Source organism: Sciurus vulgaris (genome assembly GCF_902686455.1).
Source record: "Sciurus vulgaris genome assembly, chromosome: 13".
Lineage (NCBI taxonomy): Eukaryota > Metazoa > Chordata > Mammalia > Rodentia > Sciuridae > Sciurus > Sciurus vulgaris.
In genome coordinates, this window is record NC_136474.1 from 14,179,908 (window position 1) to 14,324,086 (window position 144,179).

The 144,179-nt window shown below is 45.7% G+C and overlaps 3 protein-coding genes across 9 annotated transcripts; 2 read left to right on the plus strand and 1 right to left on the minus strand.

Moving 5' to 3' along the window:
* The first annotated feature begins 12,971 nt into the window (after window positions 1-12,971).
* TUBB6 (tubulin beta 6 class V) lies at window positions 12,972-26,434 on the plus strand. Its single transcript, XM_079108875.1, has 4 exons — window positions 12,972-13,115; window positions 13,421-13,529; window positions 15,576-15,686; window positions 24,930-26,434. Exons 1-4 carry the CDS (start codon window positions 13,059-13,061, stop codon window positions 25,991-25,993), a joined length of 1,341 nt encoding a protein of 446 aa, XP_078965001.1. The 5' UTR covers window positions 12,972-13,058; the 3' UTR covers window positions 25,994-26,434.
* Window positions 26,435-28,875: 2,441 nt separating this feature from the next.
* Window positions 28,876-74,083, minus strand: AFG3L2 (AFG3 like matrix AAA peptidase subunit 2). 2 transcript variants are annotated; one of them, XM_079108848.1, is made up of 17 exons: window positions 73,816-74,083; window positions 68,758-68,857; window positions 68,305-68,382; window positions 66,207-66,313; window positions 65,941-66,093; window positions 52,551-52,625; window positions 50,500-50,624; window positions 48,429-48,702; window positions 46,711-46,848; window positions 43,443-43,596; window positions 41,078-41,185; window positions 40,858-40,983; window positions 39,475-39,585; window positions 37,884-37,999; window positions 34,642-34,842; window positions 32,776-32,970; window positions 28,876-29,637 (listed from the first exon to the last, which is right to left on the minus strand). In XM_079108848.1, exons 1-17 carry the CDS (start codon window positions 73,930-73,932, stop codon window positions 29,395-29,397), a joined length of 2,421 nt encoding a protein of 806 aa, XP_078964974.1. In that variant the 5' UTR covers window positions 73,933-74,083; the 3' UTR covers window positions 28,876-29,394. The 2 variants fall into 2 exon arrangements, with proteins under 2 accessions (XP_078964974.1, XP_078964975.1); XM_079108849.1 differs by lacking the exon at window positions 73,816-74,083 and adding an exon at window positions 73,133-73,313.
* A 13,188-nt stretch (window positions 74,084-87,271) lies between these two features.
* On the plus strand, window positions 87,272-103,428 carry PRELID3A (PRELI domain containing 3A). 6 transcript variants are annotated; one of them, XR_013758771.1, is made up of 7 exons: window positions 87,272-87,400; window positions 94,386-94,554; window positions 95,161-95,250; window positions 97,939-98,009; window positions 98,098-98,200; window positions 101,036-101,146; window positions 102,230-103,428. XR_013758771.1 is itself a non-coding variant. In XM_079108931.1 (7 exons), exons 1-6 carry the CDS (start codon window positions 87,369-87,371, stop codon window positions 101,087-101,089), a joined length of 519 nt encoding a protein of 172 aa, XP_078965057.1. In that variant the 5' UTR covers window positions 87,272-87,368; the 3' UTR covers window positions 101,090-101,122; window positions 102,230-103,428. The 6 variants fall into 6 exon arrangements, 4 of the variants coding, with proteins under 4 accessions (XP_078965057.1, XP_078965055.1, XP_078965056.1 ...); XR_013758772.1 differs by having other exon boundaries at window positions 102,261-103,426; XM_079108931.1 differs by having other exon boundaries at window positions 101,036-101,122.
* Window positions 103,429-144,179: the final 40,751 nt, after the last annotated feature.

Here is a 144,179-nt window from a genome sequence, read left to right on the forward strand (position 1 = left end):
CCCTGAACACACACCACGCTGTGGTCTTTTCCTTCTCCGAGCACCCTGCTTCCCACGGGGCTCCGTGCCGGCAAAGCAGGCACTCTGACAGCTCAGGAGGAAAGGATGTGACACAGGACCAGTGGACCAGGACCGGCCGCCCACCGCCCTCAGCACGCTCCTAGGGCTGGGTGGCTGTCCTGCGGCAGCCACCTGGGATGCCTGGCAGCCCTGCCCAGGGCCAGCAGAGCAGGAGGCAGAGTCCACTTCCAGAGCAGGCCACAGGCTTCGGGCCACCTGCACACAGAGGTTTAGTTTACGTTTCCAACTTCTCCTTCCAGGAGGAGGGTGATTTTAGGGGCCTAAAGAGAGTTTCTGAGGCCTGTTGGATCAGATATATTCAAAATAACTCCTTTAGGCTGGGGAGGTGGCCTGCACCTGGGTCCTCACCACTTGGGAGGCTGAGGTGGGAGGATCACTTGAGCCCAGGAGTTCAAGACCAGCCTGGACCGCACAGGGAGACCCCACCTCAAAAGCAAATCAAAAAGGCCTCCTTTGAATTTTCAAATATTTTTTAAATTACAAAATAGGGGGCTGGGGAGATAACTCAGTTGGTAGAGAACTTGCCTTGCAAGCATAAGGCCCTGGGTTCGATCCCCAGCACTGCACACACACACAAAAAGAACCCAAAATAAATTCACAGTTTGAAAACAACATACTTAAGAGCAACGTTATTTTCACTGTTCCAGAGGCCTGGAAACTTCTGGGGCCAAATCAGGGCCCCAGACCCTGTGGCCACTCTTCCTCTGGACACTGAGAGCCAGAGCTCAATATTCTAATAGAATAAGGAGCATGAAGAGGGCTTGGTGCCAATTTGGGAAATAAACACACGTCAAGGAGACGTGTAAGGAGAAAAAATGGAAGAAAAATTAAATATTACTATCTTCAAAATATCCAACCTGCTTATTCTCCCATTTCTTCCTGGAAAATGGCAATCAAAAATACTTACTATAAATCTGACTCAAACACACCTTCTGTTTTGTCTGTTTTGCTGTTTTGGTACCGTGGATTGAACCCTGGGGTGATCTACCAGTGAACCACACCCAGTCCTTTTTATTTTTTATTTTGAGACAGGGTCTCGCTAAGTTGCTGAGGCTGGCCTCGAATTTATGAGCCTCGGGCCTCTCCCTTCCGAATAGCTAGCATTGCAGGCATGCGCTGCCACACCCAGCAGTTTTCTTTTTAAAGAAAAGGGTCCATTGCCAAGATCCATTTGAGAAAGAGCTTCAGCATGTAGTTGGGTCCTGGATACTGGGGCTGCATTATTCTAGATTCTAATTTGTCTATTTTTTAAAGTTTTCTAGAATTTTATCTCCTTGATTCTTCCTTCTCCAAGCAAACCTTGGCTGCGGCAACTCCTTTCTTTCACTGAGACTTGTGCCTCTCCCATGACCCACTGCCCTGCCTGCACCAGGCTTGGTTCACTGGGTCTCGTCACCGACCAGAGCTGAGAATTCCTGTGCATGCACGTTCTCTGCAGGGCTTTTCCTTGGGATGGCAGTGAGGTCAGCAGCAGGCTGGTTGCCCAGACAAGCTGGCCACAGTGATCCACATGCCCTGTGCTCCAAGCACCCCACGCCCAAACCCCAGCATGCTCTAGACCTGGACCACAATGCAGGGCCCCACGGTGTCCAGGTTATGGGGGGTAGAAGGACCCTCTTCCCACTTCCTCAACCACACGTCCAGGGTCCCGGATCCACGGTCCAAGGCAGGGCTGGGCACCCTCAGCTGTCCAGGCATGACACCTGCTCTGGCATTCCTGGGGCCTGTTGCTGCCTGCCAGCCTGGTCTTGATAGCAGATGGTCACATAAAAATAGTCGGGGGACCCTGGAGGAGCCGCTTTTCCAGCTGTCCTTTTGAGCAGAAGCCAGAGAGTAGCGAACAGTAGAGGAGGAATGTCCCTGGCCAGGCCTAGGGTGGGGCCCCAGCTCCTCCAGGCCTCGGCAACCTGGGCCAGCAGAGGCTCTTACCCAGGGTGTCTCGGGGGTGGGCCAGGGAGACGACTCTTCTGACAAAGAACACTTGGTCACCCCAGAGCTCCCTGGCACAATCCCTCTCCCTGGAGGGAATGGTGGACAAGATGCTCGTCCTGTTCAATCCGTTTCTAAGCAGTCCCATTGTTCTGAGGTGTCGTGATGTACTTTGCCAGGTTGAACACATGCAGTGCCTGGGGCACTGTTTCTTGGTTAAGAGGCTGGGGTCCGGGGCTAGAGTGGAGCCCAGTGGAGCCTTGTGCGTAGCTAGCATGCACAAGGTCCTGGGTTCGGGCCCCAGCCCGGGGAAGAAGGAGCAACCTAGGGTCCAAATGCATGGCCTGAACACAGTTCCCTTGGACGCCAGCTCCCTCAGCGCTGAGCACATGAATGAGCCTGCCTACAGAAGGCCACACAAGCCTACCTACAGAAGGCCACATGTGTCTGCCTACAGAAGGCCACATGAGTCTGACTACGAAGGCCACATTGGCCTACCTACAGAAGGCCACATGAGTCTACCTACAGAAGGCCACATGAGTCTGACTACGAAGGCCACATTGGCCTACCTACAGAAGGCCACATGTGTCTGCCTTCAGAAGGCCACATGAGTCTGACTACGAAGGCCACATTGGCCTACCTACAGAAGGCCACATGAGCCTACCTACAGAAGGCCACATGAGCCTACCTACAGAAGGCCACATGAGCCTACCTACAGAAGGTCACACGAGTCTGCCTACAGAAGGCCACATGAGTCTACCTAGAGAAGGCCACATGAGCCTATATACAGAAGGCCACATGAGTCTGACTACGAAGGCCACATGAGCCGGCCTACAGAAGGCCATGATGAGTCTGTCTACAGAAGGCCACATGGGCCTACCTATAGAAGGCACATGAGCCTGCCTAACAGAAGGTCACCAGAGGCAATGGACTCCTGCAGCCAGGGGGCCGTGCATTGGACACCTGGCAGTCAGTCACAAAGGATTAAAGAATCAGGAGGAGAGTCACAAGGTGGGTGGGAAGGAGCTTTCTGAATCACTGGACCAGCTGAGGGCAAGGGAGGGGCACCGCAGAATTCCTGAGAACAGCTGAGGCAGCTGGGGAGGGGGTGGCTCTAGTCAGCTGAGCCAGACTCTCCAAATAGCCAGTTTTGCCTTGGAGAGAAGGAATCATGGGAATTTCATGTTGCTTCTGCTTGGCTGTTTGCATGCGCTATCTCAGACATTCTCCCAGCAAACCTGCCAGGTGCAGAGGGTGCCCACTCACCCCAGAGCAGAGAGAAGCCAGGAGCAGCCCCTGTCAAAGGGAAATGCACGGGGCAGCTGGCTCCTGACCAGCCCTTCCAGGGACCACCAGGACCCAGACTAGGACTCGGCATAAAATGAGATTCCTAGCTTGACCCCTGGGTATCTGGGTATCTCTGGGAGTGGAATTCAAGGAAACACCTGGCTGTTCTAAGAACCCTGTCTTGGATTAGGAAGACACTGGTAGTTTTGTTTCTTTACATCATATTAGTCTGGGTCCTCCTTTCAGAAATAGAAAGTCCTTTCATGCAGCAAATTTCCTGCCATTGTCTTTTATTCTTATTCACAATCATTTGTTAGGTGCATTTTCATAGTAGGTAAGAGGCTGGGAATCACGGGCAACATGCAGGAAGTCCCGTCCTGGGCTGAGGGCACAGCCCAGTGGTAGAGCTCTTGCCTGGCAAGGGCGAGGCCCTGGGTTCCATCCCAGCAATGCCCCCCACCACACACACACACACACACACACACACACACACACACACACACACACGTCAGTCTTTATAACCTAGTGCAGGAGGTAAGACTTCTAATGTGAACTATTTGGATATTCTAGGGCAACACTTCCTGAGTGCGTGATGGTGTGGCTGATGTGGACGTGGGGAGACGGCACGTTCACTTCTGGCAGCTGTGTGGTGGTGTATGGAGATGTCATGTGGAACTGGACTCCGGGGCCAAGAACAGGCCCTGTGGATCATTCTAGTCTGGAGGGGAGGATGATGCTGGTGACCTGGATTTAATCTGACCAACTGGGGTAAGCAGCTTAAGAATGAGCATTCTCATTGTGCTTTTATGCTTTTTAACTTTTATTTATTTATACTTTGGCACTGGGGATTGGAGCCAGGAGTGCTTGACCACTGAACTACGTTCTCAGCCTTTTTCTGTTTTCTTTGAGACAGGGTCTCACTAAGTTGCCTAGGCTTGTCTCAAACTTGAAATCCTCCTGCCTCAGCCTGAGTTGCTGGGATCATAGGCTTGGCCCACCAAGCCTGGCTCCTGTGCTTTTAGTTGTGAACATGCCACACAGCTTTAGAAAGTTCTCCCAGTGCCTGTCCCTTACCTGACAGTTGTGTTGGTGGTGGGAAGGGCTGGAAGAAAGAAAAGCAGGTCTGAATGACCAGAGAAGTCCAGGGCGGGCCAAGAGGAGGTGAAGGAAGGGGCCGAGGGTCTCTTGCAGAGGTGGCAGGTAGAGTCCCAGAAGTGAGTGGACGCCATGTCCAGGGCTCCAAGCAGAGGATGAAAGTGGAAGTCTGGCAGCCATGGGGAGAGCAGGTGATGGGCAGTGGGGCCCGTGCAGAGGGAGGCTCAGCAGCGTGCCGAGACCCTGAAGACCGGAGGAACCAGCAGGGTCTGTATCCAGGGAAAGGGGGTCTGGGGCTGGACCTGAGCAAGGTTCAGAGCAGGACCAGATTAAATGAGATCTTTTCCACAGATTCTATTGCAAAGCAAAGGCAGGACAGCTACTCAGTGGGCCCAAGTCCTGGCTATGAGACTCAGCAGGAAGAGGGATGCTGGTACCCCTGTTCACGGCCCACCTCCCGTGGTCACAGGAAACCGCTGACCTGGGGAGAGAAGGCGGAGGTCACTGGGCTCCTCACAGGAACGGGACTGGCACAGCTCAGCTGTAGATGCTGGTCTGTCCCCTGCCCCAGGGCAGGTGGCCTCCGTGGTTCTTCACTGTCCAGATGAGGAATTGAGCAACGGCCCTCAGCGTCGAACCTCTCAGCCCAAGGGAGGATGCCGTATCCTTAAAGAAGGGGACCTCTGGATCCCAGGCGCCCCCTGGTCTGTGCTCTCCTGGAGAGTCTGGTCCACATGTACAAGTGAGTCCTGTTTAAAGTGTCCTCCGAGGTGCTTCTTCCATGCTGCCCCGCACCCATTAACGGGCAGCCTCTGCTCTTGCCCACCTACTTCCTTCCTTACGAGTAACATGGAAATCTTCCCAGTCGGGCGTGGTGGTGCACGCCTGCAATCCCAGTGACTAGGGAGGCTGAGGCGGGAGGATAGCAAGTTTGAGGCCATCCTGGGCAACTTAGCGAGGACCTGTCTTAAAATAAAATAGAAAGAAGGGGGACTGTAGCCGGTGGTATGGCGTCCCTGTGTTCAATCCTCAGTGGAAAAAAAGGAGAGAAAGAAAAAGAAGGAACTTCCCGTGTCATCAAGTGGTTTAGTAATAAGGATGCTGGAGCTCACCATTTACTCTTGGAATGTTCCAGCATTGCTTTTTTATCTTTAACTTATACATATAAGTTGTATATAGTGATGGGGCAGGGCACCATGTTTGGTACTTTTCTGTTACTGGGAATTGAACTCAGGTACACTTAACCACTGAGCCACATCCCAGCCCTTTTTTGTATTTTACCAGAAACAGGGTCTCGCTGAGTTGCTCAGGCCTCCCTAAGTTGCTAAGGCTACATTTGAACTCATGATCCTCCTGCCTCAGCCCCCTGGGTCGCTGGGATTACAGGCGTGAACCTCTGCACCCAGCCCATACTGTTTTGATACATGTTTAAATTGTGTCATGTTCAAAACAGGGCAAGCATTTCTATCACCTCATTTATTTATTTATAAGTTAAAAAAAAATTCAAATTCTTTCTTTTGGCTTTTCTGAAGTGTACTGGTCATTATCCAAAACCACCCCACTGCAACTGCTCAGCAGAACTTCTCCCTACTACCCAGACCAGCCCCTGCCCTGCTCCCTCACCGCCCCCCCCCCCCCCCCCCCCCGCAGCTGGAAACCACTGTCTGCATCCAACTTCTTACGCTTTGGGGTGGGCAGTGCTGGACATGCCCTACCACTGAGCCCCATTTCCTATCATTTTTTAATCTCCATAGACGTCACTGACAGAGGAGCACGGGCAGCAAAAGCTCCACACCTTGCTGCTCGTGTTCCCACCAAACGAAATGTAAAGTCAGACACTAAAAGCCAAGTTGGAGAACTTTATCGTAAGTGAAAGTGACACAAGGCTCAAGCCAAAAGCGCTCTCTCTCTCTCTCTGTCCCCCCCCCCCCCGCCCTGAACCTGTGGTCACAAATCCTAACTGTACGATGACCTCAGTAAACCCGACCAAGAGTGAGTTTGAAGATCTTCCCTTCTTGACATATTTCTTAACTGGCTCCCTTTGTTTCCACCTGCTCATTCTCAGAGTGTGCATACCTGTTCTTTTTCTGTAAGTTATTCATTTGCCTTAAAAGTAATTTGAAGGACACCCATAACCCTGCCGTGTGATGGGCTTGCACCCACCGCTCTTTACTAACTATCTGACATCACCAACGGGTCACAAGGATCACCACCAGCACCTGGCACTGTGTCAGAGACATTGTTTATTCACGAAAGCAAAAGAGTGGATAAATCAAAGACTCATTAAACACTCACGATAGCTTCCTGCAACCGAACCAGTGGCTCCCACCCATGTGGCCCTGACCCGAGAGCTTCTGCCTGGAGGAACTTTGCGCTCCTGGACCTGTGTATGTGAGCGACCAGGTGGGGTAAGAGCTGGGAACAACAAGCAGGGCGCCCGGTGCAGGTCCCTGCGGCAGCAGGGCCCTTTCGCTCCAGGGTCTCACTCCCCTGAAGCCTGGGGCTCTGCTGCTCTCCTCCAGGGTCTCTCCCTCTCCTCTCTGCCATAACTTTCCACTTCCCTAAGTAAAACATCGAGCTGAACATTTACTGTTTGTTACATCAGCTCGGCAGGTACTTGTTTGACTTTAAATAAAAGGGTGTTGGGATTGGAGAGTTGTTTCTCTGTCCCACACAGAACACCAACACAGCTCTGCCTTGGTGTGCTCCTCAGAGCTGCGATGGGTTCCTGGTGGGGACAGCCAGAGCCCCTGTTAGCGCCCAGACCAGAAGCATGTCCTCCCTCGGTCCTACATAGTGTGGGTTGGTGGCATTTTCCTTCATACCTGTGAGCAAGCTGTGGCCACTTGCCATGGTGACTATAAGACCTTTTCTGTTTCTAGGGCTGCTGTAAATTTCCAAGAAGGAAAGTTCTAGAAGTAGCATGACATAGGGAAGCCAAATCCTTCAGCAGAAGAGTTCAGGAGAGTAAGGGGCTGTGGGGCTCTGTCCTGGTGGCGTGAAGCCACAGGGAAGGAGGTCCCTTAAATGCTGACAAAAGTAAAAACCAAACCAAACCAAGAAAACCGTAAGATGGCTACCTTCCTAATCATACAATCACTTAAACATCAGCTTACCTTCTACTTAAGGTAGCCTTGACCTCTAAGAACCAGTAGCTGTCGACAAAACAGGGTTGTCTCAGACACCTTCAGGACTGAGTGGTGCACAGATGTGGCACCACACTGAGCCAAGCTGTGTGGAGCGCCTGCTGTATGCCAGGCATCCAAAGGAGTCTCCTAACACACGCAGCACTAATACAGCCAAACCTCCTGAGGTCCGAGCTGCCTCCGGCTTTGTTAGCAGAGGGCTACGGGCTATTGTCCTTCAAGGAGAAGACACAGCAGAAGTCACACAGAAGGGGACAGAAGTCACTTTGCAAATGAACCTATGGGCAATCCCCATGGAGGGAGTGAGCCACTGGCCCACAGCACCTGGAGCCATGAACAGACCCAGTTTCTGTCTCGCCCGGCAGTTAAACAGGGTCGGACCCCACAGAGCTGTGGGTTCCAACCTCTCTTTCCACTCTTGCCTTGCCTAGTGGCATCTGGGGTCTCCTGGGGCCACCTCCACTTCCCTAGTCCTTTCCCCTTAATCAGGACAGAGCCTAATACCACCGGTCACACCAACTCAGGTGTGGACTGAACTGGGGCACTTTACCACTGGCTACATCCCAACCCTTTCTGTTTTTGAGACAAAATCTTGCCAAGTTGCTGAGATGGGCCTCAAACTTGCCATCCTCCTGCCTCAGCCTCTTAAGTAGACGGATTACAGGTGTGTGCCACCTCACCTGGCAACAAGAGAAATATTTGCTTAATCAGACATCCCAAACTTGCCTGGACTCTCGCTCTCTTTTCTAGGACAAATATATACATTTATATGTATCTATACAGTAAATAAATCCTATTTATATACCTCTGAATAAATCCTGTGTGTTTATATAGACATAGACAAACATTGGTACACGTACACATGTATATATCTACATACACATATATCCACACACATACGTGTGTTTACATGTACACATGCACACGTCTGTACACATGTGTGGGTGTATATATATATATATATATATATATATATACATACACATGTTTCCAGCTCTCCCTGGAAGCAGCTGAGAGTTCGGTAGATGCACCCACCCGATGAAACCAAGCAAGGGAACTGGTAGGTGCAGGGTGAGGGCGCAGGTGCTTCTCATCTCCGGCTCTGAGTTTCGGCCCCCACGTCCTCCCTGGACAGTCCAGCCCAGGTCTGGGTATCATCACAGCTTACAGTGGTGAGCAGGAAACTGCTGTCTCCCAGACAACAGGAGCTGCTCAGTTCCTGCCGGTGGGACTGAGTTAGATGCACAGAAGCTGTGTCCCCAGCTGCCCTGTTATGGAATTATGGGGACACTGCAGAGTCTGGAACAGGGGTTCCCAGCACCTCTCCCTCTTCAACCTTGAGTTGCGGTGAAGCAGAGATCATGCCTTTCAGATGAACAGGAGGAATAACTTCTCGTGTCCTATAGCACAGTAGGATAACTATGGTTGACAACACTTGAATATTTCAAAATAGCTAGTAGAGAGAAATTTGATTGTTCCCAGGGCAAAGAAATGATAAACGTCTGGGTGAGAGATATGCCAGTTCCCACGATCTGAGCATTGCACGTTGCATACACATACTGAAATTCCACACTGTTTCCCACAAATATGTACAATTACTGTTTGTTCCAAGTATCACGAATTAGACCCAAGGTGCTCTAGCATGGAGCTACTTCCAACCCTTTTGGTTTTTTATTTTGAGACAGGGTCTCACTAAGTTGTACGGGCTGGCCTTGAACTTGTGATTCTCCTGTCTCAGCCCCCTGAGTTGCTGAGATTACAGGCGTGTTCTTTCTGAGGAAATCCCATCCTCTGTCCATCAACAGTGAACTCAGAGCAACAGAATGGTCTGATATTAATCTTTTAGTCTGAGGTTTTAGTTGAAAATAACATCCCCTATGGCCACCACAGCCCAGCTCAAAAGGTCGCCCTGGTCTCCCAGAAGGCTCCCAGTACTGGAGAGGGTAGGGGTGGGCTCTCATGGCTTTGCCTGTATGCAGTTCAGAAGAAGCAGGAGAAAAGCACACCAACCACCCATCCCCTATGTTCTGGGTGTGGTAAATGCCAGGATTTGAACCTGGGCCATGAGCCCAGATCCTTCCTAGACAGGAGACTGCTTGGAAGAGATGTGGGTGTTTGAAGAATAAGCATGTGAACCAAGGCACAGGAGAGACAGCAGGATGAGGCCCCTGGGAGGTGGAAACCAGCAGAGAGGCGGGTACCAAGGCCATGGCCCTCGTCAGAACTCCATTGCCGCTTTAGACACGGGAAGAAAGAGGGTTCTGAAGGCCACTCCCTGGTGCTGCCCCTTCCCTACAGGCTTGTCCATTCAAGTCCACATCTCTATGTCTTTTTTTCTTTTTTCTGAGACAGACACATGCTCTGTTCTGAGGCTGATCTCAAACTTTTGATCCCCCTGCTTCTGCCTCTTGAGTCGCTGGGAGCACAGACGTGCGCCACCATGCCCGGCTCAGGCTACTGCTTGCAGACTGCACCTCAGCACCCAGACCTCTGGGTTCCTGGACCTGCTTCCAGGGCCCATTCCTTCCACAGGATGCCTGGTGACGACTGTGGGTGGGGGGAGAGGAGCAGACTAAGTGGGGAGACCCTCCCAGTGTGGGAGGTAGTTGGAAAGAGAGGAAAGGGAGGTGAGTGGACAGTTGGGCCTAGAGGCTGGACACCTGCCCTGCCCCACTGTCCCTCCCTGAGGCAAGTTCCCACGGAGTCCTAAACTGGAGGCTGGCTTTCCAGGTGTGCGTGTGCGTGCGTGCGCAGGGTGTGGATGACTCCTGAGGACTCTTCCTAAGCTTGTCTCATAACCTGGACATACTCAGACATATGCTCTTCGGGACTCCCTCGTGTGCATTGTTGCTCTGGTCCCCTCAGTATCAGGGGCGGGCCTCGTACCCAGGTGAGGTCCTGTCACCCCTGCTTGTCAGCAAGGTGGTAGGTTCTGACCTGAGCACCAGCTTTCTCATCGCAAGAGCCCCTGTCCTGAGCGGTCATGATCCTGTCTGTCAGTTCTGTACAACAGCCTCCAGCAACGAGCCCCTGGTCCCTTCCCACCCGCTTTCCTCAAGGTGCGGGAGGTATGCCGAGGTAGCGGCAGCAGGCAGTGCCTTCAGAACACCACTGAGTCAGTGTGTTCCCTCAGAATCCAGGTTACAGCAGGCGTCCCAGAGCCACATTGACACCCACTTCCTGGCCCCACTGGATGCCTTAGACTCAGATTCCAAGGACCAGCACTGAAGGGGCGGCTCTCTCAGCTAACCACTGAGTAGACACTTCCTTTACTCTGCAGATGGCTCTGTCCCCAAGGAGTGAGTGGTCCAGGCCGAGGAGCAGGTCCTTCTGGACCACACAGGCCTTCAGCTTCCCGCCTTCCCCACTAGACTCAGCTCCAGCCAGACAGGGAAAGGTAGCATTTGCTTGGAGTCAGTAATTATATCAGCAAGGCAACGAACAGCCTGAATAAGCGTCCTGAACGGTCGGCGGAGGGCTCTGGGCACCCTCAGCCAGTGTGAAGGGGAAGCAAGGTGGAGGCCTCTTACCTGCCGCCCTGGGAGTACAGTGTGCGGAGACACTGGGACCAGGACCAGGCAGAGGGCAGCCCAGGTGCAGAGCAGGTCCAACGGGTAAAGCAACAAAGTTCAGAAACATTTGAAAAACTCCCAAAGAAAAAGTAATTTTTAAAGCCTCTACCCCTCTTCAAACACACACACATCAGGATTTCCCCAAGTTATCACTGATCTGAAAAGAAACTGCTGGGGAGAATTATAGACCACTGCTTCCTCGTTGCCGGGTGTTTCTACTTGGAGGGGATAGGAAGTTTCCAGATTCTCCTGACGTGAAATGACGAAACTCCTGGGAATTTTTGGACTGCAGGTGCCAGAGAACCCTGGCATCTGAGAGCCTGCCAGCCTCCTGGTGGTCCCCCAGAACAGCCCCTTCAGTGTACAGATAAGTAAAGCACCGAGAAGCTGGGTAAGTTAACACAGAGCTACTGGAAACTGCATCAGAAAAAAAAAATGCGAGCCACCCATTCACAATCTAACGGCCCTTCTTTCCTACTGCACAAAATTGGACTGGAAGAGGGATCTTGCTCCCCAAAACCACCTTGACTTTGACCTGGCAGGCATTGGTATTTACCCCAGGAATGTATGTGTGAGCCTTGTCAGATGGAGCTCCCTGTAGGAGTTGATTCCAGAGAGTTCTTTCCGGGTGTCTGAGTGGTGGAACATGCCCACCACCCAGGCTGGTAAATGGTGGTAGGGGCAAGGGAGCGAGGGCAACTAAGGCAGAAATGTAGGGAGCCCAGACCCAGACAGCCACCATGCCCAGCTAACAAGTTAGGACTTTACCTGCTGGGGGATTGAGGCACAGGTCCCCAAGGTCATGTCCAGAAAACACCGGGGATGGGGGGGCTGGGTTCCCAGGGAAGTCTACAGAGAGATTTGGGAGTTATACCATAGGAGAAAGATGGGTGCATGCTTCGCAGCACAAAAGTACCTCCTTAGTTCATTCCGCAGCCAATCCCTGTGTCTTCTGGAGGCCCTGCCTCAGATGCGACAAAACAAACTTTGCATGGTCACAGTTTTACAGGCCCCACTCCTCCAACTATGGTTAGTCAAAACAAAGAGGGGGCAGTCGTGGTGGCTGGCACCTGTAATCCCAGCAGCTAAGGCAGGAGGATCCTGGATTCTGAGTTCAAAGCCAGCCTCAGCCACTTGAATAGGCCCTAAGCAACTTCCGGAGAACCTGTCTCTAAATAAATACATTAAAAGGGTTAGGAATGCGGCTGGGGTGTGTCTCAGTGGTTGAGCGCCCTGGGTTCAATCCCTGGTACCAAACAACAAACAACAACAACAACCACCGGGTGCACCTCCCTCCAGACCCTGAAGAATAAGGAGAGTGGCGCCCACCCTGCGCGGCAAGCGCTTTTCAAGGCAAAGTTCACATGGGAGGCTGTGTAGACAAGGAAGGTTCATTTCGTGTCCGGCGGTGGACCCGCGTCATTAAAAGACGGTTCGAGGCTACCTGTCGCCACCAGCGAGCGGAGAGGCGGGCCGAAGCGTGAAACCGGAACCTGTGCCGGGGTTCGGGCTGAAGAGGGGCTGGCAGGCGTCAGTCACCTGCAGACCTCCACCGTCGTGTCCCGAGCCCGCCTACCCGCCGGCCAGCAGCCCTGGGTGCCCAGAGCCGGGCTCCAGCCTCCTCTAGTGGGGCCGCAAGAAGCGGCGGGGGCGGGAGCCCTGAGTCCTCCCCGACCGCCCCACTGGAAAACCTCTGCAGCCCCACCAGCTGCCGGGTCGCGCTCCCGCACCGGGTCGCTCAGCTGTCCCCGCGCCTTCTCCCCCGGGACCGCGCGGGGCGAGGCGCGGCGAGCGCGGGCCGGGGCGGGGGCCGGGCGGCGGCCATTGGCCCGGGCGGCCGGGCGGGGCGGGGGTGGGGACAGCGGAGGGCCCAGTGCCGGGCGCGCGCCGCGGGCCGCAGTCGTCGCCGCTTCCGAGAGCAGCTCCGCCAGCACAGACCGCGCCCGCCATGAGGGAGATCGTGCACATCCAGGCGGGCCAGTGCGGGAACCAGATCGGCACCAAGGTGGGCCCGGCGGCCGCGGCGGCCTGCGGGTGGGCAGCGCGGCCGGGCCGTGTCCCTGCCCGGCGCCCGTCGGTGCTCGGAGCCGGGACGGCCGGGCGCGGGACCCCGGGAGCGAGTGCGTGCCCGCGGGAGGGCGGGCCGCGGGCGGTGACCGCGTCGGGGACCTCCCCGCCTGGACCCCCGGGCCCGGAGAGACTGCCCGCGGCGCAGTCGCGGGATCCGGGTCCGAGGTGGCCCCGGGGGCGCGGGTGGGGCACCGGGGCTGCGGTGCTGACTGTCGGTTCCCCTGCCGCGCCCTTCCCAAGTTTTGGGAAGTGATCAGCGACGAGCATGGGATCGACCCGGCCGGAGGCTACGTGGGTGACTCGGCGCTGCAACTGGAGAGAATCAACGTCTACTACAATGAGTCATCGTGTGAGTAGCGCTGCCGCCGGACTTTCCCGGCCCGACCCGCCTTCCCGGGCCGGACCCCGCCATCCCCCGCCCGACCCGCCATCCCCGGCCGGACCCCCGCCTTCCCCTGCCGGACCCCCGCCATCCCATGCAGGACCCCCGCCATCCCCGGCCGGACCCCGGCCTTCCCCTGCCGGACCCCCGCCTTCCCATGCAGGACCCCCGCCATCCCCGGCCGGACCCCGGCCATCCCCTGCTGGACCCCCGCCTTCCCCTGCCGGACCCCCGCCTTCCCATGCAGGACCCCCGCCATCCCCGGCCGGACCCCCTCCACCCCGCCTTCCCCTGCAGGACCCCGCCACCTCCCTCCCTTACCGGCCCAGGGCCCGGGTAAGGCAGCTTGCTCGGGAAACATTCCCGCAGGATGTAGCAGGATGCCGGCCACTCCCTCGCTCCCCCTGGGGCGGGAAATCCGCCGTCGGTTTATTCAAACTGCGGGTTCCGCCTATCCCAAGGGGCTGAGCTTTCAACCCAACCCCGACCACCCACTCCGTGTTTGAAATCAATTCAGGGGGTCCTGGCCCAACTCTCCTTAGTTCTTTTAACGGTGGAAGGAAACAGCAGAGTAGAATACATAAGAGGATTCTTGAGAAAACGTGACTTTTTTTTTTTTTTTTTTGTAGTTTAAAAATATTTTTTTGTTGGGTACTCTTGGCTAAAACTTTGAAAAAAACACTCTCTTAAATGACTTTTCTACTCCTTTGCTGAACTTCAAAAAAGGATTCACACTCCCTTTTAGCTGAAATACAACTTCTGGGTAACTAGTGGAGGAGTTTAGTAAAATTAAATAAAATCCAAGCCGTGATTTATCCAAGACTGGCAATAATTTTGGAATAGCATTATTCCCATCCTGGATGTATTCACATATACAGAGTTACCACATGTATACATTATTTCTACAACAGTTTTTATCATAGAACTACTACATGCCCTTCACAAAACAACAAAACCCAAAACCCTGAAAGAACACCCAGAAAATGACAGTCAATCCCCTGGCAGAGCATGGCTGGAGCCCAGGGGTTGAAGACCAGCCTGGACAGCACACAAAACATGTCACAGAGAGGCTCACTGCTGTCGGTGGTTTGGAGTCACCAGACTCTGGAGTCACTTCCTTTGTGCACGCAGAGCTGGGAAGAGCATTATACATGAATCACTGGCTTCTGTTCATTTAAGCAGCCACCACAATAGGTCTGGAACACCAGGCCTAGACGATGGAATTTCTAGGTGGCACTAGAAAATTCCAGCGTGCACTGCACTTCCCGTTAACACTATGCACAGCTTGGTTACCTCTCTTCCTCAAACTGGGTGCGTGCGGAACAGGGCAGTTCCTATTTGGGATCATGTTAACCCATCCTCACAGGGAACGGTGTCTTGCCCAGTTGTTAATGAATGTGCTGACAAATAGAAATGCTACACTATTCATAAATGAGATTGTCCCTGGGACACAGAGCCAGTGAGAGGGGCCTTTCTGGAAGGAAGTGTTCAGACTGGAACCTGGGTATGCGTATGTGTGAATCAGGCAGGAACCAAAAAGTGGAGTGTCACGGCAACATGGCAGTTTGCCGCCATGGAGGCAGTTTATTTCCATGAAGCTAAAATGTAAAATTGCCCAACAGGAAAGAGGTGTCAGGACGAACTGGAAAATGCAGTAGGCAGGAAGGAGTTGGGAGGGGAGATCAGACTTCTCATCCTGCCTCTTCCTGGGCTCTGTCCCCACCCCAGTTAGGTGAAGCTAGCTGGGTGCAGTGGTACACAGGGTAGTGCCCACAGCAGCTGGCTAGTCCCAGCTTCTCAGGAGGGTCACTCAAGCCCAGGAGATGGAGACCAGTCCAGGCAATAGAGTGAAACCCCATCTCAAAAAACAGAAAATCCTTTTCTGTGATTCAAAGAAAGTCACAATACCCAAAGTCACTAGTGTCTGTTTTAAGCAGCTCTTGTGGGGGCTAGGGGATGGGCATACTCTAGATAACGTGAAGTAACTCATAGGTGGGCATCTTTCTTCTCCAGCTCAGAAATACGTGCCCAGGGCCGCCCTGGTGGACTTGGAGCCTGGCACCATGGACAGTGTGAGGTCCGGACCCTTTGGGCAGCTCTTCCGACCTGATAACTTCATCTTTGGTAGGTTCCATCTTGCTTTCTTCTTTCCTTTTCTCTTATTTTATCGTATGTGTGTGTGTGGTGCTGGGGATGGGACTCAGGGCCTTGCACATGCTAGTCAAGAGCTCTACCACTGAGTTTTATCTCCTGCTTATCTTCTTAAAAAAAAAAAAAAAAAAAAAAACCCAAATGAGTTATGTACAAGACTGAAAACATCACATGGTGTAGATAAGTTTGGCATGAACTTCGGCAGTCTTGCCTGGTCCCCGTCCAGGGAGCCACTTTTAAATCTGGATTTTCCTTTAGGGAAGTAACCTCCGTCTCTAAGTGAAATGCTTGAACTGACAGTTCTTGTTTGAGAAACAAAACCCAGGAGACTATTTTACCATTAGTTTCTTTCTCCCCTTCATTATAAAGCCATTTCTCTATTTGTTTAGGGTAACTTATTGGTCATTTTAACTTCAATGTGTTTTTACTACATTTCTTTTTCCATCACTTATAAACACTTGTGCTGTTTGTCTTATAAAGATTGACAGCATATGAGTTGTGCTTTATCAGAGCTGAGTAAATCCTTTTTTCCTCCTTTTTCCACCTACCCAGTGATGATAGACCCTATCTCTGCAGACTCCTAAAGAAAGTGATATAACATTAAATGAAATGTTATTTCAGGTAGAGCCTCCAGCTTGGGTAGCAGGCTTGGAAATGTCCCATTGGACAATATTAATATTAGATACTATATATAATTTCTATCATATCTCAAAATTACCACTTTGTGTGAGGAATGTGCCTAGAAGGAAAAAATATTGCTAATCCACAGAAATGCCTCAATCAATAAACAAACATACTTCTAGTACAGCTTTGAGTGTCCCTTACCTGAAATGCTTGGGGCCTGAAGGAGTTCAGATCTGGGTTTTTTGTTTTGTTTTTCTTTTTGATTTTGGGATAATTGCAATTACAATTAGACATCTTTGGGATGGGACCCAAGTCTGAGCACAGCATTCATATGTGTTCCTTATACACAGAGCCTGCAGGTAATTTTGTACACTGTCTTTAGTGTGTCTGCACTGCGGCCATCCCATGAGGTCAGGTGTGGAATTTTCCACTTGCAATGTCATTACTATCAGCTCTAAAAAGCTTCAGATGTTGTAACATTTTGGATTTTTGGAGTAGGAATGCTCCAAATGTATGGGTGAAAGCACCTTCCAAGGAAATGTGAGAATTGTAAGGTCTTCCTCCTGACTTGAAGGTACTGTGGTAGAGAAATTGGTACATGGTTGCAATCTGCATTGCAGCCAGTCCTGGAAACTGGCAGGTGGAGATAGTTTAACTGAGGGCAACAGGGAATCCTGTCTTGCAAACTCCTGCAGAGGAACAGTGGTGGAAAACTCTCCAGGGTTCCTGGTGAGGCCAGGTAGCTGCACCTGAGCTCAGGTGAAAGCATAAACAAACCACTTAAAGTGTAGACACAAGTCAGGGGGCGCACGCCTGTGACCTCAGCCACCGGGAAGGCAGAGGCAGGGGGAGACTGGGTTCCTGGCCAGCCGGGGTCACCTAGCAGGACCCTGTCCCAAGAAAGTAAAAAGGGTTGGGGGTGTAACTCAGTGGTTAGCCCTTGTCCCCCATGCCCGAGGCCCTGAGTTTGATCCCCCGCACCACAAAAATGAAAAGATGAAAAACTTCAAAATAAAACATTAAGAGCTTCAAATGTAGTTGTGTTTCTAAGAAAAAAACAAAACCAAAACTACTCAGGACATGGTGACAGTAAGACTGAGAGGCAGAGGGTTACAACAGTGTGAGGGTTGAAGTCTTAGCTCTCACTCGCCCGTCTCCTTGGGCTTGCTGCTTAGCTCCTTGGTGCTGTGACTTCCTCATCTCCAGGTGTGATGACTTGTGCTTAGTGAGACGTAAGAATTAGAGGAAGGAGTCTCGATAACTCAGCCACAGCCCAGGGACACAAGGATGGGTCTTTGTTCTCTCTTACCGGATGAGACATTTTAAGATACCCAAAAACATTTGATGAATTTTGTGGTGTGTTCCTGATGTGTGGAGAACAAAGACCTCTATGTGGTGGCAGGAGAAACTTCTATTGCATAAGGATTATCTACCAGAAACCCATACGTCATACTCCCCAAAGAAACCTTAGAAGTATTCCCAACAAAATCAGGTGTAAGGAAAATGCATCCATTGTCTTTACTTTCACTTCTGAAGGATCTAGTGAGTGCACAGAAACCCGGAAAGAGACAAAAATTATGCAAAGGAAAACACAAAAAAAATTTATGGATTTATAGATTGGTTCTCTTGGAGTTTCCAAATGGGCTATCACTGAAAAATAACCTGCACTTGTGTAAGTTCAGCGAGACAGTCAGTCACAAGATAAAAATAAGCTGGGCTGGGTGGTACATGCTGTGATCCTAGCGACTGGGGAGGCTGAGGCAGGAGGATTGCGAGTTCGAGGCCAGACTCAGCATCTTAGCAAGACGGTGACTCAAAATGGATAAGGACTGGGGGTGGGTAGTTCGGTGAGGAGCACCCCGGGTTCAATCCCCAGTACCAAACCAACCAACCCCCCGAAACCCAGGTCCCTCCAGCATGCAGTGCCTGCGCGCCCCCTAGTGGTGGCTGGAGCACTTGCTCACTTGCCCTGCCACCAGGTGGCGACCGTCTCGGTCCAGCTTCAAACCTGACTCGATGACATAGACGTGCTGCCCTCCGCGTGGACTCCCGCCCTAAACAGGCCGCCCTGGGTGACTGCGGAGCGTCCACAGGGCGCGTGGGGCCTGGGTGACCCGCAGTGGCCCTCCTGGACCGTCCCGGCCCCGCGCCGTGTGGCCGGAGCACGGGGAGCCTCCCTCGCTGCGCCGCAGCTCCTCCGGGACCTGAGCGGGACTGAGCGCGCGTCCAGCGTGGCCCGGACCCGGTCAGCGGAAGGCCTGCGCCGGCCCCTGCGAGAGCGGGTCACCGCCCACCGCTTCGCCGATGGGAGACGATTCCTTTGAAAATCGAAAATGCAGAGAATGTGTGTGCTTATCCTTCCAACTACTGAAGGGATCAAAAAGATCAGGAACAAAATCAAGTCACACCTTTATGACGACCGCCTAGTTTTCCAGGTGTCCCCGCAAGACTTCAAATGCGTTAGCAATGGCGTTTGCTCCAGAGCTGCTTTTGCCTCTTTGCTTCTTTGTGGGACACGTGGTCCCCTCCTGCCTTCCCCCTGGGGGCTGGGAATTGGACCCAGAGCCTGCTAGTGCTCCACCGCCGAGCTCTCCCCAGCAAAATCCCTGCTTTTGATTTAGAATAGTTTAAATTTTAAGTAGTAATTTTGAAAAAGTGCACAGTTTTAACTAAGAATTGTGACTTCCTTTAAATAAATGCACTTATTTTGGTAAGTATAACTCATGATGGAGAATGAAGAGGTATTAGAATATACTAACCTACTGTATTGTCTAAGGGCTGAATACTTAGAGGGCGATCTCCAAGTAACAAGGAGGCAGAATTGTTTGTGAAGTGTAGACCTCCATCCCTCTTTGTTTACAGCGTACCTTTTCAGTCAGAGTTAGCAAACTAAAATAAACCAGTGTGGGGTGCAGCTCAGGGGTAGCGGGCGTGCTTAATGTATGCTGGGACCCTGAATTTCATCCCCAGCACCCCAAAAATAAATAAAACACACCGGCACCATTCAGTTTTCAGATGCAGTTTGAAATGGTTTAAGAAACTTGCACTGGTAACAAATGCATAATTTTGAAAGTGAAAGAGTCGAGTTTCCCACAACATGGTTACACTTTTAAAATCTCTTTCCTAATGAATTGCTGGTTGCATAGCGTCCTTCCAACTAACTTGTGGGAAGAAGAGGAAGGGCAGAGAAAGGCAGTCTCTCTCATCCTCCTTCCAGATTCAGGGCTAGCTAGGCGGGCAGGCAGCACTCCGAGCAGGGAGGGCTCCAGCGCCCAGTGCAAGCTGGGGATGAACCAGAGAGTGGACCCCAAGAAAACCCTGAGGACCCGCTGCAGTGTGCCTGCCAAAGCCCAGAGATCACAGCCGTGTGTAATGAGCCGGAGCCACTGATGAATGTCACGGCATATCTGCAGAAGATTTTCAACTTATGACCCCCAAATATTTAACTAGAAACGCCTGTTGCTATGAGACTGGCAAAATATTTTCAGAAGTTACCAGCTTCCTTCTTTTGTCAGGGGCAGAGAAAACTTCATGGTAGTCATGTGAATGTAGAGGAAACCCAGTAGCTGGGGAGAGCTGGAGGAAGGGAGAGTCAAGCTCAGTCACCAGACATTTGAACTTAGAGCAAGAAACTGTCATGAATAGCCACCCACATCTTCAACTGGTTTCTGCTGTTTTAATGAGATGGTTCCTAGGCTCTGTTGACAGTTGCACTCAACGATTCTTACACAAAGATGTGGTAGTTCTGCATTGAACTCTTAGTACTTGGGGCTAGCCCCAAGTTCAAGGCTAATCCCAAATAAGAAGCTATCCTGAGGTGAGGCTTGCCCTGAGTGAGGCTAGCCCTGATTTATTCCTTCCAAGGCCCATGTGGGGTCTGGCCAGGTGCTGCCTGCTGGGTTGGTTAGGGAGGGATGGGGACAGGAGTTGGTGGGGGCTTAGGAGGGACAAGGATTGTTTTCGTCTGTTACTAGAAGGCAGCCAGCCAGGTTCCACTGTGCAGCAGGCTGGAGAGAAGGGAGAGTATCCCTGTCCTAAGAGAGGACAGACTGGGGGGTTGTGAACGACAGAACAGGGGGCAGCCACCTGAGAGGGCTGTGTGAAGCAGTGGGTCGCTCTGGAGCCGCAGGCTGCTGTGCCCATGACCTTGGGGCGTGGGCCAGGCCAAATGGGGAGACAGGAGGGGTGGGGCCCCAGCTCCCGCCCGAGGTGGGTGGGGGACCTCAGCTCCGGAGGCCCAACAGCTCCACTCTTGGTAAATGCACTTCTTAGTACTGAAATGTGTCCTCATCCCAAAATGAAAGCGTTGGGCTCACACCTGCTCCTTACAATACACAAGTGTGTGGCGTAGAAGGGGAAACCCCTCTTCTACCTGTGCCCCGGGGTTTTATTCCCAAGGAAGACTGGGGTTTTGTGTGTGCGTGCATGCACACACGCACAGTCGATTCTGCGTTTAGGAAATGATGTGATTGTGCGGCCTTCTGAGGCAGCCTTCTGGAAAGTTCCTCGCATAGCTGGCCACCCCCTATGACAGTCACAGGGCCTTTCCTGTGAATGTGTCATGAGGGATTCCCTCTTTATTGAAGACTTTTAACATAATTTGGTTAAAGGCATGTTTTCATATTTTAATTGCTCGTGATTATCACGAATATGTTTTAGTTAAAATGTTATAAGCAATATATACGGTTGAAACTGCCCCCACCCCCGGGAGCCCCATCCTTCAGAGACAGCCTGGTCATCCAGAGCTTTTGCCGGCTAGCAAGGCACAGCGATTCCATGGGACAGGATTCAAAAGGAAAAGCAGAGTAAGTAGTAAAAACTTGATTTCCTTCCTTCCCCAAGCTGGTCTCCACACGAGGCTCTTCCCTGAGGCAACCCCAGGCAAGATCTGGTACATTCTTTCATTTGTTGTTTTAAAATATATTTTTAATTGTAGCTGGACAGAAGACCTTTATTTTGTTTAGTTTTTTATGTGTTGCTGGGGAGAGAACCCACTGCCTCACGTGTGCCAGGCAAGTGCTCTACCACTGAGCCACAACCCCAGCCCCTTTCAGTTGTATTTTGTGCTCATGCAAGCAGATACAAATTGCACACAGTAGCAGCCAACTGTGTACATGGTTTAGTACCTTGCTCTCACTCTCAGCAACGTGTTTTGAAGATCTTTCCATTTCGGAGCTAGATCCTCATTCCTGATGTGGCCAATAGTGTTCCTCTGTATAGATCCTGGCGTGGATTTTCTTTTTCTTATTCCTCCCCCCCGCCCCCCGGTTCCAGAAATTAAACCTAGGGGTGCTTAACCTCTAAGCCACATTCCCAGCCCTTTTTATTTTTTATTTAGAGACAGGGTCTTGGTAAGTTGCTCAGGGCCTTGCTAAGTGGCTGAGACTGGTCTTGAACTTGTGATTCTCCTGCCTCAGCCTCCCATGTTGCTGAGATTATAGGCATGTGCCACACACCCAGCTCAGCAAGGATTTAACCAGACCTCTGGTCATAGATTGAATTGTTTCCTTTTTTATTTACTGTTACATACTACTTCTCAGTAAATATTTGTATATATTTCATTTTCCTCATGTTCAGGGTTATATATCTGGAATCACTGAAACATAATGACTGAGTCTAGTGGCTGATTTTTTTTTAGTGCTAAGGATTTAACCCAGGAGTGCTTTATGAGTGAGCTAAGTCCCCAGCTCTGCCCCCTCCCCCCTTTCTTTAACTTTTGAAATGGGGCTTAAGTTGCTGAGGCTGGCCTGAACTTGCGATGCTCCTGTCTCAGCCTCCTGAGTCACTGGCTACAGGCATGTGCTGTCGGGCCTGGCTCGGCACTGATTTTGATAGCTGTCACTCAGTCGTTCTCCTTTGGGGTTATGTCTCTTGATACCTCCAGAAGCTCTGGGGATCAGGCCTCTCCCCAAACTCTCGCCAATAGTATCCAGCTTTTTGATCTCTGTCAATTTTATAGGGAAAAAATAGAATGTCCCTGTGTTAATTTGCAATTCTCTTATGAAAAAGGTTGACCATTCCTTCAAATATTTAAGTTATTTTAATTCCCTTTTTTGTGTGTGAACTGCCTGATTGTAACCTTTGCACGTTTTTCCAGTGGCTACTGTGGATTTCCTTACCGATTCGTAGAACTCTATGTATCGAAGGAGGGTGTCCTGTGTGACATGAGTCACTAATAGGCCAATACGTTTTAAACTCACCCTGGATGCTGGTGCTCTTCTTGCCTTGCTGACTTCACTGGACGCCCGTGGTGGTCCGCACTGACAAATGCCTCATTCCCCAGGAGCTGGGGATGTGTAAAGCTGCACCACCGAGCCTGCTAGGTACAGGCAGCAGACCCCATGGCCCAGGAACCTCGTGTCTGCTGGTCAGAGGTGGACAAGTGAAGGAGCACCTCTGGTCTGATGTGGCAGTGGGCTCTTGGAGGTGCTTGGGTGTCTTCCTGGCTGCCTACTCAGTATTCCATGGGCACGTGCGGCATCGGGGATGAACTTGCCCACCTGGAACAGACAGGCTGAGCTCTGAGTGGTAGCTACACACTGTGGTCACCAGCTCGTGGAAAAGATGTCCGAGGTGGTCACACAGCGCGTGGCTGGCCCACATCAGAGGGATGAGGAGATCGGTTCCCACCAACTGCTCACTGGTATATGAGTTTTTTCCTTTTTTCTTTATATTTTGTGGTGCTGGGATCAACCCAGCACCTTATTGCATGCTAAGTGAGCACTACCACTGAGCCACATCCCCAGCCCTAAATCAGGACTTTTTAGACAAGTCAAGATATTCAGGAAGGGCATCATTAGAGTAAGTGGGGGAGCCTGGGGGGTGGCACACGCCTGTCATCCAAGCTACTCCAGAGCGACTCAGGGGGATGCAAGTTTGAGGCCAGACTCAGTAACTTAGTGAAGCACCCCTGGGTTCAACCCCAGTACCCCCAAAACAGAACACAGAGTAAGTGGGTAAAGGTCCGTATAATGCTATGCAAGTGTATATACAACTTGAGCAAGATAAACCTACAATCTGAAGAATTGGATGAAAATAGATTTAAACTATGTCATTAAAAATTAAACTGGGGCTGGGAAGATAGCTCAGCTGGTAGAGTGCTTGCCTCACAAGCACAAGGCCCTGGGTTCGATCCCCAGTACTGAAAAAAAAAAAAATTAAACTGACAAATACGTATTAGAATTAATGTCTGTTTCCCCGATTTGTTCTAAGTATACTGGGATAAACAAACTGCCTCAAAGTGAAAGAGTGGGCACGATTTAATAAGTCTGGTAAGCCTTTTCAGTATCTTCAGAAACAAGAGAGTTCACTGATGTGAACTGTGTATAATAATATAATATTGTGACACATCGTTTTGCAATTGGGTCACTTCCAATTCTGCTTTCCACAGTGTAAGTTGTTGATTGACAGATGATTCAAATACTTTTTTTTTTTTTTTTTTTTTTTGTACTGGGGTTTGAACCAGGGGTGCTTTACCTCTGAGCTACATCCCTAGTCCTTTCTTATTTTTTATTTTGAACAGGGTCTAAGTTGTTTAGGACCTTGCTAAATTGCTGAGGCTGTCTTTGAACTTGCAGTCCTCTAGTCTCAGCCTCCCACACAACTGGGATTATAGGTGTCACGGTATATAATACTTTCTGATGATAGATTATTATGATTTTTGGCATGTAACTCAGAATAAGCTCAGGGAACCCAATGATACTGTATAACATAATTACTTTCCACTTACATACATAGGTGAATGAGATTTTTCAGTGTTTATTATATACGTTCAGAAGGAATAGAATTGCCTTGTCCCATTTTGGCAATATTTAATATTCACCATTGGGTCAATGAACTAATTAAAAAATATAGATGACATTTTTAACACCTTATAATCATAAGAGTCTAAAAATGAGTTTTCACTGGACATGGTGGTGCACACCTGTAATCCCAGCAGCTTGGGAGGCTGAAGCAGGAGGTTTCCACATTTGAGGCCAGCCTCAGCAATGTAGTAAGATCCTGTCTTAAAAAGTAAAAAGAGCTGGAGATGTAGCTGAGTGGTGGAGTGCTTGCCTACCATAAGCGAGCAAACCCCTGGGTTCAATCCTGAGTACTGTGTGCCGTGAGTACCCATGCACACACATGAAATTACCAGGTCAAGATGGACATGCGTTTTAAGTGTTTTTTTAATTTTTACTTAGGTGCTGCGGAGTAACTAGGATTATGGGAGTGCCCACCCTGCTGGTCTGAATCTAGGGCCTAGGGGTGTGCACTCCACCACCAAGCTACACCCAAGGTGTAACATTTTGACTTGTCTAAAAAGTCCTCATTTTGGGCTGGGGATGTGGCTCAGTGGTAGTGCTCACTTAGCATGCAATAAGGTGCTGGGTTGATCCCAGCACCACAAAAAATGAAGAAAAAGGGAAAAAACTCATATGCCACCGAGCGGTTGGTGGGAGCTGGTCCCCTCATCCCTCCGACGTGGGCCAGCCCCGCGCTGTGTGACCACCGCCGACTCCTTTTCCACGGCCATCTACACAGCGTGGATGGTGAGGAGCGGGTCCTCCCGGTGGCCCTGTTGAAGCGCACGCCTCTCTTGCTCTCTTGCAGGACAGACGGGCGCCGGCAACAACTGGGCCAAGGGCCACTACACCGAGGGCGCGGAGCTGGTGGACGCCGTCCTGGACGTGGTGCGCAAGGAGTGTGAGCACTGCGACTGCCTGCAGGGCTTCCAGCTGACGCACTCGCTGGGCGGCGGCACGGGCTCGGGCATGGGCACGCTGCTCATCAGCAAGATCCGCGAGGAGTACCCCGACCGCATCATGAACACCTTCAGCGTCATGCCGTCGCCCAAGGTGTCGGACACGGTGGTGGAGCCGTACAACGCCACGCTGTCGGTGCACCAGCTGGTGGAGAACACGGACGAGACCTACTGCATCGACAACGAGGCGCTCTACGACATCTGCTTCCGCACCCTCAAGCTGACCACGCCCACCTACGGCGACCTCAACCACCTGGTCTCGGCCACCATGAGCGGGGTCACCACCTCGCTGCGCTTCCCGGGCCAGCTCAATGCCGACCTGCGCAAGCTGGCCGTGAACATGGTGCCCTTCCCGCGCCTGCACTTCTTCATGCCGGGCTTCGCGCCGCTGACCGCCCGGGGCAGCCAGCAGTACCGCGCGCTGACGGTGCCCGAGCTCACCCAGCAGATGTTCGACGCCAAGAACATGATGGCCGCCTGCGACCCGCGCCACGGCCGCTATTTGACAGTGGCCACCGTCTTCCGCGGCCCCATGTCCATGAAGGAGGTGGACGAGCAGATGCTGGCCATCCAGAACAAGAACAGCAGCTATTTCGTGGAGTGGATCCCCAACAACGTCAAGGTGGCCGTGTGCGACATCCCGCCGCGCGGCCTGAAGATGGCCTCCACCTTCATCGGCAACAGCACGGCCATCCAGGAGCTGTTCAAGCGCATCTCCGAGCAGTTCTCGGCCATGTTCCGCCGCAAGGCCTTCCTGCACTGGTTTACGGGTGAGGGCATGGACGAGATGGAGTTCACCGAGGCCGAGAGCAACATGAACGACCTGGTGTCCGAGTACCAGCAGTACCAGGACGCCACTGTCCACGACGGAGAGGAAGCTTTCGAAGATGACGAAGAGGAGGTCAATGAATAAAGGCGCCGCCCTGCCCACTGATGCGCTAGTGCACGTGTTCTTCCCTTCTTCACCCTGGTGCCCTTGTCTCATGGCTGTGGAGCGGTGGGCTCCTGAGATGTCCCCGCAGGTCCCTGGCCAGTGCAGAGCTGGTAGGTCAGCCAGGATCAATAGCAGGGAATGGTCATCTTACCCACTGGGATCAGCTTAGGAGATTCTGTGCTGGAGAATTCCAAAGAAACAACTAAGGGGCCATGAAGGGCTAATGGAAAAAACCTCACCTTCTGCTAGGCGTCCAGCCCCCTCTGAGGACTAGCAGGGGGTTTAGAAACAGGGTGTTTTCATCTTTGTGATGAAACCGAAGCTGTGCAGTGTTACCTTGTCTGAATATGCAGTATGGAACTTTGAAACCCTCTATTCTTAATAAAACCTAAATGTGTTCCCTTGTGGCTTGCAGCACTGTGCTCTGCAGTTCCTTCGCATGGTCACAATGGCAAGGTGAGCCACTGGTCTTTCCCTCGGTGCACCGTCCCAGCTCACTGAAGAAGTACAGTCGAGGGCTTTTTTAAAACCAGAGACTTTAAAGGGTGGCAACCTAATTTTTCCTGAACTTGGGAAGTAGTGCAGACATAAATAAAGGCCCTCTGCCTTTTTGTTTCTGCAGTGCTGGGGATGGAACCCGGGGCCTGCGTTTGGGGCAAGCCCTCTACCCATGAGCCCCACTCCCAGCCTCTGCTTTTACAGCCCCCACTGAGTCCTACAGAATCTCATCTCACCTCTCAGGTTCTGGGCCGTGGGCCCCCAGCCTCCGTGTCAGAGAAGCCACGCAGAGACCCCAACTCCTCAGAGCTGCAGTTCCTTCCACCAGCATTGCGGCTGTGGGGCTGGGGGTGGAACCAGGACCAGCTTGGAGGGGGAAGGGCCCTTTCCCCATTTCTTGGTTTCCACGACTTCTGTGGAAAGTTTTTAAAAACAAACCCAGCTGGGCATGGTAGCGCATGCCTTAATCCCAGTGGCTCAGGAGGCAGAGGCAGGAGGATAACAAGTTCAAAGCTAGTCATGGCAACTTGGCAAAACCCTGTCTCGAAATAAAAAAAGGTCTGGGGCGTGGCTCAAGGGTGGAGCACCCCTGGGTTTATCTCCTGAAAAAGCTGAACACCACAGGAGCTGAGAGGGGAGCTCTGCTAGGGATTGGTGGACCTGCTGCTCACCAGTACTTCTGGTTTACTCCTTTTGACCCTCCTGAGGTTAGTGGTGAGTGTGACTTTGCTTCAGGCCCAATGAGCATGGGTCACTCATTCCCAGATGGAAGCCTTCCACGCCAGTGCCCACTTGCTGCCTCTGCCTTCCTCCTAGGCAGCTTCCATCCTTCCCAACTCATTCATCCAGGTCCCCGAGCACCATGCCAAGCAGAGACCCCTCTATACTTTCAGAATGATGAAGCACTGTTTGGAGCCACTGAAAGCCAGCACTACCCACAGCATAACCAGAATGCCTGTGCTCCGTGACCCCAGCCCTTATGTTCAGTAACCTCACTGTTAACGCCCGTCTCGGGCAGATGGAAAGTTCATCACTGAACAGCACCGTGACTCAAGGTGTGCACAGCTCTCATCTCTTGTGAGACAGCAGTGATCTCCTACCCGCTCACCACCCACGTCCTGGAAGCACACTGTGTTGACTAAGGAGACCAAGATGGCTGTGTGCACCCGAGGTGGGTCAGCTCCACCTTTGCCACACAGGTGACCCTTCCCCTGCCCGCCCCTCCTCAGCCACCTGGGCAGGAGGGCTGAGTAGCTACTGGAGGCCACACTGGCCGGCCAAGGCCCAGAGCCTCAGAAGACCCTCCCTAACAGTGGAGGGTGATGTGGGTGCCACGTGACTGATGTCCCCTTGCACACACTTGTCACTTTCCTCACTGAGCCAAGCCTCACTCACACGGTACTGCTCACCCTGCCCAGGACTCAGCTGAGACCTGTCAACCTGGCACCTCTCCTTACAGAGGTTCTGCTGAGCAGGGGGAGGAGCCCCACCTGGAAGCCTAAGTGGTTCTTACAGCCTGACCACCTCTAAAAAGCACCACCAGGAAAGGAGCTGGAAAGCGCACTCCTTCTGCAGGTCACCAGGCATGACGGGTGCGGTCAAGAGCCAGCCTGGGGCTCCCATTTTGTAACGTGGGCTTATGGAGTACACGAGGCTGCTTCTGTGGCCCACCCAGGGCCACCACCCACCCCCAGTGTAGGGCTGCTCCAGAATGCCACCAGATTGTCTTAAATCTGAAAAGTCACTGTTCTGGCAGCATCAGTGACACACAAGGCAAGCAGGAGTAGCATTAGAGGCAGCTAAAAAAGCAATGCTTTAAAATGCACCAGTGTTTGGTGCCTCCAAGTCCAAATAATGGCATCTGAAGACAGTAAAGTCTTCCTCATGCCATCTTCTGTATGAATTCTGATCTAGGTTTGCAATCTTGCAGACTTCTCTGGAACCACACACACTAAGTTTTCTGATAGCAAGCAGCAGTTACTAATCAGACCATTCTGGAGGCATCCTGGGGGTCCAGATCCATTGTCACCTCTCTGAAAACCAGTTGGTGGTCGGTGACAACCTACCAGTCCAGCTGTGGTTACACATCAACTTCTGGACTGAGACAGTGTGATCCACAACTGTTCGTGACCAGTTGCATGATGACCTCAACCAACAGGGCTTATCATGAGTTCTCTCAAAGACTGACTTTGGGAACCAACACATGTCATTCCAGGACACAAATCCAGAAGGTACTGACCCCTGTAGGAACTGACAAGGACAGTGAGGCAGATTTTGAAGAACCACCCTCTAAAACATAGTACATTTGATTTCTTGTCATGTTTTCTAAAAGTAACCAAAACATAAACAGCGATCTTTGTGTGTTCAGGGAAAAAAATAACAATGTTTACATTTTATTTTTGATGTAACGAAGCCGTATTTACACAATACATTCACATTTTTAAATATGTTACAGTTCTCTATAGAAAAACCATTCCATTAAAATGCAACAAGTGATCTGGATTGAATCTTCAAAATATTAAGTCAAATCAAAATCTTATCAGAATTCCAATTTAATTTCATAAGCCCATCTGCAGAAAGAAACTGAAGAGAAATAGGAATGAAGAATGGGTGACGAAAAGAGAAAAACGTCCTCTTCCCTCCCTGTGGAGATGCCACAGTCGCCATCCCTGCTGCTCCCGCCTGGCTCTGCTGTCGGTGTGCCAGGGAATGGCCTGCAGGCAGAGGCCACGGGCAGAGAGCCTCCCAGGCCTTCTGAGGGGAGGCTGGGATGCTCCTCTTGCCCACACTTCCAGCTGGGCCGGCTGCTGGCTGCATCCACTGAGCAGTGCGTGCTCCCCTGAAAGCCGGAACACTGTGCAAAGTGAAACCACAGGCCACGGCTAAAACGGTCTCCACCCTTGCATCTGGGTGGCGACTTTCTCGCCTGCGGGCTCCTCTTTCTCCTTCTCTCGCTCCTTGTTCCAGTCCTTCAGGCCCTCTGGAAGAGAAGTGTCCTCGTCCAAGCTGCCAGTGCCTTCCACGAATTCCTCATACGTAGATTTTTCTGCGAATGGTCTAGGGCCCAGAAGTTCGACCATATCATTTTTATCTAATACCTCTTTTTCTAACAATAGAAGAGCAACCTGAAATGTGAACAACTTCCAGTAAGTACAGTTACTCAGCAAACACTGTTCAGAACCAATGTTTTTATTTATAGTTGACCTCACTACAAGAAAGGATCTAAGATAAATGAAAAAGATGTCTCATAAATAAGGTCACATAATACTGGAGCAAGATGTGCAGATACTGGAAATGACAAATGTCTCTCCTGAGCCAGAGGTCACACGCATGGGTACATCTACAGATGAATGACTACGTGCTTGTGAAAACAGGGCTCTCGGTTTACTTTGTTTCCTTTTTGTGTCACTGGGGATTGAACCCATGGGTACTCTACCACTGAGCTGCACCTCCAGCCCTTTATTTTTGAGATAGGGCCTTGCTAAGTCATCCAGGTTGGGCTCAAACTTGTGATCTCCATAGTAGCTGAGATTTCACTATGTTTCCTTTTCAAAGTAAAGAATATACTTTTTATGTGCTGTTCCTGAGCCATCAGCTTGGGGTTGTCTCACCTGTAACTCACAAGCAAACAAACTTCCTTTGCAGCATTTTCTGTAGCCCATTTTGAATGGTGCTTCACCTGATCACAGCCAAGCAGCCCGTTAGTTATTTAACTTGGGACTTCCTATTAGACCATACCCAAAAAAGGGAAAGGCCTAGCAGGAGCCAATCAAGCAGCTTCAGCACCCTGCTTCAGCGTTTGGCTCCTGTTACAGCCCAAAGCTCTCTAAATAACTTCTACAACCTCTTCTGGTTTTGGGCACTGCTAGATTTGTGATTTCTTTTTTGCTCGAACTTCATTTTTTTGTCTCAAGTTTTCTTTTTAATGGGGCTTCTACACAAAGAAATTTCTCAAAGGATATGTAGAAAGTAACTGGTTTTGTGGGGGGGACAGATTGGAAGAAAGGACGTAAATGGGGTGAACTGTGAACAGAAAAAGCAGAAAACAATCGGGAGAGCTGGGGATGTAGCTCAGTGGTAAGTGCTTGCCTAGCATGCACGAGGCCCTGCGTTTCGTCCCCAGCACAACAAAAACAAAACAACAAAAAAACAATAAAGACAACAAGTCAGGCACAGTGGCACACACCTGCAATCTCAGCAACTCCCAAGGCTGAGGCAGCAGAATGGCAAGTTTGAGGCCCGCCTCAGTAACTTGGCAAGACCCTCTCTCAAAATAAGAAATAAAAAGGGCTGGGGATGTGGTACCACGGAAGAGCACCCTTGGGTTCAATCCCCAGCACCAAAATAGATAGATAAATAAAATAAAAAAGAAATAAAGCAGTGCCTCTCTGGCAGTGCCCAGTGCATAGGACGCTGGGCAAGTGCTGCCGGCCTACCCTCCTCTCCTGACGCCAGGGCAGACGTGGCCCTGCCCAACTCCTGATGCACAGATGAGTAAGCTGAGGCTCAGGATTAGAGGCACTGGTGCAGCTCTGCTCTCAGAGGACTCCTCCTCCTGCTGGCTCAACGTTTTAACATGTTTAATTTTCTCTGAGTAGCCAGACGTATTTCAGAACTCTGTGGAGCATGTGAAGATCTTACCGTGTTCAATTAACTTTCTTTTTGATAAACACACTGCAAACACGGAGGGTAGGATAACTGGGTTAAATGTCCAGGACCTCTCTGAGCATCTACCAGGGGCAAGCAGAACCCTCGCTCTCCAAACCCTGGACACAGGCGTACGTGAGCCCACAGAGCTGGGCGCCCTCCCTCCACTGTCTCCTACAGCTTCTGTCCCGCAGCCTGGACCTCTACCCACCTCCACTGCAGGTGCACAGCCTGCTGCTCTGGTCCTGGGTATGGAGACTGAACCTGCTGCCACCTTTCCTCCTGTCCTGCCTGGGCTGCTGTGAAGTGGTGCTCGGGGCCTGAGGGCTGCTTCTCTTCCATTCTCTGCATAACAGGCTGCCTGTGCTTCTGATTTCTGCTGCCGCCCCCAGTGCCGTACGAGGAGCACCAGCTGCCTGAGCCGCCTGCTCTCACCTTTCCACCCCTTCAAGGTGGTGCTTTTAATCACACCTGCTGAAAATTCTTTAAGGACTCCTGGAAAACATTGGGGCTGGGCCACTTCTAATTCTAAAGCTGTTTTCTCCATTTTCTGCTGGCTCGGGAGGGTTTGGTGCTATGACCACAATGCAAAGGCCCAAGCCTGTCCTCCCTGAGGCCTGATCATCCTTCAAGGTGCAATTCGAGCCCTGGCTCCTACAGAGCTTCCCATGCTCTGCCCATGCCACCTTCTCCTTTCTCCAGCCCCTGCTGCGTCCTATCTCAAGGACAGTGCTCACCCTCCAAGTACACTGCACATCTGTGAAGAGATGGAACAATTCTGGAATCACCTTACACAGGCAGTCTTGTACCTAGCTTCTCTGAAGACCCTTTGTTGAACAGCACAGCTTACAATATGCTTTTATTGGCCGGGTGCGGTGGCGCACGCCTGTAATCCCAGTGGCTCAAGAGGATGAGGCAGGAGGATCACGAGTTCAAAGCCAGCCTCAGCAAAAGCATGGTGATAAGCAACTCAGTGAGACCCTGTCTCTAAATAAAATACAAAATAGGGCTGGGGATGTGGCTCGGTGGTCGAGTGCCCCGGAGTTCAATCCCTGGTACCAAAAACACAAAATAACAATATGCTTTTATTTGCATCAATCCTTCAAGAGGCTTTTTCGTTTGTGTTTCTGTCCTGAGTGTGTGGCATGTAGCAAGAACAAAAAATTCTGGTTCTGGTTGTGTGGATTCTGAATACTTAAGAGGTTACTGAATTCAAGAAACCCACCGCGTTCAGAAAGGGCCCTCCCGTCAGCAGTGCCAGCAGGAGGCACACAGGGAGACCAGAGCACGTCCCTCTGGAGGTCCACCACACTGACGTGCTTTTTGCCTGCCATTCCCACTGGCCTAGTTTGTCTAACTCTTTCATCTCTCACTACCTGTTTACTCAAGAGGCAAAAAACAAGGATAAATTCCAATTAGGCAGGTGTGCTTCTTAGGAGTCCTGGGGGAGCGTCTGCCCGAGAGTGGGGACAGTGTGGCCTGCTAGGGACCGCAGACCCTGAGCATCAGAGTGAATGAGCGCCAGGGGAGCCCAAGGGAGGCTTCTCGGGACTGGACACTGGCTGGACCTCTCCCTGAAGGGCAGCATGGGGACTGCCCACAAGACTGGCGCCTACCTTCTCCACCTCGGCCTTCTTCTCTGTGAGGAGGGCGACAGTTCTTCTATAGGCATCGTTAATAAGCACCCGCACCTCGTCATCTATGAGCCTGGCGGTGGCTTCGCTGTACGGCTTCTCTAACACCATGTCACCCTGGCGTGGGAGGTCAAAGGAGATCTGCCCAACCTTCTCATTCATGCCAAACTGAACAATCTGGAAAAGAACACATGACCAGGTGGTTATGAATCATCACGCTGCATCCTGGCAAAACCCACATGGTGGCCTTGAGTTGGCAAAGTGGACAAGGATGTCCCAGGCAGAGGTAGCAGGAAGGCTTCGTGCTCATCAGGAGCACACAACCAGAAACACACGGCTGCACGAACAAGTGGGGACGGACCCTGACAGCACTATGACCGTGTGCGGGAGGCAGGGAAGTCAGGAGGAAGCCAGGCGCGGAGGCACATGCAACTCAGGAAGCCGAGGCAGGAGGACGGCAAGTTTGAGACCAGTCTCAGAAATTTAGCGAGGCTGCAAGCAACTTAGGAAGACCTTGTCTCAAAATAAAAAATAAAAATAAAAGGACTGGGGATGTGGCTCAGTGTTTCAGGGTCCTTGGTTTTAATCTCTGGTATCAAAAAAAAAGAGACGCCAAGAGGACCCGAGAAGATGCACCCCATGCTGCCAACAGGTTCACCCAGCCTGTGCTGACCTGAGGACAGGTGGCAATGGAGGGGCACTGGCATGTTCCTCTGCGAGTTGGTAGAGAACTGGGCCATGGGGCAGTGTGTAGGAGCTTGCCAAACTAGCCAGCACCACATGAAGCAGCTTCTGGAGGAAGATCCAAAATGACTAGAAAGGAAAAGCCCTCATCCAAGTGGGAGCAAGAGCAGAGGCCAGAGGGCTCAGCAAGCAGGAAAGCAGGTCGTCCCACTGCATGCAAACCAAGGAGGAACCAAAAGCCACACCTACCCTCCTCCCTCCTAGAGGTCAGGAAGACAGAGTTCATGTAAAAATGGGCAACAGAAAAAAATCCTGAGTAGTCATCACGAGAAAAGAAAGATTAAGACACGGAAAGTATCTCACAGACAGAATGAGAGGGATGAAAAGACTAGTCCATGACTCAGAAGAGCCTGTGACCTCCGTTCTAAGAACAGCTGCGAGAAGTCAGAAAAATGCCAGAAAATACAAAAGAACCACACATTAGAACCCTCAGATGACGCTGCAGAATGCAGGAAAAAGTCACATTAAGAGAAATAAATCATCATGACTTTTGTGGTACTGGGGACTGAGTGCGGGAGTGCTGCCCCTTTTTATTCTGAGATAGGGTCTTGCTAACTTGCCCAGACTGGCCTCGAGGTGCGGCCCTCCTGGGCAGCTGGGATTGCAGGTTCGTGCCACTGCATCCTCAAGGAAGATTTTAAAATGACTAGTAGAGAAAATTAGAGAAAGTGACAGACACACAAAACAGGGAAAGAACAGTCACCACACAAACAAGGGGGTTCCCACAGGAAGCTGATCATATCAAGTTCAAAGGCAGTGACCTCTGTCTGAGGACGCGGGCACCAGTGGTAAGTGTTTTCAAAGAAAGCAGGAACCGATTCTGACAGGCCAGGAGAGGTGACTGCCACGGTCAGTGGTGAGGGATGGGCCTGCAGAGGTTCTGAGTCCAGGGCTGGCCTCCTGTGGGACCACAGGGGTCACTTCAGGGCAGCACACTAGGACATAAGCTCGAACACTGTAGCAGCAGAACACGGGGTCTTCTCAGAAACAGACTTCGTGTCAGCCTTGCCGTAAGGGCTGGACCCCTGAAACCCAACCCGACCGTGTTCTTCAGAGCCGTGAGTGACCACCAGTCTCTCCAGTGACCCTGCTTCACGTACTCACTTGGGCATAGGCACTCTGAGTGACTTTCCTCAAGTCATCCTGTGCACCAGTTGTAATCCTTCCAAAGAAGATCTCCTCAGAGACACGACCGCCCAAAGTCATGCACATCCTATCCAGGAGCTGCTCCTTGGTGTACAGATACTGCTCCTTGGGCAAATACTGAGCATAGCCCAGTCCTTTGCCGCGCGGGATGATGGACACCTGCGAGAAGGAAAGAGAATGCTGAGGAACCCACCGCCACGTGCTGACCCGAGCAGAGCGCGTCAGACAGACACACTCACCATTGAGAAGCAAGTGCACAGCTGGGTAGTCCAGCCTCGCGAGATGAGGGTGACTGAACCTGGGGGTTCTAGAAGACATTTCCTGCCTTCCTGTGACACTCAACTGAATCTGTTCAGTCATGATGAAAGGACTTGGTGAGTGCAGGGGACTCCTCTTGAGACTGAGCAGGTGGACTCACCGTGACTGTGACTGCCAGCCACCCCCACCTGGCCTCAGAGTAGAGGGGACGGCTGGGCCATGACACTCAGCAGCCTTTGTTTTCTTTCCTACTCCTCTTTCTGCAGTTAATTTTTTTAATTAAAAAAATTACTTAACTACAATTTAGTTGAGGGATGCTTTCTATACAAAAAATGAACCTATTTTAAGTATAAAGTTTGAGTTTTTCTGACCTTAACTTTCAACCCCAATGAAGACACAAAACATCATCCGAAAAGTTCCCTTGCACTCTTCCCGAGTCGATCCTCCTTCACATCCAGCCCCAGGCAACTGCAGATATGCTTCTGTCCACACAGGCAGGGCAGCACGAAGAACTGCAGTAAGTGATACCTGCAGCACGTGCCTTGCGGTCTGCTTCCCTTTCCTGCCTGAGGTCTGCTCACGCTGCTGCGTGTTACCAGTCACTTGTTCTTTATGTTGTGCATCGTTCCACTGTGCAAACAGATCCCATATCCATTTCAATCTTGATGCACACCAGTGTTGTTTGAAATTTGCTGATAAAGCTATAATGGTCTTCGTGTGGACATGTTTTCATTTCTCTTGAGGGAATAGCAGAGAGTGGAATCATTTGGTCATTTGGAAGTGTGTGTTTGCCTTTATGAGAAAATACCAAGATGTGTCCTGGGAGGGCCACCCCTCCTCCATTCCTGCGGCCTGCGGGAGGCTCCGCCGCTCTACACCTTACTGCCACTAGGGGGCTCATTTTCCGACTAATGATGCTATCTTTATGTGCTCAATGCCCATTCATGTAGCGCTTTCATTGAAGCTTATGCTCAAATCTTTCACCCACTGTTTTACAAGGTGGCTGATTTTCTTATTGAGTTTTAAGAGTTATTTATAAATTCCAGATACAAGTTTTCCGACACACACATATATAAAAATTATATATATATATATATATATAAAATACAAGTATTCAGTGTGTACATGGCTTGCTTATTCAATTTTCTTAATGGTGTCTTTTGAAGACAGTTTAAAATTTTAGTGAGATTCCATTTATCAACTGTTTCTTTTACAGTTCACTCTTTTTGTGCCACAAAGGTTTTTACTATGTTTTCTACAATGGGGGGGCTGAGGGTAGCACTGGGGGGCCAAACCCGAGGCACTCTACTACTGAGCAACATCCCCAGTCCATTTTATTTTTGAGATAGGGTCTTGCTAAGTTGCCTAGCGTCTCACCTATTGCTGAGGCTGGTCTTTAACTCGCAATCCCTCCTGCCTCAGCTTCCCAAGTCACTGGCATTATAGGCATATGCCACAAGTCTGGTTTAGTTTTAGCTTTTGTGATCTATTTCAAAACAAATTTTGCATACGATACAAGGTTCAATGTTCAAGTTTTTCAGACGAACACTGAGTTACGAGAAACGTGTTGATAAGAAAACCTTTCCTCCCTTGAATCATGTCTTTCTTTTGAAAATCCATTAATCAAATGCGTGTGGGTCTCTGCCTGTGCTGCCCGTTATCTCTGAGTGGGTCCTCTCCCCAGGAGCAGGCTTCATTACTGAGCTGCACAGGCTTGAAATCAGGTAGTAAACCCTTCAACTTCGCTGTTAGCTATTACAGTTCATCTATACTTCCACACAATTTTAGATTCAGCGTCACAATTTCCACAAAAATATTCTACTTAATTATGATAAAGAGAATAAAATGAAACTACAGAGCAATGTGGGGAGACTGACATAACATTCCATGAGCAGTCTATTTTTACTTAGGTCTGGTTTATTACTTCAGTATACAAGTCCTACAAATATTTTCTTAACTTTATCCCTGCATATTTTATGTTTTTGGATGTTCTTGAAAAATGCAACTGAATTTTTGCTTATTATTTTTTTGAATTGAATTTTTCCAATTTCAATTTCTAATCATTCATTACTAATATTAAAAAATATTGACCTTGAATTCTGCAAAACTGCCAACTTTAGTTTTAGTGTCTTCTCTGTTTGTTATTTAGGATGATTTACATATACCCTAATGTTCCCTTTGTAGGTTCCCTGCTTCAGGGCCCCGCTCCATTCCCAGCTGCTCTGACGCTACGAGGCAGCTGGCCGCTGCTGTGCTGTACAGGTGTAGGAGTGCACACGTGAGAGCAGGAAACTTGACAGCCTGTCAAGGGCAGCTCTGGCTCGGGGACTTCTGCTTCCACCTCTGCTTACTGTCCTGTCTGGCTCTCTGGGTCTCCTGTGCACAGTTATTTTTATCAGTCAGCCAGTGATTTTCGCAGCTGCTCAGATCTGGGCTCAGCCCTCTGCAGCCTTATTTCCAGTGTTTTCCCATTAAGTTTTCAGTATTCTTTAAATCCTGAACTCCTCTGCCACTTCAAGACGGCCAGTGTATTCTACACTGTGGTACGGAGCTCACGGAGAAAAAAAAGGCACACTTTCCCAACACCTGCCACTGTGGCTGCCGCTTTCCAAAAGTAAGCTCTCCCCCAGCTCTGCTCTACATTTTTTTCCCCCACTTTTTAGAATTTTAAGACAGGATCCCATGAAGTTGCTGATGCTGACCTCAACTTGCAATCCTCCTCCCTCAGCTGCCCAAGTCACTGAGATTATAACTGTGTGCCACCATGCCCAGCTCTGTTCTACTCCTGGACATTTTCTAGTTCCTTTAAATAGTTTTCTGTCCAACTCTGATAGCTTTTCTACAGGAGGGTTTGTGTAACCACTTCATTCAGTCATTACTAGTTTTGCCAAATTCTTTTGAAGTGACACATTCTACACATCTGCCCAGCAGCACCACTTCACCTTTAAGAGGGGGTCTGCATACTCCAGGTACCAGCCAGCGACCGCATGCCCTGCTTCATGGTATGCCACTGTCCTCTTCTCCTCGGGCTGCAGAACCTGGGTTTTTTTCTCCAGGCCTAACAAAATAAAAACAAAAACCCCCAAACAACTATTTTAGTGACACTGACATTACAACACAGTTACAGGGCTGGATTGTGCTCAGTGTTAGAGTGCTCTCCTGGCACACATGAGGCACTGGGTTTGATCCTCAGCACCACATAGAAATAAATAAATAAAAATAAAGATACTGTGTCCATCTACAACTAAAAAACAACAACAAAAATGTTACAAAATGCTATGCACTCCCTTTTATAAAATGTACTTTAAAGACTTCCCATGACAATTCAAAAATTCTTAATCAAGGTCAGAATAAAAGCAAAGGGTCATGTTTGAAGTACATCCAACTACAGCAAAAATGCATTCACTCAAAAAAACAAAGGTCGAATGATCTCTCTGATAAGCAGATGATGACACATAATGGGGGGTGGGAGGGGTTAGGGTTAGGGAGGGGGGCAAGAATGGAGGAAGGAAGGACTGTATAGAGGGAAAGAGGGGTGGGAGGAGTGGGAGGGAAGGGAAAAAAAGTAACAGAATGAATCAAACAACATGACCCTATGTAAATTTATGATTACACAAATAGTACACCTTTACTCCATGTACAGAGAAACAACATGTATCCCATTTGTTTACAATAAAAAAAATCTAAAAATAGACAAAATTAGTTTAATGAAAAAAAAAAAAAAATGCATTCACTACCCAACTATCCAGGCCCCCTTTATCCTAACTCTTCCACTCTTTTAGGCTACACATCCTGTTTGGGGAAATAAACAGAAATTTAAAATAAAATTCTGTAGTTAGGTTAAAGTAAAACATAAAACTTATAGAAAAGAAATAACTCTGGAAAGGTTATCACTGCTTAGTCTAAGTGTTCAGGATCATTAAGTCATGGATAAATAATAATGCTTGCCCCAAGAGACCAATTGGAGTCTCTTCCTAATGGAAGGGAGGTGATTAAAAAAAAAAAAAGTTCCCAAATTACACAACCCAAGACAAATATATTCTACAGACCTGTCAGGGTCAAAAGTTATGAAGGGTAAATTCACAAGCCCTCAGTTTCCCAAAGAGAACTGCTTTTTCTTCCTCCTCCTTGTTTTGCAGGGCTGGAGCTTTAACCCAGGGCCTTGGGCATGCTGAGCAGGTGCTCTATCACTGAGCCACACCCAACCCCGACAGCCTGATAAATACTTCCTGCTTATCTGAATAAAACAAAGCCTTTCCCCACAGTGTATCACAGGAGTTTTTTGGTTTCTCCATATGCTGCCTTATTATAAAATGACTGCTTATAGCTTTGGCTCATGGTGGCAGCATGGTGAACAGGCAAGAGCCACCTCACAGCGAGGGAAACAGGGTTCCGGCAACAAGAGTGCATAGGGCAGGCCTCACACAGCAACTGGAGACATTTTCTTTACTTCTGGTTTTGCCAAAACAGAACCTGCTGGCCTCACATTTGATGTATTGGCCTCCTGGCCTGAGAGGTTTTCAGTTGCCTTACCACCAATCACTCGCTCGATTGCTTGTTCAAAGTGTTTCTCATTTATGGAATCCGAGAGGTGTCTTGCGGCAATCAAAGCAGCCTCGTTACAGACATTGGCGACATCAGCTCCTACAAAAGGAGCATGGAGAACAGATGACCCACACATGTGGTCCCGCTGGCTAGCAGCACATTACAGAGACTAACTCAGTTAACTTCTCAGCAAGGGTAGACTGGCTGAGAGTTTTATTTGGACATACAGTTCAGTTTGATTCATAACTTCAAGGTATTTTAGCATTTAGTACTAGACTGGTACAATCTTGGCTCTCCAAAATGATATAACCACATTAGTAGTGAATAAATAATTACAAACAACTATTTACTTTAATGTAGACCATAAGACTATGTATCAACAAACTAAGACAGTATTTAAGAATGCTCATTAGTTGACTTAGTTTCACCATCTCTGTTGGGAGAATGACTTATGTACCTAATAGGTAGTATGCTTACATAAAATAATAAACATAAGCATCAAAACATTCAAACAACTAAATGTAAACATAGTGGAAAGCATGCCAAGTGCTTTTTTTGTTTTGGGTGCAGGAACTGAACCCAGGGAGCTTAACCACTGAGCCACATCCCCACCCTTTTTTTTATTTTGACACAGGGTCTTGCTCAATTGCTGAAGCTGACCACAAATTGTGAGAACCATAACCTAATCAGTACACTGATCCTCTGATGGGGTCAACTGGTGGTGCCTGTAGGGAGATGGGATGTGGCCAGAGGAGGTGGGTCCCTGGGGGCATGCCTTTGGGGTTTATGTTGTGAACTTGTCCAGCAGAGCTCTCTCTGCTTCCTGAGGCCATGTTCCCAGCTGCTTTCCTCTGCCTATGTTTGCGCTATGATGTTCTGCCTCGCCCTAGGCTCAGAGCAACAAAATCGGCTGTCTATGGACAGAGACCTCTAAAACTGTGAGCCCCCAAATAAACTTTTTCTCCTCTAATTGTTTTTATAAGGTTTTTTGGTCACAGAAGCAATAAAGCACCACCAAATTGCACACTTGAATATTATAGCATGTTAATTTTATCTCAGTAGAATTTTTTAAAAAAAAGCACTTGGGAATGGTTCCTTCAATATCTGTCGGTCTAAAAACCTGCCGTGAGAGAGAAGTGGGTAAGGCAGGTGAAGTGAGGCTGGACGTGCGTCAGTGACTGTTCCTGAAGCAAGTGATGGGTGCTGATGGACTCACTACACTGTCTCCTCTAATTCTATGTATGTTCAAAATTTCCCAAAATTAAAAGGTGAAAATTACTTAGGAAGTCCCAAGGTGGACCACCAAAGTGAACTGGTACTTGTCGGTGATTTAAAAGCACTAGAAAGAGGCCCATGGCTACTTCCACTCACCTGAGAACCCTGGAGTTAAAGATGCCAGTTTTCTGGCCAGCTTTTCCTTCTCTAGGGTGCTATCCAGTTTCAGTGGTCGGAGATGAACTTTGAAAATAGAGGCTCTTCCTTTTATGTCTGGTGGACCTTTGGAAATTATTTTGAAGGAAAAAAGTCACTGTGAGATAGTTATACCTGAACCCACAAGACTGTGGAGCCAATCCAGTGAACATCATCTTACCAATAAAGATTTGCCTGTCAAAGCGCCCCGGCCGCATCAGCGCTGGGTCCAGGATATCTGGTCGGTTGGTACCCGCCAAAATGACCACGTTTGTTGTTGTGTTAAAACCTGAAAGGATGATAATGAAACTATAATCGATTAAATGGCATGGGACAGAGGACAGGTGCATCTGTGGAGGAGCATCCATGGTCTTGGCTATATCCAATATGGTTTTGAGTCACAGACCTGAATTATTCAGGCTGTTCTTTTTTTTTTTTGGTACTGGGGAATGAACTCAGGGGCACTTGACCACTGAGCCACACCTCCAGCCCTATTTTGTATTTTATTTTATTTAGAGACAGGGTCTCCCTGAGTTGCTTTTAGCAACTTGCCATTGCTGAGGCTGGTTTTGAACTCTCGATCCTCCTGCCTCAGCTTCCTGGGCATGTTCTTAAAGATAAGAATCATGTATAAGGGTTGGGGATATAGCTCAGCTGGTAGAGTGCTTGCCCTGCAAGCACAAGGCCCTGGGTTTGATTCCCCAGCATCAAAAAAAAAAAAAAAAAAAAAAAAAAAAAACATGTGTAAGACTGAAGAGTTCTTTTAAAATAATAACATTTATTTATTTTTAACTGACACACAATTGTACACATTCATTGGGCACAATGTAACATTTCTTTTATTTTGGCATTATGGATTGAACTGAGGGGCAATTAGCCACTGAGCCATATCCCCAGCCCTTTTTTTATCTTTTGAGACTGTCTTGCCAAAGTTGCTGAGGCTGGTCTTGAACTTGCCATCTTCCTGCCTTAACCTCTTAAGCTGCTGGAATTACAAGTGTATGCCACCACGCCCAGACAGAGCACCATTCCAACGCAGGAATAAAATAAGTGAAGATCAGCTCGTAACTGGCATGTCACCGCAAACACACTTTGTTGTTACTGTTGTTAGAAACAGTCAAAATTTTCCCTATTTTAAGGCCAAGCCCAAAAAACCAAAGAATGAATGTTTTCTCTGATAAGTGCACAATATATAACGATGGGGGGTGGTGGAAGGAAGAGAAGAATGAAGGAACTTTGGATGATGTAGAGGAAAATGGGGTGGGAGGGGGTGGGGATGGAAAAAAATTTTCCCTATTTTAAAATATAATAAACAATTAATTGCCCCTGATCACAGTTACACTGCTGGTTGCAGAATGTCCAAAGTCATTCCTCTCACCTGTCTGTATCCCTGTGATGATTCTCCCTCCATCCCCTTCTGCTAGAGTATTAAGAACTAGTTTTCTAAAGGCGAATGACCAGACTTTAATTTACTTAAGTAGAAATTTAGAAGATGTTGTCAACTTTTGTAACTGAGGAGTCTGGTGCCCTGGGTCAGGGGAATAAGCAACTACTTACTTGGAGGAAATGTCAGCTCAATCTCCCACCTCTTCACCCTACTGAGATGCTCAGTTCTAGTAGGGTCAATGTCTGGCTTGACACCTTCACCTTCAGGACACTGGGACTGGAAGAGTTATTGTGCTGCTTTGATTTCATCGCTAAACTTGAACTGACTGCTACAGAATATAGCAGAACGTTTATCTTCTCTTTTTTTTCTTATGGTGCTGGGGATCGAACCCACAGCCTTGCACACAATAGGCAAATGCTCTACCACTAAGCTACACCTCCAGCCCACTACCTTCTCATTCTGATACTGTGCCTGGCCCCCATCTAAGCCAACTGGATACCTGGAGCTGTGCTTCCCCTTTCTACACAAACAACCCAGCAGGAGGAATGTGGCATACCCAGAGAACTGGCTTTCCTACATGAAAAACAAGTTGACTAACAGAAAAACTGCTACTCTTGGTCAAGGAGCACAGTGCTGGTCTTCAACTTGTGACTTTCAACCTTATAGTGGTGTCAAAGCAACAGGCACAGAAACGCTACTTCAGACTTTGAATCTGGTCTTCTCCTGGCAAGAGCTGTGCAGTCTGATCTCCTGCAATTTGGGCCATGGCAGGAAGCCACAGCACCCAGTCAGCCAGGGAAACTACCGCCAGTTCACACCCTGTGCTGCCAGGCTATGGTGGTGGGCAGGTCAGGAGTATTCATCTGTTTTTGATTTGGTCACCAAATTCACACTTGGTCACACATGAGTTTTCTTGATGCTCCAGGATCATAGATGACTTTAAGATGAGATTAAAATTTTCAAAATTTATCTCTTATTCAACAAAAGAGATAAATACACAGACATAATATCTTGTTGTATGCTTTAGTATAAAAGAGCATTTAAAAAGATATTTGGTTTTGATTTTTTAAACTCGGTTTTATAATAAGAATTTTCACGTTAGACATATGACAGACAATTAGAAAGTGCAGTTTAAGACACAAAAGGTTTGACCACTCACCATCCATCTCCACGAGCAGCTGATTGAGTGTGTTCTCCTGCTCGCTCTGCCCTCCAAAATTGCCTCGCCCTCTCTTCCTTCCTACTGCATCAATCTCATCAATGAAGAGAATACAAGGGGCGTTCTTTCGAGCAAGGGCAAATAAGTCTCGGACCTGGACAAAAGGGGAAGCACGAAGCCACAGGACAAAAGAATGTCACTCATCTTCAAAAAAAAACAATAAGCCTCAAGTCTCCCGTCCCATGAAGACAATCTTTCTGTGTTTCACAGTGCACATTCATATTTGAAGAGTTACAAGTAGCAAAGCAGTGGTCAATAATTAGCCATCTGGTGGGTAATGAATTTAAGGTGAGCAAATACTATTTCCATAACCCATATATTAGCATAATGTAATAAATATGGACAATATCTGCTATTTTTACAATACCGACAGAAAGCCTTGGACGTTTTGCCCTGTAAAAAGACAACACAGCAGAGCTCTAAACTTTACGTTCGTTTGCGAAGTTCAGCTTCTCCAGGGTGCTCCGTGCCTCCAGCAGTGACTGGTAGGCAGAGGTCCCACAGGTCGAGACCATGCTCACACAGGAAGTAAAGGCAAGGATGCTCCCAGGACCAGCACAGAGCGACCCACAGTGCTCCCACCCCCAGTGCCACCGTGATAGAGCTGCTGCCTGCCCCTGCACTCAGACTGTCCCACGAGCAGGCCCCTCAGGCACCCCGTCTCACCACCAGTCCCAGTCCCTTGTAAGAGACGCAGAGACAAGGCCCTGGGCCTCGTGTCCCTTCCTCAAGGCTTCCTGTCACCCTACCTGCCTGCGTTTCTGGACTTTCATTCCTACAAGGCTCTGAACACACCTCCTGATGTAACTCAGCCCCTTCTCACCTCCCCTGTGCCCTCAGGCTCACCCCTGTACCTCCCTACCTGAACTAGAACCTACACAACTCTCAAGTAGAAGGGGTCTGTGTCTTCGTCTCGTGGCCAGAGCTGGGGTCTGTCTCATGCCCCACTACCACTGTCAAAATAATCCTGCTGGAAAACTCTGGCTGAGACTCACGCCATGTGGCAGGCACCCTCCCTCCCCGTACCCTCGCCAAGATCCTCCTGTCAATCTGATGCCCTCCAAGCACTCTCTGCTGAGGGATTTCCACATCCACGTGGTTCCTCTCAGGTCCCCAACCATCTCTTCCAGCACCTTTTGGTCCACTCTGACAAGGCGAGCTCTGCCCAGATACCCTCTGAACAACCAGCCTCAGCCTCCACTTTCCAGCCACCCTGCTCCTTGGGACATCCTAGGTACCGTATCCACCAGCGCTTCACTCACTGCCCAGCTCTCCAGCCCACTGCCCCACACATTTCCACCACTCACAGGCCCTCCCTACCTTCAACTCCTCTTGGCCCGTATCAGGTAACACAGCCCCTCGTTACAAACACTTCACTTCCCCTTGTTCTCCTATTTTTCTACGACTTCTCTGCCTTATTAACCTGCGTGAATCTGTTAACGTAAGATCCATCATTACTCTAACTACTGCCAACCAATGGCAATCCTATCAAATATAAGTTTGTACCCTGATGTTTGGAAAGGAACTGCGACAGTACTTTGCATTTCTACAGCATGTTAAACGCTGGTGAAATACACAAGAGTAAAAACGAAATGTCTCTTTAAAAAGTAAACTACACTCACATTTCCTGATTTTAAAACTTACAAACCAAGAGTGTGGCAGAATAGAACTGACGGTCCAGAAATAAACCCTTGTATCTATGGATGATCAAAAATGCCAAGACCATTCAAAGGGGGTAAAACAAAAAGTCTTTTTGACAAATGATGCTGGGAAAACTGGGAATTCACATGCAAAAGAATACTTATACTATATACAAAAATTAACTCAAAAAGGATCATGGACCTAAGAGTTAAAATTATAAAATTATTAGAAGAAAATACAGATGTTCACAGCCTTGAGTTTGGCAGAACCACAGAGAAAAGATCAATGAACCAAATCAAAATTAAAATCTTCTGTGCTTCACCATTAAAAAGAGTGAAAAGACAAGCCATATAATAGGGAAAATATTGGCAAATCACATATCTGATTTGAAGGTAGTATCCAGGGTCAATAAGAAAAGCACAAATAGCCCAATTAAAAACCAGACAAAGGATCTGAACAGACATCTCTTCAAGGAAGCCATGCAAATGGCTGATATGCAGATAAGAAATGCCCAACACGGAGCCGGGCACAGTGACACACCTGTGATCCCACAGACTTGGGAGGCTGAGGCAGGATGCAAGTCCCAGGATAGCCTAGGCAACTTAGCAAGACTGTCTCAAAATAAAACCAAAAGCACTGGGGATATAGCTCAGTGGTAGAGTGCTTGCCTAGCGTGCCTAAGGCCCTGGATTCAATTCCCACCCTTCCCTCGCTCCCCCCAAAAAGAAAAGGAAATGCTCTATGTCATTTGTCATCAATGAAATGCAAATCAAAAGCACAGCAAGATGCCACATCATGTTCACTAAGGTGGCTACAATCAGTCAGACAATAGCAAGTGTTGGTGATGATGTGAAGGAATCAAGGACCTTCACACGTTGCTGGTAGGAATGTGAAAGGCACAGGCACTTTGGAAAATGATGTGGTTCCCCTCGCAGTAAAACCAGAGCTTTTCATATTGCCATGCATGGTGAATATGTGCACCCCAGCTACCGAGGAGGCTGAGCAGGAGAAGAGTCTGAGCCCAGCCGGGGCTACAGCGAGACCTCATTTCAAAAAAACAAAACAAGACTACGTATTACACAATTCCATTTACATAAAATATCTGCAATGGAAAAGCCTACAGACAGAAGTAGATGAGTGTTTGCTCAGGCTGGGAGGGGTGAGGAGGGGGTGACAAAGGGCCTAGGGTTCTAGGGCTGCTTCTTGAGGGGATCGTAGTGCTATGGAATTAATTGTGGTGATACTGCACAAATTTGAATGTACCCTAAGCTATTTACCTGCATGCTTGAAGGTAGTGGAATCAACAGTATGTCAATTACATCTTAATAAAGCCACTATAAAATAATAATGATCCACAAATAAAGTCACTTCTTGAAGCATGTGAGAATCATCTTAGGGCCCAGACCATATTCTGGTTGGGCAGGGAAGGTAGGCTGCAAGCTTGGCCTTGGTGCTCAAGGTGGTGACTGGTGAGAGGTTCCTCCAGAGACCCTGGGGTACAGGGGCATCTTCGCCAAGTCACCATGTGGGGAGAATAAATGGGGATAAGAAAGAGAACAAGACTTACTCTAGCTGGACCCACACCAACAAACATCTCTAAAAACTCAGATCCACTAACGGTGATGAAGGGGACGTTGGCTTCTCCAGCGGTGGCCTTAGCTAGCAGGGTCTTCCCGGTGCCTGGAGGACCAGTGAGAATGGCACCCTTCAGATACAAAAAAAGAGAGATTATCCAGGGTATGACTCTGTCCTAAGTCTTATATACGTTAGGATCTTAAATACCCCCTCTGAAATTTTTAGGCCTTCTAACAGTATGAAAAAGGTGATTTCAGCTAGAATCTACTAATGAACCAATGGAAATTTACTTAAATAATTCATGGAGACAAATGCAAGCTGTCTCCTAATTCACATAATTCTTTTACTCTTTACAGGTAAAGTTGGCTTTTGAATCCCAACAATCACTAAATCCAACCACTGACTTTCTACTTTCATGTACACGTCAGTACATTTTTAGCAGAGATGAATGTGTATTTTAAACCCAGTACGTGACTTCACTTTTATGTTTATTTTCTATTAAGTGACTAGCTATAAACAGGGCCCTCTCTTTCTCATAAATATATAGGTTACTGTATTTCCAAATATCACGCACGGGTGGTAGACAGTATGGTTAAGAGATTTTTTTTCCCCCCAGACTTTACAAGAAAACTTTAAGGTATTTTTTGAAACTTTATTTTCTTCTTTAAAAGTCTGTTAAGAAGAAGCACAATGATGAATGCCTGTAATCCCAGCAACCTGGGGGGCTGAGGTAGGAAGGAGGATTCCAAGCTTGTGGCCAGCCTGGGCAACTTAGTAAGACCTTGTCTCAAAAAATAAGAAAGGACTGAGAATGTGGTAGAGTATACCTGGGTTCAATCCCCAGTACCAGGAGGGGAAAAAAGAAAGTCTCAGAAGTACAGTAAAAAAAGTCAAATACTGATGATGAAATTAACTAAAAAGAAAAAAACTTCATTTAAATGATATAAAAACCATTATATTAGTTGTAGAGATGCCTAGGTAAGATAAAAATGGGTGTTAAGTGACAGAAAAGCACAGAATCATGAGATATGACTTTTTATCCATATAAATAGGAAATGAAAATAAAGAAAACGTTTCCCTTTACAAGGGATTCCTTTAAAGTAAACTTTACTAAAGGATTATAAACAGACTTAGACATTTTTATTCATTTACTGAGCAGCTAGTTGATCCACTCAATAAATAATGAAGTTTCTGTTTGTGCCTAGACCTGGGTGCCTAGATCTTAGGGACTAGTCCCCAAGGCACAGACCCTGTCCCTGGCACAGTGTCTGTGGGTACCTTCTGGGAGCAGAGAAGGTGACCATTAGTGCTGTCTCTCCTCACCATCCCCTGAGCCAAAACCCTTGGAGCAGATGGTCCACAGGGGTCTGTGGAAAGGGAACGTGTGGACAGCAGAGTGTGATAGGCTCCAGGGGACTGTGTCGCTAAGGGGTGGAGTGTCTAAATCAGACTGGAAGGAGAAGAAGGTGGATGGGGAAGGCTGCCAGGAGGAGAAAACAAACAAATTCTTGCAGGAATACACAAAATCCATCCAACGAGGCACACTCACATAGAAACACATACACAGAAACAGACCAAAACACTCAAGTCAGGCAGAAACTAAGAGAAAAGTGGCTACTTAAAATAATCAAACTTCGTAAAATGACAACTTCAGAGACCAAGAAATACTTAAAAAGGCTTTTGAGTTAATCTTCTGAAAGTGCATCTTACCTTTGGAATTTTTGCTCCTAGGTCTTGATACTGCTTTGGGTTTTTCAAGAAATTTACAAATTCCATGATCTCCAGCTTGGCCTCCTCACAACCAGCCACATCTTTGAATTTCACATCTATTTCATCCTTTAAGACCTTGGCTGTAGTTTCCCCAACACTGAAGAGGCCACCCATGCCCCGGCCAGTTCGCCCAATGCCTGCGGGCCCTCTTCTTATGGTGTACAGGAGAAAAGCAATGATGAGCACCGTAGGCAACATGCTCAGCAGAAAAGAGCTGGAGGGACGACAGGATATGGGTTTTGCTAAGACGGTTCTGCAATGTACATGTTTTTCCAGCTGCTTCAGATGTGATTGCAAACAGTTTTGATTTTTAAAAAAGCTAAATGGGCTGGGGTTGTGGTTCAGAGTGCTTGCCTAGCACGGGTGAGCCCTGGGTTCAATCCTCAGCACCACATAAAAAAAATAAATAGTTTTTATGTTCAACTACAACTAAAAATATCAAAAAACAAAAACAACAACAACAAAAAAATCCCCCCAAACCCCTAAACATTCTAATATTTTATCTGAGGCACGTGGAGAATCTTGGTGTTACCACCACTGGTGGAGAATCACAAAAGATAATACCAGAGAGAAACCCATTCTTAACATGCACACTGTCTATTAATATTTTATTCTTATCCCAATAACCACCATTTAAGCACAGTACTGTTATTTGCTGTCATTATATCTGGGCTTCAGAGACATTTCTTTTGCATTACTCAAGAATTTTAACATGATCCTGGTGTTAGCCTCAGAGGAAAGTTATATTGGTTAATACAGTTTAGTTGAACTTATGCAGCAATTAAATCAAAACTTTGTATGTGATTTAGGTGAAAACCAAAACTAATTTTAATTTTTTTATTATGAAATTTTCAATGCTGCTAAAACAAACAGTGAGAACCATGAAAAATTTACCTTTGGTTTATTTCTGGAGAAAAAGGAAAAAAAGCTGCATTGATAAGAAAAGTTTAAAGACTGGTATAACAGAAGTCTGCACAGGTTCTGAGCACCCCTAATCTGAAATGCTTGAAAATCTGAAATTTTCTGAATATCAACATGATGCTCAAAAATGTTAGGATTTGATGCATTTTGGATTTCAGATTAGGGATGCTCAACTGACAAAGTCTAGGCAAATATTTCAAAAATCTTAAAAAATCTGCAAATGTGAAATCTGGTCCCAGTATATCAGACAAGGGATATTCAGCCTGTGTAGCATTGCGGCTGAGCCATGAAGTCATCATCTCACACCCTCAGGGCTGGGGTGAATCCTCTGTGAAGCGTCCCCACGCTACATGGCATCACATAGTGCAGGCAGACTGTGTGAAATCCCCAGATCTGAATGACGTTACCAGCGCAATCGACACCCTAGCCACCAGGTTGTTTTTTGCTCTTCTTAACATACACAAAAAAATTAAGATTTCTTTCTGATTTTACTTCAGAACTGGTAATTTTACAGCATTTAATTAAATTCTCTGCATGTAATACAAATGAAGTAACTGTCCACAGGGTGGGTGTGTGTGAATGAGCACTCTAAGACAAAAATAACTTCCAAATGACCTCAAAGACTGGTTTTGTTGAATGCTAAACAAGTGTTTATCTCACTGAGCCACACCCCCCACCCAAAAAATGTTTGAAATACATGGAGCAGTCACTCAGACTTCTAAGTGGTGTTATTAAAGACTAATAACCTCCAAGGGAAGAAGTAGCTCTGATGAGAGAGGAAGAATCACTTAAAACCCTGGAAAACTATGAAATATAAATGATAGTTAAAAGGTGGAAATGCAACTATTTCATATAAAGGGACCCTATATGGACAGGACCCTGGACGTTAATACCCAAACCATTGCTTAATCAAGACAAATGTCAACGTGTATAAAATGAATCAATCTTGTACACAAACTAATTTTTAAAGACTGGCCAAATTGAGAAAGGGCTGTTTGAGAATCTAATGTGTAACTCTGCTACCTAGTGACATGAGACATGATGAACCATCACAGCAGTTTTCAAACCATATTTAAAAAGCACTTCTTACCCGTCACTTTCAGCTATGTAGACAACAGGCACCCGATTTTCCCCTTCTATGCCCAATTCTTGCTGTAAGGTTTCCAGATTCCGCTCAAAGGTGTCTACACTGCCAATATTAAACCACACATATTGCTATAAAAACAGAAAAAACAAATACCCTAAGAATGAAGTGGAAACAAATGATGTAATTCACTTGGAGGGCTGACTTTTTAAAGAAGCTTTCAGAAACAGTAAAGGTTTAAAACTTTTAAAAATGCCAGTAATAGAGCCTGGTTTTAATGAAGGGGTGATTAAGTCACTCAGTGAGAACATTTGGCAGTCCTTAACAAATAAGCATTTCTTTAGCAGTATTTTCCTGTGGCTCTAAAATTATAAATTCAAAGAACAGAATAAAAAGACTATTAAAAAGATAACCCTCTTTACAGATAAAAATGCCTTCTTTCCCTCTTCCCAAACTGAAAACAAGCGTACGTGACAATTACAGCTGAGGCTCACTGAGCACTCACTGAGTGCCCGGCACTGTTCTAAGTCCTTCACATACATCAACTCCCTCAATCTGCAGAACCACCCCAAGAAGCAGCAACAGGGTGACAGACAGAGTCTGAACTACAAGAAAGACTTGAGCGCACACGGTCAGAACACAACTGCCACGCTGTCCAGGCAGCACCCTTCGGTCCCCTAGAGCTGGGGAATCCGGGGGCCCTAGGGAGGGACACCTAAGGGACTCGGGGAATGGTTGCTATACTAGAGAGGACACGAGCACAACCACTCCTTGGTATCCATAAATGCCAAAATCTGCAGATGCTCAAGTCCCTTTTATAAAATGACGTGGTAATCGCAAATAATCTACACACCTCCTCCTCTGTGGTTTAATTCATACCTAATACACAATGTAAATGCTACATAAACGGTTATTATACTTTATGATTTAGGAAATAATGATGGGGGAAAAAAAATCCGTCCACGCTTAGTGCAGATGCAAATTTTTTTCCCAAATATTTTCAATCTGCAGTCGACTAAATCTATGAAAGCAGAACCCATGGACACAGAGGGCTGAATGTGTTCCATATTGTATTAGTGTCTACTGCTGAAAATGACCTTCAATTCTTTTTATTTTATTTTTTTAATATTTTCAGTCATAGACAATACCTTTATTTATGTGTTTATTTTTTTATGAGGTGCTGAGGATAGAAAGCTGTGCCTCATGAGTGCTAGGCAAGCACTCTACAACGGAGCCCCAGCCTGAGCTCCAGTTCTTACGCGTGAGAAACCACGGCACTGACTTAACCTGCCCACTGCCCATGTTATGTACGCAGTAAGAGGCTGGATCTGACCCAGGCAGTGTCCCCAGCACTGTCAAACCGCTCTCTGCCATAAGGTGCTGGTGACTGCAACAGCTCATGCCTAGGGTTTGACTAGATAAAAAGTGCTTATGTTCCAGGCACAAGCATCACACGGGTTACAAGTATCAGCCTCAATTTACTGCACGAAAAACTCTGCTCTCCTTTAGCCTGCAATTGTTTTTTAAAAGTAGTGATTTAAAAAAAACCATAAAACATTAACATATGAAACTCAGAAAAGATCAACATGTCATTCTATATTCTTCTCACCAATCAGTGTTTCTAAGCAAGGAACTTCTCTCTAAAAATAAAAGATGGGAAGTTTCATATAACAATAGCTCCTGGTAAGTTGTTCTCTGAGAAAGATAAGAAATTTATGTGGCTTCATGCCCTAAAACATGTACCTAGCAGCTTAACCACACCCACCTGAGCAGCCCCTAACTCTGCTGTCCACTGGGTAAGACGCTGAGAGCCAGGATCCCAGCAAACTCTGTGAACCACTGTTCAGTGAACGGCATGACCACGAGCACTTCAGAGGTGCAGCCCCATCACTAACTCACAGGGCAGATCCCACCTGTCAGGGCTCCTCGCTGCTGCTGCACTGCCCCACTCTGTCTCCAGGGGGCACACCCGCTGCAATGTGAAGGGGACTTTCGCTCAGTTCCAGATCTGCAAAGTGAAGTCATGGCTGATTCACTCAATCAATAAAATGACTTACCCCATCAACTGGAGTCTTTCCTGGTGTAAAAGTCACTCGAACAAAACGCTTATTGACAACTTCCAGTCTGTCTACCTGGAAATTTAAAAAGTTAAACATTCAAGCATAAATTTAAAGAAATATTTCAAATGTTCTTTTAAGCTCACTTAAAAGGAATATGACATTCCAGACACACAAAAAATAATCACACCATATACCCCACAGTTTCACCCGCAATGCTAGGGAGACTCCCCAGCACCCCTCTCCTGGGGGACAGCATGTGTGGCAGGGCTCCCCGACCTGCCCTTACACCTGTACCACACACCTCGTAACCCTGACAACATCCACTCGCTCTGGCCTGCTTTTGAACTTAAACAAGCATCTTGTTTTGTATCTGTTCTCCCCCTTTCCTTTCCTCCCAACATCACATCCATGTGGTTACCCACACTGACATTTCATTCTGTAGGGTGTTTCATTTGGTGAGTACACCCCAAGATCCTTATGCATTCCCTGCAGATAGGATGCTTCATTGTAAACGACGCTCAGGATCACCCCTTCCTGCATACACTGCACACACTCCCCAGGAATGCATACCCAAAGGCAGACACCTGAGGAAACGTCACCAAGGGGCTCTCCAATTCACGTGTACCAGCAAACCATTCTTATTACTCCATATCTTCACCATCACTTGATTATAAGACTTTTTCATTTTTACCACTCTATGAGTATAAAATGGTTTAAACTTGCTTTCTTTAATCACTAAGTATGTCAGATTCTTAAGAACATTCTTAAACACCTCATCCCGAGGACCTAAGGAGTAGACCTAAGGTTTGCTGAGGTCTTTTCTGAGCCTGGCCTTTCCCTTAGCATTCATGGTCTGATTTTCCCTGTATAAGCAGTTGCTTTGAATGTCCTGGTCTTTAACATCTGGCTCCAGACGGGGGAAGAGAGATAAAGAGGAGAAGAAAGCATTGGCCCTGTAGATTCCCTAGCACGCGCTTCATTCGCAGGAGGGGAATGAAGTCCTTTGAGACAGGCCTACTTCTCACTATGTGCTCTATCAGTAAATCTGGAAGATACAAATGATAAACAGAAAGTAGAGAAGCTGACCTGACCTGGGGGAGGAACTGTTTTTTGGTCTGGAAAGGAATGATGAAAAGAGTCCTATCCCCTATAAAGCTGCCTGGGAGGGGCAGACTGACTCCAAAGAGCCAGTAGGTCAGGACAGCTGGCTCCAAGGAGACTCCTCTCAAGCACTGGTTAGCAACCTGGGAAGGACTACTGCAGTCCCTTCCGCACCTTGGCAAGAGTTGCTTGTGAGAACGCTGGCTCCCCACAACATCTGAGAATTATGCATATAACATCCTCGCTTTCATGAAATGAACACTTGCTCCAAAAATCTGAGTAGAATCAGGCACAGTGGTGCACATCTGTAATTCCAGTGACTGGCAAGGTTGAGGCAGGAGGATTGCAAGTTTGAGGCCAGCCTCAGCAACTGAGCAAGATCCTGTCTCAAAATAAAATAAAAAAAGGGCTGGGGATGTGGCTCAGTGGTGGAGTGCTTGCCTAGCATGCACGAGGACCTGAGTTCAATCCTCAGTAAGGAGGGAGAAAAATCTGAGTAGATAAGAAAATTCCAGGAAGACGGTAGAGCAGGAAGCACGGGAATCTACTTCTCCATGACACGACTACCCGGTAGAATCTTTCTGTGTAATTATTTTAGAAATCTGGAGTTCACTGGAATCTCAGCTGGTCACCTGTGGCCCACTCCCAGCCCAGGACAGACCGCTATGCTCACGCACCTGTAGCAGCTGCCATGGAGCGTGCCTGAGGGTAGGCTCAAGGAGCCTGTCTCCACAGACCAGAAGGCTGCGCTCTGAATGCTGCTTCTGATGACAGAGGAGCAAAGGGGTGCAGCTGATGCCGTTCCCCTCCTGCGAATGAAGCGCGTGCTAGGGAATCTACAGGGCCAATGCCTTCTTCTCCTCTTTATCTCTCTTCCCCCGTCTGCAGCCAGATGTTAAAGACCAGGACATTCAAAGCAACTGCTTAAACAGGGAAAATCAGACCATGAATGTTAAGGGAAAGGCCAGGCTCAGAAAAGACCTCAGCAAACCTTAGGTCTACTCCTTAGGCTGATCCTTGCCACAGAAACAGTCCATAATAATAATAATAACGAACAAAAAAACACAGCAAACCCTGGGGGAAAGGGAAGAATCTGATGTTCAGCTATACTATCAGATTCAAATGTTCGAATGTCTAGTTTTCAATGATGACATCACAAGGCATATGACAAAATAGTAAGACACAGCCCATTCAAAGGAAAAAAGTGAACCAATCGTCCCTGAGAAAGTGCCAACGGCAAACATACTAGACAAAGAGTTTAAAATGACTGCCTTAAAAATGCTCAGAGAATTAATGGACAAAGTCAAGAAAATGATACACAAACCAAACGAATATCAATAAAGAGATAGAAAACCTTAACAGAAATGAGGAATTCTGGAGCTGAAAAGTACAACTCCAATGAAAAATTCACTAGGGGAATTCAAAGGCAGCTTTGAGTTGGCAGAAGAACCAGTGAAGAAAGAAAAATCTGAAGAAAAGTGAATGGAGTAAAGGGACCTGTAGTACACCATCAGGCAGACCAGCTCATCCAGTGAAGACGTCAAGGAAGGACGGAAGGATGGAAGGACGAGAGCAAGCGAGCAAGACAGTGAGAGAGAGAGAGAGAGACAGTGAGAACGAGGGAGAGAGAGTGGGAGAGAGGGGGGAGGGGGAGAGGGGGAGGGACAGTGAGAAAGAGGGAGGGAGGGAGGGAGAGAGAGGAAGAGGGGGAGAAAGGGGGGAGGGAGAGAGAAAGGCAGACAGTGAGAAAGAGGGAGAGAGGGGAGAAAGGGGGAGAGGAGGAAGGAAGGGGGGAAAAGAGAGACAGCAAGAGAGAGACAGTGAGAAAGAGGGAGAGAGAGGGGAAGAGGGGGAGAGAAAGGGAGAGAGAGAGAAACAGTAAGAAAGAGGGAGAGAGGGGGAGAAAGGGGGAGAGAGAAAAGGAGAGAGACAGCAAGAGAGAGACAGTGAGAAAGAGGGAGAGAGAGGGAGGGGGAAGGAAGGGGGAAAAAGAGGGGGGAGAGAGAGAGGAGGGGAGAGAGAGGGAGAAAGGGGGAGAGAGACAGCAAAATGGCGAGGGGGTGGAGAGAGGGAGAGAAGCGAAACAGTGGGGGGGACACAGACGGCGAGAGAGAGAGAGAGAGAGAGAGAGAGAGAGAGAGAGAGAGAGAGAGAGAGAGAGAGAGAGAGAGAGAGAGAGAGAGAGAACGCGCAAGAACAGGGACAGAGGTGGGGAGGGGAGGGAGAGAGCGAGACAGTGAGAAAGAGGGGGAAAGAGAGGGAGAGAGACAGCAAGGGGGAGAAGGAGAGAGGGAAGGAGACAGAGTGCAAGCGAGGGGGAGAGGGGAGGGGGGAGGGGGAGGGGAGGGGGAGAGAGAAAGACAGAGGAAGGGACAGAGACCATCTCTTTTTAATAATGGTTGAAAATTCCCCAAATTTGATGAAAGACAAGAATAAAAACATCCAAGTTCAAGGAATTCTAAGTAAAATGAACTCAGAGACCCACATTATAAAAAACATCAAAGACAAAGAGAATCTCAAAAGCAATAAGAGAAGCAACTCATCACCTACAAGGGATCCTGAGTAAGAGTCTGAGTAAATTTCTCATCAGACACAGGGCCAATAAAGTGGTAAAATTTAAAAAGCTGTAAGCCAAGAATGATATGCCTGGCAAAACTGTCCTTCAAAAAAGGGAGGAATGAACACAGTTCCAGATAAAGAAAAGCCCAGGGAGTTTCTCTCCACTAGAGCTGTGCTACAAGAAATGCTCATGCAATTTATGCAAAAAGAAAGAAAAAACATCACAGAGAATAACTCAAAGCCACATGAAGAATGAAAGATCTAAAAATTGGTAAATACAAAATATTGTAAAAGTTAACATCACTGTAACTTAGACTGTACCTCCATATATTGTTTTCTACATAATTTAAAAGACTGATGCAGACAGTAATGCAGAAAATGCGGGGCAACATCTCACTACATAACAATAACAACAATAAAAAACTAAATATAAAAGGTAGTAATGCAAGAAATGAGGGGGCAAAAAAGCAATTGAGACATATAGGAAAAAAAGAGTAAATGACCAAAGTTCCTCCATACTGGTAAACACTTTAAATATAAATAGATTAAATCCTCTAATCAATATAAGACACTGAGAATGGATTTTAAAAACATTATGCAACTACAATATGCTGTTCAGATTCACTTTAGATCCAAATAATAGACTGAGCTGTAACTCAGTGGCAGAGCACTTGCCTAGCACGTGTGAGGCACTGGGTTCCATCCTCAGCAGCACCACATAAAAAAATAAGTAAATAAAAAGTGAAAGTAAAAAATAAGAGTGCTTTATTAAAAAAAAATAAAAGGTTCGATTCTCAGCACCACATAAAAAACTAAATAAAGATACTGTATCCATCTACAACTAAGAGTATTTTTTTTAAAAATTATGATCAGGAGATGATCTAGAAATCATATATAGGATGAAGTTCTGAGAAATTAAGTCTATGGAATACAACATTACTAATGTCCTACTTCAGGGAAACTGTCTATTCCAAAAACACCGAAAAGCTAATAATTAGTAGAGAAATGAACAAGTAGCCAGGTAATAATTATCTATAAATAAAGCATACAAGGAACTCATTTTTTTAAATCATAAAAGTGAACACTGGTGGCTGGGGTTGTAGCTCAGTGGTGGAGCACTTGCCTGGCATGTGTGAGGTACTAGGGTTCGATTCTTAGCACCACATAAAAATACACAAATAAAGGTATTGTGTTCAGCCACAACAACAACAAAAAAATTTTAAAGTGAACACTGATGCTAAAAGTGAACTTTCTGGCAGAGATTTAATGAGTTTCTCACCTTAGTACCCAGTTTAGCATCGTCATATTATAGACAAATCAGAACTTCAATGAAATTCTGGAATATCGAAACCAGGGATAATTCTTTAAATTGAAGAATCAGATTAAATCTGAAGGCTATGATCACAGATATAATTATGGAACACATCACAAAGCTAACAATAGTTGAAAAAATACACCTTAAGAGATAGATAAATGCACAAAATACCCATAATTGATCAATATAAATTAGGATGCTTTCAGGTTATGTTTATAATTAGAACTAACCTTTACTCTCTCACAAAATGCCCCATGACGAGAACAAAGAGACCGTGAAGCTCATTCTGTATTGCTTTTTTCCATTTCTATATCTACAGTATCTGCTTTTTATTCCAAGTGATTGCAAAAGAAAGTTTGTAAGACTGGGGGTGGGGGGGCGGGAGATGAAAAATAAACCTTAAATAAAAAAATGGTTCCAAGAGACAAAATACACTGTATGTTAATAAAAGGTTCAACATCATAAGATGTTATAACAGTAATAAACATAAGAATGGAGCACTCAAATATATAAATCAAAAACTGAGGGCTGGGGTTGTGGCTCAGTGGTAGAGCACTTGCCTAGCACGTGTGAGGCACTGGGTTCGATCCTTAGCACCACATAAATATAAATAAATAAATAAAATAAAGGTATTGTGTCCATCTCAATTAAATTTTTTTTTTAAATTGGTAAGATGTAAGAGAAAAATAGCACTACAATAAAAGCTGACAACTTCTACACTCCACTCCCAATAATGGAGAGGACAGACAGACAGAAGATGAGTAAGAAAAGAAAGGACTTAAAGCAACTAGACACGACACACACAGAACACTCCACACAACAGAATACAAGCCCTTTTCCCAGTGCACATGTGATGTCGTCCAAGGCAGACCATACATAGGCCAAAATTTATCCATGGATTTTGAAAATAGGGATCATACAAAGTACTAATCATAACAGTACAGAGGCAAAAATCAGTAACAGAAGGAAAACCAGAAAATCACAAATTTGTGGAAAGTAAACAACACATTCCTAAATAATCAATGAATCTAAGAAGAAATCACAAGGAAATTCAGAAAATACTTGGAGATGAATGAAAACAAAAACAACATACCAAAGCTTTCAAGACACAGCAAAAGCAGAATAAGGTGGGAATTTATAGTTATAAGTTTTTACATTCAAAAACAAGAGAGCCAGGAACAATGATGTACACCTGTCATCCCAGTGGCTGGGGAGGCCAGCCTCAGCAACTAAGCAACTTAGTGAGACTGTGTCTCAAAATAAAAAGGGCTGGGGATGTGGCTCTGTGGTTAAGTACCCTTGGGTTAAATCCCCAGTGCCAAAAAAATAAAGAAATAAACAAACATACAAGAAAGATCTCAAGCTAAAAACTTACTTCACAACTCAAGGAACCAGAGAAAAAACAAACTAACCCCAAAGCTGGCAGAAAAAAGGCAATGATAGAGACGAAGTAGAGAGAAAATCAATGTGCAGGAAAACAAGAGAAAAACAATAAAACCAAAAGTAGGTTTTTTTGGGGAAAAAAAAATCAACAACACTAACAAACCTGTAGCTAGGTGAACAAAGGAAAAAAAAAGGGAAAAGACTCAAATAAGTAAGGACATAATTGATTTTTAAAAATCAAATGGTTTTAAGTTCTATGAACTACTACAGACCAATAAATTGAATAACCTAGACAAATTCAACAGATTCCCGCAAATGAAAAACCTACCAAAAGTAAACTATAAAGAAAGAGAAAAATCTGAACAGACCTAAAAACAGTAGGGATATTCAACCAACAATAAAAAAATCTGATAAAGAAAAGCCCAGGATTTCATGGCTTCATTGGTGAAATCTACCAAACTTTTAAAGAACTAACTCTAGTAATTCTTAAACTTTTACAAAAAACTGAGGAGGCAACACTTTCTAACTCATTCTATGAAGCCAGCATTCCCCTGATACCAAAACTAAAGACTCTACCAAAAGAAAACTACAAACCAATACCTGCTATGAACACACATGCAAAAATCCCTAACAAAATATCAGCAAGCCAAATTCAGCACTTTTAAAAGGAATATGACACACATCATGTCTAAGTGAGATATACTTCTCTAAGGTAAGGATGGTTCAGTGTACAAAAATCAATCAACATCACATCACATTGACAGAGTGAAGGGGAAAAAACCACATGATCATCTCAACTGATGTATAAGAAAGCATTTGACCAAATTCAACATCATCTCATAAAAATCTCAACAAACTAGAAAGAGGTTACATCAACATAATAAAGTTGTACATGAAAATGCACAGTTACAGCGCTTGCCTAGCACACGTGAGGCACTGGGCTCAATCCTCAGTACCACATAAAATAAATAAAGATATTGTGTACATCTACAACTGAAAAACTTTAAAAAGAAAAGAAAATGCACAGTAAGCACCCTACTCAATGGTGAAAGACTGGAAGTTTTTCCTCTAAAATCAGGAATTAGGCAAAACACCCACTTTCACCAGTTCTATTTAACACTATTGGAAGTTCTAGCCAGAGTTAGGCAAGAAAAAGCAGCAAAAGGCATCCAAAATTGAAAGGAAGGTGCAAGATCATCTGTTAGCAGATGACATGATTATTTATGTAGAAACTCCCAAACAAAAGCTGGAATTAATCAACGAACTAGGCAAAATAGCAGGATACGAAGTTAACATGCAAAATTCAACTGCATTTCTATACACTATCGATGGATAATCTGAAAAGGAAATTAACAGTTCCACTTACAACACCACCAAAAAGCATAAAAACATTTAGAAAGAAATTAAAGATACAAATAGAAACACATCCACACTCATAAATTAAAAGAATGCTGATACAATGTTAATACTAAAAGCAATTCAGAGTTAAAGCAATCCCTATGAAAATCTCAATGAAGTTTTTTTTTCCAGCAATGGATAGAACCACCCTAAAATTTATATGGCATCTCAAAGGAAGAGCCAACCGAATCTTGAAAAAGAATAACAGCTAGGTGCCGTGGTGCACTCCTGTAATCCCAGCAGCTTAGGAGGCTGAGGCAGGGAGTCTGCGAATTCAAAGTCGGCCTCAGCAACTTATCAAGGCCCTGGTTTTAAATACAATATTAAAAAGGGCAACAGTTAAGCACCTGTGGGTTCAATCCCCAGTACCACAAGAAAAATAAACAAAAAAATTAAATTGAATTAAATTAAATAATAAAATAAAATAAAATAACAAAGTTGTAGGATTCACACTTCTGGATTTTAACATTTACCACAAAGTTACAGCACTCAAAACAGTATGGGGTCAACTATTCAACATGGAGGTGGAGGTCAATAAGCTCAAACTGATGTTCCAGAAGGCTAACTGATCTGGATTACGTTCAGTACAGGCTGGAATATGAAATCAAGACAAAGCACCCTGATTCAGCAGGCCAGCTGTCATCTGACTAAAGAAGAGAAAACTGACAGAGCAATTAAAATCTCACACAACAGACTTATGAAGAAATGGACTTGTGAAAGGAAACTAATGAAGAGATCTGTTCCAGAGAAACCGAGGAAGGCATCTTGTTAACACTTGATGATCAGAGGTGGGGGCTGGTAAAGGAGGAGGAGGTCTGACTTGAGTGACAGGGTAGTGATGCCTTTAATGAGTGGAAAATGTAAGAGCAGATATTGTCTCTACAAAATTTAGCTGAAAAAAAAAAAAAGGTAATGGGAATGCAGGGATTTAAATTGCATATAAACACACTTAGTTTTGTAGTTTTAACTAAGTTAGTCCCTTAACACTATTTTGGACCTGTTTTCTTTTTGTATAGTTGAGATAATGTATATATTCTGCCTTCTCATAAAATAATGTTTATATATATTTCAGGCAGTTAATGTGTGAATGAGCATGATTTAGAAATTAAGGAACTAGCAACATTTTATATACATTATATATGTATAAAACTTCTAATTTTTGAAATGTTGATTGCAAATGGGAATCATTATTGGTGAGACCATTAATATATGATGTGTGATCTTTCATAAAACCTAGCTAATATAGTAAGTTGGCTTCTCTGTGATAGCCTCACCTTTATTTTTTCCCCCTATTCCTTCTGCCTGCTAATGTTGAACAACATGAGCTTGTCAGCAAATGCTGTTTTAGACTGTCCCTGTGGTATTTCCGTAATTCCTTTGTTTTCCTTCAGCCTGTTTGTTACTATTCGTTTGGTTTTGCTGCAGGGGAGACTGAACCCAGGGCCTCGCCCATGCTACATCCCCAGCCAGAACTACATTCCTAGCTCTGTAATTATTCATTCTATGTGAAAGAAAGCCAGGTACAGTTGTGCATGCCTATAATCCCAGCTACCCAGGAGACTGAGGCAAGAGGATTTCAAGTTCAAGGCTAGCCTGGGCAATATATAGCAAGACCCTGTTTCTGTGAGGAAAAAAAAAAATGTAGATGAATGCTACATTGGAGCGTGTCCCTACTACTTGCCGGTTTTGTATACGTGAGCTAATTTCCCTACTTATTTTCAAACAAGTGTTGGCAACAAGGTAATTGTCCAGGACTGGGGATGTAGCTGGGGGTAAAGTGCTTGCATGTGGAAGGACCTGGGTTTGATCCTTAGCACCACAAAACCAAAATAGGGTCAGATTAAAAAAAACTTGTGGGATAACAGGTACAGCCCAGCAGTAGTGCATATGACTGGGTTCAATCTGCAATGCTAAAAAAGAAAAAAAAAAAGATATTATGGAGTTATTTACAATAGCAATACATACAGTAATAGTATACATATCTGGCTTACAGTAGGTCAATAGGAAAGTAAATCATAGTGTATGTGTGCTGAAGAGGAGAAGCAGGCACTGCAGTTTTATAATTAAGATTGGGCTTTGGAGTCATACCTGACTCCAGCAGTCCCCCCTTTTAGTTGCAGTTTTGTTCTCTACGGTTTTAGTTACCTGTGGGCAACTGCAGTCCACAAATAATAAATGTCAAATTCTGGATATAATCAATTAGGGAAAAAAAAAAAAAGTATGGTACTAGCATAAAAACAGACAATATAACAGAATGAAAAAGACCAGAAACAGCTCAGTAGTAGAGCACTTGCCTAGTATGTGTTGGCTCTGGGTTTGATCCCAAGAACTAAAGGGGAAAAAAATCTGCAAGAGTCCAGAAATAAATCCTCACATATGTAGTCAAATGACTTGCAACAAGGGAGTCAAACCATTCAATGGAAAATCAACTCAAAATGGATCAAAGTCCTAACCACAAGACCTAAAACCATGTAAACTAGAAGAAAATGGAGGGCAAAAGTTTCATAAAACTGGATTTGTAATAACTTCTGGGATATGACACCAAAGGTACAGGAAACAATGGAAAAATAGAAAAATCAGATTTCATGAAAATTTAAAAATTTTGTGCCTTGTTGGGTGAGGTGATACACACCTGTAATCCCAGAGACTTAGGAGGCTGAGGCAGGAGGATTGCAAGTTTTTGAGATCAATCTTAGCAACTTAGTGAGATCATCTCAAAATGAAAAATAAAAAGGGCTGGGGATGCAGCTCAGTGGTAGGTGCTTGCCTAGAATGCACAAGGCCATAATATTTTTGTGTGTGCCTCAAAAAACAATATCAACAGAGTAAAAAGGCAGCCTTTAGAAGGGGAAGAAATATTTGCACATTTTATGTCTGATGAGATATTAATATCCAGAAGCACTGGAACTCCTAAAACTCAACAGCAAAAGAACCTGCTTCAAAATGGGCATACAAAAAAAAAAAAAAGATACACAAAGGGACATAAGCACATGAAAAGACGCTCAACATCAAACATCAATCATTAGGGAAATGCAAAATTAGAACTACAATGAGAGACCACCTCACACCCACTAGGAGTGGTTACTACTGAAAAACAAATAACAAACACTGGTGAAGATGTGAAGAAACAAGAATGTGTGCCCACCATCAACAGGAGTGTTAAATTGTACAGTCATTGTGGAAACAGCAGAGTAGTTCTTTGAAAAGATTAAATAGAATTACCATCTGATCCAGCAATCCCACTCCTTTGCGTATGCCCCAAATAACTGAAAGCAGGGTCTCAAAGATATGGGCTACCCGTGTTCATAGCATCGTCCACAACAGCTAAAACTCGGAAGCAACCCAGTGCATACCGATGCATAAATGGATAAGCAAAATGTGGCAAATACCCATAATCGAACACTGCAGTCTTAAAGGAAATTCTAACAAACACAAACCTTTAGGACATTATACTAAATGAAATAAGCCAACCACAGAAAGACAAATACCTCATGATTTCACCTATATGACTTATTTTAAGTAGTCAGACTCACAGAAACAAAGACAGGATGGTGGTTGCCCAGGGGGACAGTGGGTGTTCCTGTTCAACAAGAATCAGTTACAAAATGAAGTTCTGGAGGTGGATGCTGGTGATGGCTGCACTTTATGGATGTATTTAATATCTGACTATACACTTAAAAAAATGCAAAAAAAAAAAAAAAAAATGGTAAAATTAGGCTTTATGTACTTTACCAGAATGAAAAAAAGAATTGAGAGGAAAACAAAGGGTAGCAAGCATGAAAAAGATAAATAAAATCATGAATTTTGGGGGAGGATAGGGGGTAATGGGGATTGAACGCAGGGGTACTTAACCACTGAGCCACATCCCCAGTCCAAGTTTTGTATTTTATTTATAGATAGGGTCTCGCTGAACTGCTTAGCACCTTGCTATTGCTGAAGCTGGCTTTGAACTTGCAATCCTCCTGCCTCAGCCTCCCAAGCTGCTAGGATTACAGGTGTGTGCCACTGTGCCCAGCAATGATTCATTATTAATAAGTTGTTACTCTACCATGTTAATATATCAAATAAGAATACAATAGTATTTAAATAGATGGTCAAAACAATAGAAAAGATTCCATATCCATTCCCAGCAACTCTAAAAGTGACCCAAAATACTTCTTCAATGTAGTAAAAAAAGGTATCTGCAAGGACTAGTCACTTGTCACATAGGTATCTTTAAAATCAAGAAAGTCAGCATTTATAATCATCACTCTTCAATTCTTCTATGACTTGAAAGGGAAACAGGTGACATGAAAAGGAAACAGGCTTTCTCAGTGCTATTGACTATTTCCCTCTTATCGAACATTACTTGTTTCCTCTTTAATTTTTCTTTAATCAAACTCTCAAATGAATAACCATGTGAATCCATCTATGACTAAATCACTGAAGTGGTTCTGAGGATGTAAGGATCTTTAAGACTCTTCATACACAGTGCCAAATTTTCTGTATGACTGCCTATTTCATGTATCCTGTCAGTACTGGGTATCATCTTTTCATTAATAATTATGGCCTACTGGTTTCTTGTTTTTAATTTGCATTTACTTAACTGAGAAGCTAAGTTTGGCCTGATGCTTTTCTTTTCTGTTTCCCCCCCTTCATTTGTATTTCTTCTTTTACAGTAAGTTACATCCGTTGCTGGACTCACTCTTTCACCTAGATATCTTGGTCTCACATGAAGTTTCACTCAGAACAATGATCTCTTGACAATAGTATGTATCTGGGTTTGTAAACCATTTCTATCCTTACTCCCCTGTACAACCTTTACAAATTAAATTATTTTTCACATTTCCTCAGTAAGCATTACCATCTTTATTTTACGCATTTCACTGATAAAAACTCCAGCACTGGGAGGTTAATTTCCCTCAGGTTACCTAGCAGGCCCAATCCTGGTTCTCCACTAACATGACATTCATCAATGTTAAGATGTACACTTGCCATGTTTTAACTTCTCAGAAGCTGCGATCCATTTCACAATCAATGGCATGATATGGTTTTGTTTGCAGCTTATTAAAGTTTTCTTGATAATACAAAAAATAACAAGCCTTATAAGTGGAGGCATGGTGAATGTGCTGAGACACATGTCAACCTGGGCAAAGACCTGGCAGGCAGTTAACACAGGACTCCCAGCAGACAAGCAACTCCAAAGTTCACATGCCCCACCCAGCCCACACCTGGAGCCTCTCTACTCTTACTTTATAGCTCTGACTGGCTTCCGATCACAGGAGATTAAATAGAAGCAGTGGAGACATAAAAAGGGCTGAGGGGCTGCCACACGCCAGCACGAAGGAAGATGCAGGAGAGCAGAGACAGAAGCAGATGGAAGTCTGCCAGGACCACGGCTGGAAGCACTGCTTCCAAACACCAGTTCTTAATGTGAAGTGAAACGAAAGGATGCTATGATAAATTTGGGGATCGTGGGTCAAAATAAACACGTCTCTTGACTGCAGTACTTTTTGTCACTGGACAAACCCAACGTGAACACAGTAACTTTATGATGGACAGGTCTGGCCGACTTGCTATTTGTTACTTTCTTGCTCTCTCCTCACCAAGCACCTTTTGAAGCATGGTGGCCATCAATACATAAATACTTACTACTCCTTTAGAAAGATAGTTATTGACAAAGTCCTTCCACGTGATTTCTCTGCCCGAGCTCTTGAAGAGGAAGTAAAACATGACTCCACCCCAAAACAGAGCAGTCCACATAAAGTACATCCTGAAATCCTTGTCGTCCCATGGAAAGTCACCCTAAGAACAAAATTCCACAATATGAGCTATGCCACGCAAGACACAAGCCCCTCCCAACCCACGCTGAGCACCACGTCAAAATCTCAAAACCAGCACACAGTCTGGGATCAAACCTTCTGGAACCTGGACCACCAGTGAGAATCATCTTTCTTGCCACGGCGTTTTCCTCCACCAGCACCTCCTCCTCCAGAAGAGCGTGGGGTAGCAGTTGTTTTTGATTCTGTCATAAACAAAGGGCATTGCAGGGCACCCTAGCTGTCCTCAAGGTTTCCACATATATGTAGTGTAATGAAGGACCTACTGCAAAATACACTGACAAATGATTAGCACTTTGCTTATAGTATTTCATGGAATGTGCCCAATGACCCCAATGATCCAAGAACTATGCAACTGTTATATCCATTTTACAGAGGAAGAAGTTGGAGCTAAAGTGACTTACTGGATAGCTTGTTGCCTTGTCAAGTGACACTGAGTAAGTGACAGCTGGGATTTAAATACAGTCAAGCCAATTCTGAGTCCCCCTTCGAAGTTAAAAAGTAAGCACTCCCACTTCCCTTCCCCAGTCTACAAAGTGAACAATGCCAAGTTTCTTCTGTGGGAAGGCCTGATTTTAGTAACTCTCACCTGCGCTAGGGGTAGCTCAGCACCACACAACAAACCACCCTCATCCACGCATAATTCATGTGCGAGAATCTGAAATTAGCCACTGAAATTAGTCACCCCTCAATTTATACATTGAAGTCCTGACCCTCTGTACCTCAGAATGTGACCTCATTTGAAAACAGGGTTTTTACAGAAGTAATCGAGTCAAGATGAGGTGATTAGGGCGAGCCCTAATCTACTAGCATCATTATAAGCATGGGAGATCTGCACAAAGACACCCATATGCAGAGATAATGATGTGAAGACACAAGAGGCAGATGGCCCTCTGCAAGCCTACAATTCTTCCTCACAGCTCTCAGAAGACACCAACCTGCTGACACCTTAATTTTGGGTTTCAATCATCCAAAACTATGAGACAAACCATTTCTACTGCCAAAGTCAGTGAGACTGTGATCCTTTGTAACGGCAGCCCTAACAAACTAACAGTTACTAACATCTTCTGGTTTTTTTTTTTTTTTTTGGCTTCTTCTCTATCCTCTTGATGACCTACAAATACACGGCTAATGTCTTCAACCACCATGCAGCAAGCCCTTGCAGGCAGCAGGAGGGGAGACTAGAGGCCCTATCATCCTCAGGCACCTGAAGCTGTGGCACAGGACTGGGAAACAGAGTCAGCAACTGCTCAGGCTGGGCAACTATTCCAAACGACTCTGGGACAAAGTAACAGCTATGCACAAGGTACCCAACAGGTTGTAGTTATAAAGCACACCCACCTTCATTTATCTGTCCCCAAACCATGATCCAGAATACCAACCACGTCCTGGGAAAACCCTGTACCAGCTGCCCGTGTCACCAACTCTCCCTAGCACAGCCTCCCGGCCACCGTCACCCACACTAGCATACCTCATTCCCCGTGTTCCCTGGCCTTGCTTTCATTCATTCACTCTTTGAACATATATATGTCTCTCAATTAGAGGGCAAGTTCACTTACAAACAATGGCTAGGCTGGGGATGCAGCTCGGTGATTCACCAGCCTCTGTGGGGCCCTGGCTCAATCTCCAGCACTACCAACAAAACCCACAGGGCTGACACGTTTCCTGACCTTTCCCTAAAAAGAAAGGAAGCCAGCGCGTGCCAGGCACTGTGGTACTGCACACATGAAACGGGAGCGGAGGCTCTGAGCCCATCCGTCCCCCTTATCAACCCCGCCCAAGAAAACCTCTGTGACTCCCCAAGATAAGAGAGGGTTCAACGAAGGCTCAGGAACAACTTTAAAACGCCACACTGTAACACAATGTGTGCCAAATAACTTCATGTATTAGCTTTCTACGGCTTTTCTCGATGGTTTAGATTATATGTCAGCTATCTGTTATCTACCAGTCTTAATTTTATTGGTCAGTATCTCCTAAGTGACCTTAAATTACTTCAATTTGAAAAATGACAGAGAAATATGAACAGAAAATTAAGGTGAAATGAAATGCAGAGTCTGGAAAATTTTCAGTGTACTCATAACCTACAGTTCTACAACCGATTAACTTTTTTTGTTCAGAACAAGCACCATCAATTATTAGAGAAAAAGAAACTCACAGATAATCTTTTAAAAGATACCTTTTTTTTCTCTCATAACTTCTTGTGGTTCACTAATTTTTTTTCCATTTTTTCCATTAGGAAAATATTTTTCAAATCCTATAAGAAAAGGAAAAATATACATATGCTCAAACTTAAATTCATCAGGTTTGTGTATATTCATTTGTTTTTAAAACAGTTGACATATCATTAAAAGGATAAGCTAAAAGTATTACATTTCTTGTGCAGAAGGACATCAAAGTCTATAGTTTAACAAATTACATGCCAATTTCATCATATGAAAGCATTACATTTGAAGGTGCCACATTTTCAGGGCTGTCATCAGACCTGAGTCAGAAGTCAAGGAGTAGGTACAGAAGACAGAAATGTCAGTCATCCTAAAATCAAGCCTATGCACCCCTGTAGTAAATACCTGCTCAGGACACATGTCTCTAACAAGTGTAGAACATTACAGTTACACCTAAGGGGCTTTACCTTTGGGAGGTCGAGAACAGAATCTTTGATATGCAGCAATTACATCTATCAGAAGAGAATTTCTGCTGGTTGTTGCTTGAGCTGTAGCATATCGATAAAGCTGCAACATGACATAAAAATAAAAGCATGAGGGTTACATCAAGATAAAAGATGTGAAAGAGCTTATTTCATAATATCACAAAGTGGATGTGTTTTTCCCTTCCATTGGTGGCAATACATAGCACAGGGACTCCTTTCAGGAAGGACCAGGGTTGTCTGGCACTTCTTGCTCTATTCTAGCAACAGAACCAGGAGACACACATGATCATCCAGAAGATAAGAATACTTCAAAGTCGGATACAATTTAGAACTGTAGCCCCACTATGATTACCTGAAAACACATGCACTCTGGCAATGTTCACCTAACTTGTAGCATTCAAAAGATAAAACTATGACTCAGAAAATCTGCTGCTTCATGCTGACTCATTTTCAGAGTCTATAGAATACTGTGATAGTCAGTTTTCCATTACTAAAATGGAATACCTAAGATAATCAACTTACAATGTGTTTTGTCTCAGTTTTGGAGGTTTTAGCGTGTTGGAGGTTTCCCTGTTGCTTCTGGGTCTGTGGCAAAGCAGCACATCATGGCGGGAATGTGAGGTGGAACACTCAACTCACTGCCAGGAAACACGAGAAGAAGCCAGGGTCCCACTACTCCATTCAAAGGTATACCTCTAATGACCTAAGGACCCCCCATCAGACTCCATCACTGGTCCCACCACTTCCCAGTATCATCATCTAGGGACCAAGCCTTTAATATAATACATGGTCTCTGGGAGCCATTCAAGATCCCAGCTATACCAGTACTGTAAGATATTTATCTGAAATTATGGACCAGGGCCACTTATAAAGATAATACTAATTTTATCTTAATTCAAGAAAGCCATAGCCCCAAATCACTGATGATCCTTATACTAGCAACATTTGCTGAAGATATGTGATACCTTTTCATCCTTGTGAGAATCACTGCTATAGGAATCCCATTACACATACATCTCTACTTTACCTAACATGTTGCTGAAATGTTGTCTGTAAACCGTCTAGATAAATCCAAGTATAATGTAAACAAACCAAAGAGGTTCTCTATTACATTCTTAACTGCATAAAATCATCAATGGCAAGAGGCACTGAGGGGATATATCCAAGTATCTTAAAACCACTGAACTGCACACTTCAAAAAATTTTTAAAAATTCAGATATACTCCTTTGCAAAGTGAAAATTCACCATCATTTCTGAGGGGGTTGCGGTGGGGTCAAGTTTTTCAATACAAATAGCAATGTTTAAGGTGAAGTTCACCTGTGTTAACATCCACCATTACTTGCCTCCTGTATGGTGTGATGAGAAAAATAAAACACCACAAAACTAAATAAAACCACATCATATCCACTAGGATGGCTATAATCAAAAAAGACAAAGTGTCAGTGAGGAAGTGGAGAAACCGGAGCCCTTGTACACTGCTGGTGAGAACATGCAACAGTGAAGACACAAGGAAAACAGTCGGTAGATTCTCAAATGTTAAATGTAGTTACCACAGGATCCAGCAAATCCATTCCTACTAAAAAAACTGCAAATGTATGTCTACCTAAAAGCTTCACAGAAATGTTCACAGCAGCATTATTCATAATAGTTAAAAAAGGGAACAACTCAAATGTCCATCAACTGGTAAACAGATAAAAAGTGGTATATCCATAAATGGAATCATATTCGCCCATAAAAAGTACTGAAATATCAGTGCAAGGATGAACTTTCCAAACATGCTAGTGACGGCTGCCAGACATAAAATGTCACATGTTTTACGGTTCCATTTATGTGAAACATTCAGAATAGTCAGACCCATAGCGTGGATTAGGAAGTTACCCAGGCCTGGGCAGATGGTCAGGGTGAAACTGGGAGGAACTGATATGGTTACAGGGCTTTTCCTGGAGTGATGAAAACATGCTAGAATCAGGGATGGTAGTGATGGTTGCATAACCTTGTAAGTATCTTAAAACCACTCAACTGCACACTTTAAAATGATGGATTTTATGGTATGTGAACAAAAATGTAAATAAAAAATAAATTTTAAAATGAGGGGGAAGAAGAAAAGGGAAAGTATGGGGGAATAAGATTAATCAAATTATATCATGTACATGTGTGAATGTGGCACAATGAAAATGAATCTAAAATTATATTCTAAAAATTACGAATAATCTTTTGGGGGGTACTAGAAATTGAACTTAGGGTGTTTTACCACTGAACTACATCCCCAGTCCCTTTTTTTTTTCTTTCCTTAAAGACAGGGTCTTGTTAAATAGCTGAGGTTCTCACTAAGCTGCCCAGGCGGTACTCAAACTTGTGATCTTCCCGCTTTAGCCTCCTGAGTCACTGGTATTACAGGCATGCACCACCATGCCCGGCTTATTACGTATAATTACAATGCACCAATAAAAAGGAAAAAAAATGAGCTGATTTAGCTTCAAATAAATACACAATTCTGCACTGCAAAATGGGCCAAAACACTATACTATACATGGTTGACCACAATGGAGGTACGAGAGGATCTGGAGCTTATGGTACGTCAGGACCTTCCAAGCCATGGGAACATAGCCTGTCAAATAACCACTGGTCCTGAATAAGAACACACCATAAGTGAATAAAGCTTTTTCCAGTGCCAACTTCATTAAGGGTATAGACTACAATCTCACTCAAGCAGGCAAGTCAACAACTCACACTCATGCTCTGAGCAGCTACTCAGTGTGGGTAGTCCAAAGGGTAATTAGAACCAGTTTCCACTGCTAGGTAACTCAGAAGCACAAGGAAGACAATGCTGAGAACAAATCAGTTACAAACTGGCGCAGTTACTGCACAATACAAAACGTACAGTCTCAATTTCAATTTCCGAAGGGGTTCCAGGATCCCCTGTCCACAGATGCTTAAGTCCCTCATATAAAATAAGTGTTTGCATAAAACCTATACACAACCTCCCGTACACTTCACATCACCTCAGATTACTTTTAATAACTAAAAAAATGTAAATTTTATGTCAACTGTTGCTATTCTGTATTGTCTAGGGAATAATGACAAAAAGTCTGTGCCTGTTGAGTACAAATGCTAGTTTTAAAAAAGTTTTGATCCAAGGGTACCCTGGGATATGGAGGGTTGACTGATAAGAGTGGAATAAGAGTGGAAGAGAGATAGTACAAAAGGTTCTTTTTACCACCAGAGTTCGGAACAGAAATGGGCACATGGCAAGTATTCCATAAACACCTGTTGACTCAAGAAGCCCCCTGTAGCTCTATTTTCTAACTGGGTTGACATGGCATACTCCTAGCAATAATACCCATGAGCGCATTTTTCACTGAGGTTATTTTCTATAAAGGAATCATCAATGAAACTTCTCCTCCACATACCCAAGCCCAGGGTGTCATCACTCAAAGAACATGAGACACCAATTCACAAAATTTAGGCTTAGAGTACTTCACCTTAGAGGTCAGCTTCTATGTTTGACAATATGAACAGTCTTCAATTGCTTTATCATCATTCTTATACCCCAGGCCTAACACCTGAGAACTGATATCTCAATACATCAAAATCTTTTTCCAAGGGACCTAACTGTGAGACTAGTACTTCTGTCTAATCTTCAACAGTAGCAAGAACTAAGGAAAACCTGTCCTATTAGACTCCCTCACAGGTAGCACAGTAATGCCCAAGTGTCCCCATTCAATGCTAGGGAATATGTCACAGACTACCTATCCATCAGCTGTAGCTGTCAGCACAAAGTCCTTCCTTCTAGTTCAGCACTGGTGAGTCACAGGGACAACAGTGCCACTACAAAGAAAGTCTTTTAGGTAAGACTCCTACCACAAAAACTGCAAACTCACCAGGTAGATTCCTACCTGCCCATTGTATGTCTGAGTCCAATGTCCATTAGTAGCAAAAGGGAAGAGATCAGAACCAGGGAAGAGGAAATGGATACAAGAAACTGAAAAAGGCTTAGTGCAGAGCAGTACACAGCAGGAAAAAGATGAAGAGAACTAAAAAATAAATACAAGGCTGGCATGGTAGTAAAAATTGTAAATGCAGGTACCATCAGCCCTCCACAACCTTGAATTCCACCAGTGGACGACGAAAATACTAGGGGGGTGGGGGAGGGGGATTTCCCTAAACACCACCATATAACTACTACTTATATAACATTTACATTGTATTAGATAGTATGAGTAATCTAGAGCTGATTCAAAGTATATAGGAGACTATGGGAGGGTATATGCAAATAATCCGAGTAGCCCTGGCTCTAGTACCCTCTGGGGTCCTGGAATCATTTCCCTGCGGGTACTGCAGTATACTACCACTTACCCCATTTAAGTGGAAAGGCTGAACTAACTTCCTCAAGGGCATCTGGCTAGTAAGTGGTGAAACCAGGTTCCAGCGACTGACCCCCGGGCCTCAACCACCTGCTATGTACCTCCGGGTACAACCGCTGTGGCGCTGGACTCTAGAGGGCTGGCAGCGAGAAGCTGTGTCACTGGAATAGCTGACATCGACCCATCCATACATGACTCCATACTGAGACAGATCACTGCCATGCTGCCCACGCACTATCACCACCCGAGAACAATGCACTGGGTGCCGCGGGCGGACCTGCACAGGGCTGGCTTCCCCCACCAACGCCCCCTTGGACGCGCCCCGTCACGCAGCAAGGCGCGCAGCCCCCGCTCCGCGGCAGACGCTCACTCCAAGGGTCAAAATGCACTCGCGGGGTCCTGTGCCAGGCTGAGGGCGGGCCGCGGCCCGGTGCAGATGGGACCGGCGAAACGCGGGCCGCCGGAGCCCGAAGGCCTCCGCAGGCCCGCCGCCCACCAGGCACAGGCTCCGACCCTCCGCAGACCGGCGCGCCGGCCGGCCGGACGGCACACGCTGGCGCCCCACGCGGCCGGCCCGGCTCCCCGGGGCCCGCGCGCCGCGGGGCGGTGACCTTGACGTTGCCTCCGGGCCGGAAGCGGGCCCAGGCGGGGCGCAGGGCGGGCGCCGGGACTCACCGTCCGCAGGCAGCGCCGCTCACCGCGGCCCGCGCCGCCGCCGGGCAAGAGGAGCGGCGGGAGGCCGCGGGGCCGGCAGCCGCCGCGGCCCCACAGCAGCAGGCAGCGATGCGCCATGACGGCCGGCGCGGCCCACTCGGCGCAGGTGCGGCGGCGTCGGCGGAGGCTCGGAAGCGAGCTCGGGTCGGCAAGAGCCACGCGCGAAGGCTGGCGGCCGGCGGCTCGCCGCGGGCCCCCACTCTCCACGCGCGTCCGCCTTGGCCCCGCCCCGGCGCGCTGACGTCGACGTCCCCTCTCGGAGGCGGAACCGAAGGGCAGGGACGTGGAGGGCGGGGCCGAGGGGCCGTGAGGAGGCGGAATGGGAGGCGGGGTCTAAGGGAGGGCGGAAAGGGCGGAACCTAAAGGCAGGTGCGTCGAGAGCGGGTTAGGAGGCGGGGCATAGGGAGGAGCGTGGAGGGCGGGGCCTAAGGGCAGGGATGTATAGGGAGGGGCGGAAGGCGGGGCTTGGCAGGGGCGTAGAGGGCGGAGCAGAGAGCGGGCGCTAAGGGGCAGGGCTGTGGCGGAAGGTGGGGCAAGAGGCCAGGGCCTGAGGGCGGGGTCGAGGAGGTGGAAAGCTGGCGCCCGCAGGAGTAGGAGGGGCAAGACCGGCGTGGCAGAGGCGGCGGTGGAAGGATCTTTTCCACCGAGGGCTCCAAGTCGTCTTGAACCTCTTAGCGTCTGCTGTCATGTGTCAAAATTTAAGCTCAGTAGCATTGGCCGGCATGGTGGTGGGCTCCAGAGATGCCAAACACATCTCTAACTCCTAGGAGGGCAACGCGAAGAATTACAAACCAGCCTTGTAAACGCAGTAATCAAAATGTGGGACTGTAAGGAGCTTGGGCCCATGGGCTCCCTCTGTGTGAGCGTGCTCTGTCATTACAGAGACAAGCACATTTGTGTCTTCCTACAACGTCAGAATTTATTGAATAACAGTTCAATGACTGCAGAGAGGAGCGAGAGAACTTGGAAACAAAGTTCTGAATCATACTCATCATCTCTAGCTCTGCTATGGGATGTATGGCCTAATAGTTGATGCTACAGAGGGGGAAGGAAGATTGGTGAAAAGGACCTCAGGAGTGTCCACACACATACACACCGACAAAACTGAAGAACAGATGTTAAATGTTAATGGCATGACTCACGAGTGGCAATCTCCAAAACTTTGACAACTCACTCTGCTGAAGCATTCTCATAAATAGCACAGTGGTGCAAGCCTGTGGTAATGCCACCGACAGAGCCAATAAGGCCCTCCTTGTGTCCCAGATACTGGGTTTATGGAAATGTGTCGCAATAGCCACCTCACCCTGTGGAAATGCTGTGAGTGAGGTATACTACCTGCAGCGTTATTTGTGGTAACAGTTACTGGAAACCACACAGATGTCCATCTGTAAGACCTGACTAACTATGAGAAATCCACACGTTATACTATGCAGCAATTTTTTTAAAAAGTGAGAGTAACTTCTGTTGCCAGACAAAATGGAGAAACAAGGACTGAAACAACAAGGTGGGGGGATACAAAATACAATTCTGAAGACATCATCAGGAAATGAAGGGCCGAAATCCCTGAGAAGAGGTGAGTCCTTGATGGCTCCAGCTTATTGCAGGACAGTTTCCACCCCTTGGTGTGCAGAGAAGGAACCTAGGCAGGGAACAACAGCCTCCTAGAGTTGAAGACATGGAACTAGGAGTCTTGGTAAACCCCTAATAAGGAGAAAAGTCAAGCAATTGCAAGTGACACAGAAATGACACAGGTGATAGAATTAATACATAAGGGCTCTTAAAAGGATTGGCATAGCTGGGTGCAGCGGTGTATGCCTGTAATCCCAGCAACTCCAGAGACTGAGGCAGGAAGATCACCAGTTTGAGGCCAACCTCAGCAACTTAGCAAGACACTGTCTCAAAGTAAAAAATAAAATTAAAATGGGTTGGGGATGTAGCTCAATAATAGAGTGCTCTGAGTTCAATCTCCAGTACCAAAAACAAACCCAAACAAAACTATTTTCTGTATGTGCAAGAAACAAGAAGAATAACCTGCATATATTAAGGAGGAACATGGAACACACAAAAAAATTGAAAAGTAAATTAAACATCTAAGGATGAAAATTGCAACATCTGAAATGACACTGAATGGCAGATTGCATTGCAGAAGAAAAGATTAGTGAATTTAAAGACATAGCATAGAAACTATTTAATATTAAACAGAGTGAAAAAGATCAACAAAAATTAACAGAGCATCCACGAGCTGTGGAATCTCTTGACAGTGCAATTGGAGTTCTTAAAGTAGAAGAAAGAGAGGGAGGGACAGAAAGAACATTTGAAGAAATAATGGCCAGAAACTTCAAATTTGATGAAAACTATAGACCCATAGATCCATTGCACCTGGCATCAAATTATTTATCAGTGTACTAAGGTTCTCCAAAAAGACATTCCAAACAGGATACAGATAGATACATGAGAGTGGGTTTATAAGGGAATTGGTTCATGCATTTATGGAGGCTGAGAAGCCCCACCACAGGCCACATGTAAGCTGCAGCCTTGGGGTGCTGGTAGCTCAGCTCGGTCTAGTTCCAAGGCTGGAGAACCCAGTGAGAGGTGGAGGTAGAGCACTGGAGTAAGTCCCAGAGCCCCAAGACCAGGAAGCCTGCCTTCGGGAGTCCAGCAGTGGAGAAGAAGAGTGTCCCAGCTCAAGGGCAGAGAGAAAGAACTCAACTCTCCTTCGCCTTTTGTTCTGTCCCTGTCTGCATGGAAGCCAGGTCTTCCCCACCTGATCCATCAACCCACATACCAGTCTCCTCTGGAAACACCCTCATGCACACAGCCAGAAAGAATGCTTTACCAGTTCCCTGGTAATCATCAGTCCAGTCCAGTTGATACCTAAAGCCAACCATTATGACCAGTGATTTTTTTTTTTTTAGGAAAATCTATAAAAGCATGCAGAGGAGGAAGACACCATGCAGAGGAACAAAGATAATGATGATAGCTTTTGAGAAAAATTAAAACCAGAATACAGTGAAACAACCTCTTTGAAGTTCTAAAAGAAAATGTCAAATTAGAATTCTTTTTCTAGTGGGAGTATCATTTATTTTTTTATTTTTATTTTTTTGTACCAGAGATTGAGCTCAGGGTTGCTTAGCCACTGAGCCACATCCCCATCCCTTTTTTAAGTGTCTTATTTTGAGACGGGGTCTCTCGAAGTTGATAAGGCCTTGCTAAATTGCTGAGACTGGCTTTGAACTTGTGATCCTTCTGCCTCAGCCTCCTGAGCTGCTGGGATTACAGGCATGCACCACCGCACCCGGCCAGTGGAAGTAGCTTTACTGGATAAGGCAAAATAGAACTTTTGCAGACATAGAAAAGCTGAAAGAATTCATCCCAAGCAGATGTACTATAGAGATGATAAAAAAGAAGCCCCTCAAACAGAGGGGAAAATGATCTCCTAGAAGGAATGAAGTGCGCCTGGAAGGGTAACCAGTGGGTCAAGGAGACTCAGACAAGGTGTAGACCAAGGCTGATGGCTGCATTGTTCACAATAGCCCCATGGAACGGGGAGCCAGGGTGTGGAAGACTGTGACACACGATTCAGCCATGAATGAGGATGAAGGTCTGAGGCTTGCTATGATGCAGACGACCTTTGGAGACATTGTGCTCCATGAGAAAAGTCAGAAGGGCGAACATTGTCCATCCGATTCATCAGGCAACCTCACAGAACGTGGAGTGGAGCAGAGAGGAAGGCGTGGGAGCGGCTGCTTTCTGCTTACAGTTTCTGTTTGGAGTGACAGAAAAGTCTGGAAGTTGATGGTAGGTGGCCACAGTGAATTATGAACATAATTAAGGCCGCCGAATTATACACTTAAAGTGGTTAAAATGGAAAAGTTTATGTTGTAAATATTTACACATTAAAGAAGTGAAAAATATGCTTTGATTACAAAAAAGGAAAGAAAAGAAAAAAAGGATGAACCTTGGAAAGAGTATGCTAAGTTACAGAAACCAGACAGGGAAGGCCACACCATGCCCGGACTCGAAATGTCCAGGTGGGCAACTGCATAAAGACGGAAGTGGATGGACAGAAGCCCAGGTCTTGTGGAGGGCGAGACGGAAGTGCCACGGGCGGGGGCTTCTTTTTGGGGGTCGTGAAACTTTACTGCAGAGATGGCCGCACAGCTCTGTGAATGACTAAATCATTGAGTCGTACGGTTTTAGTGGATGACTTGTATGGCATCTGAATTGTGTCTCATGAGTGCTATTTTTCAAAGTGGGCAAAGAATCTGAATATACGTGTCTCCAAAAAGATATACAAATGGCCTAAATAAACACATTAAAAGATGCTCAACATCAATAGCCAACAGGGAAAAGCAAATCATAACCACAATGAGATTCTACTTCATAATTCAGGATGTCCAGAATAAAAAATAATGGAGAGTAAGGAGCATTGAGGGAATTGGGGTTGGAACTCCCATATAAGTGGGATCATAAAGAGCTTTGGGAAACTGGGCAAGTTGGATATGCATTCCCGTGATGCCCAGGTGTCTTCCTGAGAGAACTGGAAAAGTCCACCCACACAGGAACGTCGAGTGCAGCATTATTTTTAGCTCCAAACTGGAAAGATCCCAAATGTTTATCAATCAGTAAAAAGAGACATCAAAAGCAGTGAATGCTTACAATGAGCCACAGAAACAGAAGAGTACACACATGTGCAGCTGAGTCTTGAGATCCCACCTATGAAGGAAGCCAGACGTGAAATGCCGTTCTATGACATGTCCAGAGCAAGCAAATCCACAGAGAGAAGGACGTGGGTACTAATGGCCAGGAACTGGGGGTAGCTTAGAGAGTGAGCGAGACTCTGACCCACTGCAGAAAGTAGGTGGCATGCAGCCTCTAGATGCGTTGGCTTGTGCTTGTTGACGCTATTGTTCTGGACTCTGTGAATATGTCTAGTCAAATAAAATACCACAACATTGAGACTCCCAAAAGGATTACTTCTTTTTGTGCTGAGATTGCAAGTAATTTTAAAAATTTATTTTATGCCTATGTACATTTTCCAAATATTCTATAATAAACATAAAGTAGTTTTATAATCAAGAAAAACATCTAGATGTAAAAATTCTAGGATAAAGTTTTCCCATCAGTACAGAAGAACATAAAGTTATAAAATGAAAAAAGTAAAAGTCCAATTTTTCATTCTTGCTCCAGAAAGTGACAGTAGTTTTTTCTGTGTGTCTGCCTATGTTTTGTATGTATTTTTCAAACATATAAAACTTATATTTACATGTTGTTACTTTGTTCATATTCATATTTTGCATAACATGTACCTTTTTGTGTTAAGAACATAGATTTTCCCCTATTCTTTAACAGCTTCATTTTGTTCTCTTGTAAAGCCTTAATAGTTTCCCGTTTATTTCCATTTCAGATGATACAATGTAGTGTGTGTGTGTGTGTGTGTGTGTGTGTGTGTGTGTGTGTGTGTGTCCAGTATCCATTGAGAGGGTGGCTTCCTAGCACAGTCACTGCTTGGTAAGCTTATTTGCTTTTGGTGCTGAGGATCTAACCCAGGGTGATCTATCACTGATCTACATCCACAGCCCCTACATAAACTTTTTTTTTTTTCATTGTAACCAGGTTTGGTGGCACATGCTTGTAATCCCAGCAACTCAGAAGGCTGAGGCAGGAGGATTGAGAGTTCAAGGCCAGTCTCTGCAATTCAGGGAGACCCTATCTCAAAATAAAAAATAAAAAGGGCTGGGGATGCAGCTTAGTAGTAAAGCACACCTGGGTTCAATCCTCAGTACCTCATCTTGTGCTATATGTTTGGCCACTAGATGGCAGGAGAGGTCTGAGACCCTGAAGACAACCACACAAACATCGCACACTTCAAAAAATCTCAGAATTTGTTCACAGGGTTGGTCTGAATGTCTTATTTTCTCCTCCTCCCCCTCCTCCTCCTCCTCCAATTTGTTCACAGGGTTGGTCTGAGTGTTTTATTTTGCTTTTATTCTCCTCCTCTGTGACTGGCCTGAATGTTTTATTTTGTTGCCCTTTCCCTATCTCCCCCTCCCACTTGGATTCCAGTAATTTCTTCTTTTTGGTGCTGGGCTTTGTATGCCCTGCCCCAGGCCTAGCACGTGCTAGGCAAGCATTCTACAACAGGGCTACACCCCAACCCTTCAGTAAATTCCACAAGAGGGATCTAACCAACCTCATGCCAATGGACTCTGGATCCCTACCTCTGTTCGCTCTGGCAACATGGCAGGTTGGAAAGGCTCTATTAATACTGCACCAGTGGCCCAGTGGCAAACGCAGCCCGGTTTGTGTTGTAGTCCAGGAGAAATGAACAAAGTGAATAACTGCAGCAAATGAGCAAGAAGTAATTCCAGAATTCTTCAAAATCTTTTCCCTGCTGGGAGATTGATTTTTCTCTGTAAGTTAAAAAAAACTATTCTGCTACAAAAATCAGCAAATTCATTTATTTATTTTTAGCAGCAGTTTTTGATAAGAAAGGAAAATTTGCTGGGGAATCCCAATACACAGAATCTAAATAGTTAAAAGCAAAAGGGCACTGGGGTGTGACTCAGAGCAGCTCAGGGTGCTTGGGTCTGATCCCTAGCACCAAAAGTAGAAAGGTAATAAAGGGTCATGGAAAAGAATATTCCTAAAAGACAGCTCTCCAAAGAAATATGGAGAGAGGTGTGGCTCAGGAGGAGGGAGGAACAATGGGCCCTGGGGGAGAGGGGCAGATACTTGAAAAGGGAGCTAAACCTCGGCCATGACAGGCTGCATTTAGGGCATGAAAGATTTCAGGCCTAGATAGCTGATTCCCGGAAGGCTACTAGATTAGGACTGGCCTTTGGCAAACAGCCAATCAGGAGCTAACAAGCCATTGCCTAGCATTCCAAACCATATACGTCAAAATGTTAAGATGTGGGTACCCTAAGCCAACGGAAACATGTCAAACCATACATGCCGAAAGATCAGCCAACTGTGTACTCTGCTTTGTTCAAATTTCCCGCTCTACTGTGGAGCTCATAAAAATCCCACTGACTGGAGACTCGGGACTGTCAGCCATACCTGCTGCGTCAGTGAACACTGTGAGTCCAAGCTCGAGCTTGCAATAAAGACCCTTTTGCTTTTGCATCAGTGACGGCTCCCTGGTGGTCTTTAGGGATTCGTGATCTGGGCACAACATACTGAATGCTGGACCCGAAACCATGACCTTCCCCCATGGATAATTAGTCCTGAATGGAAGCACAGCAAATGCCAGTGGGCATGATTTGAGTACTCATCCATCCCTCAGGATCTGGACTCTTATCTCCCCAGAAAACACTGAGTTTCAACCTTTTACAACCACCCTCCTAAATTAAAGTCTTAACCTGTTCAACCAGCCCCTGGCTGTCAAAACTGCATGTACACAGCTCCCAGTGATTACATCATTGTACCCTATAAAACCAAAATCCCCTCTGTAACTGACGGCATTATCCCCATCTGGAAAATGAGCCCCAATGGTGCCTGAGTCAGTGAAGGAATGAAGGCTTCTCTGAATTCGTTGAGGTCTGCTTCCCGCCTTTATGTGCTTAAAGGTAAGCTTCTTGGTTTACCCCGAGGTGGTCAGTAGGGTTCCTCAGTTTCCCAGAATATGACTGGAATCACCGTGGACTGACCTCTGTTGGGAGCTACCTTAGATGGAGCCCTAGCCATCCAGGGGTCAAGCCACGCCCAGGTCTGTGGTCACCTGGGTCATCCTTGGCTCACGGAACAAGCAGTCTGCATGTGCCTCCTATCTGCCAGCACTGGGGCCAGATGCTGGGTACCTAGTGATGACTGAGGCTCAGCCCCTACCCTGAATGCTGTAAGCTTGGGGGCAGGGCTAGTGGACAAATAAAATCGGACAGAAAGCTACCAAAGCAAGCTTTATTGGAATCTGGCTCTCGGGCGAGATTCCCAGCCACCCCCGGGGTACAGGTCAGGGTAGGGAGCCAGAGAAAATCACACATGGCCCCTGCTGCCCAGGGTCTTTATAGGCCGGAATAGGCGGGGGTCCTGCTGAGTGACAGGTGGACCTAAGGGTCAGTGGAGTTTTCCTGCCCCTATTTGGTGCACTGCTCTCTGCCTCAGTCACCCACTCTCCCTCATATAGTCGCTCAAATTCCAACCTAACAAATGCTACTTTCCAAACTTTAGGGAGCATAATAATTGCCAGGACTGCTCATTAAAAGTATATATATTTTTTAGTCCCACCCCAGAAATGCCAGTTCAAAAGTAAGCGTCCTCTTTAGTAAGCCTGAATCCTGTGGCAGAGACAGAAGCGTGGACCCATCTGCAACTACTGAGGCCTGTGGTTCTGGCTGCCCTTCCTGCAAGTCGCTTATTCTCTGAACTTCAGTCTGTCACCCGGAAATGGAGGATGGTAGCAGCTACCCTTGGGGACTGGAGAGAATGAAGGGAGATCCCACGCAAAGTCCTGAGCATAGTGACCTGTGGGCAGTGACAAGGAGCATTAGTGCCTCTATTCCCATCCCTCCCCACAGCAGGCCTAGCCCAGCTCCTTCTCTGGGTTCCCCTTCTGTGACTTCAGCAGCCTCTAACTGGGCTCCTTGCCTCCCACCCAGCCGCCTCAGAACAGTGCTACCTGACTCCAGGCAATGGGACTTGTCCTTGAGGACTTGCCTCTGTGGGCAAGCCCTGCAGAGTCTCACCTAGACCCCCTCGGTGCTCCCTCGGGTGCTTTCAACCACCAAATTGTATGACCTCTTAGGGATGCAGAGGAAGGGAGGGAGCAGAACAATCTGCCAGAGGCAAATCCCAAGGCCCTGATGGTTGGCTGGCTGTTGGGGTCGGGAAGACTCCCAGTCTTCTAGCTTGGGGGCCTGGGTGATTTGCCACCAGTCCGCATGGGGAATCTTGGAAGGGGAATCTGCTCTAGGAGGAAGCTGAGGGGGACCTCTCAAGGTGTCCCTAAGTGCCTAGGTGTCCCTTTTGAACTGTGTGGCCCAGACAATGAATGGCTGCTGCTGGGAATGCCTCTGGGCATCTTTGGGTGGTGGGAGAAAGTGCTGATGGAAATGCCCATTTGCTTTTGAATTCAAAAGCCCTGAATTCAAATTCCAGCTGCCCAGAGGTAGAAGAGATGGGCATAAACTGAGAAGCCCCAACCAAGTCGTTTTGCTCAAATTCATCCTGTTTACCTCAAGAAGCCTTTCACAGAGAATCCCTTTGATGTTTAAAACCTGCAAGATAAACACGCAGACTCTTGCTCTTTGTTAGAGGTCAGGCCTGGTCCCCCCACAAGTCCTGCTTTCACTCATGATTGAGTCTTTGTCTTTATTTCTTATAATGTCTTATTTTCTTAATCTGGCCCACTGCCTGCATTTGGAGAACTGTTTTGTGCAGTGCAGGTCATGGCATAGGGAGAGGAATCCACCACGGGGATAGAGAAAGGAAGTGTCCTTGAAGTCAAGGGAGGAGAGTTCAGGGAACGCACTCTAGTGCTACAACAGTGTCCACTTTATGCATTGCATACAGCCCTTGCTGCTGGGCCACTGGGACTTATTTTAAAATGGACTTGTTTCTTTCTCCTCCTTTCTCACGCTCCCCCTAATCTCAGGGGAAACATCCTAGGCAGAGTTATCTGTCCCTGATACACACCCACCATAGGAAAGAAGTAATCCAGACTTTGGGGATGGTACCAGATCTCAGAAATGACAACTCCCACAGAGAACACCTGGAATGTAACCTCCAAATCACTGTAAGGGGTTCACTTGATGCTTTGACTGTATCCCTGTCACTTTGAAACTTTACATGTTTTTCTTCTTTTTTCCGACCTTTTCCCTGACCTTCTCCCTGATCGTCTTTTCCCTAAACTTCTCTTCCATGATCTTTTTTAAAATTTTTATTTTTAGTTGACAATGGACCTTTATTGAATTTATTTATTTATATGTGGTGCTTGTAAGTGCAAAAGGACGTACAGGAAGCAGACCTCGACGGATTCAGAGGAGCCATTATTCCTTCAGGAACTGGTGCATCGTCAGGGCCCATGTTCCGGATGGGGAAAATGGCCCTGGGTTACAGAGGGGATTTTGGTTTCATAGGGTACAATGAGGATGATGTCTTCATTGGAAACCTTGCACGTGCAGTTGTGACTAGTTGTACAGGTTAAAACTTTAACTTGGGAGGGTGGATGTAAAAAGGTTGAAACTCATTGTTCTTACTCTGGGATCCACTGTTTCCCAGAGTTTCAATATTTGCTGTGCCTTCAATTAGGGCTAATCTGCAATGGGGTAAGGCCTAAGTTTGGGGCCTGTTGTTATAAGGAAAGGGTGTGCTGGGAAGGTTCAGTGTTTGGTCAGTTTCCCCTCCCTCCTCCTGAGTCACTCTGTCTCTCCATTTTTCTTGGGGAGTTGTCTTTTAGGAATATATTTTTCATACCCTTCAGGGCTGAGAATTGAACCCAGTGTCTCACACATGCCAGGCAAGTGCTCTATCCCTGAGCCACAACCCCAGCCCTCCCTCTCCTTCCTCATCTCTCCTCCCTAATCTTATTCTCTCCAAATCACCTCTTTAAAAGTCCCCTGTTCCTGCTGATGGGCAGAATCACAGGCTCTGGGACAGAGTCCCCTTTGTTTCTCCCTTCCTAGCAAAACAATAAATCTTCTTTTTCCTTTTTCTCAAAACCATTGTTCTTGGGCTGGGGTTGTGGCTCAGTGGTAAAGCACTTGCCTAACATGTCTGAAGCACTGGGTTTGATTCTCAGCACGGCATATAAATAAATAAAATAAAGGTCCATCTACAACTAAAGAAATAGTAAGAAAGAAAAAACTTAAAAAACAAAAACAAACAACAACAACAAAACCATGTCCTCGTTATTGGATTGGCCTTGGGAACAAAGACCGAGCTTTCGGCAACGGTCCAAGTGCAGTGGAAAGGTCTAGAAGGTGGAACTGAACAAGACACACTGGACTGGGAACTGCAGAGGGCTACTGTGTCATTAACCTGATGTGTGGAACTCTCCAAGCCCATCCCACAGCACAGTGTGAAATATGTAAGCAGTAAAATAATAAAATAAAATGAATACAAAATTTAAAACGGAGATAGCCAAGTATGAACTATTCTCTGGAAAGGTTGGGCTGAGCATCGGGAGAGTGATTGCATGGTACTTACGGTGGGGCGCAGCAGCCTGGGAGACAGGGGGCCAGTGCTTCTCCATGCGGGATGGCGTGGTGTCAGGGCCATCCTTTGCCTATAGAAACTGGCTTTTGTAGCCAGGCAAATGACCCTGTTTCTCAAGTTCTTCAATACCCTGCAAAAAATGCATTTCAGCCAGAGATAAAGGCTGGAGACAAACTTGCTTTGAAGCTCTCCATTCCTCAGGATTTTCTTTTTAACTACTAGCTGGTAGGTAAGGCCAGAGCTGGGGACAGGCAGTTACTGTAGCATAGCTTTCTGCCTTTAGCAAAATGGTGAATGTTTACTATAGTCTGTGAGTAACCCCTTCAGATTTGAGCAATCAAGGGGGCAGAACCACATTTAGGTTCTGCTCCTCCTGATTTCTAACTGCAGTTCTTATTTCTCATCAGTATGTTCTTGAACAAGTCATTTAACCCTTCTGTGCTTTAGTCCCCTGGCCGGTAAGATGAAGATGGTGATATAATATACATCCAAAGGATTGGTTTGCATATTGAACAGTTTCTGGTCCACTGCAAGGGTACAACCAATGCTTAAAGTTACGATTATAATCATGCTAAGAACTCAGCCTCCAGGTTTGGGGGTATCTTTCTAGGAAATAATTCCTGACAGGTAGATTCATTGATGAGAGTAGTTGCAGGATCTTCTGTTCAGAATACCTAGGAAAGAAAAGGATGAGGAATATTTAGGTCTCTGGCTAGTCTGAGCTAATGGCAGGATGCCTGATGATCTAAAAATATCAGTCAGCACGGCTATCCATGCATCCCTCATTTCATCCTCACCACAGACTAGTGTAGGTGGTTAAATACCATCCTGACTTTACAGGTGAGGGAACAGGTTGGATGAATCTGTTCCCACTCCCAGGGCAAAATAAATAGTAAGACCAAGCTTCAGAGTCAGTCGGATGTGGCCATGAATTCTGGGGCAGCCAATTACTAGTTGTGTGTCCTGGAACACGTGTGACATAGCCACGCCTTTACAAGTGCAGTACCTGATCAGAGAACAGCACACAGAACACATGCAACAAGGGACCTGCTTGTAGGTGCAAATCGCATGGCATGGTGTGAAGGGTGAATCTTGCAAACCTGAGTTCTTCCCTGGTTTATCCCCAAGCCTGTAAACCTCCTTGAACCCGTTGGCTGTCGTGTAAAACGGGCAGAATAGTACCAACTGAAGGGAAGAGGCGTACAAAGTCACAGGTGGCAGCGGTCAGAGTAGGTGGTGGACCAGGATCCTAACCTGGGAGGTTCTGCTGCCCGCTGTCTGCTTTCTCCCATTTCCCTGACTCACTACACCAAGTGCTCCTCAGAGCCACTCCACAACCACCTTGACGGTGGGCCTGCCCTACACATCTGCACTGGAGAGGGTTCCCCTCTTCTCCAACCCAGCCTCTGGCATCTTTGCACTTGGACTTCTGTTGGCAATGCAGGGTAAACATTAAATAAACAAAAACAACAACAACAAAAAACCACCTGATATTTTCCCTTGGGGCAAAAAGGGAAGAGACTCTCCTTTAGGACGAACTCTGTGACATATGTTGCCAAGTCCCCTTCCTCAAGGAGGCCCATTCACAGGAATGTAAATAGTGCATTGGCTGGGGCAGGCTCCCAAGCGGCTGAAGGTATGCTCTCTAGCTGCCAGGTTTTCGGGGTGTAGCCAGGGCTGGGAACCAGCTACGCTGTGGTGAACGAAGGCCAGAAACTCTGATTCAGCTTAGACTCAAGGTCATAGACACTGACGTGGAGCAGTACTCCCCGACTTTAGCTGTACATAGAAAGGCCTATGAAAGCGGCTGCGCGGGGTGCTGGCTGAAGAAATGATGACCCCTGGTCCCACCCTGCCCGGCATCTTCTTCCCATCGCTGGGTCCGCGGACCTCGTTTCCGGGCCAGCGCCCCCACAAGACAGGGCTGCATCTCCCCCGCTGTTTTGAAGAAGGAGGACCATTGCGTCCTCGCAGTCCCCTCCGAGGGCTGCCTTAATGCGCGTCCGCTCGGGTTCCCAGCTTACTGATACCCACTCAGGGGAGAGGATTTCGGGGTGGCAGGTTCTGTTTTCCACGGAAGTGGCCGCGACAGTGGAAGCAGGGTTTTCGGCTAGGCTTTGGAGAACTCCGAACACCCGCGGGAGCCGGGCCTCGGTATGTGCAGAACGCGCCGGGCGCAGCCCCCGCAGCCTCGGCGTGGGTCGGGCACTCGGCTTGCGCATCCGCGTTTTAGCAGCCGGGACACCCCGGTCATGTGACGGGGGCGTTTCCTGGCGCCGCCCCGCCGCCCGCGCCGCGCCGCGCGCTCTGCTGCCGAGTGCGGGGTGCGGAGCTCGGAGTCGCCGGTGCCGGCGGCTATGAAGGTCTGGAGCTCCGAGCACGTATTCGGGTGAGGCGCAGCTGCGGGCCTCGGTGGGGTCTGCAGCGACCTGGGCTCCCCCGGGGCATCCCGAGAGGGACCAGCGCCTTCCGCTCCCCGGCCGTCGCTGGCCCGAGTCCGGCGGGACCTGGCGCTGCGCGGGGTCGCGGGCGGGGGTGGCAGCCCCGGGGCGAGGGTCCAGGCCACCGGGCGCAGGCCTCACCCGGTGCGGGCAGGCCTGATGGCAGTGCCCACGCTCCCGGTGCGGGCACGCGGATGGTGGCGTCCTGGCTCTCCATGCGGGCAGGCCTGATGGCGGCGTACTCGCTCCCGGTGCGGGCAGAACTGATGGCAGTGCCCACGCTCCCCGTGCGGGCAGACCTGATGGCAGTGCCCACGCTCCCCGTGAGGGCAGGGGGATGGCAGTGCCCACACTCCCCCTGAGGGCAGGGGGATGGCAGTGCCCACGCTCCCCGTGAGGGCAGGGGAATGGCAGCGTCCTCGCTCCCAGCGCAGGCAGGCCTGTTGGTAGTGCCCTCGCTCCCCATGCGGGCACGCGGATGGCAGCGTCCTTGCTCTTCATGCGGGCAGGCCTGATGGCAGTGCCCTCACTCTCCTGTGCTGCGGGAGGTCCCAGGCAGGGATTCTGCAGAGCCAGCTCTGGCTTTGCGGAGATCGTGCAGAGCAGGCATCTTCAACATCCAGCAGATCTTAGGAGGGTCCCCCGGGGGCTCGGGCCCAAGAGGAAGCTGGACGGGAAGAAGGCACCTGGGGATCTTGGCCCCGAGTTCCCTAGTAGGCATGGAAGCCTCCAGCAGCCTAAGAGCTGCCCGAAAGTGCCCTCCTGACTTGATGGTGGCCTTCTCCAAGGCACTGATCCAAAGGCATTCTTTAGTCTTTTAAAGGAGCAAGATTTTTAAATTCCCTGACCCTACTTAGAAAAAAGCCTTTTGTTTTTGCGTGAGAGATTATTGCATGAAATGGAATTGTCATTCTGTGGCCTTTTGTAAATGTAAAATTATATTAAACATTTACCAAGTACCTTCAAAACCTCTGAAACTTTTTTTTATGAAAGCTTTAGACTTGATAAGATATATTATTTTGCACAGCTTGCTGCGTTCCTAGGGCTGTGGGTGAGTCATTCTCTGGATGCAGAGGGAGAAGTTGAATTCTGTACATATCATAAGCAGGGGCTCAGTTGCCTTGTGGACCAGTTGAGGAGGACCACCCGCTGGTAGTGGAGCACTGGCTGAGCAGTGCCAGCTGTGAAAAGTCACTGCTGACATTTTTAGCTACCAACCATTTATTTAATTTTTTTTTTTTTTTTTTTTTTTGGTTCTGGTGATTGAGCCCAGCAGTGTTTAACCCCTGAGCCACACCGCCAGCACTTTTCATTTTTCTTTTGAGACAGAGTCTCACTAAGTTTCTTAGGCTGCCTGAGAACTTGTGGTCTTCCTGCCATAGCCTCCCAAATCAGGATTGTAGGTGTGAGCCACTGTGTCTAGGCCCACTTAAGTTTTAAGCTTTACTAAATCTAAATTACATACCACTCCACACCTATCTGTAATGTATGCCACCTGTTTTAAATAGTACAATTCCATAATTTCAGTATTTACAGAAAATTTAAACTTTTAGTCTTCCAGACCCAATCATCCCTCCCTACTGCTCTCCCCTCCTCTCTCCCCAAAGGCAGTAGGGATGGTGAGTTTGGTGGATATCCTTGCCCAGATCTTTGTGCCAAAGGTCCAGTTGACTACATTTATGTCCATCCATGTATATGAACACAGAACATATGCACTAATTTTTTAGAAACAGATATTAATGGCATCACCTTGGACAGATCTTTTGGCAATTTTTCTTCTTACCAGTAGGTTTTTAAGATCTGTCCTTATTGATATCTATGTGACTTGATATTGATTTCAATAGATACCTATATCAATAAGGATAGATATATACCTATATATAAGAACACATAAGTATAGATGCGTGTGTATAGATACATGTATAGATTGGTTATAAAGGCTATATAATATTCCATCATATGAATATGCCACAATTTGTCCATTGTCTTCTTGAAGGGACATTAAATTTTCCCCTTACAAAGCTCACTGCAGTAGTCAGCCCTGTGTATGTTTCTGTTCCACTAGTCAAGGGCCCATTTAAGCCACCAGATCTCAAGCTGTTCAACCCCAGGACCACTTAACACTTTGGAAATATTGGAGACCTCTAACAGTTTTGTTTATATGGATTATGTCTATCAACACCTTATTAGAAAATACAATTTCAAAATATTCATTAAAATTAACAGTAACAGACTTATTGCACTAACATAATGTTAAAAAAAAAAAAAAAAAGCTGCATTTTCCAAAAATCAGCAGGAAGAGTGGCACTTTTAACCTACTATTTGCAAAGTCTGGATTAGTCGAAGATAGCTTGATTCTCATACCTGCATCTGTGTTTGTGTTGTGCCGTATTGTTTTGGTTGGAGTGTGTGGATGGACCCCAGTCTCGCACAGGTATGGTTGGTAATTTGTGGCTATTCCTTGCTGCTGTGACAGAGCAAATGCTGACTTCTTAAACATTTGTTGCAAAATAAAATCTGAAATAAAACTGTAAAGAGCAGAGGAACCAGCTGAAACCCTAGGGCTAAGTAGGTCCCCCCTGCCCCCCAGGTGTGATTCAGTGACATTTGCATGAGCGTTGGAACGCAGTGCTCACCCCTCCTGCAGAGTGCTGCAGTCAACATGCTCCAGGCAAGTTTCTTGCAATTCCAGTTTCCATCAAATCTTACCTTTGGCAACAGATACTACCAGTTGTTTGCCTCAAAACAACAGGCTCAGTTTATTAATCTTCTAGAACAGTCTGCCAGATCCCAAGTTGGAATAGGCAGTGTGTGTGCTATTTTTCCAGGTACAGGCCTGGATGGTGATTTGGTCTCCCAGCCTGAACAGCTGCCCAGTCCCCCATGATGCCCAGTCCCTCCGTGCAAGAGGTCTGAGCGCATTTCCTGTTGCTTCACACAGAAAAGAGAGGAGAGTACTTAGGGACTAAGTGGCAATAAAATTAGTTGTTCTACCATTTCATCACAGATCTCCTAAGAGAAGCTGGCATCTTTTTCTCGAGTGTCAGCATTGAGGAACACAGTGACTGGGCTGTGGTTTGGAGTCCTGCCTTGACCGCTGGTGATATGCCAGAACTTTACCTCCATTGCTTTTGCAACATCAGTTTAAAAGTCAGTACAGTGAAGGCCAGTAATGTCTCAGCGGCATTGTGGTAGTCACCTTCTAAAAGAGTTCTGGCACTCCCAGCCTGTGTCCTGTGCCCTAAGAACCTCCGGGCCGTGGGATGTAGCTGACCTTTTTGTCTTATTTGTGGCTATCTACTTTAAAAAAAATTATTATGCAAATTTCAGAAATATGCAAAATTAGACTAGAATGTGAGTACCTGGTGCCATCTCCCAGACTGTCTCTGGAAGCCCGGTTTCACCTATGTCCCCACTCTCTGCCCATACTCCTGGGTGATTTTTGGCAAAATTCAGAGTGAAGGAATTTCTTTTTCCTTCCTCTGACACCCCCAGCTGTGCCTAGAGAGAGCCCCAGGGTGGAAGCCAGGGTTGTTCTTCCACCTTCCCTGGGTTAGCCACCCTGGCACAGATGGTGCCTGGTGCCCTTCCCACCCTGGGGGCATGGAAGATGCAGCTGCATGGAGAACCCATTACTGGGTGGGTGGCAGCAGAGACCTCCCTCCCTTTGGGGACAGAATTCAGATCCCCCCATTGTCTAGTTTATAGCTAGGGACCACTCCTCCTGAAAGCAAGCTACAACAAAGTCCTCATCTTCCTAAACCTGGTGGTGGGAGTGCGGGGGCATGTCTGTCATCAACTTCTCCAGGTAAGTCACTTCTGTGACTGTTGTGTCCACCAGCCCTTCATGTCTACCATGCTCTTTCCAGCCCTTGCTTGTGCCAGACTTGAGCTTTGCCAGTTGAGTGGCTATCAAATGCTGAGCCAGCGGGAGTGCTACTGGCTTGCTGTTTAGACCTTGTTATTTTAAAGATGTCACAGTTATTTTACCCTTTTCTTCAGTTCTACTATGTCTGTGTTAACTTCTGGGCTCATCCTGCTGTAATTAATGGAATTATGTGCATATTTTAAGCAGGTTGTATTTTGTTTAAATCATCAACCAAACAGATGCAAAATTTTTATATAAAAAAATTATGCGGCTGGGGTTGTGGATCAGTGGTAGAGCACTTGCCTACCATGTGCGAGGCACTGGGTTCGATTCTCAGCACCACATATAAATAAATAAAATAAAGGTCTATCTGTTTAAAAAAGTTATCTGTGGTAAGTTTAATGCAAATTATCTCTCAATATTGAGATCATTTTATTTTGGAAGATGTAGTTCATTCTGTTTCATGGAACTCAACTCAGAAGCCCATGGGTTGTTTATGGAGAAGTTCTTTCTGGTGATTTTTTGCTTTTCAGGCATTTAGATTCTCTTTCCTTACCTAGATCTGGGGTCGAGTGTGTCTGTGTTTGGCTCTCAGGATATTCTAGAGGGATCAAAGACCAACCAGATCTCTGTGCCCTCAGCCCTTTATGTTAAAGCCAATGGCTGCATTAACCTAGTGACAAGATTCTGTGATGTGAAAACTGTGTCTATGCATTTCTTTGTTAAAGAGAAGATTGTAGATTGGGCCCTCACAATCTATAGGCTACTGAATGCCATAGAAATAGGATAGGGAGCTGGGAAGCCTGGTTTTAATCAGGCCCTGCTGCAGACCTTTTGACCTACAGGACAAGAGGTGTATGAGAATAAAGTAACTTAATGGTCATTCAGTTATATTAAAAATGACAGCAGATCTGGAACAAAACTTTAATTTGTTCATAATCTCTGATATTAGGTTTACTCCTTCCATTTTTAGAATTTTATCCTAAGAAAAAGTTAGATATATTAGAAGACTACCTACTATACACATCTATTATCTTCACGTCTGTCCTGACTTAATGCAAAACTGGCAGCAGTCAAAATAAGTTACACTAAGAGACTGGTTGAATATTCATAGGAGAACCTATTATTCAACTGTTAAAAGTCATATTTTTGAAAAGAGCTTTGTGATATAGGAAAATTCATCAGTTATAAAAAGTGCACAATAAACTCATTGAGTATAATCCCAGTAAATTTTTCTTTTTTGATGCTGGGGAACATCATTTAAATTTTTTAAAAAGGTGAGTGTGTGTACACATATGCTTGTATGTGCCGGTGCATGAGTGTGTGCATGCACCCAGGTCTGGGTCTATTCACAGCTGCCAGGTGCATCTGGAGAGATGATGGCATTATGGAGATAGACTTCTCTTTGCAGGGGTCTTGCAGGCATCCTGAGGAGCACATCCTGAAGGGAGGATAGGTTGGCAGACTTGACAGCAGCCCCTTAAGGTTCTGGGGGGAAGGTGCATGCCCACCATATGGTGGTGACCCTCTGGTTGGCTCCATCAAATGGGCCTGAGCCCCATGGTTTCAGGAAAGCAGTGCCAGCTGTGTACATGGTTTGGGCTTGTTGGATGGCAGGAGGTAGATCAGGGGGAAAGCAGTCACTTTTCTCAGCAAGGGCTCAGGGTCAGAGAGGGAGGTGGTATCCTTCAGGGGAAGCCTTAGGAAGAGCTTGGGGGCACCTGGGGCTCCCACAGGCTCTGGGGATGTGGTAGGGTTGTGAGCCTGTATGAGCAGGTGGGCATGGTGGGAGGGTGACCATTCCTGTGGCTCACCATCTTCCCAGATGGCCCAGTCTCCTGGAAGCTGAGGGGTTTGTGCTGATGTAAGGGGCAGACACATGTCAGAATGTTGACATGGTTGTTTTTGGAAAGGGGACTTGTAGATAAATGTATTCCTACTTCTCTTTATTTACAAAAAAAATGAACACATTTTTACAATAAAAATGTGGATGCTTGGTCACGTACCATTTAGAAGTTGGAACAAAGCAGAGCAGCACCTCAGCCTACCATGGGTCCCATCCTGATAGACCATGGTAGGTGAAAGTGATTGCCAGTTGAAAATGCATTCAGTATGCCTACCCTACTCCACAGGTGGCCTAGCTGCCTTAAATGTGCTCAAAATAGTTGCCTTAGCCTACACCTGGCAAAACCATCTAACACAGAGCCCATCGTATGATAAATATCAGAATACATGAGCGCTGTGTCTCACGTGACTTTATGAATACGGTATTGAAAGTCAAAACCAGAAAGACTGGGTATGCATTTGCACCTTCATGAAATTGAAAGATTCTAAATCCAACGATGGTAAGTCGGGGACTTTTGTAGTTGATTCTTAATACCACTTGCCTGGCTAGGAGCAGTAGCCTGCTCAGGATACACATAAGGCAGGCATGGTACTTGTTCTATGATAATATTCTGAGCTGCCAGATGTCCAGTTGGTTATGTAGGATCACAGGCCCAGCTGAAACGTAGGGTTCAGCCTGTATTCACTGTGACAGCCAGGTAGGAAGGCACCCCCTGGTGCTGGCTACCCCGGGTGCCCTCTCCCCACCAGCAGCACCAGGGAGAGCCACATGCCATGGAGATGGGAGTGCTGTCTCACTGCAGAGAGGCCCCGCCCCCTCAACAAAAGGATTCTGCCTCCTTGAGTGCCTGGGAGAAGAAACAGCCTGAGTCAGGTGAAGAAAATCCTGCAGCCCAGGGCCCGTTGTGCGGCACCTGGGCTAGGGATGCAGGTGTGGGGGCCTGGCGCCAAGGGCAGCTTACTGTGGGCATGCCAGACTGGGTGTGGGAAGAGCCCTGCCCCAGGGCTCGCCAGCAGCACGGCTCACAGCATCCAGGCTTTGGGCCTGGAGTAGACTTGATAGATTCGTTTGGCTAAAGCGTTGAACCCCAGGGAATGAGCACTAGGTCGCTGCCCATCCCCTGGAAGCCCAGCATCCTCGCTCCGCTGCTGCTGCTCGCTCCGCGTGCCCAGCGTCTCCAGGTCGCTACTTCTCTGGCTGACTGTGTTTCTCCCGCCAGCCACCCGTGGGACACGGTGATCAAGGCGGCCATGCGGAAGTACCCGAACCCGATGAACCCGTGCGTGGTGGGCGTGGACGTGCTGGAGCGCCGCGTGGATGGCCGCGGGCGGCTGCACAGCCTGCGCCTGCTCAGCACCGAGTGGGGGCTGCCCGGCCTCGTGCGCGCGGTGAGCGCCCACCCGGCAGCGTGTGGTGGCCGCGGGCCCCCTGCGCCCCTCGCGGCCCCACCCCGCCTGCCCCAGACGGAGCGCGGTCGCTCCATCTGCTCGGGATGCCGGGATGCACAGCGCTGCAGCGCGAGCTGTCGGCTCCCGGTCCTGGAGACCCGAGCCCCAGGTCCAGGGTGTCAGCAGGCGGGCCTCGGCGGCAGGCACCTCCCTGGTGACTGTGTCCTAAGTGTGGCCCCTTGCTGCTCCTGGCGCTCTCAGAGACTCCTGCGTGAGGGCTCGGACATCACAGCTTGGGTCTGACGTCCCTCCAGCCTGACCCCTAGAGTCCATCCCCGTTTCCTCCCCAGCAGAGGGGCCTTCTGGGCCAGTTTGGTGATCCCCATCTCTCACCCCATTCTTTTGTCAAAGCGTAGTTACTGCCATACACTTAGCTCTGAACTCATTTATTTTTTCATCGTCTGTCACCTATGGAAATGGAGCGCCCGAAGACTAGACTTTGCTCTGTCCATTTCCCAGTTACCATCATTTGTCCAGTAAACAGGTGAATTAATTAGCAAGTGGAATTTTAACATGTTACTATATTAGTTTCATTTTGTTTTTTAGATTTTGGGGACCAGTAGGACTTTGACATACATCAAAGAGCATTCTGTTGTGGATCCCGTGGAAAAGAAAATGGAACTTTGTTCCAGCAATGTAAGCAATGGCCTAGGAGAGCAGCGCTTAGCCGTTGCCTGGTGATGGTGCGTAGCGCCTTCATTTAGTCTTACTTCCAGCCTGGCTTTGGCCTCAGTGAGCACTGATTTTTCATAGGAAGTTCCAAATTTATTTAAGAGTTTTTTAAATTTGTTTTTTATTCTAACATAATAAAGACAGATGTGGTGGCACACACCTATAATCTCAGCAGCTTGGGAGGCTGAGGCAGGAGGATTGCAAGTTTGAGACCAGTATCAGCAACTTAGGGAGGGCTTCAACAACCCAGGGAGACCCTGTCTCAAAATAAAAAATAAAGGGCTGGGGGTGTGGCTCAGTGGTAAAGTACCCTGGGCTCAATTCTCAGTTAGAAAAAAAAATTAAAAGACAAAAACAAATATAATAAACATGTAGAAAAATGCACATGTCCAATTAGATAAGGGAACCAAGTCTCCGTGAGCTGTTGCTCCACAGGGTGATTATAGATAATGACAGTAGACTGTGTATTTCAGAAAAGTCAGAAGAAAGATTGTGAATGCTTTAAACAAAGAGAGAACAGCTGTTTGAGGAGACAGCTATGCTTACCTGCTCTGAACATCTCAGTGTATGCATGCTGTACCTTTCATGCTAGCCCATAAAGATGTCCTGTAGTCACATGTCAGTTAATAGGAATGGGACAAACGAGGCCCGTATTGATGAACTGTCACCAAGTGAACACACTGGTTAACCAGCAGCCAGAGGAGGTGATAGGACACAAATCACTGTCCTGATTCCCAGCAGCAGAGGTGACTTTAGTCACATCTCTAGCAGGTTTTCAGTTACTTTTATTTTTCTGGTACTGGGCTTGAACCCAGGGGTGCTCTACCACTGAGCTACATCCTCAGTCCTTTTTATTTTTTATTTTTTGCAAAAGGATCTCACTCAGTGGCACAGGCTAGCCTTGAACTTGTGATCTTCCTGCCTAAGCCTCCAGGTCACTGGGAGTAAGGTGTGTGTGTACTGATCCTGACTGTTTTGCTTTTGTGTTTTTGCAGTGCTGGGATTGAACCCAGGGCCCTGTGCATGCCAGCAAGAGCTCTGCCCCGTGCCACACCCTCCACCCTAGTGGTCATGCTGAGAGCCACGTTCCCTCTTCAGTCCTCTTTTACTTCTTTCAATTAAAATAATGTAGATTCATCGAGCGGATGCAGGTTCAAAGAGCATGAGGGGAAAACGCACGGGCTAGGAAAATGGCTCATTTTACCAATACTGCTTATTCTTGTAACCACAGAAAGGCGCCATTCTGGGAGGAATCCCGACACCATGCTCATGTGCAGTTTTCCTTCTCCGTGTGCCCCCTCCTCTGGCTCACCCACTTTGTCCCCTGAGCCACAGCACTGGTTGAAGTCATTCATTCATTGGTTCCACTAACCACATCGGTGCCTGCTGTCTGCCAGGCATCATGCTAGGGCAGGTAATGCAATCCTGGAAGATGTTTCTGCCCTCGCTGGTGCATCGCCCCCTAGACAACCTGACCAGCCTGTGCAGATGGAGGCGTGTGGACCACGAGGGCAAGGCCCCCACGGGGCCATGGGAGAACCTCAGAGAGGAGCCAAGGGGAACCAGGGGCTTGAAGATGGCAGGAGCTTCCCAGACAGGCTAGCGGGTGTCCCTAGTATCAGAGCACAGATAGGCTGGGGCAGGCAGAGGCTGGCCTGCTATGGAGGAGCAGGGACAGTACAGGTTTTCAGTGAAATTATTACATGGGCAGAAAATAAGTGTTTGTCACTGCTGAAAGGTTATCTTGCTTTTGACAACTTAAACTTTTTAAAAAATGGTCTTGCTGGGCACAGTGGTAAATTCCTGAAATCCCAACTGCTTGAGAGGTTAAGTAGGGAGGACTGAGGAGTGCTAGAGGCCAGGAGCAACCTGGGCAACAAAGCAAGACCTGGTCTCAAACAAACGACACAAACAAATAAAAGTTTTATGTTGAAACTGGCTCTTGGAGAAGAGGGTAAATTGAGTTAAATGCTGATAACAATTCCAGCGCTTCACTGTCTTAGGTGGGAGCCAACTGGCCACGTGTGACTATGTAAATAAATTAATTAGGAGTGAATGAAAATAAATCCCCCTTTCTTAGTCACACTAGCCACGTTCTAGGTGTTCATTCACTACATGTGTCTGCAGCCACCACATCAGGGAGGATGATGGTATCAGAAAATTCTGTTCACAGTGCTCTGCTGGAGCCCAGTTCTTAAATAGGCCTCAGGAGGAAACCTTGTTGAATGAGGCAGCTGACTGTTCACAGGAAGTGGCATTGAGGAGACAAGGCCCCCAGTCTTTATGTGGATGCTGGGGTCTGCCCCATGCAGTCCCGGGAGCCAGGGCCCCAAGACCAGGTTCTGGTGCAAGAGGGCAGAGCTTGCTACTGTTGGTTGGGCACTGCCCTTTCCTGTACCCGTTGGTGCATCTGGCAGCTTGGAAGTATCCTGGAGGCCAGAACACTGCTCACAATAGGTGTCAGCTGCTTGTGGGAAGAGCTGCGCTCTGGTGTCCCTAGGACGCGATGTGTTTGGACTTTTGGTGCCTAAATGTTTGCTCTGGCTCTGCTCAGTGTTAATTTTGGGGTGGAAGAACATGGGTAGATGGTTTGGGAAGAATTGCAAGAGAAATAGAACTTAAAGCTATTGTTTCTTTTTTTTCTTTTTAAAGATCACACTCACAAATTTGGTGTCAGTGAATGAGAGGTTGGTGTACACACCTCATCCGGAGAACCCTGGAAAGTGAGACTTCTCGTCCTGGGGTTCGCTCGTAGAACAGCAGTGGTGGGGGGCTCCCTTCTCCACTTCTTCACCTATGACTCTCCCACAGGACAGTGCTCACACAGGAAGCCATCATCACCGTGAAGGGGATTAGCCTTGGCAGCTACCTGGAAAGTCTGATGGCCAACACAATATCATCTAATGCCAAGAAGGTTCGTACCAGTCTGGGGTCCTGTGTGTGGTCTGAATGTTAAGTGCCAAGTGAAGCAGGAGACATGTTTCGTCCCACAAGTCCTCCTAGGTGCTGGGAATCTCCATCTGTAACTGAGCTTGTAATTCCGTAGCATTTCCCACAGTTACATTCAAAACCAGTGTCAGGCAAAGGCTGGCCAGGTCCTGAAGGGAGCCATAGGGCTCCTCTCCTTAGTAGGGAAAGTATGGGGCAGACCTGGAGTATGAAGCTGCCAGGGCAGCTCCCCCTTCAGAGAGAGAGCTCAAATATTGGAGGCTCTGCGAAGGCAAGCCCACCACGCAACATTGGAGGGTGGTGGGTACTCATGCTGTTGGGCAGCTTGTTCTGGGCTATTGGGTAGCAGCCACCAGGTGGTTAGGTAACATGCAACGGGAGGCTGTGGCTGAGTGCCCCCAGCTGTGATGCTCCCCTGGACCTAGCCCCCTCTGGCAAGATTTGGGAGTGAGCTCTGTGGAGGTGAGAGGGGAAGGGATGGATCCCAGGGTCTGTTCAAAGCTCTCCCTTTGTGCCCAGGAGGCTGGGGTGGAGGCAGAGAGTGATCTGGGAGTCCAGGTGTCCCTCCCCACTAGCAGACTGGTGGAATGAGTTTGGACATTGGGAAGGAAGATGTTCCTCAAGGCGAAGGTGATTCTGCCTGCCAGAGCAGGGCCTTTGCTTCTCTCCTTGGCTCACCTCCTCCCTGCCCCACCCCTCCCACCCTGACTTTTCCATCTTAGTTTTCTGAATCAGTTGGTCTGTCCTTCCTTTCCTTCTGTGACAGAGTTGGGGCCTTCTGAGAAACTGAAGCAGCATGAAGATCCCCCTTCCAGCCCCAATTCTTGTGATCAAGTCAGAAAGATTTCAGGCATGTCACTCAGACTGACAGGAATGAGTTTATTGAATGGGTAGGAAAAGGGAAAGGGGACACTCTCAAGGGAGAGAGCGGGTCCTCTCAGAGAGGAGAGGGACATTGTGCCTCTCCTGCACTCCAGTTTTGTGGGGGATCCCAGAGAAGTTTCCAGTGTCCTACCCACGTCCACCTCTTGACTCTTGACAACAGGGTAACATCAGACTTCCAAGTATCCACTGCCAGGGCAATTTTAGGTCACTTTGGCCCCTGAGGAAGGGTTCTAATTGGATTCTTAACCATACATTCTTACAGATTTTATGGTTAGGAGGAATTATCCTTATCTCCCTGAGTTTCAGGATCTGATCACCAATAATAAGGTCTGGGAGTTAGGGTTAGGGAGGGGGGCAAGAATGGAGGAAGGAAGGACTGTATAGAGGGAAAAGAGGGGTGGGAGGGGTGGGGGAAGGGAAAAATAACAGAATGAATCAAACAACATTACTCTATGTAAATTTATGATTACACAAATGGTATGCCTTTACGCCATGTACAAACAGAGAAACAACATGTATCCCATTTGTTTACAATTAAAAAAAAAAAAGAATTACTAAAGCCTAAAAAAAAAAAAAAAAAAAAGTTTGATCCTAAAAAAAAAAAAATAAGGTCTGGGTTCCTGGATGAACATTATTTTGGGCCTGGATTTCTCCTGAAGATAACAGGTACTTTGCTGAGGAATGTGACATAGCCTGTCCTCTTAGTCCAGCAGGGATGCAGGTAAATTACTTCTTAGGAAAGAAAGCCTGTGGGGGTCAGCCCAGCGGGCCCACTTTTTAGAATTGTTCTCTTAACCTGTGTTCCCGCCATCCTCACCTATCTGACTCCTAACATTTCCACGCTTAAGCCACCAACTGGTGTAACCATGTACCTGCATTTAACTAGTCACAAATGGAAGAGCCTGTCTACCCAAGTTTTATGTTTTTAAAGAAAAGGTAGATTTGAGGAAGGCTCTGCTGCACCCACCTGTAGTCTCAGGAACTCAGGAGGCTGAGGCAGGAGGATTTCAAGTTGAAGGCCACCTGGGTGACTTAGCAAGACCCTGTCTAAAAAAATAAGAAGGGCTGGGGCTGTAGCCCAGTGTATAAGACCCTGGGTTTAGTCCCCAGTACCACCCTGCCCCGCCCCCCACAAGAAGAAAAGTCCAGGTGTGAGAATCGTAGGCAGTCACTTTGCTCAACTCAGGGGAAGTAGGGCAAGAAAGCCCAATGGGGAGAGCTTGTGCCTGTGGAGAGCTCATGGAGGATGTGCCCCTTGTGTGCACTTCAGGCGTTTGGAAGTGCTTGGCTTCTAAAGTTGCTGGAACAAAGCATTACAGGAGGGCGGGGGGCGGGGTGGTACCCAGTGATGCTCAAGCTACCTCAGACCTTCTTGGAGAACAACCAGGCAGATGCTGTGGAGCCACATCTGGCTTTCTTCTGCTTCTCTTCGTAAGAGGCTGTAGCATTGGAGGGTTGAGGAGTCGGCCTGGATGACTCCTTCGAGGGAAAGGAGTCGTCTTCCAAGCTGGAATTTGCCATCAAGGAGGCAGATGGACCAGTCTCTCCATATGCTCAGAAACAGCTGAGCCTGTGCAGATGGGGGTAGGGGTGCAGGTGGACCTGAAGCCCAGGGCCTCCCTGGCCTCGAGGCAGCCGGCTCAGGGCTGGGATTTGGGGCATCAGGGTTGCATTTGCAAGCCTCTGGGGGATGAGGACCTGCTGTGTTCTACTAAGAGGGATGCCAGCGTTGGGAAAGCTGGAGTGGGATGTCGATTTGCTAACACAGTAGACAATTTCAGGCACTGAAAACGTGCCAGCTCGTTTCGAACTTGAGGGAGATGCATGGACAAGTTGCTGCTGTCAGCAGGCTCGTGGCTCCTCGGTGCAGTATGCTGCAGAATGTCTCACTGTGCCTTTTTCTGTGTTGCTGCAGGGGTGGGCTGCCATTGAGTGGATAATCGAACATTCTGAAAGTGCCGTAAGCTAACAGGCCTGGACCTGCACCTCAGGATGCACGGTGGTAACTGCGGTACTTGTTAACCTGGTACAGACGTCTGGCATTTCATTACCCATGTGCATGGGGTGTGCACAAGAGGATGCTGGAGGACACTGTTGCGTGTTGGCCTTGGCCCTATGCTTCTCAGTGTCCCCAGCGGGAGCCAAGCCTCCAGCTCGCACTTCCCTGTTTCACGCAGGACTTATTTTCGGGGACGCTGAGCTGCTGTCCCTGGGGTCTGCGGAAGGCAGGACGCATCTGCCTGCATAGGGTGCGGCATGATCCTCCCACTGTGGTGGCTCCTGGGGAGCCTCCTCGGTAGGTCAGAGGGGCTCCGCGGCTCTGCCGCCGCGAAGAGACTTCACTCGGGTGGATGTGCTCTTTCTTCTTTTGGAGCTGGGGATGGGTCCCAGGCCTCGCACCTCCCCTGTGCTCCTCCCGCCCCAGCCCTGCCTTGGGAAATGGTTTCTGTGTAGAGTCCTCCCCTGCCAGGGCCCCTGCCCAGCCTGCCCTTGCTTTCGGGGCAGAGCATCACAAGCATTTCCGTGAGCGCCACAGCACTGCTGCGTTCCCGCCCCGGGACTTGATGCCGGATGCCCAGCGCCCTTTGCCAGGCTCACTTGGGAGAGGAGACCAGAGCCCCGTCTCCCTGGTCGAGGGGATGCCTCTGCTCCTGGTCCCCGCGCTGCGGTGCTGCGCTGCGCTGGGCTGCTCCCCACCGCCTGTGCGTCTGTCTGTCCCCAGCACACCTGCTCTCCCTCAGGCCGGTCCTTCAGCCAGTCAGCTGCCATCCTGGGGTCTGTAAGACTGGTCACTGGTCTTACCTCAGTTGCCGGCGACCTTGACCTTGAATCCAAGGCTGAGACCTGCCACACATCCTTCCTGTTTCAGGGGGGCACTGAGTTGAGCACGTGCAGGGGAGGTTACCAGGCTGGTGTGGCTCTGTGTGTGTGAGAGAGAGAGAGACAGAGAGAGAGAGAGATCAGAGAGAGAGATCAGAGAGATCAGAGAGAGAGAGAGAGATCAGAAAGAGATCAGAGAGAGAGATCAGAGAGAGAGAGAGAGAGAGAGAGAGAGAGAGAGTGTGCTCTGATGTGAGTCGTGACTTCTCAGGTTCTCTTTCCTTAAAAGCCAGAGCTGAACTGCCTCCATCTTCAATTAGATACCTCACCCAAAACATCCAAGAAGACAGGAAGGAAGAGGAAGAAGGTGAAGAGAGGTGAGCGGGACGTGGCTCGGGCCCTGACTGGAGGGACCTGCTGGCACCCCTCCGGTGCCCTGGGGACCTTGGAGCAGCACCGCAGTGCAAGACTCGAGAAGTCAGCGCCTGTCCACGCCAAGTGGCTGCTGCAGCCCTGGGCCTGTTTTGGGGCCTTGGCTGCTTTCCTGGCAGGGGCCCCAGCCCTTCCTGCCGGCTCAGGACCTTGCTGCTAGAGCCCCTCTCATGCCCCTGCTGAGCCCTGTCCCTGCACCAGCTTCACGTGCCCTCCGTGCTTCACAGAAACACCCCGGGTCCTGAAGCCGCCTCTGCCCGGGCCTCCTCTGCTCCCCTTGGTGTGGAGCTCTGCTCACTGGCCACTTCCCACCCACAGGAGCCGAGCCCTGGGTGCCATAGGCCTTTCTGGGGTCCTGTGGCCCGGCGGGGTTTGGGCCGACTCCCAAGGGTCTCTTCTCTGGAGGAGTCTGGCTGCTGACAAGGCTGCCCGGCTCCTGGGGAGAGGGGACTCCCAGTGACCTCGCCTTCCTACGGGCTGTGCCGCAGCCCTCGGGACACCTGGGGTGCGGGCCTGCTGGGCTCCGCCTGGTGGCTTTGGGCCCTGCCTGGGCTGGACGGTCCCACCTCCATCACCGGCCCAGCTCTGCTCGCGCTTTGCCGGTGGCCTCGGGGGTGCCGACACCTCCAAGTCTCTGCAGCTTGTTTTCCCGACTCTCCCTCATCGTTTCCTGGACGTTTCAGGGATCAGGGCAGAAGGCCTTTCCCACTGTCCTGAAATCGAAGTTGTTTAAGACAACACTCATTTCAAAAAGTTCCAGAGCGATCATAATGAATGGGTTAGAAGAAAAGCACAGGACTGTGCTGAACAGAGGCCCGACTCTCCCTCTGCAGGCGACCCCACCCCCTGCTCTCAGCCCCTTCCCGAAATCCGTGTGCCTGTGAAAGCACCGGTGTGGGGTTTGATCGTCCCCTTCTGTCATTAAACTTGGACAGGCTCGTGCTGCACACGCTGCTTGTGACTGTCTTTGTTTCTGCTTCTTAAACGTCCCCTGGAGGATGCACCGCAGGGGCCACCTTCACTGGCTCTGCTGGGCCTAGTCGGCTGGTGGGCGAGGTGGGCTTGGGCTGTCCCTGCAGGTGGCACCGTCTCCTGGACACTGTGCCCTGCTCTCTCCAGTGCAGCCCTCGCTCCCGGTTTCAGGATGGCTCTGTCACTTCACAGGCTCATTGTCTAAGTTTGTGACATCGGGAGTGGTGTTCTGGAGGGACGCATGTGAGGCTGCGATGTGTAAACCACGTGCTGAGAGCGGATGGCGTCAGGGCAGCTGCCCTGATCTGTGTGGGGGGAGGCCGCAGAGGTCCCGGGTGTTTTGGAGGAAGGTCACATTTTTAGTGTAAGGAAGGTTGTGTGGGTCGCTGGTTATGTCCTACCGTTGGTGGCTGGAGGTGGGGTAGAAACTAGCACCTGCATGCACTCGGCTTCTTGGTCTCCCATGCCTTCAGTTATTTACTTATTTATTTTTGAAAAAGTTCAGTTGGTTTGTTATAGTATCAGGAAGATTTAAAACTATTGTGCATCATTCTGCTCACAGATGGCCAACATTAAGGGAGATATTTTTCTCCAAAAGAGAGAACTTGTCAGAATCTTCAATATGTTTAAATTACACAGGCAAAGTTACACACCTGATGTTTCATTCTGTACTCTGCCCCTTCTTACAGTTGTACAGCTTGCTGCAAAAGGGAATTTTAGTTTGGATAATGGTTTAAAAGTCTTCCCTTGCTCTCACGGTGGCACATTCCTGTAATCCCAGCGACTCGGGAAGCTGAGGCATTAGTTCAAAGTCAACCTCAGCAAAAGTGAGGCGCTAAGCAACTCAGGAGACCCTGTCTCTAAATAAAATACAAAATAGAGCTGGGGATGTGGCTCAGTGGAGTGCCCCTGTTCAATCCCTGGTACAAAAAAAAAAAAAAAAAAAAAAGTCTTTCCTTTCTTATTAAATTACTTTTGAGTGAAACTGGATGAAAATTTTCTTCATACCCTCTTCCTTACCCCAAACACATAGAAAACACAGTTCCCAAATTCCAAAATCAAATGTAACCATAAACCTGAGAGGTGAACTTTATTCAAAGACAAAGTAAATACTTCCTTACAGACTCCAGGTGGCATTCCGGTCACAGAGCAATCACTGGCTGCCTGGCTTTTGGGCAATGGGGGAAAATGACAAAGGCTACAAAGTGTTCCAGCCTCTAAAATTCTTCTCAAAAACAGAAGGAAGTCATGAACATTGTGGGAAAGTGTTTCACATTTCCAAGAAATCCTGTTCCACCAGTGTGTTTGGAAGGTGGTCTCTCATCCATTTGGCTTTGGCCCACGAGGTGCTGATTCAGTCAAGTGAAGAACCACTGCATCCTGAACTTGGAATGCACAACAGTGGATGGCAGGAAAGTGGTTTTTTATTTGCTTCAGCAATTGTGCAGAGATGTACTGAGGGGGAAGAAGCACCAGCCTTCCGTCCCCTAGAGTCACCTTCCACCGTGCTTTCAGTTATTTGTTTCCTCAAAAACTGAGTGCTTCAGAAGAAGAATCTCGTTGGCCAACTAGGCTTTTCCTTTTTTCCCTTCAGAAATCAGGATGGAAGCTCTTGAGTCCTACAAAGTCCTTTTTGCTTGAGATGCCACCTGGGAGCAGAGAGGGCTCCACCCTTACAAGGAAGCTTCAGCCACTGCTGGACATGGGGGACCCCTCAGGAGGTATCCCTGGGCGCTTGTCCACAATGCACTCTGTGCAGCTAACTCCCAGGTGACTGTGAGTGGGGAAGGGGCTCTGGGGCATCATCTCAAGTTGTGCTTCTTCGGTGGTGGACAGGAGACTGGGAGCAGTCGACCTCCGCAAGGCCACCTCTCCAGGCTGCCCACAGGCCTCCGGGTTTTGGTCATTATTTTCCAACAACCGTTGAATGCGCAGTCAGCACTGGGAAGACGTGGAGAAACTCAGAAGGCTTTTGTAGTGAGTATTTATGCCGCTGTCTCCTGCTAAGGGCTTCCCTGAACCAGCAGCGAAGATGCTGATGTAACCGATCCCTCCGCTTTCCATCCCTGCTCTTGATTGACGATCTGAGAGAAAGACAGAACGGTCTGGTGCACGAGGCCCTACCGGGCTTCAAGGGGCCATTGTGGTGCAGTGACACTGAAACTGAATGTCCTCGAGCCAGCACATCAGGATTCACTCCCACACACGCCAGCACCGCTCACAGGCACTCTGCAACCCAGCCAGCCAAGCGAGGGCAGTGCCAGAACGCGGTCAGTTTACAGAGCCCTGACATTCGGTTCTGCCTTTCAATCAGAGGAGAACAAAACTCATCTAGGTTGCAAACTGGACCAACATTAGCATTTACTAAAAAAAGTACTTTGAAACACTACTGCTTCTTACTAAACTCCATACAAAACCATCTCTATTCAGGCAAACTTAAGGAAGAGTAAATCTGCTTAAAAATGTTTTGAAAAAAGCCTGCGACTGAATTTTTAAGACGAGGAGCTTGTAAGTAGTTGGAGGACATGGTTTGTTCAAAAAAGTCACATCATTTGCTCAAGGATGCCCAAAATACTTATCAGGAAAAAAAAAATCACAGTTTTCTTTCTCTGGGAGCGGCTTACGGAGATGATAGATAAAGTGGATGTGTTCACTATCCACTGCGGTTCGCTCTGCACTGAGAAGAGAGAGTGGGGCCAAGGGGGACAGTGAACCCCTTTGAAGGTCAGCGCTGAAACTGTACCAAACAAGCAGAGCTGGCTCGACAGCTGGTGGTGGCTTTTCTCAGCTTCAGCATGTTTCGGAAGTTCTCCACATTCCTATTCACAGTGGTGAGCATGAGCAGGGGACGTCTGCTCTGGCTGAGTCTGTGATAAACTTGCTCAGTGGCAGCAAAATACAAGTAGCCAGGTAGTCACTCCTAAATCTGTCACTAGCACAGCCCAGGCGCCCGTCATCACTGCATGCCGGAAGACAGCCCCCGCAGCGCCGGTTCCATGAGCTGTACCAGCAGCACACCTGGGCTGCTGAACGTTTCAGGCGGGTGGACGGCGACTCTTATTTGTGGGGTCCTATTACCACACACCATACACTCGACAGCCTGTGCTGCCCTCTCTTTGGTCAGAAGTCACAAAAAGGCTTCATCAAGCTTTGAACCATCTGCAAATCCGGAGCTTCGTAAGAATCAAAGACTTGTGTTTCTTTGTTTTCTTGTTTTTTAAAATCTTGAGCAGACTACCCTTTGGTAAAATGATATCAGGTAAAATGCTAATGTTTTAACTCGAGAGCCTTCCCAAGGACAACAACACTCTAATGCAACATGAAATAAAATGATAAATAGCTACAGGAAGTCTTTTCCCAATTGAGAAAAACATTCATTTGACATTCCCAACATCAAATTAAACTCTACAGATCTTGCTGTGCAGCTACTGCTCCAAAATGTGAAGAGCAGGGTTTAAGGGTGAGAGAGAGCTGCCCTTGGGGACACTGCTTCGTCACTCCTACAGGGGGCACTCTGCTCACCCGATGGCTAAGATATGGACCTGTGCATGAGGGCTGGGGCCAGCACCCCTGTCCCCTGCTTCTCTGTACTTAAACGTGACCCCCAAATTTAAGAAAGGAGGTTAGTCCTGAGAGGCCAATAGTGATCACAATCTGCTACATGGACAGACACGCCTCAGAATGTAACCTGTGTGCATGTCAGGAAGACCAGTGAACTTTTATTGACTATTCTTTCCTATTTTACCGTATGAAGGGAGCAGAGTTATGCAGTAGAGATCAGAGTATAAAACTCTGGTTACTGAGTCACAAAGAAATGCAAAGAGATGTTTTATATAATGTTCTTTTTTTTAATTGTAAACAAATGGGATACATGTTGTTTCTCTGTACATGAAGTAAAGGCGTACCATTTGTGTAATCATACATTTACATAGGGTAATGGTGTTTGATTCATTCTGTTATTTTTTCCTCCCCCCCACCTCTCCCACCCCCCTTTTCCCTCTATACCGTCCCTCCTTCCTCCATTCTTGCCACTCCACCCCCCATTATGTATTATCATCCGCTTATCAGCGAGATCATTTGTCCTTTGGTTTTTTGAGATTGGCTTATCTCACTTAGCATGATATTCTCCAATTTCATTCATTTGCCTGCAAATGCCATAATTTTATTATTCTTTATAGCTGAGTAATATTCCATTGTATATATATACCACAGTTTCTTTATCCATTCATCAGTTGAAGGGCATCTAGTTTGGTTCCATAGTCTGGCTATGGTGAATTGAGCCGCTATGAACATTGATGTGGCTGTATCTCTGTAGTATGCTGATTTTAAGTCCTTTGGGTATAGGCCAAGGAGTGGGATAGCTGGGTCAAATGGTAGGTCCATTCCAAGTTTTCTAAGGAATCTCCACACTTTCCAGAGTGGCTGCACTAATTTGCAGCCCCACCAGCAATGTATGAGTGTACCTTTTTCCCCACATCCTCGCCAACACCTATTGTTGCTTGTGTTCCTGATAATCGCCATTCTAATTGGGGTGAGATGGAATCTTAGTGTAGTTTTGATTTGCATTTCTCTTATTCCTAAAGATGTTGAACATTTTTTCATATATCTGTTGATTGCTTGTAGATCTTCTTCTGTGAAGTGTCTGTTCATTTCCTTAGCCCATTTGTTGATTGGGTTATTTGTATTCTTGGTGTAGAGTTTTTTGAGTTCTTTATAGATTCTGGAGATTAGTGCTCTATCTGAAGTATGAGTGGCAAAGATTTTCTCCCACTCTGTAGGTTCTCTCTTCACATTGCTGATGGTTTCCTTTGCTGAGAGAAAGCTTTTTAGTTTGAATCTATCCCAGTTATTGATTTTTGCTTTTATTTCTTGTTCCATGGGAGTTATAATAATGTTCTTGACTAGCAAAACCTTCACACATAAGTCACAGATACCTGAAAACTATATAAAATAACCACCTATTCTCAAGTTTTTAAAATACCAAAGGCAGGCAACTTTAAATAAATACAAATAGCAACTCTGAAGTTTAGTTACACTAATCTTTTTTAGAATTCCACAGTAAAGGTCAGAGTGACTCCTCTTGCCTCCTAAAGCACTACCTGGTTTTTGGGCAGAGTCTCTCTGTTGGGATGTTGGTGGTCAAGTGCGGATGGACAGGAGTGAGGGGCACTAAAGGCCAGCCTGAACCCACCCACTCTGTGCCCAAGTCAGATCTAAAACAGGAGGAGAGGTCTTGTGGAAAGTAAGAGAGAGGAATGTGTGTGGCTCATTCACATCTGGGCTCTCCTCTCTCTTCCAAGGTGAGTATTAAAAAAAGGGGAAGGAAGCAGCTGCTGGGTCATCCCCAGGAGAGCCTTGAGGAGCCTGGACCTGGGGGTTCAGAGGCACCTGCCCCACCAGGGGGCAGAAGAGGCTTCTCTGCGGTCCTTAGGTCCAAAAGCTCAAAATATCAGTAAAATATATTATTCTGCAGGAAAAAATCTCCAAAAAAATGCAATGAAATGCAGATTTAAAACATTTTAAATAACCACATCAATACAGAAAAGTAAGCCTCTCTACAGCCACGCAGCACCCGTCCATCACAGTGCACTTTGACAGGTGCTGGCCTCCGGGCAGCACCCAGTCCACCACAATGCAGTTGATGACCAGCACTGGCCAGGAGGTGCCGGAAGAGGCTGCACCCACCTCCAGGGGTGGCGCTGGGGTGCTGCCTGGGTGGGAGGCTGCTCCGCCAGCCAGCCAGCTGAGGGCTGGAGCAAACTCTGGCTGGGGAGCAGGCCTAGGGAAATGGGGGCCAGACCTCCGCCCTCAGCCTCAGCATGGGAGATGGGAGGCTACCCCACCCCGCCGGCCGGTGACTGGCTCCAGGAGGAAATCTCCCACGGGGCTCTCTGAGGTGATGCTGCATTTTGAGTTTGTTGTCCTTTCCACTGTTCCCCTCTCGAGAGAGACCCTGGCACGACCTGCGCAGCCTACACGAGATCGGAATCAACGACCTGAAGCAAAGTGCCCGGGCTGTTAATTCTTGCAGAGGGCAGGAGCTGAGGCACCGCGTCAGACAGAAGTTCCCAGCCCGGCAGAAAGAGGCCAACCTTTGCGGAGGTCCACCTGCTGGTAAAAGCTCTGGCGCACAGAAAACACATAGCCCCTGCGACCCCAAACACGGCCGCTTCCAGAGGATGAGAGCTGAGCAGGGAAGCGGTGTGTATGGCAGAGAAAAGTGGTCGGAAAGGCGTCCGGGGCCACACACTGGTCATCCTAGGAACCTGAACAACAGAGGGAGAAGAACATGGCAGGGGAAGAAAAGCAGAAGAGGACGCCGAACCTAAAAAACAGCAATTAAGATCATGAAAGAAAACCAGACCAAAACAAGAAGCACGTGAGGAGGGGGTGAGGGGCCAGCTGAGGCCCCTGCTCAGTCAGCCCAGGAACCAACCCAGAGGCCAGGCAGAGGGACCTCAGCAGGGGCGCAGCCCCCACAGCACCGCCGAACTGAGAGTTTTCCTAACGTGCTGGTCCTGCGACACGAGTCTCCCTGGGCTTGCCAGGACCGGCCGCTGCTTCCCGTGCCAAGAACACACTGGGGGGACAGCACAGCAGCCACCGCCCAGAAGGTCCTGAAAGACGCTCTCCTTTCACCTGGATGGACAACCACCCGGGCACCGGACCAAATGATGGAAAAAAATGTCATATAAACATCCTATGGAAGGGGCAGAAGACACAATAAAATAAAAACAATCAATACCAAAGCATTCCTGCCACTTCTGGTCGAGGGGTCACAAACACAAATTATTCCTTGTTTTCTAAAATGCAGGCACAAATTTAACCTAATGACCACACTTCATTAAACAGTCCCCATTGTGCTAGAGGGCATTGCTACGAAAGTGTGGTTTTGTGGATTTCCCAAGATAAGCTGCCAGTGGGAAGTCTCTTGTGTGGAGCTGAATTTCCTCTGCGGTAGCTGGTGGCCCACGGTGGGGCGGGGGTCACCCCCAGGTGGCAGCGCCCTCCCTGTCCCTCTGTGCCAGCAGAGCTGCTCTCCTGCTGCCTGTCCCTGGACCTTCTCAGGGCCTGCAAATGCGGTCTGTCTGGCTCTCCTTCCTTCCCACAGTGGAACCGCTCACAGCAGCAGCAAGCCCCCGGGAGCCCTTGCTGGGCGGAGGGTCGTGGCCCTTCGTATTAGGTGGAACCACTCTGAAGTTGATCTGGAGTTCCTTTAGTTTGAGTCTAACCTCAGTGAGGATGCTATATGACCACGAAGACCAGGTATGGGTGAGTGACAGACTGGCTTCCAGGGAAAGCTGGGTGAAGAGGGAGCCTGTAATCAATAGGGTATATGCAAAATTTATGTTACTTTTTACACTGAGATAAAAATTTAAATGTAAATGTATTTCTAAAAGTTAGTGAGGGCCTGATATATTTAAAGGTTAAAATTATAAAAAAGCATTTTGCCACTTTGCCACACAAAAGGAAAATTAAAAGCTCTCTCAGCCTTTCCTTGATGTATGTTTTTGATGTAATATTATATTATGTTAACTGACATTCACAAAGACTCAGAAGACAATATGCGTAAACTCTGTAAAATGATATTTAGAGAGGAGGCAAAGATCAGCTTCAGAACTAGAACACTTTACCTAAGATTTGTAAAGAGCCCTGCCTTACCTGAGATAAGGCTCTTCCTCCCACCTTACTACATGTTGAATGACTCCAAAATAAGCCAGACTTCAGCTCATTTAAGATTATATTCAAAGGATTGGTTTTTGTTGTAAAATTACTGTGATCTCAAATGGGATAAAATATATAGCTCAACCAAAATTCAAGATAGCTATTACGCAATTTAAATATGTTTTTACTGTTGTTAATTCCATTTTGTATTTTCCTTGTAAACTCTATAACTGTTGCCTGATTAATGTTTTGCAGAAGTACTGCTTCAAGAACAAATGACCTAAATTAATTTGAGATAATAAGCCATCACCTACCTATAGGACAGATAAGATAATATATACCACAATTAAATAAAAGGGGGTTAATAACTGTGAAGTCATAAACATTGAAGTTAAAGTCCAGTACTCTTACTTTATGACTGGTGAACTGGCTTGCTGGATGTTTTAGATCAAACTTGGAGATTTAGACTAAATGAGACCAAGAAAACCAGTATTTGGTTCTTGCCCTCAGAGTCAGCCTGAATCCAGGGAATGGAAGAATTTCTCTAAGGAACTTTGCAACTCTGGACCACACAACCACCTAATCAGGGAGATCTATAAGACCTCTAGAGGATAAATAGCCAATCAGTGCACCTGCTGCAGAGGAGGGTCATTGGAAACAGAGACATCCCTGATGCTTCCAAAGGAAGCCACCTCATCAGGAGACCCTACCTAGCAGATGGCACTAAAAGAACTAACGAGCTGCTCTTGGGTTCCCCATGAGTAACCCCTGTGAGAACTCAACTGACTCTTAACAATAAACAGGAACAGGTCAATTTGACCAGCTTGATCTTGAACACCTAGCAAAACAGTTAAAACCAAAACATAATCGAAAGCACCCAGAAACCACTCCAGATGTGGAAACTCATGCAAGAGATTTTATTAAGCAGACAGGCAGAATGTCTCCCTGCAGGTTGAGAGAGAGAGAGAGAGAGAGAGAGAGAGAGAGAGAGAATGAGAGAAAGGGAGACCATGCAAGAGTGAGGAGGAGAGAGAATGAAATTCTGGAGGGGAGAGAGAAAATGACAGGGGAGCTATTAAGTAGTGGAATTTCATGGGCTAATAACAACAGACTTTGGTTGGCGAGGAGGTTCGCAGGCTAACAATCTGGGTTGTAAAGTGCTGTGGAGGAGGAAGAATAATGGCGGCAGCAAAATAGTAGATTTGATGCCAACATTCCTCCCTTTTTGTTTTTATAGATACCGGGGGTAGGACGATGGCCTTTCTCCTGTAGCTTCTTCTTGCTGGTTAGGGGCAAACAGTCTCATTCCTGTAAAAAAAAGAGGATTAGGGAAGGCTTTATGTGGGAGCAGTTTTTGGAGCCAGAGGTGTCAATAGTGAATCGCAGGTCTCGTCTTTGGGTGTCAGGGGCTGGTAGTCTTGAAGGAGAAGTGGTTGCTTGGCCGATTGGTTGGTGAACTTGTGTGTGTCCGTCATCTCCGGAATTTGTGTATCTGATTTGTAGGAAGTTCTGTAGGCAATGTATGGTCCCGTTTAGGAAGATCTGTAGATGTTAAAATGACCAAAAGTTTCTGACTCTGGCAGTTTCTCTTGACGGTTATCAGGCACTCCTGCCTAAGAATCTCTTTAGTAGCCTCCAGTCTTGCTTATTCTTGGGGCCTACATAAGTGTACATCTGAAGTTACATTTAACCATCGTTTCTTCTTTTAAATGCCCAGGAATGACTATGTTTTGGTTTTAACTGTTTTGCTAGGCATTCAAGATCAAGCTGGTCAAATTGACCTTGTTCTTATCTGTTGTTAAGGGTCAGCTGAGTTTCCACAGGGGTTACTCATGGAGAACTTAAGAGCAGCTCCTTAGTTCTATTAGTGCCATTTGCTAGGTAGGATCTCCTTGATGAGGTGATTTCTTCTGGAAGTATCAGGGATGTCTCCCTTTCTCAATGACCCTCCTCTTTGCAGTGGGTGCACTAACTGGCTTTTCATCCTCTAGTGGTTTCATTAATCTCCCTGGTCGGGAGCTCATGTGGACCAGAGTTGCAAAGCTCCTGAGAGAAGCTCTCCCATTCCCTGGGTTCCAGTTGACTTAGAGGGTAAGAGCCAAATAATGGTTTTCTTGGCCCCTGTATTTTAATCCAAATTTGATCTTAAACATCCAGCAAGCTGGTCTCACCAGTCATAAAGTAAGAGTACTTGGCTTTATTAGAGTTTACAAGGAAAATACAAAATGGAATTAACAACAGTTAAATATTTAGTTTGTGTAATAGCTATATTGAATTTTGGCTGAGCTATATACATTATATTTCCTGTTTGAGATCACAATAATTTTGCAACAAAAAGCAATCTCTTGAATATAACTTTAAACAAGCTGAAATCTGTCTTATTTTGGAGCCATTCTGACATGCAGCAGGGTGAGAGGCAGAACCTTATTTCAGATAAGGTGGGGCTCTTCACAAATCTTAGGAAAAGTGTTCTAGTTCTGAAGCTGATCTTTGCCTCTTTCTTAAATGTCATGTTAAGAAGTTTACATATATTGTTCCCTGAGTCTATATGAACATTAGTTAAAACAATTTAACATCATATCTAAAACATGAATCGAAGAAAAGCTGAGAGAAATTTTAACTTTCCTTTTGTGTGGCAAAGTGGCAAAATGTTTTTATGTTTTACAATATTAGCCTTTAAACAAATCAGGCTCTCACTGACTTTTAGAAATTCATTTAAAATTTTTATGTCAGTATAAAAATTAACAAATTTTATATATACCCTATTGATAACATGTCCTGTAATAGAACATTAAATGATAGAATTATTCCCCAATAAAATTTACTCTTCTTATAAGTTTAAAATTACCATTACAGAGAAGCTTAGTTTGGAGACTAGCAGCTTGATAAATTTTCTGTTTTAAAGTCTTGTATACCTGGAAAATATGAACACATTTAATATACAAAGAATGACCCTTCCACAATTACCTTGATAATTTTATATTGACCAAATTTAGTTGTTAAAGAAAAATTTAGACTCTGTAACATAGTACAGTACTCTAACAGTTGTTGTTTAACCATAATTGTATAAACCCCAATTTTTAAGACTAATTGTTCTAAAGAAGAAAAGTTAACAGAATAAATTAGTGTTTCTAAGAAATCCTTGTCATTTTAACATATAAACTTTGGTTTATATCAGTACATTAGTATTTGACCTTAGGAAAAACCTTAAATAGCTTTAACTGATTGTCCCGCACACATATAACCAAATTAATTACATGCAAACTTGTTCAAATTTGCCCTTTACGTACATACAGACTTTCTTAGCACTTACTTAAATCCTCATGTATTTTTATCACACACAGACTTACCCAGAAACATTTTGTTCTTCACTAAATATATTTCCATATCTAGAACCTTTTATTTTTCATTTTCTATCTGTTGACCCTTTTTGTTCACATTCAGAAACAACTCATGAAATTTCTGAATTGAGATAAATTATCCCCATTGTAATAAGATTAAATATTTTATTATTTATAGTACTCTAATTGAAACACAGTTGAAACTTTCGGAACTCTTTGTATATAGAATTGTACCTGTTAGGACAAAACTCTTAGTAACCTTGTTTTTAGTTTAGTGATGACACAAAGCAATTTTAAACCCTTTTTATTTACCAACCTATGAAAACGCCGATAATGTTTAAGTATGTTACCCCATGGAATTTAAGGAGTTAAGAGTACTCGATGTTATTTAATAATTAGCATTTTAACTTTGTAAATTAATCAGATGTCTTTACAAACACGAGTAATCCCATACATGTCAGTCTAATTCACTTATTCTTCTGTAAAAAAACAAAATATTAGACAAGTGTACTGAACAGTATTTGCTGTCTCTTTCCTGTTGAAGAAAAGTCCTAAAAACAATTGATACTAGACATTTTATAAACATCAACATTTTATTAGTTTGATCACCTAGGAACTTGTGAGTTAAGTAATTTTAAAGACATTTTACTTTTATTTATACAATTTAAATTGAACCTTTTAAAATCACATGAATTAAAATGTGTCTGGATCCATTTTTTAAATTTTAATTTTACGAGCACTCAATTTTGATATCATGTACATGATATTTAGATGCACATAGACAACATGACATCAGACAACATGATATACACATAACACAAAAGCAAAGGCCTTGCGACTTTATAGGTGAATCTCCATTGCAATGTTAACAGATATTCAAAAATAACCCTAGAGTTAAATAAAAATAGAACTGATCAAGAAATCATTAACCTAGGTATGTATTATCAAAATTTGAACTCAAAAATATAGCATTTAAGAAAAACAAAAAAAGAGTACTAGAAGAAAAAATGATAATGGCCATTAATTATAGCATGAGAGAGTGAGGAAGAGAAAGGCAGAGAGAAGGGGTAGAGGGAGGGAGGGAGAGAGTGAGTGAGTTAGTTCTGTGTTGCAGCCCAAGAGAAGTTTAAAATGGACACTTTCTTTTTCTTCAGTCTCAGGTTGGTCCCTCGCTGAATGTGCTGCAGTTTACATTCCAGTGTAGGCTTCAGGAAGGCTAGGCAGAGGAAATTGCCTAGGGCTTTTTAACCCTTTTTCCTGGTTGGTAATCAGGTCAGGTTTGGATGCAGAAAATTGTGAAACATTATCTCCCACTACTTTTGAGGAATGGGGCTGTCATATTATACTCCTTACTGTGACATGCCACTGACTATTGGGCTGGTTAGGGTCACTGCTTCCACACCAGCCACCTCCCATAGAGGGGCTAGAATATGTGTGGAGGACCTCATGGTAGGAGGACTGGGTGGGCTGGGCAGGGGAATGGAAGCAGAAACAGAGTGGGGCAAAGGAGATGAAGGATCAGGGGCCAGAGGGGCTCTGCCAGAGCGGATTGGTATCAGGGTGGTTTGTTAGCTGAGTCAAAGCTGGAGGAGGAGGAGGGATTAAGAGGGGGAGAAGCAGTCAACAGGAGGTGTTCAGGTGTGCAGGAAGGGTAAATCAGGTTTAGTGTGTAAGAAAGAAAGCTTGAAGATAAGGAAGCCCTTTCCATCTGCCTGCTCACTCACAGGAGTTGTATGCCATTACCTGGCCATTTTGGATTAATCAGCTAAAGGATAAGTTCAGGCTGGGGTTCAGGTAAAGGGGTTTAAGATTGTCTAGTAGACATCCCAGGGGTGAATCTGCTGGAATGGAGGCCTAGATCCCATGGTGGAGACTGATACAGCTAGGCCAGTGTCCAGGGCGTCCCGAGGTCACAGAGTAGATGGCTGGAGATGAGAAGGCAGCACAGTGATGGGATTTTCACCCGACCATCAGTGTGTGCTGGGCAAAAATCGAGAGAGTTGAGGACCTGACGTCAGGATTTTCAAGAGTGAGCGAAGAGGAGCCTCAACCATGAGAGAGAATCTCCACCATAAAGATCAGGGACCTGCGCAATCAGATAAGGTCAACCAAGAGGGCAGCCATGACTATAAAAGTTGTGGTTGGGGGAACCCCCACTCCTCAACCACCTTGAGGGTGCCAGACGATCACGGTCATGTGATCAGCAGAGGAGTGTTTAAGTTGACCTAGGGGAAAACTCACCAATCTGAAGCTGGTGGTGGATGTGGAGGAGAGTGTCCGGGCAAATGGAAGGTGAGACCAGCGTCTGGGGGTCTGGGGGGACAGATGGGATTCTACCTGCCTAAGTGGCAGTAGAAGAGCCCAGCCAAGTCACAGCACCAATGAAAGCACCCAGGAACCACTCCAGATGTGGGAAGTAAGCAGTGGAATTTCGCGGGCTAGTAACAACGGACCAATGGTTGGCGAGGAAGTTTGTGGGCTAACAATCTGGGTTGTAAAGTGGTGTGGGGGAGGCAGAATCACAGCAGCAGAAAAATAGCAGATCTGATGCCAATAATAACCATATCTGGGCATTTTCGGGGAAAAAACAATAGCTCTTTTACATAAAAATTAAGATGTACACTTGTGTCAGTCCACAACCCTGATGCCCCCAAACTTCTGAGGTTTGTTTTTGTGAGGCCCATATTTATCTCTTCCTACCAAATTAAACTAGCTTCTGTACCTTTGTTTTCCTTGCTTTTCAGACTGGCACTTAAGCCTCCCCATTCCAATAGCAGCACACACAAGAAGAGCCCCCAACTTATTCCCTTACTAATAAGGCTAAAAACATCCACTGAGATTAAAGAATTCTTTCTGGCACCATGTATATTAAATCCCTATATTTTATTGTCTGAATCTATTCAATACAATATAGTACACCACAAAACATGTATTATGTTAAATATAAGAACCATACATTACAACAATGTGTCAATCAGGTTATATGGCAGACTCCAGGGAAATTGTTATAAAGGCCAATAGCCCCTTTTCTCCCCATGAAAATAGTAAACATTTCATCTGGTAGCTAATAGCTGGCATTGTTATCTTGAGTGAGATAACCACCTCTAATTTTTACTGAAACCTGGCAAATTCAAGTACATATTGACCAGGAAATACTAAATGAGATCCAGCAACTAAAAGATTCTGTCATATGGCTGGGAGAGCAACAATACAAGATTCACAGGGCTCTCAGAGGCTCCAATGCAGTTCAAATATCACTCACTTTTGTGTTACTAGGGTTTCATGCAATGACACTGAGGCTCAACAGCACAGTGTACATAATGGTTTAATAGGACTTGATCCTTTTCATAATGCCTCTTTGGATGTGTTGAAATTGCAGACTCAGGTTCTGGCCATGACTAATACCCAACCACCTACTTTTTATAATGAAGAAATCTGGAGCAGTTTAGCTGAAGGGATACCTTCCTTTAACGCTTTTAAGTACTCCCCTTACCTAACAAACTAGTTAACCTCACTTATTACTATAATGTTTTTCTTCTCCCTAGTTTTAGTTTACAGTTTTTTAATAAAATGGTCAGCTCAGCTGCAAATGACAGAAAATATCCCAGACATCCCTCCTCCCACCACACACCACCTGATCTCCTGGAGCAGCATAAAGAGAGCTGGCATGGCTGGGATGACCCCAGGCCTTCCCTCAGGCATCCCCCTCTGTGTGCCCTCATGTCACTTCCAGAACTCTGAAGAGAAACCCTTTCCCCCACTTCGCCCCCTCCCAGTTTGAAGAAGCCAGAGAGTCATCCCCCAATTTCCCAGTTCCTTTCAGAGTCTGGAACCATGAATATGGAGAATAAGAAATTCCTGAAATAATGAGACCTGAGAAAAGGAAAGGAAGTAAACTGAAGGCCGTGCATCGACAGCTGTCATCTCCCAAGACGAATGTTTTCTGGCTGTTGGTTTCAGGCGAAGAGGATGTGTTTTATCATCCTCAGAAAACCCCAAACAAAAAACAAACAACAACAGCAAAACAGTCTCTAGGAGGCATCATCTCCCCCAAAGCAAAATCCCTTTTAGGCACTTCCACAGACATTTACCAAAAGGGCCCATATTCTAAGCAAAACTGACATGTTTACTAGACCACCCCTCAAAATAACCTACATAAACCCAGTCCCTTCCTTTGTTCAATGGCTCTTTTTCCACCAGGAGAGTGGGTCCACCAATGCTGTTTCATCCCCCTGAATAAAGAGCTGAGATGACACATGAGGTTTGCATCCTGCCCGATCTTTTTGTGCTAAACAAGGAGACCCTAATCTATAAAAGATGTGGGTGAGCTCACTTCTTGGGATTCTAGAACGTCAGCCATGGCCCCCTTCTCCCTCCCGGGAGAAGTCTGTATTACTACTTTTAAATCAGATCTGCTTAATATATGCTTGCCTTGGCGGCTGCTCTATGTCATAATTCAACATCTGAGGAAGCAGAACTCATCACCGATAAACGGTGGTGTCACTTTCATTGCAGTATTTGAAAACAGAGAAGCCTGATCCAATGTCAGTGCTCTCAGCTCTGTTCAAACTCTCTGTGTTCACAATGACCACACTGTCCCCTACCCAGATGGACATCTGCTGCTGCTTCATTGCAAACTCTGATGTCTGTCACTGCCTGAAAAGTGGGGGTCAGGAACTACCTCACTTGTGGGGGTCTCAATATGGATGGAGTGTGGACACAGGGGCAGCTGCCACCTCTCTGACTGGAGTGTTGATAACATAGCCAAGAACTTTGGAGGCTCTGAAGATTGAACCACATACATGATCTTTCTTACAAAATGAGAATCTTAGAGTTTGACTTTTCCAACAGAGTCTTTTGTCATTTATGACAACACTGCATTTGAAGATGAAGCACTTATTTCACTGGAGAGTTCAAGACGGGGATGGCGATGCTAAGGGAAAAACCTGGAGGAACGTCTGAGATTTTAACATTTGTGGTAATGAAATTATTGATCTCTTTTGTTTACTTAAAAAAATCTGAACTCACTAACGTGAAAAAGTCGTTGTTTTACCAAAATATACAGTTATTGTCACTATGTAAGCAGGAATTCCTCTGTGACATTGGCAGGTCTAATATCCCCACCCAGCACTTTCCTGGCGGGGGGGGGGGGCACTCCTTTTCATTCCTTCATACCTAATTCCATGTGAAGTCCTCTAAACCTCAAAGCAAGCTTCTCCCGCCATTGCTCCCTATCTTTAAAACAGCTACTCAATGTCTGACAGTCTCTTGAAAACACTTTGAAGAAGCAAAGCAAATTAATGAGGAGCCTTCATGGTACCCTACAGAGCCAGCTCTGCTTAGGGAAATCAGCAGGGCCTGGGTGAGCTCCACCCTTTCCATCTCCAGTGAGCAGGCTGGAGGAATTCCCTGCACCCCCTCATGCAGATCAGAGAGCAAATCAAAATAAGCATTGCTCCTGAATTCTGCTTTTCAAAGTAACACTGAAAATGTGCAGATATGATTATAGGGATATAAATTTAAAGGTAACATTCTGATTTTGTCCTAGCAATGTTGTATATTTTCTTTCACTCTTGTAGACGCAATGGAGGTAAGAATGAGAAAGAAAGATGTTCAGAGCAGGATCTGTGCTACTCAGAGGCTGCATTCTCTATTTAAAATGCATTCATTCAAGATTAAAGAGCAACACAGAAACCTACATGGTGTACTGACTTTTAAGTCCTTTGGCAAAAAGGAAATAACCAAGGTTTGGGGATAGAATCTGATGTCCCCTTCATGGACATATAGTGAATTAAAATGTTATAGCTATTAACCTCTTGCAGTACAGGATGGAACCCAGGACCTTGGGTATGCTAGGAAGTGCCATACCACTGAGCTACACCCCGGGCCTCCTAAAGGATTGTTTTCCATTTAAATGGCTCCCCAGAAGTTGCTGATGGTCCTCTGCTCCCCCACATGCCCATGGCGGGAAGTTGCACCCAGTCTTCTGACTGCTCACAACTAACCTTCTCCAGGATAAGCTCCCGTTGCAGGGGCCACCACACCCAGGGCCCAGGGGACTTTGAGGCTAGACTTCTCGAGCAGGAGTTGTGCGTGTGGGCCTGCGCACACCCCTGCTTGTGGTTGCCCTCGAACCTGTTCCTGTTGAGTAACCAAACTTGCTGCCTGTCCGAGGGGCTCTGATCGGCCTCTGGCATCGCTAGAAACACCCGTGTCCTCTGCCTGGTCTCTTTTCCTGAACTGGCTTCAGTTGTCTGACCCCAGGAACCTGGCCGATGCTCAGGTCTCTAGTTTAGAACCGCGCAGGCGCTTTGCTCCCAGGCTGGCACCAGTGCTGCCCTGGGTCTCTGACTCACATCGCAGGAGTGGAAATCTTCCTTTTCCTGGAAAAGGCCAGAGCATCTTTGCTTAGCTTTCTCTCTGGACCTCTGAGATGGCAACAATCAAAAACTTTGGAAGAGTTGTCAACGTAGGCTAGCAGCGGTCATCAGAGCTAAACCAGGGACCCCACAGCTCCATTTCTAGGAACCGACGCAAGGCCTGGCAGGGAGGTAGGAGTAAACAGGTTCACTAGACAGAGTGTGACTGTTGTGACTCGGTTGCTACCTTCACCAGGGGCTGTGTTCTCACGGAAGAGTAATGATGCTGAACAAAATTTCTTAGACCTCGTCCAGTTAAAAAACATGGTTTTTGTTTTAAATTCAGGCATTCTCACACTCTTGCTAGTTGGAATACTAGCAAGTTCATGGGATACATGGACTTTGGAGTTAAACTGGTTTCAAATCCCACTCTGAACTTAGACAAGCATTCTGTTGTTTTTTTTTAAAGCAAAATATGGGGCTGGGGAGATAGCTCAGTTGGTAGAGTGCTTGCCTCACAAGCAGAAGGTCCTGGGTTCAATCTCCAGTACTACTAAAAAATAATAATAATAAAAAAAAGTAAAACATGAAATATGTACATGCTGTGAAGAGGAACCACATATCCCTTCCTTTTTTGCAGAATCAGGGACTGAAGCCAGGGTTGCTCCACCACAGGGCTACACCCCAGGCCTTTTTGTTTTGACACAGTCTGGCTAAGTTGAGCAGGGTGAACTTCAATTGCGATCCTCAGCCTTCCGGTCCCTGGGATTACAAGGAAGTGCCACCATTTTTAAAATAAGGATTAGGTTACTTTCTAAGGTCTTCTGAAGATGAGTTAATTGATACCTAAAGTCTAACTCAGAGTTAGCTCAGTAGAAAGTGGCCATTGAAGGGAAGGGGGGGTGCTGAGGATTGAAACTGATCAAACTATGTTATGTACATGTACAAATATATCACAATGAGCCCCAGTAGATATATATTTGGCGGGGGGGAGTACCGGGAATTTAACTCAGGGGCACATAACCACTGAACCACATCCCCAGACTTTTTGTGTGTTTCATTTAGAGACAGGGTCTCACTGAGTTATTTAAGGTCTCACTAAGTTGCTGGGCTGACTTTGAACATGAGATCCTCCAGCCTTAGCCTCCTGAGCCACTTGGATTACAGACATCTGCCACCATGCCTGGCTTGGTTCCCACTATTATGTATAATTATAAGGTACAAATACAGAAAGATTTTTTAAAAAGAAATATGACCTCTTAAAACTGAAAAAAATAGTTGATATAAATTCCTTTAAGGAAACTGACAATACCTAAGTTATAAAACTGTACATTCTTTTATCTCCCAAATGTAATTCTAGAAATATTCTGAAATAATGCAAAAATGTAACATTGGGATATTGGCTATAGTATTGTTTCTTGTAACAGCAGTAAATTGGTGCCAATCTAAATGTTCTAAAATAGGGGACTGGGCAAATAAATATAGTAAATTGCTAATGATGGCACATCGTATGGATATCAGAACAGCATCATGTTTGAAAAAGACATTTAATCAAATAGTAAAGTGTTTGAATAGATTTAAACTTTTCCTATGTGTATTTATATATTCATATATATCTATACATGTATTCATAAATATATCCATATATATCAATATGTATTTGTGATACGCTAATATATATTTCCATATTTATATTCATACATATGTACACCTCTTCCAGTTTTGTATTTCAGGTTGGACTGCAATATTCTGGAGTGAAAATTCACCAGATGGAGGGTCCAGGAGGTAGAGGGTACATGGCTCCTGTTCCCTCACCAGTGAATCTTCTTTCCACAGGGCCCTACTTTCCCATGTGGACCTGCTCCCGTCATGGGATAGAGGGCATGGAGATGTATTCTCCATATGAAATGGAGAGTACTGTGATCCATGCCCCATACTGAGCAGAAGGCACTGGGAACTAATTCACATGTATATTAATATATACATTTATATATATTAATAAAGATATCCATATATATTCAGGTACACATTCATATGTATTTTCAGGTATATTCATAATATACTCATGCATATCCATATACATTCATATACACTAATATTCATTTGCATATAAAATATACATATTCATATGTGTATTTATATGCATGTCTTCTCCAGTTTTGTACTTTGATGGTTGAACTGGAATTTTTTGGAACAGGAAATCATCTGATAGTGTGTTCAGATGATGAGGTCCCCTGATCCGGTGGAGAAGACATGGTTCTACTTCTCTCACAAGGTAGAGGGCATGGGGATGGACTCCCTAAAAGAAACATATTCACTATCACACATATATTCATATCACATACATGTACACATTCATATTCATACCCATGTACATGTACTTACTCATGCATATCCATAATCATGCACATGTACATGTTCATATTTGCACATATGTACACATATATGCACATATTTATATATATTCATGTACCCATTCTTATTCAGGTACATTGTACATGTTCATATTCATACACACATTCATATTTATATTAATATAAAAGTACACATGCATGCATACATTTACATCAGCACTCATATCACACATATATTCATATTAACATACATATTCATATTTATGTACATATTCATATCCACATGTATTAATAATCATATATATTTATATTCATATATAGAAATTCATGTCACATTCATTCACCTATTCATATTCATCTACAGATTCATATTCAAGTACATGTACACATTCATATTCATATTAATGTATATATTCATACTCATATACATACTCATTTATAACATTCATATATATTAATTCATATACATGTTCACATTCATTTCATATACATGTTCATATTCATGTACATATTAATATACATATTTGTATTCACATGCATATATTCATGCTCATGATCATAATATTTTCAAATATATGGTGCATGTTCAATTCATATTTATGTTACTTTCCATGGGCATGGTGTTCATTCCCCATATTGAGTGGAAAGTATTGGGAGATAGCTCTAAATTCATCTCTAGATGTATCTCTAGATTCATCGTATCTCTAGATTAATAGCAAGGATTTTCTCTATTCACAGGATTCTATCAATATTTTAAAATATAGAATATGTGATATTCACTCAGTTTGTTGAATGATGAATAATTGCTTAGTAAAAGACATGTTGATTTAAAAATAATAAGATAAAATAAGATAGAGTGATAAATACTAGAATAGATAAATTGATTTTTTGTAGCACTGGGGATTGAATCCAGGGCCTCACTTCCTGCTACCAGACCAAAATGAATATCAGCCCCAGTGAAGGATCTTATTCTAAAACTGCTGGAGAATGACTGTATGAAATTGAGACAATCCAAGCACTTTCCCAGACTCAATCTTCTGTTTCAGGTCAACGACCACAGTACTGGTGGCTCTAGCATCAGCTACAGCATGAGTCCCAGAGATAGAGCCAGTCCAGTGCCACTTTCAACACCAGCTCCTAAACTGTGACCGGGGCAGACTCCAGTACCAGTATTTTAATACTCTGCCACTGATGGCAACCATTTTATTTTATTTTAATTCTCTTTGTCTCTTTCACATTCTTTATAATTTATTATATTTTAAGATAAAATTTTTGCATAAACCAAAATTTAACTTTGTAATCATTTTAAATTGTTTTAAATTGCACTCTTCAAGGTCATCAAATACATCCACAAAGCCATAATGTCACCAGCTCTATCTTCAGCACCAACTCTGGAAAAATCTCAAGGACATACGACAGAAGCAGTGATAGAATGAAAACCAGGCTCAGAGCCGGAGGCATTGCTGTTATTAGATGCAGTAGTCATGAACTAGGGCCAGTCCACAACCACTACTAGCTGCAAAGCAGAAGCCAGAGCCAGCTCTGCAGAGGCAGCAGAAGAGCCCGGACAGCACAGGATCATTTTTCCCCAGGGAGCTGCAGTCAGCTCTGCTTCTGGGCATGCTTCCTAGAATGAGCTCCACACGTAAAGTTCAGAATCTAGTACGAGGCACGTGAGCCCCTGTGGAGCTTGAGCCAGCTCTGCAATTGCACAGAAGAACCCACACCAGCAAAGGGCCCAGCCAACTGTGGAGCTGGAGCCGGCTCTGGCAAGTCACTTAAGGTCAGATTTTGAGATTTGCTTGGTGCCTACAACAGTGCCAGGAGAAGCCTTTGCCTCCCTAAGGTCCTGTGTTTATTTTTAATTATTTCTCATTTTCTGTTGTGTATCCAAAGTGCTCAGATCAAAGAGTGAGGAATTTAGTAATTTTAAGTAGTGCCATTCAGGAGTGTTAAGTCTATTTATCATGCTGGGTAGCCATAACCACTATCTGGTAGGAGAGCATCTAATCACCACAAACTGATAAACTCTTCCCATTAGACACTCACACCCCACTCCACACACACCACCCTGAAAAACATTCATCTGCTCCCTGCTTCTGAATTTCCTTCCTTGGGCTATGGATATTCTTGATCCTACTTAACAATCCCTCTATTCTTTTCCCCAGGTCTGAAATCCCCTGACATGCCAACATGTTCTATGTCATAAGCCCTATCATGAGCTACTTCATCTTGAAATAGTGTCATTTACCCATAGGAAGAGAGTTGTGTTTGGGATGTCCTTCATGCCCCAGCATGAAGCAGGGTGATTTGAGATTTACAGGGGCATCTTCTCAGTGGTCCCCAGCATGGACCAGCCACAGGGCCACATTCTCCAGGGTCTGGAACACCTGTTGGCTAAGCATATGGGACTGAAGTGTAGATCCTCTTCAGTTCACAAGCATGATGATTGGGTGTTCATGCCATTTGTGAAATTTGCCTCCCTCTAAACCTTTTAATGACATCAGCATATTATCCATCTGAAGTGGAAAAAATAAAGACTGAAGTGTACCAGGGCATCCAGGCAAATCCTATGCATCTGCCGTCCTAGGGAACACTAAGCTAGTTCCACCTGACTCTCTCCTGCTGCTGGACATACACTGACTGGAAGAGAGACAGTTCTGTTCTGTGGGATGCTGGTGGCCAGAGGCATCTCTGTGGTGTGGGAACAAGAAGATACACTGACCTCAACTAAGGAGCACTGCCGAAATACTGGGGACCCTGAAAGTCCCTCTGTAAAGATCCCTCTTACCTCCCTGGTGAAGGCGACCACAGTCTGTCCATGGCATCTGAGCTCATGCAGATAAGAAATCATGCAGAGTTCTTAGAGTTTAAATCTGAGGCTGCTAGATGGCTTCTAGGCCTGAACATGGAGCCCAGGATGATGGCAGCTCTCAGTTCCAGTCCTCTGAAAACTCAGGGCAGCCGCTCTGTCAACACCAGGGACAGGTGATGTGTTCTCTATGGCCTTGACTGACATTTGCAGCTTTTTAGTGGAGAAGATCCACATGTGCTGTGTTAAGATTTTCCTGGTGACCAGAAGATGACTGCACACCCTTCCCTTCAAAACACTCCCATCCTGGTGCGTCCATCTTCTGTGGCTAGGGGACGTCTGGGTCAGCTTCTCCTCCTTAGCTCCACCACGTCTGTGACCACCATACCCATCCACACAGGCTTCTGGGTGCTTCAGACGGGCTCCTCACTGCTGTCCTCCATCGAGAAGGTGGTCAGGGCTGCCCTCTCTGCGTGTGACCACAGAGGAGTAGGGCAACAGTCGGACAGCATCCTGGTCACCTGGGAAGCAGGAGTATTGCCTTGGTTCCTGCACTCACACCTGTGTGTGCACATGCAGCACCCACTGAGGAGGGTCTGAGGCCATCCATGGGGGCCTCAGAGAGGTGGGATCCCCTGTGCTGAGCCACCACTGACTGCCCTGTGTCACTCTGCACTCCTCCAGAAAGTCACCAGAGGCATCAGGGATCAGGGCTTCTATCTTTCCTCCTCCCTCCCTCCTTCCCTCCCTCTCTTCCTTCCTCCTTCCTCCTTCCTTCCCTTCCTTCCTTTGTTCCTTTGTTTTTTCTTTCCTTCTCTCTCTCTCTCTCTCTCTCTCTCTCTCTCTCTCTCTCTCTCTCTCATACTCTTTGTACAGATATTCTCTTGATTTTTTCCTCAAATTCCCCAAATCTTTGTGGAAAAGCTCTGTTTTAATGTAGCACGCCCTGGCCATCTTATTTAAAATGGTCAGCATCCCCGTCTGATATCAGCTATCCTCTTTGCTCTGCCCTATTTTTGTATGCCTTTCCCACAGATTTACCTCATCATAAGAGACCAGAAGGCAGAGGCACCAGCAGTGCAGGTCTGAATCCGGGTTCTCCAAAACTGACCTTGTCGCTGAATGTGGACGTCAGCAGTGAGTTAGGGGGTGCCGTCACACAGCACTGGACAACTAGTGGAGTATCTGAACCCTGGGGTTTCCCCACCTGTTTCCCTTTTTGCCCAGGCTCTCTCCCTTCACACCTGCCTACTTTCCAGCCTCCTGTGTGACAAAGGTCACTGTGCCTTCCAGGCTCTGCATTGAGTCTTTCTGAAACACTGCTCCCAAAAGTAACCAAGAATGACTTCCTGTTGTCATTTTGGTTTCAGAAGAAATGTCAGTTCACTGCAATTCTTATAACTGCACCAAGTGACCCCACCCTTATTACAGTGCTAGGCTGTATTCACTTTTTTACACCAGGGATAAAAGCTAGGAGCACATAACCACTGAGCCACGTCCCCAGTCCTTTTTTGTATTTAGCTGGAGATAGGATCTCACTGAGTTGGTCCATACCCCACTAAGTTGCTGAAGCAGGCTTTGAATTCACAATCCTCCTGCCTCAGGCTCCCAAGCCACTGGGAGTATAGGCATGGGCCACCATGCCCTGTGGCTGTATACTTTTTATAGCACCAGCTCTTTTCTTTCAGAATCATGTACTTGGAGCTTTTGTGCATTTTTACCTGCAGACTGCAGCTCCTGGAGGGCAGGGCCCATGATGCTGTCTCTGAGTTGCACCAAGGCACACATCCCTTGCATGGGCTTGTGCTGTGCCATAGTGCTGAATACAGAATTGGGACTATGTTAGAGCCCTCCCTGCTGCTGAATAACTCACACTGTGCACAGGGATGCTATCAATGGTGGGTTACATTGGATGGGAGGCAGGGAGTACAGAGCATGACCCTGGGGACACATCCCTGGCTGCACTTGCTCCCTGGAACACGGAGTCCAATTCTGACATGTAGTCAATACCAACACTACAACCCAGACAGAAAATCCAGACTCAAACCCCCACCTGTGTATGAGTGTTCCAAGCATGTGGACCCAGGGATCAGGAGGTAAAGGAGCCAGATCTGCAAGCTCTAGCGGCTAAAAAGGGGTACCAGAGATTCCTTTGCCCCTCTTACATTCCACTGACTCCAGGTGTCCAGTTTATTTAGCTTTCCTCACTGTCAGGGACAGTGACAGAGAGAGGACTCCAAGGTTCTCACAAGTACAGTTTTCCCTGAACCCTAGAGGAGAGGTACAATGCTCTGCCATACTATTTATGCTTCAGTTCTGCAGTGCTACAAATCCCGGACTGGTCTCTCTGAAGGATCTCCAGAGATGAGAAAGCATCTTCCAAGGAATTTGGACAGAGAACTGAGACCACCAGACACTGCTAGTTGCAGGGGACATTAAGGAACATCAGAGACTCCTTTAACCCTCTTACTCTCTAGTGGCCCTGGGTGCCCAGATCCCTCAGAAGGCTTCCTGACCCCAACCAGGGCAAGTACCACGTACCATTTCCAAATGAGCACTCTAAACTTTGGAACCTTGAAAATTATGCTAATTTATAGAAGAACATAAGGCTTCTGAGTAGTGATGGCCCCTCCACAAAAAGGTGATCTCATCTTACTTCCTGCTGGCCAAATCAGTGGGCACATGTCCCCACAATCTATTCTCTTGAGGGTGTTCTGGGGTTGGTCTGGCCATACCATGGGAAACTTGGGGAATTCCATCATCCAGGCATATGCATCTCATGCAATGGCCCTGGGGTTGTTGCTAGAAGATGGACACCCACGCACCATGGCATAGTTGTCTCTAACCTCCTCCTTTCTCCTGTCACCTTCTCTGTGTCTCCTCCTTGTCTGATTTCCCTCTGGCAAGTCAGCATGTAACTGGACAGAATTGGAACACAGAGGAGCCTAAAATGATTGATACGCAAAATACTAGTCTCCATTAGTCATGAAAACTAAAACCAGATACAGCTCTGAATAACACTTGTGTAGAACTGGGTTGTTGGGGGCTGTGCTATGTTGGTGGCGCCAGGATGGCGCCTGATCACATCGGCAGCGAGGAGGTTGATTGACAGAAGCACACTCAGGTGATTTTCTCGTCCACGCACACAATGTATGCACATGTGTTCTCGAACACTAATTGCCTGCTCGGAGCGTCTGGCCTAATCTTTGCGTAAGAGGCGTGGCCCTGCTCTCCGCCTCCTGGAGGTGATATAAGCGTAGGCGGAGCGAGACAGAGGACAGCAGCCATTAGCAGAAAAGCAGTAGAAGAGGACTAAACACGAAAGCAGCTAGGAAACGCCCGACGGCAGCTAGTGGGGGAAAAAACGGCACAGCAGCTAGCAGGCAGCGGCGGAAGGCAGATCGCAGAACGGAGAACTGAGCGCATCACTAGGGCACCTTAGGTAGACACACCCTTAGTTCACAGGATGCAGGACTTTAAGGCCTGGCAGGCCTCTCTCCTTCTAAGCTCTAAGAAAAGCCTGTCCTTCTCTCAAAGTTTCTCTCTCTTAAGCAAAGTCTCTTTCTCTCTGATAAGCAAAGTCTCTCTCTCTCTCTCTCCTCTCAAAGCAAGTAAACCTCATTTCCTCTATCCTCTATAAACAAGCAAGAAAGCAGTGCACTAAAGAGAAAGATAGAAGTGCCTCAGTTTCCACTCCACCACCCATAAGACCCGTGCAAGTTGTTGCTGCAGGTGGTGACAAATATCCATGGATTTTGGAACCGCAAAGAGCCAGCGACACTGGGTAACAGAAAAATTGAGACATGGCTAAAAAGTGTGATGTGGCTCTCATGTAGCCAAACAATGGTCTGTCATTCCATTTATCATAGAAAATTTTCATGAATAATGATGATCATCATTACCATTCCAACTGCAGATTTTATACTATTTCCCACATGCCAGGAAGTATCCAGACCTCTTCACCTAGTTTTCTCCTCACTTTAACCCTTTGCCCTTTGAGGCAACCTGTACTACTACACCACTTTTAACCCGAAGAAGCAGAAACACAGAAAGATTAGAGTCTGAAGAATTAGAGCTGAGTTTTACTGTTTTGATACTATTAGTGGCAAGGTGCACACAGCGCTTGGTCACTAAAATGCAAATGTACAAATTATTCCATTGCGTGACCCTTGGTACACACAATCATACAAGTGAAATGTCCCTATATGAGGAGCATGAAGGGAAGATTGTTCTTTAGATTACTTTTCATTGAGTAGGCTTAAATAAATATTTTTGTTCACAGGTTGTTCAGAGTTGCTTAAATTAATGAAGCCAAGCTGCTAATTAATAACCTGATTTGTAAAAATCTATGTCAGATAAAATTTCTAACTGATGCAGTGGCTGGCCTGTGTTAGCTTCAAATTTAATACAATAGTTATTTTTTTACTTAAATGTTTAACAACACTGGGTGCACATGGAAGGTGGCAGGGTAGAGGAAGCTGCATTCCAAGCTGGGCTATGGCATGTTGAGGTACGAAGAAACTGAGAAAAGCTGCTGCATAAATTTAACTGATCCAGATGCTGCACTGTGCACCGGGGCTTGAGAACATGCTCTGTATCTCAACTGGCCACAGAGAGCTGAGTGGGAGCGTCTGGGAGTGAAAGTGCTGCTGCAGTGTCCGCAGGACCTGGAAGACCGGAAATCAATGATAACAAATGAAATACACAGTCACAATATCCTGGAAGGGACTTAGGCTGAGCCTGACAGAATGTGAGAGAAACAGACACAGAGTAGACTGTACCCAGGGGAATTCCAGTTGAAAGCGCATGGGAGGGTTGCTGTCAGCTGATTCCCGGGTTGGTCCCAGCTGCGGCGATGGACTTTCTCTTGGGGAACCCGTTCAGCTCTCCGGTGGGACAGCACATTGGACACGGGAAACCTGACCGTTAATAGAGCACTAAAAAGTGCTACTGTAGACTGTCAGGCGTCTATCATCCGCCATTTGCATGCCTCTTGCCTGTCCATTGCCTACCTTACACCTGTCCATCACCCAATGCTCGAGGTTCACCTCCCGATCGTCCAACAGCTGCCAGCAGACTGACCGCAGACTGCCAGTGGAGCACCAGCTGCCTGCTGTCGCCTGGAAGTTCACTGTCACAGTACCTGCAGGTTTGATTACACGTGGCTGCTGCCATTTTGAGACAACAGCCAGGCCCCGTAGGACCCCTGGCCGGACTGACTGAGTCCCATCTCCAGGATCCCTCAGCCCAACTGATCACTCCCTGCCTCTGGGGCCCTCACATCAACTGACTGCTCCCTGCCGCCTGGACCCCCAGACCAACTGACTGAGCCCTATCACCGGGACCCCAGACAGACTGATTGCACCCAGCCTCCAGGATCCCACAACCACACCAAACACACTGGACTCCCAGGACCCCTGCTTGTCCAACTGCATCCCGTCTTCAGGACCTCCAGCTGACCACGTCCACCCCTGAGTTGCAGCTCCCCATTTGCCAACACATTTCGAAGCCAGAGAGGCCATCTTGGACAATCCTGGAAGCCGTAGCTCTGATCTTCTGGTGGGGCAAATCCCATTCTGAGATGCCTGCTGGAGGCTTGAAGCTCATTGTCAGGTACCTCTCATGCATCAGGCTACTGAACCCTGGGAGGGTTCATTAGTATATGACGTTATACAGTAGATTTTCTTTTTTCTCCTTTTTAAAAAAATTTTTGTTTTTATTTCTTTATTTTCTTGCTTTCTTTTCCTTTTGTTTACCTGTTCCTTCAGAGTCTCTTTCTCCCTTTTTTGCATGCTAACATCCGATTTCTTTTGATTACACTCTCACACTTTCTATTTTCTAGAACTTCTGTATATTCTTTTCTTATCCCATTAACAGCCATATTCTACATCCCTCTGCATCCTCTTTGTCCTCCATTAGAAACTGCAGACCTTGTTGCAAACCTGTTTGTTTTACCAAAGATAACATATGAACTCATTTTGCTTATTATGACAATTTTGTTATTGTCCCCATAGGGGCTATTTGGTCTAGGATTGCATAGTGTCTGATTTGGGCACTTCTAATATTGATCTCCCCTTAAGAAAGGGTTTTGGAAACCTATAGGGCCACTATAAGCCTATAGGGGGAAATCTGCAATACCCCAGATCTGCACTGCTAGAGGGGAAGATACATGAACGACATGAAAAAACAAGGGAAGAAAATGATCCAAACAAATCTAGATTCTATAGTAATAGAATCCAATGACAGTATGTTAGAGGAAATGTCAGAAAAGGACTTCAGATTATACATGATTAAGATGATTTGCAAAGCAAAAAATGAGATAAGAGAGCAAATGCAGGCAATGATTGATAATACCAATAAGCTGAAAGAGCACCTGCAGGAAGCAAAAGATCATTTCAAAAAAGAGATAGAGATTCTCAAAAAAAACCCAAATGGAAATCCTTGAAATGAAGGAGACAATAAACCAAATAAAAAACTCAATGGAAAGCATCACCAACAGACTAGACCACTTGGAAGACAGAACCTCAGACAATGAAGACAAAATATTAATCTTGAAAATAAAGTTGCCCAAACAGAGAAGATGGTAAGAAATCATGAACAGAATCTCCAAGAACTATGGGACATCATGAAAAGACCCAATTTAAGAATTATTGGGATTGAGGAAGGCACAGAGATACAAACCAAAGGAATGAACAACCTATTCAATGAAATAATATCAGAAAATTTCCCAAATCTAAGAATGAAATGGAAAATCAAATACAAGAGGCTTACAGAATACCAAATGCACAGAATCACAACAGAGCCACACCAAGGCACATTATAATGAAAATGCCTAACATTCAAAATAAAGATAGGATTTTGAAGGCCGCGAGAGAAAAGCATCAGATTACATATAGGGGGAGTCCAATACGGATAGCAGCCGACTTCTCAACCCAGACTCTAAAAGCTAGAAGGGCCTGGACCAACATATTTCAAGCTCTGAAAGAACATGGTTGCCAACCAAGAATCCTATACCCAGCAAAACTAACCTTCAGATTTGAAGATGAAATAAAATCCTTCCATCATAAACAAAAGTTAAAAGAATTTACAAATAGAAAGCCTGCACTACAGAATGTTCTCAACAAAATATTCCATGAGGAGGAAATGAAAAACAACAATGGAGGTCAGCAAAGGGAGGAACTACCTTAGAGAAAAACCACTCAAAGGAGAAACCAAGCCAACTTAAAAACTAAAAATAAGCCAAATGACTGGGAATACAAATCATTTCTCAATAATAACCCTGAACGTTAATGGCCTAAACTCCTCAATCAAAAGACATAGACTGGCAGAATGGATTAAAAAGAAAGACCCAACAATATGCTACCTGCAAGAGACTCATCTCATAGAAAAAGACATCCACAGACTAAAGGTGAAAGGATGGGAAAAAAACCTACCATGCACATGGACTCAGTAAAAAAGCAGGGGTTTCCATCCTTATATCAGATAAAGTGGACTTCAAGCCAAAGTTAGTCAGAAGGGATAAAGAAGGACATTTCATACTTCTTAAGGGAGCCATAAATCAGGAAGACATAACGATAGTAAATATTTATGCCCCAAACAATGGTGCATCACTGTACATCAAACAAATCCTTCTCAATTTCAAGAATCACATAGACCACAAAACAATAATTCTGGGCGACTTTAACGCACCGCTGTCACCACTAGAAGGATTTTCCAAACAAAATCCAACCAAAGAAAACATAGAACTCAATAACACAATCAATAACCTAGACTTAATAGACATATATAGAATATTCCATCCATCAACGAGTGGATACACTTTCTTCTCAGCAGCACATGGAACCTTCTCAAAAATAGACCATATGTTATGCCACAAAGCAGCCCTTAGGAAATGCAAAAAAATAGAGATACTGCCTTGTGTTCTATCAGATCATAATGAACTCAGAGTAGAAATCAATGACATAGTAAAAAAAGGAAATTACTCCAACACTTGGAGACTAAATAATATGCTATTGAATGCAACATGGTTAACAAAAAACATCAGGGAGGAGATTAAAAAATTCTTAGAGGTCAATGAGAATGATGATACAACATATCAAAATCTCTGGGACACTATGAAAGCGGTACTAAGAGGAAAATTCATTGCATGGAGCGCATTCCAGAAAAGAATGAAAAGTCAGCAATGAAATGACCTAACATTACAGCTCAAAGCCCTAGAAAAAGAAGAACAGAATAACAGCAAAAGTAGTAGAAGACAGGAAAGAATTAAAATCAGAGCTGAAATCAATGAAATTGAAACAAAAGAAACTATTCAAAAAATTGACATAACAAAATGATCGTTTTTTGAGAAAGTAAACAAAATAGATAAACCCTTAGCCACACTAACAAAGGAGAGAGAAGACTCAAATTACTAAAATACATGATGTAAAAGGAAATATCACGACAGACACCACTGAGATACAGAACATAATGAGAAGCTACTTTGAAAATCTGTATTCCAACAAAATAGAAACTACTGAAGACATTGACAAATTTCTAGAGACATATGCTCCTCCCAAACTGAACCAGGAGGACATACACGATTTAAACAGATCAATATCAAGCAATGAAATAGAAGAAGCCATTAAAAATCTACCATCCAAGAAAAGCGCAGGACCAGATGGATTCTCAGCCGAGTTCTACAAGACCTTCAAAGAAGAACTCATTCCAATACTTCTCAAAGTATTCCAGGAAATAGAAAAGGAGGGTACCCTACCGAACTCATTCTATGAAGCTAATATCACCCTCATACCCAAACCAGGAAAAGACACATCAAGGAAAGAAAATTTTAGACCAATATCCTTGATGAATATAGATGCTAAGATCCTTAACAAAATATTGGCAAACTGTATCCAAAAACATATTAAGAAAATTGTGCACCACGATCAAGTGGGGTTCATTCCTGGAATGCAAGCATGGTTTAACATCCGTAAATACATAAACGTAATCCATCATGTCAATAGACTTAAGGATAAGAATCATATGATTATTTCAATTGACGCAGAAAAAGCATTTGACAATATACAACACCCCTTCATGCTGAAAACACTAGAAAAAATAGGGATAGTAGGAACATACCTGAACATTGTAAAGGCTATTTATGTTAAGCCCATGGCCAACATCATTCTTAATGGAGAAAAACCGAAACCATTCCCTTTAAAAACAGGAACAAGACAGGGATGTCCTCTTTCACCACTTCTATTCAACATTGTCCTCGAAACTCTAGCCAGAGCAATTAGGCAGTCTAAAGAAATTAAAGGGATACTAATAGGAAAAGAGGAACTTAAGCTGTCACTGTTTGCGGATGACATGATTCTATATTTAGAGGATCCAAAAACCTCCTCCAGAAAACTTCTAGACCTCATCAATGAATTCAGCAAAATAGCAGGCTATAAAATCAACACGCATAATTCTACAGCATTTTTATACGCAAGCAATGAAACAGCTGAAAGGGAAATGAGGAAAACAACTCCATTTGCAATAGCCTCAAACAAAATAAAATACTTGGGCATCAATCTAACCAAAGAGGTAAAAGATCTCTACAATGAAAACTACAAAACACTGAAGAAAGAAATTAAGGAAGACCTTAGAAGATGGAAAGATCTCCCAAATTCTTGGTTAGGCAGAATTAATATTGTCAAAATGGCCATACTACCAAAAGTGCTATACAGATTCAATGCAATTCCAATTAAAATCCCAATGACGTACCTCACAGAAATAGAGCAAGCAATCATGAAATTCATCTGGGAGAATAAGAAACCAAGAATAGCTAAAGCAATCCTTAGCAGGAAGAATGAAACAGGGGGTATCGCAATACCAGAACTTCAACTATACTAACTATACTACAAAGCAATAGTAACAAAAACAGCATGGTATTGGCACCAAAATAGACAGATAGATCAATGGTACAGAATAGAGGACATGGACACAAACCCAAATAAATACAATTTTCTCATACTAGACAAAGGTGCCAAAAATATGCAATGGAGAAAAGATAGCCTCTTCAACAAATGGTGCTGGGAAAACTGGAAATCCATATGCAACAGAATGAAACTAAACCCCTATCTCTCACCCTGCACAAAACTCAACTCACAATGGATCAAGGACCTTGAAATCAGACCAGAGACCCTGCATCTTATAGAAGAAAAAGTAGGTCCAAATCTTCACCTTGTTGGCTTAGGATCAGACTTCCTTAACAGGACTCCCATAGCACAAGAAATAAAAGCAAGAATCAATAACTGGGATAGATTCAAACTAAATAGCTTTCTCTCAGCAAAGGAAACTATCAGCAATGTGAAGAGAGAGCCTACAGAGTGGGAGAATATCTTTGCCACTCATACTTCAGATAGTGCACTAATTTCCAGAATATATAAAGAACTCAAAAAACTCTACAGCAAGAATACAAATAACCCAATCAACAAATGGGCTAAGGAAATGAACAGATACTTCACAGAAGATGTACAAGCAATCAACAGATCTATGAAAAAATGTTCAACATCTTTAGGAATAAGAGAAATGCAAATCAAAACTACACTAAGATTCCATCTCACCCCAATTAGAATGGCGATTATCAAGAACACAAGCAACAATAGGTGTTGGAGAGGATGTGGGGAAAAAGGTACACTCATACATTGCTGGTGGGACTGCAAATTAGTGCAGCCACTCTGGAAAGCAGTGTGGAGATTCCTTAGAAAACTTGGAATGGACCCTCCATTTGACCCAGCTGTCCCACTCCTTGGCCTATACCCAAAGGACTTAAAATCAGCACACTACAGAGATACAGCCACATTAATGTTCATAGCTGCTCAATTCACCATAGCCAGACTATGGAACCAACCTAGATGCCCTTCAATTGATGAATGGATAAAGAAACTGTGGTATATATATATATACAATGGAATATTACTCAGCTATAAAGAATAATAAAATTATGGCATTTGCAGGCAAATGGATGAAATTGGAGAATATCATGTTAAGTGAGATAAGCCAATCTCACAAATCAAAAAGAGGAATGATCTCACTGATAAGCGGATGATGACTCTTAATGGGGGGTGGGAGTGGGACAAGAATGGAGGAAGGAAGGACTGTATAGAGGGAAAAGAGAGGTGGGAGGGGTGGGGGGGAGGAAAAAATAACAGAATGAATCAAACATCATTACTCTATGTAAATTTATGAATATTCAAATGGTATGCCTTTACTCCATGTACAAACTGAAACAATATGTATCCCATTTGTTTACAATAAAAATAAATTAAAAGGAAAAAAATAACATATCAAAGACATGAAAAAGAAAAAAACTATCAAGAAAAACTGCCAGAGTTATAAGGTTTTAGTCAGTTTAAGGCCTACAGATCTTCCTAACCTCTGATATAGGTAGACTTAATCAATGTTTGCTAGTATGATTCTCTAGCCCTAAGTAACAAAAATAAAGGGATCTCTACTAAGCAAAAAGGTCATGCCCATAAAAAGATATTTTACAAAAATCAGGTGGCATTAGGTAACTTAACTAAATGTTGTGTTTATATTCCTAATAACTCTGAAAATGTTAAAGGTCTAAAAATAAAGGCCTTATCCTTTCCAACCTTGCTAGACTTTGTTAGGCCTTGTTATGGGGACATCTAAGCTCTCTCACCTCCTGGGAAGAGATTATTGATTTCTATCATCTTCATGACATGTTCCAGACGCTATTTATTTTGTACTCATGGTTTTTTATTTCTTTCATAGAACCAGACTTTCACCCTGAGATGGACTGAATTTCTAAAAAGAGACTCCAAACTGCTTGCCCCGCTCCACATCACCCCCTCTCAGCTGGAAACAGCATGAGCAGTCCTTTTTCCCTACAGCAGTAAGAAGTCCTTAAAATTAGAGAGGTAAAAAAAATTAAAAAGACAGTCAATATAGATAGGTAATTGGATTTAATCACAAAAATAAAGGCCAGTTTGGGGCCAGAAAGTTGGAGGCAAATGACTTCTGAGAAATTAAAATGTTCATGCTTCCAGAGCCCTTCCTCCACCCTTACCAAGATAACCCACTCCTGTTCCAACCTGTTGTTAAGTGTCTCCAACAGGTTCAACTTACGAGAGAACCAGCCCCAAGAGACCACTGATTTCCAACACCGAATTCAGCCAGGAGACTATATCTACATCAAATGGTTCCAGAAAGGACTAACACCCGGCTGAAATGGAGGGGACCTTACTCATAACATAGATTCATTACATCTGAGTCAAGACAACAGAAAAATGGACAGCTCTCAGAGACCCTCCAACCACTGTCTGAAGATAAGACTGAAAAATGTTAATCATGCTTTTTATCTTGCTTAGACTATGTTATAAGGCCCAAGCTACTAAAACAACATATTTCATCAGTCAAATTAATGTATAGCATGGTCACTACAACCTCTTACCTAATTTACACCTCTACTGTAGTACTTGGGACTTCCTCAGGCCAATATGACAAATATCTTGTGGTCCCTGAGGGAACATGGTTTGCTTGTACGTCAGGAGTAACTCCATGCCTGGCTCTTCAACTTTTTGAGATTACCAAATGGGATGAATTCTGTGCTACTGTTCACATCATTCCCCAAGGGTACTATTATTATGGGGAAGGATAAAGGGATTATCTGGAGCTAATACTTTGATCTAAATGAGTGTCCCCTGTCATAGTTCCCCTCCTAGTGGGATTACGTATAGCTGGCTCCACTGCTGTAGGGACCACTACGCTCATTACAGGAAACCAAAATTTCAAAACCTTAAGTCTTCAAAAAAGATCTGCACTTAAGTGAATAAAAAAACTCTGTAAGCCATTTAAAAAAATTCCCTCATTCATTTGTTGAGGTAGTTTTACAAAACAAAAGAGGGCTCAATTTGCTGTTTTCAAAATGAGGATTATGTCTGGCCTTAGGGGAGACCTGTTGTTTCTATACTAACCACTCAGGTGTCATTTGTGATACTTCATCTTTGATTAGGAAAAGGCTCAAGGAAGGAAAAGCTGAACACTCGAGGGAAATTGGTACCAAAATCTGTTCTCTTGGTTCCCTTGGTTAATTAGTCTAATAACCACAATGGTGGGACCTCTCATCCTAGTCCTATTGAAACTTTTAATTGTGCCATGCATGATAAACTGCTTAAACATGTTAGAGAAAGAATCCAATCGATTAAACTAATGGTGTTACGCACCCCCTACAATCACCTCTACACTAATGATGGATCAATGATTTGATTATGTACAGAACCAGTGGGGAATGTGGCAGTTTGACATATCTGACTCCATGGAAATGTTATAGGTCAGGCTATGTGGACAATGACTAAACAGACTCCATTTTACCCTGAGACTTCATGCCATGAAGGAAATACTTCTCCCATGGGAACACCCTGCCTCTGTACCCATCATCAGTTGCTTAGCATGACATGTTTGGCAATGCAAAATGGCAACTCTTGTATAATGAAAAATTGCTCTTTTTGATTCCCCTTCTCCTAAACAATGTACCCTGTCAACAGTGATGTCAACAGTGATTGTCTAGATGTTAGTGACCATTCTTTAATCTGTACCTAAGTAAGGTCATTTTGACCCACTTCCCCTTCTGCTTATAATTTTAGATCTCATGATGTCAGTTTGTAGCTTTGAATCACAGCAACAGACATGATTGATGTCCTGACTTATGGTATAAAAACTCCTGCAACTCTATGGTCAGTTCTCCCCATAGCCATTTTTGGGGCATTGTGTGAGACAGTCAGCTGGCCAGCTAATAAAGACTGTCAAATTTGGACTTCTCAGTGGTGATCAGTCTGTTCTTAAGTTACGCCCCATAACAGTCAAATATTTTGACCACCTCAGTGGGAAAGCTCCCTTTGGTTTTCACTAAAATTTTGAATTTCTAAAGTGTTTTTATTTTATTATTTTTTATTCCCTCCCTCTCTCTCTCTCTCTCTCTCTCTCTCTCTCTCTCTCTCTCTCTCTCTCTCTCTCTCTCTCTCTCCCCTCTCCTCTCTTCTCCTCTCTTCTCTCTCTTTCTCTCTCCCTGCTTGTCTTTTTCTCTCTCTATCCCCTGTGTGTGTGTCTAGGTATGTGAATTTTGGCTGTGTCAATTGGTTTAGGGACACTTATACACACTCTTATCTCTTTCTCATCTTTAGCATTTTTTTTCCATGTAACTATTTTTCCTAGCATTGTCTGTTGAGGATTCAGGTTTTTTGGATTGCATGTCTTGGTTTGATTTTGTATTATTTTTGTTTATTTCTCTTTCTCTCTTATCTTTTCTTGCTAATAGCCAAATTGTATTGTTTTCTCTCCCTCCCTCCCAATACCTTGCTTCTCCATTTCCCCCCTCCTTCTGTATCAACATCACTTGCAACATCTCTTCTGCATTCTGTCTGTTTTGAAATTGCAAAGTCTCATTTTCCTAGAGCTTTCTTATATGAAATGCTAAATGGTATTCTTTGAATGGAAATAACATGATTATAGATAAAAAATACACGCAAAATAGGAAATCTATCTGATTAAGTCAAATATGTAAACTAATATAGAAGCTTTAATATGAAAATTTTGATGTGTAAATCACTTTTAATTATAGCACATAATTGAAATATAGATGCATTAAAATTATTAATTTATATTAATAGATGTATAATACAAAAGTTCACAATTCTGACATCGATAACATCAAGGTGGAGGGCTGAAATATAAAACATTACAGTTCTTGTGTGTGTTTACCATAAAGATGGTATCAGTTAAAAAATATATCATATAATTTTATGATGACTTATGTAATATTCACCATAACCACAAAGAGAATTGCCTCTGCAAGATGAAGAAAAAGGGATGTGAAAGCAATCCAAAAATGTCATGACAAATCAAAGCAATGTAACCCAAATACATACAGTCAGAAAATCTGGGTGCAGAGTGAGAGCAAGACATTCAGAAAACAAGTGACAGTATAACATTAGTCCTTTCCCATCAGTACTACTTTGAACACAGATGAGTTCAACTTCCCAGTCAAGAGAGATTGGCTAATAGAGTTAATTAAATGAAAAATCCTAGTTGCTATCTACAAGAAATTAATTTTGGATCTAGAAACACACTGGGGCTGAAGGTAAAACAATGGAAGAGAAACTCCATGCAAGTTGTAGACACAAGGGAACAGAGGTAACTATACTGAGACTAAACAGACTTTATATCATAAATCATCACAGGAGACAAAGACATTATGTGCTGAAAGAATCAATTCACCAAGAAGATAGAACTACTAAAAACATAAAAAATTCCAAATAAAATGTCCCAATATATGATGAAAGGCTTGTTAGAAATGAAGAGGAACACACACAAGAACACAAAATTCCACTCTTGGTACAGATAGAGCAGACTGAAGGTCAATAAGGAACAAGGTGCAAACTGCATGTTGGACCAAGGGACGTGTCAAATACAGAACTCCTGGCAAGGGCAGAATGACACAGACACTGACGTGCACTCATGAAAATCAAGCTTTTATTTTTACTTTCAGTTATTTATTCTATGACGCTGTCTATGCAGCTGTGAGCTCCTAAAGTCTATCATCTGCCTTGTGCTCCCAAACCTTGACTTAGCACAACATCCCCTAGACCCATGCTGGTGCTGCTGTGCACACAGCAGAGCTTCCTAGGAGCTGGTTCCCTCACTGGGGACAACTCCCTACCAGTACTGTGCCCACCCCTTCTTGGAAGGTGTGTGGACTGCAGTCCTGAGTCCTTACTTAGGCAGGTCATTATATCTCTCCATCATGCCTGCAGCCTGTGGGTGGTATGGGATATGTGGCTTCCCTTGAGTCTGTACCTGAGTTGCTGATAACTTCACATTCCAACCAGTAAAGTGAAACCCTTGGTCACTTTCTATTGTAATGGGTGGTGGGCCATACAGGTGGTCAACACAGTCAGGGTGCCAATCATAGCACACTGGGCCAGGCAGACAACCCTGTAGCTATATCCATTGCCACCAAGGCAATATGGTTCCTTCAGACTTTGGTAAAAGGAGAATGTAGTCAACCTGCCATTGTGTCAGAAGGATGCATCCCTGCATTTCCTGGCTGTCTGTGACTCCAAGGTGTAGGGCGTGTGGCTACTACGCCAGAGCATCCCATATTAAAGGCCAATCTCCCCTGCATCCCATTTGACTATATTCCAGAGTTTTCACACCTGCATGCTGTAGGTGAGATGCAATCAAGCTGCCAAGTTGGTGGGAGGTAACTGTTCTATGAAGGGCATGTTTTCATGTTTCCAAAAACGTAGCTCCACAGGTGGAGCATACAAAGACAGGGTCATTCTACCCGTGCTAAGTGATAGCCATTCTTGTTTTAGTTTAAGAGTGATTCCTTCTGCTTAATTCCTTTATCTAACCTGCTTCTCTCAAAAATGTAATTGCATATTCTAGTAATAGAATGTTTGACCAAGTGCTTTGTTGGGTTAGATATATTTGTTATATATATTTATTGCTTAGATATATTTGTTCAGTGGAACAGAAATGCAAGTATTTTCAAACACCCATCTTACCAATTAGCATAGAGAAACACTTGCCAAAATACATTTTTCAGGATTCATAGATCTTTCACTTGCCCTTTCGGAATTTTTCTGATTTGTAAGTAAAATGACATTCTGGCAATTTGCAAGTTTGCCCTCATAGATTCTTTTCTATTTTACATTTTTTAGGTATTTTAGAAGATTTACAGAAGAAGCATATGCATTTTGGAAAATAACTCTAGTTTGTCAGAATTATGTAAAGTAAATTGAGAAATCACCACCTTTTTAAAACTATTTCCCCCCTCTTCAAGGCAGCCTGATGATTATCCTTGCCAGTCCTTTCCTTTGTACACAAATATATACTAAATTATCATACTCTTAAATAAAAGTGGAATCATACTATGCATATTGTATAACCTACAACTTTCAAAGAACAGTGTGTATTTGAGTTTATTTAACTAGAAATAAATCATTATTTTAAAGAGTTTCTGGTTTTTCTTCTCTTTTTTCTTCCATTATTCTCTTCTTGACAAATTTCATGAATGAATGTCATGTTTATGTCCCCCCTCATGAGTTTGTACATCTTTAGTTAACATAGTTTAAAGTCGATTTATGGTTATAAAACTACATATACAACTACAAGAAGAATGTAGGAGAGTATCTGTGTGACCCTGTGTTATGCAAAGTTTTTTGACTATGATACCAAAAGCACTATCTTTAAAATAAAACAAAGATAAATAGACTTCATCAGCATTAATAATTCCTCTGGTTAATAAAATAAAAAGTCAAGTTACAGACTGAAGGGGCATACTTGCATAGCACATTTTGGATTTCTAACCAAATATTTAATAACTCTTAAAATGCAACAGAACCATGAGAAAAATATGAACATGATTTTAAAAGACATTTCATTCAGAGAGATATGGATGGTAAGGAGGCATATGAAAAGATGCTCAACATCATTTGTCATTAGGGAAATGCAAATTAAAATCACAAGTAAATGCTACTATTTGTCTATGCAATGTTTAAAAACAAACAAAAAACTAACAAAGCCAATTGTTGGTAAGAACATGAAGATGTAGAGGAATTGGACTTCTCCTGGGTTGCTGGGACCACTTGAAAGATCTTCTTAAAAATACCAATCAGAAGCCAAGATCTGACTCAGCCATTCCACTTCTAGTTGAATGAAATTGTATGCCATAAAAAGACTTGAGCAAACTTATTTATTTATTTTTTGTACCAGGAATTGAATCCAGGGTACTTAACCACTGAGGCTTGAGACAGGGTCTCACTAAGTGGTTCAGGGACTTTCCAAGTTCCCAAGGTTGGCTTTGAACTTGCAGTCCTCCTGCCTCAGCCTCCCAATCCACTGGGATCACAGGCATACACCTCTATGCCCACCTGTTCTCTGTTTTAAGAAAAAAGGCATAATGGCAAGAGAAGATAGTTCACAGCTTTTTCTCTCTTGTGCTTGTTTGTGTGTGTGTGAGTGTGTGTGTGTGAGTGTGTGTGTGTGTGTGTGTATGAGTTTTTCCCAGAAGGAATTGGGAAGCTTTTTCATTTCCCATTTCCTATGGGGATGGTTGAAAAATAACCAGTCTGTAAAACTGTCTGAGTCTATTGGGAGCATAGTTCTTCACTAATGTAATTTTCTCCACTCACTTGTTACTTGTTCAGAGTTTTTCTTTCTTCTTTCTTTTCCATCTAGAACAAAACTTTTGAGATCAGCTGCTCTTGTAAAGTGCCAACCTGGAAATAACCCACACCCATCAAAGGGTCAG

What these genes read in the sequence shown, in the direction of transcription:
- TUBB6 (XM_079108875.1), top strand. Translation starts at nt 13,059, where the DNA reads ATGAGGGAGATCGTGCACATCCAGGCGGGCCAGTGCGGGAACCAGATC. An exon ending in GGAACCAGATCGGCACCAAG is followed by an intron (nt 13,116 to 13,420) that starts GTGGGCCCGGCG and finishes GCCCTTCCCAAG; the next exon opens with TTTTGGGAAGTGATCAGCGA. An exon ending in CTACTACAATGAGTCATCGT is followed by an intron (nt 13,530 to 15,575) that starts GTGAGTAGCGCT and finishes TTTCTTCTCCAG; the next exon opens with CTCAGAAATACGTGCCCAGG.
- AFG3L2 (XM_079108848.1), bottom strand. Translation starts at nt 73,932, where the DNA reads ATGGCGCATCGCTGCCTGCTGCTGTGGGGCCGCGGCGGCTGCCGGCCC. An exon ending in TACATAGCTGAAAGTGACGG is followed by an intron (nt 48,703 to 50,499) that starts GTAAGAAGTGCT and finishes TCGTCCCTCCAG; the next exon opens with CTCTTTTCTGCTGAGCATGT. An exon ending in AATCGAGCGAGTGATTGGTG is followed by an intron (nt 38,000 to 39,474) that starts GTAAGGCAACTG and finishes TTATTTTGTTAG; the next exon opens with GCCTGGAGAAAAAAACCCAG.
- PRELID3A (XM_079108931.1), top strand. Translation starts at nt 87,369, where the DNA reads ATGAAGGTCTGGAGCTCCGAGCACGTATTCGG. An exon ending in AGCTCCGAGCACGTATTCGG is followed by an intron (nt 87,401 to 94,385) that starts GTGAGGCGCAGC and finishes TTCTCCCGCCAG; the next exon opens with CCACCCGTGGGACACGGTGA. An exon ending in TGCCCGGCCTCGTGCGCGCG is followed by an intron (nt 94,555 to 95,160) that starts GTGAGCGCCCAC and finishes TTTGTTTTTTAG; the next exon opens with ATTTTGGGGACCAGTAGGAC.